General features: G+C 44.4%; 2 protein-coding genes across 3 annotated transcripts; one reads left to right on the top strand and one right to left on the bottom strand.

Annotated features, from left to right (window-relative positions):
* Positions 1-22617: 22617 nt before the first annotated feature.
* hal (histidine ammonia-lyase) lies at positions 22618-79130 on the top strand. Its single transcript, XM_063072243.1, has 20 exons — positions 22618-22916; positions 23127-23187; positions 23990-24017; positions 25137-25211; positions 25298-25370; positions 26113-26179; positions 30967-31004; positions 31098-31223; positions 36841-36980; positions 38414-38461; positions 48249-48396; positions 49128-49223; positions 49311-49369; positions 51556-51636; positions 52797-52862; positions 60268-60433; positions 63910-64044; positions 76902-77010; positions 77390-77459; positions 78577-79130. Exons 1-20 carry the CDS (start codon positions 22679-22681, stop codon positions 78703-78705), a joined length of 1953 nt encoding a protein of 650 aa, XP_062928313.1. The 5' UTR covers positions 22618-22678; the 3' UTR covers positions 78706-79130.
* Positions 79131-89199: 10069 nt separating this feature from the next.
* On the bottom strand, positions 89200-129066 carry amdhd1 (amidohydrolase domain containing 1). Of its 2 annotated transcripts, none has more exons than XM_063072242.1 (9): positions 128857-129066; positions 126433-126539; positions 126267-126331; positions 124166-124443; positions 122747-122972; positions 118662-118786; positions 102241-102334; positions 97875-98035; positions 89200-89963 (listed from the first exon to the last, which is right to left on the bottom strand). In XM_063072242.1, exons 2-9 carry the CDS (start codon positions 126446-126448, stop codon positions 89876-89878), a joined length of 1053 nt encoding a protein of 350 aa, XP_062928312.1. In that variant the 5' UTR covers positions 126449-126539; positions 128857-129066; the 3' UTR covers positions 89200-89875. The 2 variants fall into 2 exon arrangements, with proteins under 2 accessions (XP_062928312.1, XP_062928311.1); XM_063072241.1 differs by lacking the exon at positions 128857-129066 and adding an exon at positions 128126-128513.
* Between the last annotated feature and the right edge of the window lie 15113 nt (positions 129067-144179).

Genomic DNA, 144179 nt, shown 5'->3' with positions numbered 1-144179 from the left:
ATGAAGATGGCAGAGTTTGCCATTGAAATGTCGGTTAAATTCGATACCTGTACCCAGCTGGAAGCCCAAGAAGAGTTTATTTGTCATTTACACCAGGAAAGCACTCAATCTTAGATCTATATTCTGTATTCTTTTGAGTTCAGTAGAACAGGCAGGTGATATTATCGATCCTGAGTGAACATGACATGGGAGACAGCAATGTGTTTCCACTAGTGACAGAACTGTGACTGAGGGGGATATAATTTCAAGATGGTTGGGAGGTGGTTTGCACCTGAGGGCTGTAGGAATAACTTCTCATCTTTACATCCTCTGGAATTCTTCATCCTGGTGGGTTATGGGGACTGGAGGCGGGTGGGGGGGGGGGAAGGGGAGATAAAAGGAGCAGGTAAAGCTTTGAAAGGTTAGGGAATTCAGGGTCATGGAGAACAGGCACAGGACAGACATGGGCAGTGTGGACGGCGGGCAGGTTTGAAGGAATGAGTGAATCAGGATTATTATCACTGACTATAAGACATAGGAGCAGAATTGGGCCATTTGACCCATCGAGTCTACATCATGACCAATTTATTATCCTCCTCAACTCCATTTTCCTGCCTACTCCCCATAACCATTGACACCCGAAGAACCCCTGCCTTAAATATACTCAATGATTCAGCCTCCAAAACCATCCATGGCAATGAATTCCATAGCTTCACCACCCTCTGGCTAAAAAAAAATCCTTCTCATCTCTTCCAGATGGATGTTCTTCATTCTGAGACTCTGCCCTCCGGTCCTAGACACACTCACTGTAGGAAACATCCTCTCCACATCCACTCTGTCTAGGCCTTTCAATATTCGAAAGGTTTCAATGAGATTCCCCCCTGCCCCCCAGAGTAAAGGCCCTGAGCCATTAAATGCTCCTCATAAGTTAAACTTTTCATTCCTTGAATAATTTTCATGAACCTCCTCTGGACCCTCTCCAATGCCAGCACGTCTTTTCTCAGATACGGGGCCAAGTGTGGTCTGACCAAAACCGTATAAAGCTCAGCATCACATCCTTGCTGTTATATTCTAGTCTTCTTGTAATGAATGCTAACATTATATTTGCCTTCTTCACCACCGACGCAACCTGCAAGTTGAGCTTTGGGGAATCCTGCACAAGGACTCCCAAGTCTCTTTGCACCTCTGATTTTTGAATTTTCTCCCATTTAGAAAATAGTCTAGGCTTTTATTCGTTCTACCAAAGTGCATGACCATACACTTCCCAACACCATATTCCATCTGCCGCTTCTTTGCCCATTCTCCTAATCGGGCCCAACTCTGTCTGCAGTCTCCCTGTTTCCTCATCCCTACCTGTCTTTCCACCTATCTGTGTATCCTCTGCAAACTTGGCCACAAAGCCATCAATTCCATCATCCAAATCATTGACATACAGTATAGCGTGAAAAGAAGTAGGCCCAATGCCAGTCCCTGCGGAGTACTACCTGTCACTGGCAGCCAAGCAGAAAAGCCTCCCTTTATTCCGATCTTTGCCTCCTGTTAATTTATCCATACTAGTATGTTTTCTGTAATAGCATAGGTTCTTATCTTGTTAAGCAGCTTTATGTGTGTCATCTTGTCAAAGGCCTTCTGGAAATCCAAGTAAACAACATCCACTGGCTGTCCTTTGTCTATCTTGCCAGTTTATCTTTTCTTAGGTAAGGGGCCCAAAACAGTTCACAATACTCCAAGTGCAATCTGACCAGTGCCTTATAAAGCCTTAGCATTATACCCTTGCTTTTATATTCTAGTCCTCTCAAAATGAATGCTAACGTTACATTTTCCTTCCTTACCACTGACTCAACCTGCAAATTAACCTTTAGGGAATCCTGCAGGAGGACTCCCAAGTCACATTTCACCTCTGATTTTTGAATTTTCTTCCTTGTTTAGAAAAAAGTCTGCACCTTTATTCCTTCTACCAAAGTGCATGACCATACACATCCCTACACTATATTCCATCTGCCACTTCTTTGTCCATTCTCCCAATCTGTTCAATTCCTTTTGCGGACTTCCTGCTTCCTCAAAACTACCTGCCTCTCCACCTATTTTGTATTATTTGCAAACTTGGCCACAAAGCTATCAATTTCGTCATCCAAATCATGACATACAGTATAACATGAAAAGAATTGGTCCGAATACTGACCACTGCGTAACAGCACTATTCACTGGTAGGCCTCCCTTATTCCGAATCATTGCCTCCTGCCAGATTTCAACAGATTTTTCAGGCAAGTTTTCCCCTTAAGGAAAGCATGCTGCTTTGGCCTACTTTATCATGCCCCTCATAGTACCCTGAAACATCATTCTTAATAATGGACTCCAACATCTTCCCAGCCACTGAAGTCAGGCTAACTGGCCTGTAATATCCTTTCTTCTGCCTTCCTCCTTTCTTAAAGAGTGGAGTGACATTTGCAATTTTTCAGCCCTCCAGAACCATCCCAGAATCCATTGATCCTTGAAAGATCATTTCTAATGCCTCTGCAATCTCTTCAGCAACCTCTTTCAGAACCCTGGTTGTTGTCCATCTGGTCTGGGTGACTTTTCTGCCTTCAGATCTTTCAGCTGCCCAAGCACCTTCTTAGTAATGGGAACTGCACCCACTTCTACCCTGACACTCTCAAATTTCTGGCATATTGCTAGTGTCTTTCACAGTAAAGACTGACACAAAATACTTATTCAGCTCATCTGCCATTTCTTTGTCCCTGATTACTATGTCTCCAGTGGTCAATATCCAATCTTACCTCTCTTTTACTGTTTATATTATAGTGTAGCTTACCTTCTTCATATTTCATCATTTCTCTTCATATTGTTTCCTTAGTAGCCTTCTGCTGGTTTTTAAAAGCTTCCCAATCCTCTAACTTCGCACTAATATTTGCTGTATTATGTGTCCTCTCACATTTTATGCTGTCTTTGACTTCCCTTTGTCACGTGATCAGCAACAATGAATATATCAATCGAATTGAGTCAGATTTTATAAAAACAATCAAACGTTTATTAAACTCTGCTCAATATAAAAAAAAACGAAAATCTTAACTGGAAGTAAACTGCTATGTGGCCATTTAACAAACCGCCACTCAGTACTAGTTCTTAAAGCGATAAATGTGAAAACAGTTCTTAAAGTGGTAAATTCAAAACCAGTTCTTAGAATGGTAAATTTGAAAGTCCAAGAGATTTATACAGTCAATTAGGAGAGACTTTCCTGAAGTAAAGAATTCTTCGAAGACACGACGTCACTGCCGATCCCAGCCGGATCCTGCCTTGTCCACAGGATTCACGATGACGGAAATAAAACAGTTTAAAGGCACTGACCTTTCTCTCTGGATGCTAGATAATGCACAGCCTTTTCTGCTGCTTTTTATCAGAGGCTATCTCATGCAGATCACTCTTTCTTGAACGAATTCAATAATAGTCGATTCTATCCAAAACCGCCGAAAGACTCCTTCAGGTTCCCGTCTTCACCTTCCTCCAAAAAAAATTTTTGGTCTTTTAGGAGCAAAATTTTAACAATTAATCATTTACAAAAAAACAAATATAAATGTATAAAATTTACAACATACACAATATACACAGTATCATCATACAGCACCTTACAAATTAATATGCAGTAGGAGTGTTACAAAGGTTAAAATATCACTCCATAAAAAAATTTACATTGTACATTTAACATCTAGATAGACATCAGTGATCACATTATCTTTACTTTCAATATGAGTGATCAAAATATTATACTCCTGTAACATTAAACTCCAATTTAGTAATCTTCTACTTTTGTTTTCCATCTTACTCAAAAATGCTAACGGATTAAAGTTAGGGAAAAGTTTAAAGGGAACATTGGGGGGGGCTTCTTCACACAGAGTGGTGGGAGTATGGAATGAGCTGCCAGACGAGGTGGTAAATGCGGGTTCTTTTTTAACATTTAAGAATAAATTGGACAGCTACATGGATGGGAGGTGTATGGAGGGATATGGTCCGTGTGCAGGTCAGTGGGACTAGGCAGAAAATGGTTCGGCACAGCCAAGAAGGGCCAAAGGGCCTGTTTATGTGCTGTAGTTTCTATGGTTCTATGATTATGATCGGTGTAAACTATGAGTGGCTTCTGAGTAGTACCAACATACACTTCAAAATGTTGTAAAGCCAAAACAAGAGATAGTAATTCCTTTTCTATCGTTGAATAATTTCTTTGATGGGCATTAAATTTCTCAGAAAAGTAAGCTACCGGGCGATCAACTTCATCACCGTCATCTCTTTGAAGTAACACTGCTCCTGCAGCTTCATCACTAGCATCTACAGTTAATGAAAATGGTTTTTCACAGTCAGAAGATCTGAGCACAGGTTGACTACATAGCATAGTTTTCAATTTATCAAATGCTTCCTGACAAGACTCTGTCCAAACAAACTTTTCATTTTTCTTCAAGAGGTTAGCTAATGGAAGAGCAATGATCGCAAAATTCTTACAAAATTTTCTGTGATATCCTACCATACCCAAGAATCTTCTGAGAGTTTTCTTACCAGTTGGAGTGGGTACTTCTAAAATTGCCTGAACTTTTGCCTGAACAGGAGCTAATTTTTCTTGACCCACAACATAACCAAGGTAAGTCACCGTGGCATGGCCAAATTCACTTTTAGCTAAGTTAATAGTTAAGTTAGCTTTTGAAAGTCTCTCAATAGTTTCTCCACCGCAGTAATATGTGCTTTCCACATATTATTTCCTGTAACTAGTCATAGTCATGCTTTATTGATCCCGGGGAAATTGGTTTTCGTTACAAATAATAAATAATAAATAGTAATAGAACCATAAATAGTTAAATAGTAGTATGTAAATTATGCCAGTAAATTATGAAATAAGTCCAGGACCAGCCTATCGACTCAGGGTGTCTGACCCTCCAAGGGAGGAGTTGTAAAGTTTGATGGCCACAGGCAGGAATGACTTCCTATGATGCTCTGTGCTGCATCTCGGTGGAATGAGTCTCTGGCTGAATGTACTCCTGTGCCCACCCAGTACATTATGTAGTGGATGGGAGACATTGACCAAGATGGCATGCAACTTAGACAGCATCCTCTTTTCAGACACCACCGTGAGAGAGTCCAGTTCCATCCCCACAACATCACTGGCCTTACGAATGAGTTTGTTGGTTCTGTTGGTGTCTGCTACCCTCAGCCTGCTGCCCCAGCACACAACAGCAAACATGATAGCACTGGCCACCACAGACTTGTAGAACATCCTCAGCATCGTCCGGCAGATCTTAAAGGACCTCAGTCTCCTCAGGAAATAGAGGCGGCTCTGACCCTTCTTGTAGACAGCTTCAGTGTCCTTTGACCAGTTCAGTTTATTGTCAATTTGTATCCCCAGGTATTTGTAATCCTCCACCATGTCCACACTGACCCCCTGGATGGAAACAGGGTCACCGGTACCTTAGCTCTCCTCAGGTCTACCACCAGCTCCTTAGTCTTTTTCACATTAAGCTGCAGATAATTCTGCTCACACCATGTGACAAAGTTTCCTACCATAGCCCTGTACTCAGCCTCATCTCCCTTGCTGATGCATCCAACTATGGCAGAGTCATCAGAAAACTTCTGAAGATGACAAGACTCCGTGCAGTAGTTGAAGTCCGAGGTGTAAATGGTGAAGAGAAAGGGAGACAAGACAGTCCCCTGTGGAGCCCCAGTGCTGCTGATCACTCTGTCAGACACACCCGTGTTGCAAGCACACGTACTGTGGTCTGCCAGTCAGGTAATCAAGAATCCATGATACCAAGGAAGCATCCACCTGCATCGCTGTCAGCTTCTCCCCCAGCAGAGCAGGGTGGATGGTGTTGAACGCACTGGAGAAGTCAAAAAACATGACCCTCACAGTGCTCGCTGGCTTGTCCAGGTGGGCGTAGACACGGTTCAGTAGGTAGACAATGGCATCCTCAACTCCTAGTCGGGGCTGGTAGGCGAACTGGAGGGGATCTAAGTGTGGCCTGACCATAGGCCGGAGCAGCTCCAGAACAAGTCTCTCCAGGGTCTTCATGATGTGGGAGGTCAATGCCACCGGTCTGTAGTCATTGAGGCCGCTGGGGCGCGGCGTCTTCGGCACAGGGACGAGGCAGGACATCTTCCACAATACAGGAACCTTCCGGAGCCTCAGGCTCAGGTTGAATACATGGCGAAGTACTCCACATAGCTGAGGGGCACAGGCTTTGAGCACCCTGGTACTGACACCATCCAGTCCAGCAGCCTTGCTTGGGTTGAGACATTTCAGCTGTCTTCTCACCTGTTCAGACCTGAAGCGCACCGTGGTGGTTTCATGTGGGGGAGGGGTATAGTCTTGAGAGCAGGGTGGGGGACTGTGAGGAGGGGTAGGAGGGGAGAGTGGAATATGTGTTGGTTGGGGGCCGACAACAGATGGCTTATGTGGGGGATGGGCAGGGGTCACAATGTCAAATCTGTTAAAGAACAGGTTAAGTTTGTTGGCCCTAAATCATCAATATAGGCATCTGTATCTTTTAACCCATGAATCACACTATTAATCATCCTTTGGAAAGTGCCTGGTGCAATCTTCATCCCAAATGGAAGAACATTATATTCATATAAACCGGATGGGGTTACAAATGCAGAAATCTCTCTACCTCTATCCGTCAATGGAACACACCAATAACTTTTTAACAAATCAATCTTTGTAAGGAACTTGGCTTGTCCAACTTTATCCACACAATCATCTACTTTAGGGATTGGATATGCATCAGTTTTTGTCACAGTATTCACCTTCCTGTAATCTGTACAAAACCTAATACCATTGTCTGGCTTAGGCACCATAACATACGGTGAACTCCAATTCAAATTAGAAGGTCTAATAATATTATTCTCTAACATATACTTAATCTCTTGTTCAGCAAGTTCACATTTTTCCCTATTCATCTGATACGGATGTTGTTTTATGGGTTTTGCATCTCCAACATCTACATCATGTGAAACTACGGTGGTTCTTCCAGGAACGTCTGGAAATAAATTCCTATATTTAAATATTAACTGTTTCATCTGCTCTCTCTGCTCTGGCTGTAAATGAGCTAATTTCTCATCAATATTTTCTAGAATTGTTGAGTTTGGTAATCTGGCTGAAATAATGTTGGGTTTAAAATGAGTTTCAGATGAATCATCCATTAAATTTTTATAAAGATCAGACTCATTATTGACTACAACAGTCATAGTAGCAGCCTCTTTCTCATAATATGGTTTTATCATATTTATATGACACAGCTGTGTTGCCTTTCTTTGATCTGGGGTCTTTATCACGTAATCCACATCATTTACTTCAGATTTAATCTCATAAGGACCATGAAATTTAGCTTGTAATGGGTTCGTATGCACCGGGAAAAGAACCAACACCTTATCTCGAGATTTAAATGACCTCATTCTACCTTCCTTATCATACCAATTTTTCACCTTCTCCTGAGCCAATTTTAAATTTTCTTTGGCCAAGCTACAAGCTTTATATAATCATTGTTTAAATTTCAAAACATAATCCAACAAATTAGCGTGTCCCTCTTTATTAATCCACTGTTCTTTCAACAAGGCCATAGGTCCTCAAACTCTACGCTCAAACACAAGTTCAAAAGGACTAATACCTAATGATTCCTGTACTGCCTCCCTTACTGCAAAAAGTAGTAAATGTACGCCTTCATCCCAGTCCTTTTCATTTTCCACACAATACATCCTAATCATAGTTTTAAGGGTAGAATGGAATCTCTCCAAGGCTCCTTGTGATTCTGGATGATATGCAGATGTGGTAATCTGTTTTGCTCCCAGTTTATAAACTACCTGCTGAAACAATCCAGACATAAAATTACTACCTTGATCAGATTATATTTCCTTAGGCAACCCAAAATAAGTAAAGTATTTCATAAGAGCCTTTGTCACAGTTTCGGCTGTGATATTCCTAAGGAAACCTAGATGCCGTGCACATAATGGTCAACAAATATTGATGTCCAGTTTTAGTTTTTGGCAATGGGCCTACACAGTCTACAAATGATTTTTGAGAATGGCTCACCAAAAGCTGGAATTGGTTGCAGTGGAGCCACTGGAGTAACTTGATTAGGTTTACCCACAATTTGACAGGTATGGCACATTCTGCAAAATGTCGCTACATCTTTTCTTAAACTAGGCCAGTAAAAATATTTAAAAACCTTGTTCATAGTTTTCTTTACACCTAGATGACAACCCAAAGGTATACTATGAGCCATAGGTAAACTCTCATTTTGATAAACTTTAGGAACTACTACCTGGTGATTAACTTCCCATTCCTCACTTGCAAGAACTGTAGGAGATCTCCACTTCTTCATTAATTCTCCCTTTTCAAAATAATATCCTACTGCCACTTTCTCAATTTCACTATCTGGAAGCGCTTGTTCCTTTAATTTAACTATCTCAGGATCTCTACCCTGCTTTGCTATCATCTCCTTCTGAAATAAAGACAAATCTTCATGGTCAGACTTGTTACCAAAATCCTGATCAAATAATGAAGATAAGAAAGTTTCTGACACATCCTCAAAATTCGCATCCCGAGTTGAACAGTCATGGGTAACAACCTTATCCTGCACATCAGTCTTTTTGGCCATAGCTCGGGTTACAACACGGGAAGAATCTGTGTTAGAATCCCTCTGTGGTTCCTCAGAATTAGGCTTTATTGTCAAATGTATATCAGGAAAAACTCGTCCACCTGCTAAGTCATTCCCTAACAACAGAGCAACATCATTCACAGGTAAACTGGGTTGTAGTCCTACTTTAACAAGCCCTGTAACTAACCCTGACCTTAAATTTACCCTATGTAAATGTACTGGCATAAGGGCACTCCCAACTCCTCTTATATAGTTTACCTCACCAGTGTCAGACTCATCACTAAACTTTAGAACACTGTCTAACATTAGTGATTGAGAAGCTCCAGTCTCTCTAAGTATTTTTATTGGTACTGAATTAGATCCTTCTTTCAAAGATACAAATCCTTCTGTTATAAAATGTTCATATCCCCTCTTAACTTGGTCAGACTCTGACAAAGCTTCATTGGTATTTATCGAACTCTGTGGATTTACAGGTGTTTCAATATGATGCACACAAGCATCTGGGACTGCTTCCTTCTCTTTCTTTTTCAATCAAAAACAATTAGCTATTACGTGACCAGGTTTCTTACAATAATTACAAATAATACCAAGATGTCTTTTCTTCGCACGTCTCCCTTCATCCTTACCTTTCTCACTAACTTCAGATTTAATTTCTGGTTTACCTTGACTCTCTGTGCTACTTTTCCTTTTAAAAGTCCTACCTGAAGAAAATTTATTCTTATGAATTAAAGCATACTTTAAAGCATAATTTAGCAGAATACTGCAATGTAGCAGTGTCCCTTTCATTTAAGTATGTCCTCACTTCAACAGGAATGCTCCTTTTAAAATTCCTCGAGCAAAATCAACTCTTTTAATTCATTATACTCCCCATTCACATTTTTAGAGGAAACCCATCTCTGAAAACACACAGGTTTCTCATAGGCAAATTCCACATAAGTTTTTTCCACAGATTTCTTTAAATTTCTGAATCTTTCTCCATACGCTTCTGGAACCAACTCATATGCTTTCAATATATGCTGTTTGACAATATTATAATCCAGTGCTTGCTCAGTATTTAAAGCTGTATAAACTTGTTGTGCCTTGCCTGTAATTACACTTTGTAACATCACCGGCCATTGCACTTTCGGCCACTTTAAACTCAGAGCAACAGTTTCAAAATGTTGGAAATACTTGTCCACTTCTGTTTCACTAAATGGAGGAGCCAAAATAACCTCACAACTAGCAACAAACTGTTTCCTAGAACCAAGGACTGATTCTTGGATTTTAATTTTTCCATCTCTAGCTCAAACTCTCTCCTTTTATTTGCTTCTCTTTCTTCAAATTCCCTTTTCCTGTGGGCTTCTCTAGCGTCAAATTCCTTCTGTTTATTTTCAGCTTCTAACCAACTTCTTTCCAAATCAGCTTCTAATTGTTTTAACTTTATTTGTTCAATATGTAACTGCATTTCCAGATTACTCATTGGAAACCTATCTAACACCTTCTTCATCAAACTTTCCCAAACTTACATAATGCTCAGCGATTTTTCTCTGATTTACGGGCTTTGTTATAACCTTCGTAATTCCTTTAAGATCCAACCTCCTAGCAATCTCCGATACAACAGTTTTTCTCGCCATCGCTAAAAACTCCGGGTCTGGTGTTTCCATATAGCTGTCAACATTCATTGCTGCCAAATACCACTCACACACCAATCAAACAAAAGAATTGGGTATTTCTCTTTTCCAAATCGGGTTGATATTTAAATAAGCACGTAAGCTCAAAATTCGGAACAATCCCGGACGAGCCCCCAATTTTATGTCACGTGATCGGCAATAATGAATATATCAATCGAATTGAGTCAGGTTTTATAAAAACAATAACACATTTATTAAACTCTGCTCAATATAAAAAAAACAAACAAAAATCTTAGCTGGAAGTAAACTGCTATGCGGCCAGTTAACAAACCGCCACTCAGTACTAGTTCTTAAAGCGATAAATGCGAAAACAGTTCTTAACGTGGTAAATTCAAAAACAGTTCTTAGAATGGTAAATTTGAAAGTCCAAGAGATTTATAAAGTCAATTAGGAGAGACTTTCCTGAAGTAAAGAATTCCTCGAAGACACGACGTCACTGCGGATCCCAGCCGGATCCTGCCTTGTCCGCAGGATTCACGATGACGGAAATAAAACAGTTTAAAGGCACTGACCTTTCTCTCTGGATACTAGATACTGCACAGCCTTTTCTGCTGCTTTTTAGCAGAGGTTATCTCATGCAGATAACTCTTTCTTGAACGAATTCAATAATGGTCGATCCTCTCCAAAACTGCTGAACGACTCCTTCAGGCTCCCGTCTTCACTCTCCAATATTACTGAAAAGGTTCATCAATAAATCTGGCAGCTATTGATTAAACCGCCGGCCTGACATTTTTGTACCTTACAATAGAATGTAAAACTCCATTTTAAATCAAATCTGCATCATAAGGCAAATACGCAGTGGAGCTGAGTATTTAGCTAACGTTCTAACTGGAAAACTAACTGCATCACCCCAGGGGTCTCCTTTTATACCCGTGGTGAACATGTCATCAGATGACCTCACATCGGCGGGAAAATTACATCATGTGACTTCCACAAGAGCATTACATCATCCTCACAAGACAGACACAAGATATCCATGAGGTATGTTAACACCTTGTGCCAAAATTGCTTCATCCTCTAGAATACTTCTTCATCTATTCTTCTTCATGTACCTATGCTGTGCCTTCCAAATTGCCCCCCGAAACTCCAGCTACTGCGATTCTGCTAGCATCCCTGATAGTGTCCTTTTCCAATCAACTTTGACCAGCTTCTCTCTTATACCTCTGTAATTCCCTTTACTCCACTGGAATATTGATACATCTCAATTTATCTTTCCCTTGTCAAACTATAGGGTGAATTCTATCATATTATGATCACTGCTTCCTAAGGTTCCTTTACCTTAAGCTCCCTAATCAAATCTGCTTCATCACACAGCACCCATCCAGAACAGCTGATTCCCTAGTGGGGTCAACCACAAGCTCTCTAAAAATCTATCTTGTAGGTATTCTACAAATTCCTTCTCTTGGGATCCAGCACCAACCTAACTTGCCCAATCTACTAGAAGATTGAAATCCCCCATGACTGTCGTAACTTTGCCATTTTTACATTCCTTTTCTATCCCCTGTTGTAATTTTTATTCCATATCTGGACTACAGAGTGTGGTCCAGCACCAACCTGATTTTCCCAACCTAACCGAGGTGAATAGTTCAATAAGCATCCCCATTTGCTGTTGTGTCCTGGGGCAGCTCACAGTCGGGTGGCATACAAATGGATGGTCAAGCTAACTCAGCCACGGATTCGAAGAAGGAGTCTGAGAGCCTGAGTGGGAGTGCTGAGAAAGACATTTTTGAAATTTTTGTTATTTTTTTTCTCCAACGGCGTTCTGAGAGGCGGGACTGTGCAGGCGTGTGACGTCGGGCAGTGCAGCGCGGCAGATTTAAAAGGAACAGAGCCTCATAGAGCGGGCAGCGTAGTTTGCGGGCTGCGGAGTGAGCTGGGAGCAGAGTGAAGACTTAAGGGCTTTTGCTCAATGGGCTTAGGCAGAAACAGGCGAGGCGAGGAAGGTTTGGCATTCATTTTCTGTTGTTATTTGAGGAGAGGGGCAGTATGAGTGTGAGGGCAGTTTGCTGTTCTTGGTGTCGGATGTGGGAGGCCCTGGAGTCTCCAAGCCTCCCGGACGTCTACATCTGCGTCAAGTGCATCGAGATGCAGCTCCGAAGGGACCGCGTTACGGAACTGGAGCTGCAGCTCGATGACCTTCGTCTGGTCAGGGAGAGTGAGGAGTTGATAGAGAGGAGTTGCAGGCAGGTGGTCACGCCGGGGCCACGGGAGGCAGACAAGTGGGTCACGGTTAGGAGGGGGAAGGGGAAGAGTCAGGTAATAGAGAGTACCCCGGTGGCTGTGCCTCTTGACAATAGGTACTCCTGTTTGAGTACTGTTGGGGGGGGGACGGCTTACCCGGGGGAAGCGACAGTGGCCGTGCCTCCGGCACAGAGTCTGGCCCTGTAGCTCAGAAGGGTAGGGCAAGGAAGAGGAGGGCAGTTGTGATAGGGAACTCGATAGTAAGGGGATCAGATAGGCGATTCTGTGGACGCAGTCCAGAGACCCGGATGGTAGTTTGCCTCCCTGGTGCCAGGGTCTGGGATATTTCTGATCGTGTCCAAGATATCCTGAAGTGGGAGGGTGAGGAGCCAGAGGTCGTGGTACATATAGGTACCAATGACATAGGTAGGAAAAGGGATGAGGTCCTGAAAGGAGAATATAGGGAGCTAGGAAGGGAGTTGAGAAAAAGGACCGCAAAGGTAGTAATCTCAGGATTACTGCCTGTGCCACGCGACAGTGAGAGTAGGAATGCGATGAGGTGGAGAATAAATGCGTGGCTGAGGGATTGGAGCAGGGGGCAGGGATTCAAGTTTTTGGATCATTGGGACCTCTTTTGGCACAGGCGTGACCTGTACAAAAAGGACGGGTTACACTTGAATCCTAGGGGGACAAATATCCTGGCAGGGAGATTAGCGGGGGCTACTGAGGTGACTTTAAACTAGAATGGTTGGGGGGTGGGAATCAAATTAAAGAGGCTAGGTGTGAGGAGGTTAGTTCACAACAGGGGGATGGGAACCAGTGCAGAGAGACAGAGGGGTGTAAAGTGAGGGTAGAAGCAAAAAGTACTAAGGAGGAAAGTAAAAGTGGCAGGCCGACAAATCCAGGGCAAGCATTAAAAAGGGCCACTTTTCAACATAATTGTATAAGGGCTAAGAGAGTTGTAAAAGAGCGCTTGAAGGCTTTGTGTGTCAATGCAAGGAGCATTCGTAATAAGGTGGATGAATTGAAAGTGCAGATTGTTATTAATGATTATGATATAGTTGGGATCACAGAGACATGGCTCCAGGGTGACCAGGGATGGGAGCTCAACGTTCAGAGATATTCAATATTCAGGAGGGATAGACATGAAGGAAGGGGAGGTGGGGTGGCGTTGCTGGTTAAAGAAGAGATTAACGCAATAGAAAGGAAGGACATAAGCCGGGAAGATGTGGAATCGATATGGGTAGAGCTGCGTAACACTAAGGGGCAGAAGACGCTGGTGAGAGTTGTGTACAGGCCACCTAACAGTAGTAGTGAGGTCAGAGATGGTATTAAACAGGAAATTAGAAATGTGTGCAATAAAGGAACAGCAGTTATAATGGGTGACTTCAATCTACATGTAGATTGGGTGAACCAAATTGGTAAAGGTGCTGAGGAAGAGGATTTCTTGGAATGTATGCGGGATGGTTTTTTGAACCAACATGTCGAGGAACCAACTAGAGAGCAGGCTATTCTGGACTGGGTTTTGAGCAATGAGGAAGGGTTAATTAGCGATCTTGTCGTGAGAGGCCCCTTGGTAAGAGTGACCATAATATGGTGGAATTCTTCATTAAGATGGAGAGTGACATAGTTAATTCAGAAACAAAGGTTCTGAACTTAAAGAGGGGTAACTTTGAAGGTATGAGATGTGAATTAGCTAAGATAGACTGGCAAATGACACTTAAAGGATTTACGGTGGATATGCAATGGCAAGCATTTAAAGGTTGCATGGATGAACTACAACAATTGTTCATCCCAGTTTGGCAAAAGAATAAATCAAGGAAGGTAGTGCACCCGTGGCTGACAAGAGAAATTAGGGATAGTATCAATTCCAAAGAAGAAGCATACAAATTAGCCAGAGAAAGTGGCTCACCTGAGGACTGGGAGAAATTCAGAGTTCAGCAGAGGAGGACAAAGGGCTTAATTAGGAAGGGGAAAAAAGATTATGAGAGAAAACTGGCAGGGAACATAAAAACGGACTGTAAAAGCTTTTATAGATATGTAAAAAGGAAAAGACTGGTAAAGACAAATGTAGGTCCCCTGCAGACAGAAACAGGTGAATTGATTATGGGGAGCAAGGACATGGCAGACCAATTGAATAATTACTTTGGTTCTGTCTTCACTAAGGAGGACATAAATAATCTTCCAGAAATAGTAGGGGACAGAGGGTCCAGTGAGATGGAGGAACTGAGCGAAATACATGTTAGTAGGGAAGTGGTGTTAGGTAAATTGAAGGGATTGAAGGCAGATAAATCCCCAGGGCCAGATGGTCTGCATCCTAGAGTGCTTAAGGAAGTAGCCCAAGAAATAGTGGATGCATTAGTGATAATTTTTCAAAACTCGTTAGATTCTGGACTAGTTCCTGAGGATTGGAGGGTGGCTAATGTAACCCCACTTTTTAAAAAAGGAGGGAGAGAGAAACCGGGGAATTATAGACCGGTTAGCCTAACGTCGGTGGTGGGGAAACTGCTGGAGTCAGTTATCAAGGATGTGATAACAGCACATTTGGAAAGCGGTGAAATGATCGGACAAAGTCAGCATGGATTTGTGAAAGGAAAATCATGTCTGACGAATCTCATAGAATTTTTTGAGGATGTAACTAGTAGAGTGGATAGGGGAGAACCAGTGGATGTGGTATATTTGGATTTTCAAAAGGCTTTTGACAAGGTCCCACACAGGAGATTAGTGTGCAAACTTAAAGCACACGGTATTGGGGGTAAGGTATTGGTGTGGGTGGAGAATTGGTTAGCAGACAGGAAGCAAAGAGTGGGAATAAACGGGACCTTTTCAGAATGGCAGGCAGTGACTAGTGGGATACTGCAAGGCTCAGTGCTGGGACCCCAGTTGTTTACAATATATATTAATGACTTGGATGAAGGAATTGAATGCAGCATCTCCAAGTTTGCGGATGACACGAAGCTGGGTGGCAGTGTTAGCAGTGAGGAGGATGCTAAGAGGATGCAGAGTGACTTGGATAGGTTGGGTGAGTAGGCAAATTCATGGCAGGTGCAATTTAATGTGGATAAATGTGAAGTTATCCACTTTGGTGGCAAAAATAGGAAAACAGATTATCATCTGAATGGTGGCCGATTAGGAAAATGGGAGGTGCAACGAGACCTGGGTGTCATTATACACCAGTCATTGAAAGTGGGCATGCAGGTACAGCAGGCGGTGAAAAAGGCGAATGGTATGCTGGCATTTATAGCGAGAGGATTCGAGTACAGGAGCAGGGAGGTACTACTGCAGTTGTACAAGGCCTTGGTGAGACCACACCTGGAGTATTGTGTGCAGTTTTGGTCCCCTAATCTGAGGAAAGACATCCTTGCCATAGAGGGAGCACAAAGAAGGTTCACCAGATTGATTCCTGGGATGGCAGGACTTTCATATGAAGAAAGACTGGATGAACTGGGCTTGTACTCGTTGGAATTTAGAAGATTAAGGGGGGATCTGATTGAAATGTATAAAATCCTAAAGGGATTGGACAGGCTAGATGCAGGAAGATTGTTCCCGATGTTGGGGAAGTCCAGAACGAGGGGCCACAGTTTGAGGATAGAGGGGAAGCCTTTTAGGACCGAGATTAGGAAAAACTTCTTCGCACAGAGAGTGGTGAATCTGTGGAATTCTCTGCCACAGGAAACAGTTGAGGCCAGTTCATTGGCTATATTTAAGAGGGAGTTAGATATGGCCCTTGTGGCTACGGGGATCAGGGGGTATGGAGGGAAGGCTGGGGTGGGGTTCTGAGTTGGATGATCAGCCGTGATCATAATAAATGGCGGTGCAGGCTCGAAGGGCCGAATGGTCTACTCCTGCACCTATTTTCTATGTTCTCAGTTGATACGGACAAGGTGTTGATTACATGACCATTCTTCATTCTGCTTCTTTGTTACGTGGTTCCCAAATTCTCATCCTGGACGGCAGAGTGTCCTCCCAGAGTCTGAAGGTGTACAGTCTTAACATAGTCTCTGTCCTTCCTGCTACTTACATGCTCACTCTCCCAGCCGCTGTCATCCTGTCATTGCTTTACTGTCCCCCACATTGGAGGACATTCACAAATCTGAAGTTGACTCTGCACCTCTCAACCAAAAGGAGCTGTAGTCCCAAGGCTGAAACTTTCAACTTCCCCCAAGAGGAAAATCAACCACTTACCGGTATCCTTCTCCTTTACATCCTTCAACTAAAGTTTTTACACATTTCACCATCAGTGATTTTATTGACTGGCTTTCAGTGTGGGACTTTGTACCTGAGAGTAAGTGCAGGAGTATGCCTGATATCGAGGCTGCAGACAGTTGCAGGCACCATCCGGAACATGCCCTCTTTTCATCACTGCCCTCAGGGAGGAGGTACAGCAGCCTGTAAACCCATGCCCAGTGTTTTAGGAACATCTTCCCCTCTACTATCTGAGTGGAGTATGAACCATGGACACGACCTCACTGCTCCTCTTTTACACTGTTTATTTTTTGTAACATAGTGATTTTTAATGGTTTGTACAGTTCTGCTGTTGCAAAACAACAAAATTCATGACACATGAAACCAACAGAAGGCAATTTAAAAAAAACCATAATGGGAGAAAAGATAAACTATGAAGGTAATCTAGCTAAAAATATTAAAGATGATACCAAAATTTTTTCAAATATATAAAGAGTAAAAGGGAGTGAATATTGGACTGCTGGAAATTGAAACTTGAGAGGTAGTCATAGGGGACAAAGAAATGGCAGACAAACTTATAAAGTATTTTACATCAGTCTTCACTGTGGAAGGCACTAGCAGTATGCCAGAAATTTGAATGTCAGGTAGCAGAAGTGAGTTTAGTTGCTGTTACTAAGGAGGAAGTGCTTGAGAAACTGAAAGGTAGATAAATCATGTGGACCAGATGGAGTACTCCCCAGGATTTTGAAGAGATTGTGGATGCATTAGAAATTATCTTTAAAGAATCGCTGGATTCTGGAATGGTTGTGGAGGACTGAAAAATTACAAATGTCACTCTACTCTCTAAGAAGGGAGGAAGGCAGAAGAAAAGAAATTATAGGTCAGTTAGCCTAACTTCAGTGGTAGGAAAGATGTTGGAATCCATTATTAAGGGTGATGTTTTGGGGTACTTGAAAGCGCATGATAAAGTAGGCCAGAGTGTGGTGAATCTGTGGAATTCATTGTTATTGAGAATATTTAAAGCAGAAGTTGATAGATTCTTGATTAGTCAAGACCTCAAAGTTTACATATAGTAGGTAGGAAAATGGAGTTGAGAGGAATAATAAATTAGCCATGATGGAATGGCAGGGTAGACTCATGGGTCAAGTGGTCTAATTCTGATCCAATGTCTTCTGGTCTCTGAAAAGGACAAACTGTTAAATCATAAAGCCTTAAACATTCTAGTGACTAAAACACAAATAATTTCAAGTAGTTGTGGGGTGGTGCCATCAGGAATTTAAAGAAATTAAAGGATCACACTAATGTGGATAAGGATTGAATTACATCTGTGTAGATGACTGTACTTCGCTCTGCCACCACAGAAGATATGATTTCCCAATGGCCACTCATTTTAATTCTACTTCCCATTCCTATATGACTTGTCAGTCCATGGCCTCCTTCACTGCCACAATGAGATGACTCTTATAGCTCACATACTACCTGTGCAGCCTCCAAACTGAGGACATGAATATCGATTTTACTAAATTCCAGGAATTTCTCACCCTTCCCCATTTTTCTCCATTCCCCAGTCTATCTCCCCTCATACCTCTCCTCTTCTCCTCACCTGCCCATCACATCCCTCAGGTGTCGTTCCTCCTTCCTTTTCTCCCATGGTCCACTCTCCTCTCCTATCTGATTCCTTCTTCAGCCCTTTACTCTTCCACCTCTCACCTCCCAGGTTCTCTCTTCATTCCCCCTTCCTCACCACCCACCTTCCAGCTCCCCTGGTCTCAACCATCACCTGCGAGAATGTACTCCTTCCCCTCCCCTGACCCCCCACCTTCATATTCTGGCTTCTGCCCACTTCCTTTCCAGTCTTGGTCTGAAACGTTGACTGTTTATTTCCTCCAAGGATGCTGCCTGACCTGCTGAGTTCCTCCAGCGTTTTGTGCATGGCAGTAATGTTTTAAAGGTGTGCAGAGAAATATATGAAAAGGTAAGTTATGGGATGATCAGCAGTGACTCTGGAGACTAACCACTGAAGATAACTTCGAGTCAGGGACTCAGCGAAGTCACTGGGATCAAACCCTGGTCCGTCTCATCAAGAGCAAGTCATACCTCAACACAGCTGGTGGGTTTTGGAAGTTGTGAAAGCTAAAGAACTCTGTAACTAAAGTCAACGTTGAGTATATTGTCAAATGCGCAAGTACATCTATGCACAGGTGCATTGAAAAACTTACAGCAGCATCATAGGCACATAGCATCATATAAGCAGAATTCACAATATAAACATAAATTATACATAATTTTTACAAGAAAGAGCACAATTAGAATGAAAACTGTGATCAAAGTGGTCATAGTGTTGCTATGGTTATACTGATCGGAGTTGTGCAGGTTCTTTTAAGAACGGAATTGTTGAAAGGAAGTAGTTATTCTTGAAGCTGGTGGTGTGGGACTTCACACTTCTGTACCTCCTGCATGATGGTAGCTGTGAGAAGACGGCATAGCCCAGGTGGTGGGGATCTTTGATGATGGATGTTGCCTTCACGAGGCAGTTCCTCCTGTAGATCTACCAATGATGGGTTGGCATGGGCCTACAATGTATTGGGCTGAGTTCACAACTCTCTTCTGTTTCTGTGCATTCGAAGTACAACACCAGACCATGATGCAGCCAGTCAGAATACTTTCAACAGTACATTTGTAGAAGTTTGTTAAAGAGTTTTGCTGACAGGCTGACCCTCCTTAACCTTGCACCTTATTGTCTTCTGCACTGCACTTTCTCTGTAACTGCAATGCTTTATTCTGCATTCTGTTACTGCTTTTCACTTGTACTACCTAGAGCTACTGATATGATGAGATGCTTTGCATGGATGGAATGTAAAACAAAGTTTTTGACTATCCCTCAGGTCATGTGATAATAGTAATTAGCCAAAAAATAGAGTTAATGAGTCTTGTTTCAAACTACCCAGAGAAGCTTTGAGTTCTTTGAACACCTTCTGATTAACAGAGTTGTTAGGCAAAGTCAGTGTCTGGTGTGTTTTACTCTGTATTGCATTTCATTGACAAGAGGGTTATGCAGAACCTGTACAAGACCACGGTTGGGGTAATGAAGCCATCCAACACCACCATTCAAGAAGGATGTCTCGAGCCCTGGAGATGGTGCAGGAAAGGTTTAGTGGGAAGGTTCTGAGAATGAGGAACTTTGGCAACAGGCTTTGACAGGAGAAACTAGTATTGTTTTTAAGCAGCATGGAGATACGATAAAGATGGACAAAATTACAACGGGTTTAGGGAGCAGGTAGAAGGAAGCTATCCCCAGTGGGAAATTGTTCAAGGGCTGGAAGGTAAGGATTAATCATGCTGGTTAAAGGTCCCTAGAATCAGGTTCCCGGGTATCAGTATCTCAGGGGATCCATCCTGGGCCCATCACATTGATGCAATCACAAAGGAGCCATGCCAGGGACTTTCTTTCATTAGAAATTTGAGATGATTTAGTACATCATGAAAGGTTCTTGAGAATTTCTATAGAGGTGTGGTGGAAGGTAGTCTGACTGGCTGCATCACAGCCTGGTATGGAGGCTCCAGTGCAGAGGATTGCAGGAGGCTGCAGAGGGCCATAGACTCAGCCAGTTCCATCACAGGCACAACCCTCCACACACTGAGTTGTCCTCAAGAGGCAGTGCCTCAGGAAGCTGGCATCCATCATAAGGTCTATCACCATGCCCTCTTCCCATTACCACCATTGAGGAGGAGTCACACACTCAACAATTCAGCCATTGCCTCTTCCCCTCCTTTCTGAATGGTTCATGAACACTATTTCATTATTCCTTTTTTGTTTTCTTTATCTAGTTTGTAATTGAAATGTCTCTGCCACGAAACAACAAATTTATGAGGTTGCCTATATTTGTCACATGTACATCGAAACAGTGAAATGTATTGTTTACGTCAACAAACAACAGAATGAGTGGATGTGCTGGGGGCGGCTCGCAAGTGTTGCTGTGTTTCTGCTACCAGCATAGCACGTCCACAACTTATTACTCCTCACTTCATTGGAAAGTGGGAGGAAACCAGAACACCCAGAGGAAACCCGTGTGGTGACAGAGAGAACAGATGTGCGGCAGGAATCAAACCATGAGCCATGGGGCATGATGGTGCAGTATCAGTGTCCCGGGTTCAATTCCCACTGCTGTCTGTAAGGAGTTTGTACGTTCTCCCCGGTGACGGCGTGTGGGTTTCCTCCGGGTGCTCTGGTTTCCTCCCACAGGTCATTGTAAATTGTCCCATAATTACTCACTCACTGCCTGTTACACTGCTGGTGCTTAGAGCAGCAATGAAGATCCTCCATCTCTGTCTGTCCTTGGCCATCTCCCTACTGTGCCCTGGTGTGGTCAGGGTCCTCATTCTGCCTCTACACTATGGTGCCACGTTGTCTTCAGTCTCCAACATTTCCTCCACCCTTCAACAGTCTAATGAAGTACAGTACTGTCTTGATGATGGAGTTGGCCTCTCTTATCATCATGTGCCCGACCCACCTCCAATGTTTCCTCATGACGATTGTGGCCATGTCCTCTTGATTACACTGAAGGAGTAGGGCGTGGTTGAAGATCTTCCTCGGCCAGAAAATACGGAGCATCTTCCGGAGGCTCATGGTGTGGAACGATGACGGCTTGGCGAGGCCGTTCTCTGTCAGCATTCTGATCTGTACAAGAGTGTGGACAGAACACAGCTCTGGTACCGCGTCATTGGGGTTGCTGGGTGGGGTGGATTGAAGGGCTGGAAGAGCCTATTCTGCTCTGTATCTCAATAAAAGTTATGCAAATTAATAATAATCCAGAGTAAAGTTTACACTGGGCCATGGTATGTGAAACATGATATATATGAGATAGTGAGAATAAGCCTGATTCTAGTTCTAAAATAAATTCATTATTTTATTATGGTTTCTTCATTAAGAATTGGGCATTGACGCATCTGTGAATGAAATTAAGTAACATTTGGAAGTTCAACCAACACCTCCGCGACTAACGGGAGTAACTTCCATGTTAGGATACATGGAGTGAGAACTTTCCCAGTGACGCATTCCTTGCAGCTATGTCATTCCCGGTGCGCTGCGAAGCTCCCTGACGAGCATTGTTCTCAGTGGAATATTACTATGAAACAAATCCCAGCACGTTGCTATTCCACAGAGGGTTGCCCTCCAACCCCCAAACTCTTCCTACACCGTAGGCAGTCCCGACTAACCCCCACTCGGTTACAAACCGGTTTCATGGGCAGTGGAATAGACGTGACTCGGTATTCCATTCCTATCTGTTGAGGCTACGGCAAAAGGGAGCTGATTTAGCGCGCGTCCAGTTACAAACTGAAGCTCGTTGCCTGAGGCGAGGCACTGTACCAATCCAAGCCTTACGAGGGGAATTGGAATTGGCCAGCGGGAGGAGAGCCGGGTTGCTCCCTCAGATCGCCTCAATGGCCCTTTTTGACGCCGAAACCAGATCATTTTCCAAAGTGTGCCTGCAAAGGCGGACGCCCACCGCACGGGTTGTCAGCGCCTGAACACATTGCACCAGTGAGAGTGCGGGCAGCCGCAGCAGATCCGAATCAGAGCGTGGGCAGGACGCTGTCCGGGGGCAGTATTGTGTGTGCGGGGCTCTGCAAAGGGTGGGAGTGATGGAATAAACGGCAGCGGCTGTGGGATGAGAGAGTATCCCTATGGACGGGGCGGAAGGGAGGAGCAAGGGTCAAGGACAGTGGGAATCGAGCAGGGGGGGACTTACGGCTCCGACCCTGGAGTGAAGGGCGGGACAGAGAGGAGAGCAGAACGGAGGGGAGGGACGGAGTAGAACAGTTGGATTGGGGAACTTTGTGGGTGGGAACAGCAGCGACGGAGTGGGATGGGGGGACGAGTGGTGGGGTGCATGGGCGGGTCGGGCTGGAGGGGAGGGACAAGGGTAGGGGCAGGGGCTGGTGGAGGGGTGGGGAGATCTGTGGGCGGGCACAGCTGCCGGGGCAGTGGCCAGGACCACAGTGGCAGAGGGCGGCGGCGGCGGCGCGGCCATGTCCCGTTACACGGTGCGTGTGCGCGACGAGTGGCTGACGGTGCCGTGCCGAGACGGGGCAGCCAGTGTGGGTTGGCTCGGTCGGGAGGCACTCCGTCGCTATGCTCGGAACAAGCCGGGCAGCGTCTCCCTGAGCGGAGCAAGCTTCCTGGTGCGACGGTGCCGGGAGCTTGCGCTGCTCGATCTCGACGACGCGCTGGCAGATGTACTGGAGAACGACGAGTTCGTGGAAGTGGGTGAGGAGCTCGTCGTACTCCTATACCCCAAACACTCCCTGCCGGACCCCGGTTCCTCCCGATCCAAGTCCTGACCGCGGAAGCTCGAAATTTGAGAAGTCTCCAATCCCAACTCCCCTCTCCCCGATCTTCTGTAGATTTAACCATGAATCCCGAACTAGACCCTGAGAGAGACCCCCACTAACCACCGCCTGTTTCTCCCCACCGCAGTGCTGGAGGACGATGCTGTGTCTCCCGACTTCAGCCAGTGGCAGTTCGCCGCCAGGCATCCGTATCCTTGGTCAGGAGGTGTCCTATACCCTCCGTCGGTTCTGAGCACTGTGTCGGGGTCGGGGGCGGGGGTGGGGTGTGTATTGGTCCGGGTGGATAGAAGGGGGGTGGGGTGGGGAAGGTGTGGTGAAGATTGCGTTTCGGACGAGCATGAGATTAGGTGACCTTGTGTTTGAAGCGATGTGTCCGAATACTGTACCCAGTCAGTGTTCCCTCTCATTTGTAAGAACCAGTGTGCGCAAAAATCTTGTGCTGTGCATTTTTTTTCCCCAGTGACAACATGAGCGCAATGAATAATTTCTTCTTTAAAAACAGCATAAATAAGCCAGTTCTAAAATCTGCAGAAAGATCATCGCAAACTCCACATTGTCAACACCGTCCGCATCAGAAACAGTAAAAGGAGAAGTGATTGTGTCCGATCGCGAGATATGCCAACGAGGTAGCGGGTGACAACTTTTTGTGCGCAATTTAAATTCCTTTGTGCGCTAGTAGCAAAAGATGGGTGTGGGCACACGTTAGAGGGAACATTGCTGGCAGTGAATTGACGGCGTCTGCGGGACACGCCAGCAAAAGCCAGCGAGTTTTCGGAGGTGGAACTGCTGGTGACTGGTTCCTGCATTCATTCAATGTGATTTTTGTCTCAAGATAACGGTGTTCACCAGAGCCACTTACCTTTGAACACTAATCTAAACTATAGTAGCTCGGGTTTGGTCCGTTCTACACTGAAGTAAATATTTGCAGATCTTTGGACTGTAAACAAAAATCTTAAACAGAACGAAATGCCTTAACCAACTGCTCCCCAGCTCCGCTAACTACCGGGAGCCCGACGAGGTAAACTTGCTGTTACTCTTGTGGCTTTCATTTACCCGTGCTCTTCTCAAAACTGTCTGCATCTGGGAGGGGATTCAATTGCTGGTGTTTAAGCTTGGATGTGTGTCAGAGAATAGCAGGTACAACTCAGATGTTTTGCCAGTGGCACTCACAACACACAGATCCTCTCTCCCAGTGAAGCTTTGACATAGAAATTTGCTGGAAGAGTGCTTGGGGGGGGGGGGGGTTGATCAGGTTCAAGGAACAAAGAATTCTGACAAAAATAACTGCTGTTGTGGGAAAGCTTAGAATTGTAGAAATTCACGGCACACATTCCAAGGTTCCTCTGTGCATGATGCTTCTATGTCTGCATTACCTCACACTTCCCTCCATCTGCCATCACTCCAGCTGCATTATTAGACAAGCTTCTTTGCAATCTATTACCTCACAAATGCCCTGTTCTTTGTAGACTTAGTAACCACACTATCTACATTCTTCTTTATACAGTATAAAGGTCCCAACAATGTATGTGTTACACCACTTGTTACAGGCTTTCAGTCAGAAAGCACCCGTCCATCACTACCATCTGCAATCATCAGCCAATTCTGGATCCACTTCACCAGCACAACTCAGATACCTCATACCGGTACTTGAGGATCAGCCAACCAAGTTGGTTTACTGAAGTCACGTCTATGCTCTGCCTTAATCAATTTTCTTAGTTAACTCCTGAACAAAACTCAGTGCATTTGTGAGAGGTGATCTCCCCTGCACAAAACTATTCTGGCTCCTAATCAATGCTTGTCTTTCTATGTGAACGTAAACCCCATCCCTCTGACTCTTGAACCATTTCTCCCCACCAATGTAGGACTCACTGATCAGTAGTTGTACTTATTCCTGCTGCCCTTCTTGAACAAAACTATCCAGCAAGAGCATACAATGCATATTATTTTCTATAAACAGGTTCTAAAATTCTTCTCATGTATTGATGAAAATTTGAAACGGCAGATGTTGAGCAGATTTTTGTGATTTGGTGTATGAAAATTCATTGAAGGTTGTACCAATAACCTGTTGTGAAAGTGAGCTGCTGGTACATTTGTAGTTTGCTAATCAAACAAACTAAAGGAAAATGCAATCTTTTAGTGTATTTATTTAGATGGAAATCATTTAACAATTGAAGAACTAGTTCGTTTGGGAAGAGGACTTTACAAGATCAAGGTAATTGTGTATGTGATACCTGATTGCAGGATTCATGTATAAACACACAATGAATGACAGGCTATGATGTTTCTCCCTCATCCCAGCTCACTGCAGAAGCTGAAGAGAAAATCAGACAGTCAAGACTACTTCTGGAAAATATTGTGAAAGAAAATAAAGGTAGGTGAAAGGGATAGTCAAGCTGCAGAAGCAGTGAGATGAGATCTAGTAGGTTGATCTTTAAAATATGGGTCGTTCGGTAAACCCTGAATGTCAACTGATTGGCCACTTTATTAGGTACAGGAGTGGAACCGATATGGTCTCCTGCTGCTGCAGCCAATCCACTTCTAGGTTTGATGTATTGTGTGTTCAGAGATGCTCTTCTGCACACCACTGTTGTAATGTGTGGTTATTTGAGTTACTGTTGCCTTCCTGTCAGCTTGAACCAGTCTGGCCATTCTCCTCTAACCTCTCTCATCAATAAGGCATTTTTGCCCACAGACCTGCCGTTCACTGGATGAATTTTTTTCACACCATTCTGTTGCATGTGGAAATCCCGGGAATTAGCAGTTTCTGAGATACTCAAACCACTCCATCTGGCACCAACAATCATTCCACACTCGAAGTCACATTTCTTTCCCATTCTGATGTTTGGTCTGACAGCAACAGAACCTCCTGACCATGTCTGCATGCTTTTATGTATTGAGTTACTGCCACCTGATTCTCTGATTAGATATTTACACTAACGAGCAGATGTACCTAATAAAGTGGCCACAGTGTGCATATCCTGTAATTTATATTCGTGACCAGCTTCTGTGACAAGTTCTCTTCTCAACCCTTGCATGTTCCCTAAAAGTGATGTTACAGGTTACAACAGCTGAGGCACAAAGGGAAACTATCTGTACACTTCTCTGTCTTTCAGTTGTGTATGGAATAACAACTGGCTTTGGGAAATTTGCTCGGACTGTTATCCCACATAATAAGCTCAAGTAAGTTCTTCCTTATAATTTGGACAATATCCTTGTTGATTCCCAGTAGTTTATATGGATTCACTTCTTCAAGTTTTAGCATTCTGCAGCAGTTTTAGTCTGGTGCGTCTGCTGACAGACTGATGGCTTGGGAGCAAAATGTATTTTACTTCCCGCTCCCCTGCCCCCCCAGTTCCCTTCCCTTGTCTCTGTTTGAGTTGCTGGAATTTGGCAGCAAAGTGATAGGGTTCACCCCTGAGCTCAGACAGCTGTCCACGAGATCTGATTCCTTCCCAACTGATGGCTCAGCCTTGTCCCCCATGTCCTAAGGAATTCCAAGCCTAAAGTGACATTGGAACTTTTCTTCCTCCATCTTGTTGTCTACTTCTTTGGCCAAAAGTCCTCATTCCTTTCTCTCATCTCCAGAGTTTCCAGTCTAACTGGGCCCTTCCTCCGAGCTTGTACCTTCTTTGATTGCTAATGTGTCCCACCATTACATCATTGCCAACAAGACATTAATTATCTGGATTGTCCCAGTCCCCTTCCCCAATGTTGGTTGCCAGCAGGCAACAACTGAAAGATGTCATTGACTACCAGAGGTCGGGCTCACTGAGTAGCCAGTCAGTGGAAGGGAGGTGCAAGATACTGGAACCTGGAGCAATAAATAATCTTCAGAAAGGACTCAGCCGATTGAGCTGGTGAGAGGAAAGAGATTGTTGAAGTTTCAGGTCGAAACCCAGCATCAAGACCTGATCAGAGCCCTTCCTCCTGCAGATATTGCTTGACCTGCTTAGTTTCTCCAGCAGTTTGTTGTATCTCATGGAGACATCCCAAACTAGGAAGAGAAAAACTATTGTTTGCTAATTTTAACATCTGCAGACCATGAGGCAAAGATTGCATTCAATACAAGAATATAGGTGCAGGAGAAGGCCTTTCAGCCTATATGCTCTTCAACTCTCCTTCTAAGACAGTTCCCTACAGCATGCAGTTCCTCAATCTTTCAAATATTTAGCTATCTCCACCTTAAATACATCAAAAGATTCATCCTTCACTGGCCTCTGAGGCAGCGAATTTACTCCCCATTTTCTAATTACCCAACTTTTAAATGACCTGCCCTTTGTTTATTTTCCTCCTCTTCCTAGACTCCCTGCTCTGACTGCTCTGGATCTTGTCATTGTTAACTGCCGACGAGACATCAACCATCTCGACTTTACCACTCTTCACTCCCAATTCTAACCTCACTCCTTCTGAATGCACATCTCTGCACTATCTCCACACTAATCCCAACCTCACCATCTAAACCGCAAATGGGGGTAGGGTGCTGTAGTAGTTTGGTGAGCTGACCTCTACCTTACTGAGGCCAGTTGGCAACTCTCAGACACCTCCTCTTACTTATCCCTCAAACAGGACCCCACTAAGGAGCACTAGACCATTGCCACCTGCACCACCACCAACCTTATTGACTTTAGAGATCTTCCATCCACTGTCACCAACCTCATAGTTCCTTTACGTTGCACCTCCAGTTTCTTCCTCTTACCCAGGATCCACAAACTCACTTGTCCAGGTAGATCCATTGTTTCTGCTTGTTCCTTCCCCACTAAACTTATATCTATATACCTTGACTCTGTTTTATCCTCCCCCCCGGTTCAGTCCCTTCCTGCCTACATCTGTGACACTTCATATGCTCTGGATCTTTTCAATGATTTCAAGTTCTCTGGCCCCATTTGTTTCATCTTCATCATGGACGTCCAGTCCCTATACACCTCCGTACTCATTCAACAGGCCCTTAAAGCTTTTCTCTTCTTTTTGGACGCCAGACCCAATCAGTTCCCCTCCACCACCATTCTCCGTCTGGTGGAACTTGTCCTCACTCTCAATACTTTTTCCTTTGGCTCCTCCCACTTCCTTCAAACAAGAGGTGTAGCCATGGGCACTCACATGGGTCCCAGCTATGCCTGCCTTTTTGTTGGCTGCACTGTACTGTCTATGTTCCAAGCCTACACCGGTATCGCTCCCAGCTCTTCCTATGCTACATTGACGACTGCATTGGTGCTTCTTCCTGCACCCATGCTGAGCTTGTGGACTTCATCAACTTTGCTAGCAATTTCCACCCTGCCGTTAAATTCATTTGTTTCATTTCTGTCACCTCCCTCCCCTTTCTCAATCTCCCTGTCTCCATCTCTGGAGACAGTCTATCTACTGATATCTGTTATAACCCACTGACTCTCACAGCTATCTGGGGTATGCCTCTTCCCACCCTGTCACTTGTAAAAATGCCATCCCCTTCTCTCAGTTCCTCCATCTCTGCCACATCTGCTCTCGGGATGAGGCTTTTCATTCCAGAACTAATGAGATATCTTCTTCCTTCAAAGAAAGGGGCTTTCCTTCCTCCACCATCAACGCTGCCCTCACCTACATCTCATCCATTTCATGCACGTCTGCCCTCACCCCATCCTCCCACCACCCCACCAGGGATAGGTTTCCTCTTGTCTTCACTTACCACACCACTAGCCTCCACGTCCAGCACATAATTCTCTGTAACTTACAGCAGCTCCAACAGGATCCCACCACCAAGCACATCTTTCCTTCCCTCTCCACTTTCCACTTCCCTACGCAACTCCCTTGTCTATTTGTCCCTCCCTACTGATCTCCCTTCTGGTACTTGTCCTTACAAGTGGAACAAGTGCCATATCTGCCCCTACACCACCTCCCTCACTACCTTTCAGGGACCCAAACTGTTTTTCCAGGTGAGGCAACACTTCACCTGTGAGTCTGTAGGGGTCATTTACTGTATCGGGTGCTCCCGGTGTGGTTGTGGCTTCCTGTATATTGGTGAGACCCGACGTAGATTGGGAGACTGCTTCGTCTTGCGCTTATGCTCTGTCCACCAGAAAAAGTGGATCTACTGGTGGTCACCCACTTCCTTTTCCCATTCTAAGATGTCAGTCCACGGTGTCCTCTACTGCCGTGATGAGTCCACACTCAAGTTGGAGGAGTAGCCTTCAACCTGATGGCATGAACATCGGTTTCTTGAATTTCCAGTAGTCCTTCACCATTCCCTCATTCTTGTTTCCCTCTCTCATCTTGTCTCCTTCCTTGCCCATCACCTCCCTCTGGTGGTACTCTTTGTTCTCTTTCTTCCATGGTCTTCTACCCTCTCCTATCATGTTCCCCCTTCTCCAGCCCTTTATCTCTTTCACCAATCAATTTCCCAACTCTTTACTTCATCCCTCTCCCTGCTGGTTTCACCTATCACCTACCACCTTGTACTTCTCCCTCCCCTCGCCCACCTTGTTCTAACTTCTCCAGTTTTACTTTTTTTCCAGTGCCAAAACGCCAACCGTTCCCTCTTTTCCATAGATGCCACCTGACCTGCTGAGTTCCTCCAGCGTTTTGTGTGTGTTGCTTTGGATTACCAATGTCTGTAGATTTTCTTGTGTTTGTTTTTTTTTACCCCTGTCAAGACCCATTGTGTATTTGATTAAGGTCACTCTTCATTTCTCTAAACTCTAATGAATACTGATCCAAACTGTGGCCTCTCCTGAAAGGTCAATGTGTTCAATATGGGAACTTAAATATTACAGCTAAATTTTCAAAATGTTTTGCCATCACCTTAATAATTTTTGCGACGCTGAAGGTCCCTTTTGCTTCAAATAAGGCCAATTGGCCTTGGTAATTTGCTGTTTGACTTGTCCGTCCTCCGAGGACTATTACACATCCGTTCTACTTGGGTCACAGTGGACACTGTGCGAAGGAGAACCTCTTCTCGCTGACCCTGAACGGATGAGGGCAGCAGATAGTCCATAACAAAATAAGGTCTGTGTTATAAAATCCACAATAAAGTTGAGACCCAAAATATTGATTGTCTGTTTCCCTCCACAAATGTTATCTGATCCACTAAGTTCCTCCAGCTGCTGGTACGTTCCTCCAGATTCCAGCATCTGCAGTCTTTTGTGTCCGTCCCTGTTCCTGTCCTGGCTCTTGTGTCTGTCCCTGTTCCTGTCCTGGCTCTTGTCTGTCCCTGTTCCTGTCCTGGCTCTTGTCTGTCCCTGTTCCTGTCCTGGCTCTTGTGTCTGTCCCTGTTCCTGTCCTGTCTCTTGTCTGTCCATGTTCCTGTCCTGGCTTTTGTGTCTCTCCCTGTTCCTGTCCTGGCTCTTGTCTGTCCATGTTCCTGTCCTGGCTCTTGTGTCTCTCTCTGTTCCTGACCTGGCTCTTGTGTCTGTCCCTGTTCCTGTCCTGGCTCTTGTGTCTCTCCCGGTTCCTGTCCTGGCTCTTGTCTGTCCCTGTTTCTGTCCTGGCTCTTGTGTCTGTCCCTGTTCCTGTCCTGGCTCTTGTGTCTGTCTCTGTTCCTGTCCTGGCTCTTGTCTGTCCCTGTTCCTGTCTTGGCTCTTGTCTGTCCCTGTTCCTGTCCTGGCTCTTGTGTCTGTCTCTGTTCCTGTCCTGGCTCTTGTCTGTCCCTGTTCCTATCTTGGCTCTTGTCTGTCCCTGTTCCTGTCCTGGCTCTTGTCTGTCCCTGTTCCTGTCCTGGCTCTTGTGTCTGTCCCTGTTCCTGTCCTGGCTCTTGTCTCTCCCTGTTCCTGTCCTGGCTCTGTTCAGGGGCCCTCTGATCAATTGCATTACTTCCTTCTCCCTGTCACCGAAACTCCCAGGGTGGACACAGGAAAGGAACCCAAACCTTCCTGCATTTTTAGATAACGTTAGGTAATATCTTCTTCATTGCTTTTCCACTCTCACCTTTTGTCAAAGTGTTTTAATAATTTTCATCAAGCTAAGTTCTCCAACATGTAATCTTTTCTCTCTTCATTCAGAGAACTTCAAGAGAATCTTGTTCGTTCCCACTCAGCTGGTATGGTCCTTTTATCTCAGTGTTGTGCAGCTTTTTTCAGTGTTCACTGCACTGTCACTTTGCTTCACTTATCCAGTGCTCTCTGTCCACCAGGTGTGGGCAAACCCTTGTCACCGGAGAGATGTCGCATGCTTCTGGCTCTCAGGATCAATGTCCTTGCGAAGGGTTACAGTGGTATTTCCTTGGAGACTCTTGATCAGGTGATCCAGGCCTTCAATGGTAAGATGTTTTTAGTCTATTAGCTGGAATTAGATAAATGGTAATATTCTATGGCCATTTTATTAGGTACAGGAGTGGAGCCCCTTGTCGTCTTTCACTTCTGTAACCCATGCACTTCAAGGTTTGCTGTGTTTTGCATTCAGAGATGCATTTCTGCACATCATGTGTTGTAACGTGTTATTACTTGAGTTACTGTCACCTTCTTGTTAGCTTGAGCCAGTCTGGCTGTTTTCCTCTCTCATTAACAGGGCGTCCTCCCCCACAGAACTACTGCTCATTGGATGTTTTTTGTTTCACACACCATTCTCTGTAAACCCTAGAGCTTGTTGTGCATGAAAATCCCCAAAATCAGCAGTTTCTGGGATACTCAAACCATTCTGCCTGGCACCAGCAATCATCCTACACTGGAAGTCACATTTCTTCCCCATTCTGATGTGTGTTCTGAGCAACAGCTGAACCTCTTGACCGTGTCTGCATGCTTTTACGCATTGAGGTACTACCACATGATTGGGTGATGAGTACTAACAAGCAAGTGTATAGGTGTACCTAATAAAGTGGCCACTGAGTATATAAATATCTTTAATTACTTTGGGTTGATGCTCTTTTTAAGGACTACCAGCCTGCTTTGTTGGTGAATGAAATGTGTTGGAATGTCAACTGCCAATAGAGTTGGGTTATGCCAGGGTGTTGCTGTTAGAGGTTGATCTCCTGTTGGAGTTGCACATCATGAAAATAGACTGAGTCTGTGCTGACTGTTGAAACCCCATTCATACTAATTCCGTTTTATTCTTCACACATTCCCACCAGTTCTCCAGATCCCACCACTCACAACACAAATTACTAGTCACACACACAACAATACAGTGCGGGGACCGGCCTTGATACCTGTACCTGCCAAATTAAACGAAATAAATCTCTTCTGCCTGTACATGATCTGTATCCCTGTGGAGGTGGGAGGGAATCGGGCAATCGAATGAAGCTCCTGTGCTCACAGTGAGAACGTGCAAGCTCCAGGCAGACGGTGCCCCAGATCAGAATTGAGCCTGGGTCTCTGCAGCTGTGAGGCTGCATCTCTGGCCACCGTGCCACTTGTTGGGTGATGCCTGGTGATGGAGTATGTTGTTGAGAGTTAGGCCAGAGTGTTGGAGCACTTTGTGGAGCATCAGACCCTATTCGAATGCACCGGCACTGTGTGTGGATTATTAACCTCTGTTACTGTACAATGATACCTTACTTCAGAGTACCTCAGCCTTCTGTGGGTTGATGCAGTTGCTGGGGCGTTAACTCTTATTTACTAAGAGTTAGTATGAGGCTTGGGCACTGATGGATGTTAATGTTGGAAGTTGGAATTCCTACTCCCCCAACATTAACACCATCAGTGCCCTAGCCCCTCGAAGTGGCCCTATGGCAGTGGGACGGCAGTGTAGTGGTTAGCGTAACACTGTTACAGCACAGTGGGAATTGAACCCAGGATTGATTTCCACTGCTGTCTTCAAGGAGTTTGTAGTCTCCCTGTGACTACAAGGGTTTCGTCCTGGGTGTTCCAGTTTCTTCCCACATTCCAAGGATGTATGGTTAGCAGGTTAAGTGGGTGTAATTGCTCAGTGAGCTTGTTGGGCTGGAAGGGCGTGTCGCCATGCTGTATTGCTAAATAAAATACGAACGTAAGAAATAGGAGCAGGAGTCAGCCGTCTGGTCCATCGAGCCTGCTCTATCATTCAATAAGGTCATGGCTGATCTGGCCGTGGACTCATCTCCACCTACCTGCCTTTTCCCCATAACCCTTAATTCCCCTACTTTGCAAAAATCTATCCAACCTTGTCTTAAATTTATTAACTGAAGTTGCCTCCACTGCTTCATTGGGCAGAGAATTCCACAGGTTCACCACCTTCTGGGAAAAGCAGTTCCTCCTCATCTCCATCCTAAATTTTCTCCCCTGAATCTTGAGGCTATGTCCCCTAGTTCTAGTCTTACCTACCAGTGGAAACAACTTCCCTACTTCTATCTTATCTATCCCTTTCATAATTTTATATGTTTCTATAAGATCTGCTTTCATTCTTCTAAATCCCAGTGAGTACAGTTCCCAGGCAACTCAATCTCTCCTCATAGTCTAACCCCCTTCATCTTTGGAATCAACCTGGTGAACCTCCTCTGCACTGCCTCCAAAGCCATCCCAGTCCAAACCACAAGGAGTGTCTTAGAATTTCCACTAGCTGCAAACTTCACAACACACAAGACCTGCTTACCTGCTGTGCTTTTATTTTAGAAAGAACCACTGAAAGTGTAATCAAATTAATTACGTGAATTATTTTAAGAAGTGGAAATACTCAGTAAGCATTTGCCTGAATGGCAGCAATGTCAAGCTCTCCTGCTGAAGGCCAGTGATGAGGAAGTACCATGGACCTACCCACCAAAAACCCAACCACGTCCTGAACGGCAGACCCTTTATTTCTGGATTTAGGAGCCCTGGTTTTAAACTTCCCGGCTAGGGGAGACATTCTCCTTGTGGCCACGCTGCCAAGCACTTTAAGACTTCTGTCTGTTTTAATGAGGCCACGCTGTATGACATTCTAATGTGGAAGCCAAACTTATTCTTGTAGCCAGGAGCCAGTTGGGTGAATCATCACCACTCTCCCTCTGCAGCATTTCTATCCTTTTATATGAGAAGCTTATAAAAATGATCTGTGTTTGCTGGGATGAGAAGAACGAGCAGTGATTATATTGAAACTAACCGGCTGCCAAGGGCCTCTGATGAGGTATATGCTAAAGGGAACGGCACGGTAGCACAGTGCTTAGCGAAGTGCTTTGCAGTGCTAGCAATCCGGGTTCAATTCCAGCACTGTCTGTGAGGACTTTGTGCGTTCTACCCATGACTGGGTTTCCTCAGGATGCCCCGGTTTCCTCCCACAGTCCAAAGACACTTGTGGGGTGCCCTGCACAATCCTCAGTGCAAATCCTCGTTTGATGCAAACAATGCAGTTAACAGAATGTCTTGATGTACATATGAAAAATAAAGCTAATTTTTTAATTTTTAAAATGCTTCCACTGATAGAGAACTCTTGATTGAGGGGATGCATTGCAAAGTATGAGGGTGGTATTTTTAAACTGAGGTTGAAGGATTTATCAGCGTTCATATTTCCATCTCGTTGCTTGTAAAGAGCACACTTGGAAATATTATAAAATGGTTCCGGTTAATTGGTCAATTGGGACAGCCGCTTATTTGGGACAACTCTTAAAGAACAAATACTGATAGCAAAAATTTCTGCGATTCTCTTTGTTTATTTGGGACACTATCCCGCTTAATTGGGTGCCAGGAGACTTTTGCTGAACAATTTCTAACTGTCGTTCATCACATGCACTTGTGTGGCATTGGACACTATACTGTGCTTAGAGTGGACAGCTTTTAAATAGCTTTAGTTGCGTGTGTTTGTGTTCAAAAAGCAGTGATTTTTGTCACTGATAGTTGGCCAGAAATGAAATAATTACTCAATTTCAACGATGAAAAATTTGAAGGTATCAACATTCTTATCGAATGTTACAATGAAAATGAAGATTTAGAGGATGCAATCATTGAAAGCATTGTATGACAGCAATCCATTATCTGCACTAGGTGTCTGCACTGATCTTGTTCATTTAGAGCCAATCAAAAGAACACCACTGTGTACACTGGATGAATTCTTCCATTAATAACTATTAGGAATGAATACACAGTTTTATAGTACTGTTGTAGTATTGGTAGTGCTCTAATTTGTTCTGTATTTCATTTAAATATATAATTTGTTACTCAGATAAATGATAGTTTTTTAAATACTTTTATAAAGTATCCTCATAATCTAGTCTAATCTAATCTAATTATTTCCATGAAACTTTGACTAATTGGGGCACACACTAAATTAGGCTTAAATGTGGCCAGGTTAACTGGAATCCACTATTTCTGGTCTCCTCCAAATCACTGATCCAGATTTTGACCCGATCTTTACAATACCCTTAGTTACAGTTTATGGATTAATCTGGTAGGTTAGGACAAAACACTTCATTTCTAATTGAGCCACACAATTTCCCATCACTGAAAGTAAAATTGCCTTTTGAGTGTTTGAGTATTACTGGCAGAGCCTGATGCATTAGGGACATTAACAAGACAGGAGCATGGATATAAGAAAAACAGAGCGCCGTGGGCTGTGTGTGACGGAAGGGTTAGGTTGGTCATGGAATAAGTTTATGTAGGTTAGAATATCCTTGTGGGCTGAAGGGCCTGTACTACGCTGTACTGTTCTACTAGGCACTTCCTGTAGGCATGATTTACTGCTGTGTTAGCAGCCGTTAGTTTGGAGTTCATGCAAGATAATTTGATCGACTGTTATGTCAGGTTAACATTGAATGTTGAACTACCAACATGGAATTGATTGAGGCTTTAACCAGTTTTATTGTGGATTGTCATATTTCTGGGTGCTAATTCTGAGTGAGTGTTAAGAGCACCAGCTTCCATAACAGCATAAGGCAGTCTCAAAGTGACATTTCTGTTAGTTACTTATGTACAGTATGCTCTGCTAATTGTTGTTGCAGCATACCAGAGGATTCCCCAAGCATTGTGTCTGCATCTGCAGGGTTATACAGATAGTAGCATCCCTTTCACCCAGGGGTCCACACCCACCACCCAACTGCATACAGCATTCCAGCATAGTACAGTCCCTTCATCCCGCGATGTTGTGCTGACATTTCAACTGACTCTAAATTCAATCTAACTTTTCCCTCCTACATAGACCCCCATTTTTCTATCAATGGAGAGAGAAAGTTCCCATTTTAGGTAGAAAACTCACATCTGTTCCACTGCAGATGAAGGATGAGAGCAGGTGAAGAACCTTCGGCCTGAACCATTGACTCTATTCATTTCCCCACAGGAGCTGCCTGACCTGCTGAGTGTTTCCAGCGTCTTTAGTTTTTATTTCAGATTTCCAGCATTTGCTCTATTTTGATTTAGACAGATATCAGCTAGTAACAGATTAAATCCACAACACTTACCAGCCCTGAGAATTGCAGCAGGTTGGAAATGTATCCCTCTGCATTTCAATAGTACAACAGAAACTTTTCTATCATCAGTGGATAATAAACAGGTGATTTTTCTGTCGACATATGCCTATCTGAGAGTTTCTTAACTGTCCCTCAACCACCGCCCAGGTAGAATGGTCCACACATCCACCACTCTGTGTAAAATCCTACCTCTGACATCCCTGCTGTACTTTCAAATTATACCGCTTTGTATTAGCCACTTCCACCCTGGGGAAAAGTCTCTGGCTATCCACTTGATTGATACCTCAGATCCTACATTCAGCTCATTTTAGCCTATGTTCCAGTCAACTCTGTGTCTCTGGTGCTGTGAGGCCGTGGCTCTATCAGTCAGGCTGCCACACTGCTGTTTCACTTTAGAACAGGAGTTCCCAATCTTTCTTTATGCCACGGACCCTTGCATTAACTGGGAGGTCCTAGTTTGCAGACCACTGCTTTAGAATCATTTACTTTGACATGTTTTCTAAAAAACAAAATGGTGTTGAAATATTTAAACCTTTAAAAGTAATGTGTGTCCAGTGTGAGCTAATCAGAAATGTTCTGCCTTCCACAGCTTCCTGCCTCTCCTACGTCCCAGAGAAGGGAACCGTTGGGGCCAGTGGGGACCTTGCTCCCCTGGCTCACCTTGCCCTTGGACTGATGGGTGAAGGGAAAATGTGGTCGCCAAAAAGTGGCTGGGCTGACGCTAAATACGTGAGTCCTCCTGGTTTATTTGTATTTCTAAGTTGCAAACTCACTTTGAGAAAGTCATGAATACAGTGCTGGGTCAGGAAGCCAGGCTACAATATATTTTAAGTTGACTGGCTCGGAGTGGTCTTCACTGGCTGGCTTTTCTGCTAGCCCCAATGCTGCCTGTGGCAAAGAATTCCACAGACTCACAGCTCCCTGGCTAAAGAAATTCCTCCTTATCTCTGCTCTAAAAGGACGCCCCTCTATTCTGAGGCTGTGTCCTCTGGTCTTAGACTCTCGCACCATAGGAAACATCCTCTCCACATCCACTCTGTCAAGGTCTTTCATCTTTCGATAGGTTTCAATGAGGTCACCCCTCATTCTTCTGAATTCTAGTGAATACAGGCCCAGAGCCATCAAAAGCTCTTCAAATGACAAGCCATTCAATCTGGAATCATTTTCGTGAACCTCCTTTGAACCCTCTCCAGTTTCAGCACATCCTTTCTAAGATAATGGGCCCAAACCTGCTCACAATACTCCAAGTGAGGCCTCAACATTACATCCTTGCATTTATATTCTGGTCCTCTCGAAATGAATGCTAACATCACATTTGCCTTCCTCACTACAGACTCAAGCTGCAACTGAACCTTTAGGTTACCCTCCTCTTCTCAGTTATAGAGGGATTTCGCTCTATTCTGAGGCTGTGAACTCGAATCCTAGATTCTCCTACTCATGAAAACATCCCCTCGGTGTCCATTCTGCCTCGGCCTTCCAATATTCGGTAGGTTTCAATGAGATTCCCTTTATCTTGCTGGACTCCAGCGAGTACAGGCCCAGGGACATCAAACTCTCCTCATAAGTTAAAGTTTCATTCCCGGGGCCATTCTTGTGAACCTCCCCTGGATGGTCTCCAGATCTTTCAGTTGTTCTGTTGAGATGCAGTGGGATACATTTCCAACCTGCTGCAATTCTCAGGGCTTGTAAGTGTTGTGGATTTAATCTGTTACTGGCTGATGTCTGTCTAAATCAAAATACAGCAGATGCTGGAAATCTGAAATAAAAAGCAAAGGCGCTGGAAACACTCAGCAGATCAGGCAGCACCTGTGGGGAAATGAATAGAGTCAATGGTTCAGGTCGAAGGTTCTTCACCTGCTCTCATCCTTTATCTGCAGTGGAACAGATGTGAGTTTTCTACCAAAAATGGGAACTTCCTCTCTCCATTGATAGAAGAATGGAGGACTACATAGGAGGGAAAGGTTGGATTGATTTTAGAGTAGGTTAACAGTCCGGCACAGCATTATGGGTTGAATGTTCTGTGCTGCTGTCTGACCTGAGTGCTTCCAGTGTTGTTTTCAATTAAGAGCAGATATCTTGCAGTAACTTCACAGTCATAAACGTTGGTTTTGTTTACTGCCGTGCTTGGAGATAAATGCAATAAGGAATGATCTTTTGTCTAGGTCTTGCAGGCACATGGACTGAAACCTGTTTTGCTGAAACCAAAGGAGGTAACTGCAGATTTTGTGCTTTCTTTTTACTCAATGAACTACAATTTGCACCATTTACATGAACACCCTCTTTCAACGTTTTTGTATCTGCGTGCGTACCATCAGCTCGATTGGTTAACTGTTGCTTGGCCAGTCAAAAGTTTAGCATTTTGTGTAGAACTAAGTGCTTGTGCGGGCAGTGATGTACTGGGAAGGTGGAGTGAGGAGAGGCTGAGGTGCAAAACACAGCAACCAGTTTATGCCTAGCAGACTCCAACAAGCTTCTCGAAGAGTTGATCAGGACTGCGGTGTTAAGCTTCAACTCGTAACATGAGGATCAGTGTAAGATCATATCCAATTGATGGCAGCTCAGAAGGTGTCTCTCTCCTGTAACGCCATCCTGGATTCAGTGCTCAAAACTGCTGTGTGCTTTTAAACATGTAACCTTCTAATCCAGTCACAAGTGTGTTACCCCGAGCCAGCCATAACTGGCTTTGGTTTTCACTGGTTTATAACCAGTAACTGTGGTTGTGGAGCCCAATACTCTGGGGCTGACCTGAGCTGTAAGGACACTTGTAGTGTACTGACACTGTGAGGTACATGTATCATTGTTTTGCACTCTTCGCATCAGTCTGACTCAGTCCATTTGAAGGAATACCCACACCTGATGGGTTATGCCTGGAGTATGTCTTGATGATTCAATCACATGATACACATGCTGCACACTTTACAAAGTTTCTTAGCATTTATTAACACAGAGAACTTTACACTGAATATCATGAGCAGGGGTTAGATTTATCCAATTCACATAGAGAAGTTTAAGTCAGCAAGTACCGAGAGTGGGACATCGGGTACTGCTGTAGCACCTCATTGTCTTTGCTCGGCTATAAACTCATTCAGGGAGGATCAAGCATGCTGCCACACCTGCCTCTCATCTCTTCCCTTCTCATCATCCACGGACACAAGCAAGTGTGATTCCTTTGCAGTTCTCCAGTTTAGTGTATTGCATTTAGCGATCATGGTGCAGTCTTTTGTGCATTGGTGATAATCACCGCCATTCATTCTGCAGGGATAACTGAGCATCTCCATCCATTCCCATCTTAGGCCTCTGATATAATTAATGATGTAAACCTGAGTATCAACACCTCCCCTTCTGACCAGGCATGTTACTGTAACCCTTGGATGTAATATTTCGTTGTCATAGAGCAATACAGTATGGAGTCAGGCCCCTCAGGCCAACTTCTCCATGCCAACCACACCAAGCTAGTCCAATTTGCCTGTATTTGGCCCATAACTCTCTAAATGGTTCGTATCTCTGTACTTATTTAAAAGTCTTTAATACATTGTTATTGTATGTGCTTCATTCACTTCCTATGGCAGCTCGTTCCATGTACACTGCACCCTCTGTGTGACGAAGTTGTCCCTCAGGTCCCCTTTAAATCTTTAACCTCTTACCTTTGACCTATGTCCTCTAGATTTTATTTCCCCTTTTCCGGGGAAAAGACTATGTGTGTTCACCCTGTCTGTGTCCCTCATGATTTTATATACCGTTATAAATGTCACCCCTTCACCTCCTATGGTCCAAGGAATAAATGTCCAACCTCTCCTGACACCTCAGGTCCTAAAGTCCTAGTAGCATCCTCATAAATCTTCTTTCCAGGTTAATGATGTCTTTACTCGAACAGGGCGACCATAATACTCCAAGTGTGTACAACTGCAGCAAAACGTCCTGACTGCTATACTTCATTCACTGACTTACGAAGTCAGTGGTGTAAAACACCTCCTCAATCCTGTCTACTTGTGACACAGTTTTCAGCAAGTGATGTACCTGCAATCTTCAGTCCCTCTGTTCCACGACATTCCCCAGGCTCTGACCATCACCTGTATAAGTCCTACCTTGACTTGACTTCCCAAGTGCAACACCTTCTACTCTTCTGCATTGGAAGCCATTTACCATTCCTTGGCCCAGGTGCCGAACCAATCAAGACCCCCCTGTAATTTTTGCTCATCTTCACTGTCTATGATACCACCTATGTAGTGTAATCAGCAGTTTTACTAACCATACCCAATACTGAGTCCAAATCATTTATATAAAGGTCCCAGCACCATAACACATCACTAAACACAGGCCTCTAGTCTAAGAAGCAATTTGGTTTAACAATTTCAGGTAAACTACCCAGCCCATCCAAGCCAGTTTTGAATCCAGTTTGCCAATTTGTCTGGATTCCATAGATCAGGGGTTCCCAGCCTTCTTTATGGTGTGGACCTCAGGTTGGGAACCCCTGCCGTAGACTCTCACCTTTTGGACTAGGGACCTTGTCGAAGGCCCTACTGAGATCATGTCAACAACATTAGTCGTGCTGCTCTCTTCGGTACACGTTATTGCCTCTTCAGTGTTCAATAAAGTTAGTCAGGCAAATTCTGCTATAAAAAGGCTATGTGGCTGCTTTTCCAAATGCAGTTCAATCCCATCCTCAGAATTTCTACCAATAATTTCTTCAACCACTGGTGTTAGACTCCCTGGCCTGTAATCACCTGGCTTATCCCTGCTGCTCTTACTGAATAAAAGAAAAGTTGCTGCCCTCCATTCAGCTAGCATCTCACCTGTGGTTAGCAAAGAGTTAAACCCAGCAATCTCCTCCCTTGCCTTCCGCAGTAGCCTGGCCTGAAATCTTTAGGTCTTGGAGATTTATCTGCCTTTATGACCCCCCCCCCCACCAAACATGCCATTCAACTTTGTTTAAAGTCATTTCCTGTACAAAGTGTAAAGGAGAACAAGATATTTGTTTCACTGGATCCAATCGAGCACAAAAAACACAAATAGTAAAGAACACAATCATAATGATAAAAACACAATAAATATAAATGTATGAGATAGTTTAGATAACGAGTTTGATTGGGGCCATAAAGTGAAGCTAAAGTGAAAACATGGTATAGAATATCCGACCGCCTCCCCCCTTCCCAAAGTCTCTAACTGCAGTGGCTTTCTCCTTTATACTCTGTGTGTGATCTGACCTACATGCTTGTGATGCTGCTCCACGCAGGTTTTTCCATTGTTCCCGTACCTCACCGTACTTATAAACTCAGTTTAGCTTGAATACCATGTAGCAGGCATGTTGTTATGACACCCACTGCGCTTCCTTGGCCTGCCCACCCAAGTTCCTGCACTAGATTCCATGTCCCCCTCAGAGCTGACCCTTGCTCCCTCCTTCCTTACCGATCTGGCCACCAGCCACTAGAACTTGAGCATCTGAGCTTCCTTCCTGATTTCAACAAAACAAGGAAACTAGGGGAGGGCAGTAATGGTATGGGAGTGAGAGGGGTCTAATAAAACCACAAAGTTGTGAGAAATATGAGTAAAAATCTTTCTGTGCGGTGATACAATGATAAAACGGGGCCACTGGTAACTGTAGCTTTGGAGATATCAGGTTAGGTGTTAAAGTATGTAGGATGCAATACATTTAGAAAAGTTAAAGAAGGTAAAAGGGGCGGATAGGTCATGCTTGCTGGGGGTAGTAAGATGGCTGCAGCAAACAGCACAACTATGTGGACTGAAAAGAAAGGTGAATCCCAGTCACATGAATGAGTTTAGTCTGTAGTTTATCTAAGAGTGGATTAAAGGAGGAGGAAGGAATCTGGAGAAGAAGGATGCTTATGTGAGAATGCTGTTCTTGGACTGCAGTTCAGCATTCAACACGATAGTTCCATCCAGGCTCGACAAGAAGCTCAGAGACCTCGGCCTTGACCCTGTCTTGTGCAGCTGGATCCTGGACTTCCTGTCAGATTGCTGGAAGGTGGTAAAAATGGGCTCCCTCATCTCTGCCCCTCTGACTTTCAATACAGGAGCCCCTCAGGGCTGTGTACTGAGTCACCTCTTTTACTCCCTGTATACCCATGACTGTGTTGCCACCCACAGCTCTAATCTGCTAATTAAATTTACCGATGACACTACATTGATTGGCCTAATCTCAAACAATAGCAAGGTGGTCTACAGGGAAGAAGTCATCTCTCTGACACAGTGGTGTCAAGAAAACAACCCCTCCCTCAATGTTGCAAAAACAAAGGAGCTGGTGTGGATTACAGGAGGAATGGAGACAGGCTAACCCCTATTGACATCAATGGATCTGGGGTTGAGAGGGTAAACAGCTTCAAGTTCCTCAGCATCCACATCACCGAGGACCTCACGTGATCTGTACACACCAGCTGTGTGGTGAAAAAGGCACAACAGCACCTCTTTCACATCAGATGGTGAAGAAGTTTGGTATGGGCCCCCAAATCCTAAGAACTTTCTACAGGGGCACAATTGAGAGCATCCTGACTGGCTGCATCACTGCCTGGTATGCGAACTGTACTTCCCTCAATCGCAGGACTCTGCAGAGAGTGGTGCGGACAGCCCAGCGCATCTGTAGCTGTGAACTTCCCACTATTCAGGACATTTACGAGGACAGGTGTGTAAAAAGGGCCCATAGGATCATTGGGGATCCAAGCCATCCCAACCACAATCTATTCTAGCTGCTACCATCTGGGAAACGGTACCGCAGCATAAAAGCCAGGATCAACGGGCTGTGGGACAGCTTCTTCCACCAGGCCATCAGACTGATGAATTCACACTGATTTGAGTGTATTCTATATTACATTGACTGTTCTATTTATTATCAATTACTATAATTTCACCTTGCACATTTAGATGGAGACGTAATGTAAAAGTTTTTATCCCTCATGTATGTGAAGGATGTGAGAAATAGAGCAGTGAAAGAAGTGCATGGAGTAAAGCCAGATCTAACATACAGAGAGGCTTTGAGGAAAGAGAAGCAGAATAAACGGTGTAAAGACAGTAAGGTAGAAGAGCTGAAATGTGTGTATCTCAATGCAAGAAGCATCAGGAACAAAGGTGATGAACTGAGAGCTTGCATACATACATGGAATTATGATGTAGTGGCCATTACAGAGACTTGGTTGGCAGGAATCGATTCTCAATATTCCTGGATTTCAGTGCTTTAAAAGGGATGGGGGAAAGGGGACGAGGGGTGGCATTACTGGTCAGGGATACTATTACAGCTACAGAAAGGGTGGGTAATGTAGCAGGATCCTCTTTTGAGTCAGTATGGGTGGAGGTCAGGAACAGGAAGGGAGCAGTTACTCTATTGGGGGTATTCTATAGGCCCCCTGGTAGCAGCAGAGATACAGAGGAGCAGATTGGGAGGCAGATTTTGGAAAGGTGCAAAAATAACAGGGTTGTTATCATGGGTGACTTTAACTTCCCTAATATTGATTGGCACCTGGTTAGTTCCAAGGGTTTAGATGGGGCAGAGTTTGTTAAGTGTGTCCAGGACGGATTCCTGTCACAGTATGTGGACAGGCCGACTGGGGGAATGCCATACTAGATCTAGTATTAGGTAACGAACCGGGTCAGGTCACAGATCTCTCAGTGGGTGAGCATCTGGGGGACAGTGACCACCACTCCCTGGCCTTTAGCATTATCATGGAAAAGGATAGAATCAGAGAGGACAGGAAAATTGTTAATTGGGGAAGGGCAAATTATGAGGTTATAAGGCTAGAACTTGCGGATGTGAATTGGGATGATGTTTTTGCAGGAAAATGTACTATGGACATGTGGTCGATGTTTAGGGATAAATTTGTCCAGGTGAGGAAGATAAAGAATGGCAGGGTGAAGGAACCATGGGTGACAAATGAGGTGGAAAATCTAGTCAGTTGGAAGAAGGCAGCATACATGAGGTTTAGGAAGCAAGGATCAGATGGGTCTATTGAGGAATATAGGGAAGCAAGAAAGGAGCTTAAGAAGGGACTGAGAAGAGCAAAAGGGGGGCATGAGAAGGCCTTGGTGAGTAGGGTAAAGGAAAACCCCAAGGCATTCTTCAATTATGTGAAGAACAAAAGGATGACAGGGGTGAAGGTAGGACCGATCAGAGATAAAGATGGGAAGATGTGCCTGGAGGCTGTGGAAGTGATTGAGGTCCTCAATGAATACTTCTCTTTGGTATTCACCAATGAGAAGGAACTTGATGACGGTGGGGACAATATGAGTGAGGTTGATGTTCTGGAGCATATTGATATTAAGGGAGAGGAGGTGTTGGAGTTATTAAAATATATTAGGATGAATAAGTCCCCGGGGCCTGACGGAATATTCCCCAGGCTGCTCCACGAGGCGAGGGAAGAGATTGCTGAGCCTCTGGCTAGGATCTTTATGTCCTTGTTGCCCACGGGAATGGTACCGGAAGATTGGAGGGTGGCGAATGTTGTCCCCTTGTTCAAAAAAGGTAGTAGGGATAGTCCGGGTAATTATAGACCAGTGAGCCTTACATCTGTGGTGGGAAATCTGTTGGAAAAGATTCTTAGAGATATGATCTATAGGCATTTAGAGAATCATGATCTGATCAGGGACAGTCAGCATGGCTTTGTGAAGGGCAGATCATGTCTAACAAGCCTGATAGAGTTCTTTGAGGAGGTGACCAGGTATATAGATGAGGGTAGTGCAGTGGATGTGATCTATATGGATTTTAGCAAGGTATTTGACAAGGTTCCACACGGTAGGCTTATTCAGAAAGTCAGAAGGCATGGGATCCAGGGAAATTTGGCCAGGTGGATTCAGAATTGGCTTGCCTGCAGAAGGCAGAGGGTGGTGGTGGAGGGAGTACATTCAGATTGGAGGATTGTGACTAGTGGTGTCCCACAAGGATTTGTTCTGGGACCTCTACTTTTTGTGATTTTTATTAACGACCTGGATGTAGGGGTAGAAGGGTGGGTTGGCAAGTTTGCAGACGACACAAAGGTTGGTGGTGTTGTAGATAGTTTAGAGGATTGTCAAAGATTGCAGAGAGACATTGATAGGATGCAGAAGTGGGCTGAGAAGTGGCAGATGGAGTTCAACCCGGAGAAGTGTGAGGTGCTACACTTTGGAAGGACAAACTCCAAGGCAGAGTACAAAGTAAATGGCAGGATACTTGGTAGTGTGGAGGAGCAGAAACATCTGGGGGTAGATCCAGATCCTTGAAAGTTGCCTGACAGGTAGATAGGGTAGTTAAGAAAGCTTATGGGGTGTTAGCTTTCATAAGTCGAGGGATAGAGTTTAAGAGTTGTGATGTAATGATGCAGCTCCATAAAACTCTGGTTAGGCCACACTTGGAGTACAGTTTACAGGGAGCACTGCCACAAGAAAGCAGCATCCATCACCAAGGACTCCCACCATCCCGCAGGCCGTGTCCTCTTCTTGCTTCTACCATTGGGAAGGAGGTAGGTCCCACACAGCCAGATTCAGGGACAGTTATTACCCTGCAACCGCTGAGCGTGTGAGCTGGGGTGGATAACTTCACTCACCTCAGCAATGAGTTGATTCCACAACCTAGACTCACGTTCAGCACCTCGACAACTCATGTTCTCAGTACTATTTTTATATTTACAGTTTATCTTCTTTGGCACATTAGTTGTTTGTCAGTCTTTGTTTATGTGCAGTTTTTCATAAATTTTATTGCATTTCTGTATTTTCCTGTAAATGCTCACAATAAAATGAATCTCAAGGTAGCATACGGTATAGGTACTTTGCTGATAAGTTTGTTTTGGCTTTCCTTAGGAGGGGAAGATGTTTAAAATGCTCTGAAGAGGTTTTTGAGCTCGTCGTTCAACTATGTTGCAGTTCTGGTCCTGATCTTAGGGAACAGGAGAGTCAGTGTTGGGAGCTTTTCAGGAATGGGGTAACCAAGGTGGGCTGCAGGTGAAGGTCCTGAATTGGGAGCAAGGTAGGATCTTGCAGGAGGGAACAGTGGGCCTGGCAGAGGTGAGTTGCAGGTAAGTGTACAGCTGACCAATGGGATTTGTTCAAATCTGAACTACAATTCAGGGCCAGTGGGTTCCTATACCTGTGAGAGGATGAGCCAACGGTTTGAAGGAATCCTGAATGTCAAGGAATATTGAAGGTTGGATATGGCAGAAACTGAAAGCTGAAAACAGGAGTGACCCCACTGGAGTGTAAGAAGCACAGTGATGGTGAGGTTACCAAAGTCTTAACTGGAAGGGACAATAGCACTGGGGCAAGATTAAGAAAAACCACAGAGTATGTTGTAAGTGTATTGAGAGCGAGAGGGTAACAAGGGAAAGAGTAGAACTCAACTGGAGACAGACTTGTGTGTGGAGGTCAGGTCTGAAGTGAATACTCCTCATCTGTCTTTACTATGGGACCAGAAGAAGGGTGTTGTTACATGGTCGTGTCTTGCAGCTTACCCACTGAGGCACTGTCTGCAGACAACTTGAGCTGGCTGCCCACAAAGGCTTCAGGGAGCAGACAGCGGGGATCTCTTGTGCTGCCCAGATATGAGCAGCTGGACTGTGGCTGTTTGTGGAGGCCATTTGTTCTGACTTTGGGCAAACTCACAGATTGTGTACTTCTCTGTGGTCAATTAGTCCTTAAGTAATGGCAGATGTTGGCGTGTGGCCAAGTGATTAAGGCGTTCTTCTAATGATTTGAAGGTCACCAGTTCGAGCCTTGGCTGAGGCAGTGTGTGTGTCCTTGAGCAAGGTACTTAACTACACATTGCTCTGCGACGACACCGGTGCCAAGCTGTATGGGTCCTAATGCCCTTCATTATTATCGGTGGCATGGAGAGGGGAGACTTGCAGCATGGGCAACTGCTGGTCTTCCATGCAACCTTGCCCAGGCCTGCACCCTGGAAACCTTCCAAAGCGCAAATCCATAGTCTGATGAGACTAATGGATGCCTATTAGATTAGAATGGCAGATGGAATTTAATGCAGACAGGTGTGAGGTGTTGTACTTTGATAGGACCAACCAGGGTAGGTCTTACACAGTGAATGGTAGGGCACTGAGGGGTGTGGTAGAACAAAGGGATCTGGGAATACATAATCCGTTAGAAGTGGCATCGCAGGTAGATAGGATCATAAAGAACGCTTTTGGCACATTGGCCTTCATAAATCCAAGTACTGAGTACAGGAGAGGGGATGTTATGTTGAAGTTGTATAAGACATTGGTGAGGCCTAATTTGAAGTATTGTGTGCAGTTTTTGTCACCTACCTACAGGAAAGATGTAAACAAGGTTGAAAAAGTACAGAGAAAATGTACAAGGATGTTGCTGAGTTTGGAAGACCTGAGTTATAAGGAAAGACTGAATAGGTTGGGACTTTATTCCTTGGAGTGTAGAAGATTGAGAGGAGATTTAAAGTTATGAGTGGTACAGGTGGGGTAAATGCAAGCAGGCTTTTTCCACTGATATTGGGGTGGGATGACAATCAGAGGTCATGGGTGAAAGATGAAAAGTTTAAGGGGAACATGAGGGGAAATTTCTTCACTCAGAGGATGGTGAGAGTGTGGAATGAGCTGTCAGCACAAGTGGTGCATGCGAGCTGGATTTCGATGTTTAAGAGCAGTTTGGATTGGTATATGGATGGTACATGGGTATGGAGGGCTATGGTCCCAGTGCAGGTCAGTGGGAGCAGGCAGTTTAAATGGTTTGGCGTGGACTAGGTGGGCTGAAGTCTCTATGTTGACTCTCAGACTCTAATGCCAAGGGAGCAGAATGAGGCCGGGACCCAAGATGGTGCTAGTTGCTAGTGCCTGGTAGATGGAGCTTTTCCTGAGCAGGCACAGACACCCTCTGCCCCACGGAGACACCATCCTGGTCAGACTCTGCCCAGAGCCAGGAGCTGTGGCTACCCCATATCGAGGTCAGCCTTGTTGACCTGTGCGACTGTGCAAACATTGCCTCTTCCTCGATGGTTTTCATGACAAGTGACTGGAGGTGTTGTGTAATCGGTGTATCGTGCTTTGTGTTCACCCCTAGGGACTGTCCCTGATCAACGGGACACAGATGATCACCTCGCTGGGCGCAGAGGCGGTGGAGAGAGCGATGGCGATAGCCCGGCAGGCTGACATTATTGCAGCCCTTACACTGGAGGTTCTCAAAGGCACCACTAGAGCCTTCGACAATGGTGAGTGCTTCCTGGGTCCCATGACATGTTTAATGGTGCTTTTCCAAACCCTCACGTTGCACAGGGCATGTGGTAGTGATGGGTGGTGTATAACCACGGGCGTGGCTAGGAATGCACATACAAAACTGAACGAGAATGTGGGCACTGGGTTGTCTCAGTTCTACAAACAATATTCTCATGGCTCAGTTAAGAGACCCTTAATCACTCAAGTAAGTCCCTTACCACGTATCTAGCCACCTCTGCCTTTGTGAATCTATTGCCGACTCGATCTATGCAGCCAGTAACACTGGTGTCAGTCCGGATGTGAGGGACATAGATTTGTGACCTTTTTACTCTATTGGTGATTATGTTGCTGAAGTTGACAAGGGAGAGGAAGAGATTCCCCCAAATGAATAAAGTCAGTAATTGTGCAGGAGCACTGGGTCTGTGAAAAGCACATTAACAACTCTTCAAACTTACTTGGACAGGGTCATGGATAGGAAAGATTTGTAGAGACACTGTGTGGTCAAACATGGACAAATAGACGAGCTTTGCTGGGAATCTTGGTCAGCACAGACCAGTGGGCCAGAGGGCTTTGTTTCCATGCTGTATCACTTTAGAACAGTAATGGAGAGGTGGTCTGTGAAGACAGCTTTGAATGACATGACATTACAGCTTTTCTGAAAATCTAAGGTGGACTTTGCCTACAGATAACTGCTGGTCTGACCTTCTCCCCTTTCCCGTGTATTCAGACATCCACGAGCTGCGGCCACATCCCGGGCAGGTGGAGGTAGCCTTTCGGTTCAGGTCACTGTTGGGTTCTGACCATCATCCCTCTGAGATAGCAGGTAAAGCTTTCCTCACACGGCGGGCTCAGACGATAGGCTGCATCTGTTCCCTCTCTGCCTTCTTGTAACCTTGTTCTTCCTTCACAGAAAGCCACCGGTTCTGTAATCGCGTACAGGATGCCTACACCCTGAGGTGCTGCCCACAGGTAAGGCAGTACTCACGGATGGTGCAGGTCTTGTCGGACAGGGCATGCAAGCACCAGCCGCCAACCCTCCACTCACTACTCAAGTGATGAGCTGTTCCTATCTTGAATTGATACAGGCATGTCTGCCACCAATTTTCAATATCCCAATCCACTTCATAGTCCCAGTTGTAAGAAACAGCTGCCAAGTTTTGAACAGAAAGGTCCAATGAAGAGTGTTGATAACTTTAGAGCTTCGAACGATCTTCGAACGATGAAGAGTGCTGATAACTTTAGAACTTAGAGCTTTGAACTTTAGAGCAGTACGGCCCACGATTAAACCCTTCAGCCCATCATGTCTGTGCTTGGCATGATGCCAAAGTAATCCAAACCAAGTCTGCCCACAGTCCATGCCCCTCCTTTCCCTGCACTTTCATGTGTTTATCTCAAAGCCACTTGAAAACCTCTATCGTCGACTTGCACTCTCACTGTTCCATGCACTTACCACCTCTGTGTAAAGTAACTTGCTCTATGCATCTCCTTTAAACTTTTCCTTTCTCAACTTGATGCTATGCTCTCTTGTATTTGACATTTCTGCCTTGGGGAGAATATGCTGGTTGCCTATCCTATAATTTTATAATTATCCATCATAATTTTATAGAGGTCTCTCCTCAGCCTCCGATGCTCTAATGAAACCAGTCCGAGTTTGTTCAACCTCTCCTTGTAGTTAAAACCCTCTAATCCGGGCAGCTTCCTGGTGAACCTCTCCCAAATCCCCTCCAAAGCCTCCATATTCCAGTATATAAAGAATAGAAACGCTCAGCAGGACAAGTAGCATCTGTGAAGAGAGAAACGGAATTTATTCTTTCACCTTCATTCTGTGTGCCTGAACCATCTCCTTTGCCAACTGAAGCAGTTTCTCTCCACCTACTCTTGTCCAGATGCAGAGTCAAGTCCCACCACCCCTTCCTCCATGGCTTCCTTCCTTCCCACTTATGCAGTTCCTTGTTGAATGCAGTAATTGCCCCTGCGTCTACAACTACCCCATCAGTGTCTTTCAGACTCAACCGCTGTCTTTGAAAAGTCTTTCAGATTTATTTATCATGTGTACATCAGGATATACGGTAACATACCTTGTTTATGTTAACAACCAACACAACTTAGGGATGTGTTGGGGGCAGCCCACAAGTGTTGCCACACATTCTGACACCGACAATGTCCACAACACAGAACACAACAGGTAACAAAACCACAGCAGCAAAACAAACCCCTTTCCCACCCACCCACCCAATGTGTAAAAACACTTTCTCATAGGCCACTTGGGTTCTTTTGTCAATCTCCATCATTCTCTGTCCCCTGACTTAACCTCTCCACCAAATGACTTCCTCTATCTGCTCTGTCTAAACCCTTTAAATTCAAGTTGCAGCTTTATAAAAACTCTGATTAGGCTGCATCTGGAGTACTGCATTCAGTTCTGTTCTCCTTACTTGAGAAAGTATAAACTGACTTTAGAGAGGGTGCAGAGAAGATTCACCAGGTTGATTCTAGAGTTGAAGGGTTGAGCCTATGACAATCGAGTCATCTGGGACTATACTTGCTGAGAGGATCTTATAGAAACATAAAATTTTGAAAGGAATGGATAAGATAGGATAGTTGTTTCTGCTGGTAAGTGAGACTAGAACTAGGCGACATAGATTTGGGGGAAATGAGGAGAAACTGCTTTTCACAGTGAGTAGAGAGTCTGTGGGTTTTTCTGCCCAGAGAAGCAGTAGAAGCTACCTTATCGTTTCATCACAGTTAGATAGACTTCTGCATAGCAGAGAATTAAGAGTCATGGGAGTAAAGGCAGGTAGGTGGAGCCAAGTCCATGGTCAGATCAGCCTGAGACAGAGTAGACTCGACTTGGGTTGGGTGATCTACTTCTCCTGATGTAACTGTTCCTGAACCTTGTGGTTTGGGACCCAGTGCTCCTGTATCTCCTGCCCGATGGTTGTGAGAAGAGAGCGTGGCTTGTATGGTGGAGGTGCTGCTTTCTTGTGATAGCGCTCCCTGTGAGTGTGTCAGTGATAGGAAGGGCTTTCCTTGTGACGGACTGGGCTGTAACCACCACCTTCTGTCCACTTTTCCATTGTTTACATTCATTGTTTGCATGTATTATTTTAAAAGGAAAAATAAACATTTAGTTTGTGTACTTGCATTATATCCCTCAGGTACATGGAGTTGTGAATGACACGATTGCCTTTGTCAAAAATATCATTGAGACTGAAATCAACAGTGCCACAGATAACCCGGTATCCTTTACCGCTCCTGACACCGTGTCCGTTTCTCCTGTAACCTGGACGAGTGACACAAACAAGTGGAGCATGGTTGTGAGGGATGTGCATGGGATGGAAATCAGTAAAGTGGCATTTGATTCCATCCAGTGCAAAGTGGCCAAAAAAAAATTTAAATGGAGAGTCACACAAAATACCAGAAGAGCTCAACAGGTCAGGCAGCATCTGTGGAGGGAAATAAGCAGTACATTTCTAACTAAGACTTTTCATCAAGTCTAGGAAGGAAGAGGGAGGAAGCCAGAATAAGGTGGGTAGGGGGGAAGGACTACAAGCTAGCAGGTGATAGATCAGATCAAGTAAGGGGAAAGGGTGGGTGGGTGGGGGAGGGGAGGATGAATAAGAAGCTGGGAGCTGATAGGTGGAAGACATAAAGGGCCAAAGGAACCTAACAGGAGAGGACAGTGAACCGAGGGAGAAAGGGAAGGAGGAAGAAAACTAGACAGAGGTGATGGACAGGTGAGGAGAAGGAAAGGGGGTAAGAGAGAAGCTGAAATGGGAATGGAGAAAGAGAAGGGAGATGAGGAAGAAATTACTGGAAGTTAGAGAAATTGATGGTTGTGTCATCAGATTAGAGGATATCCAGGTGAAATATGAGGGGTTTTTACACAGGTAGGTGTCTGAAACCTGCTGCCAGGTGTAGTGGTGGAAGCAAACACAACAGCGACGTTGAACAGGCATTTGTACGGGCATGTGAACATGCAGGGAATGGAGGGGCATGGATCACGTGCAGGCAGATAGACGTAGTTTAATTTGGCATGGTCAGCACAGATATGGTGGGCTGAATGATCTGTCCGGTACCGTACTTTTCTATGAAGTGAAGGGTTCTTTATGGATGTTCGGTATCTGGAGATGACCATTTTACCATCCAAATCATGCCATGGTCTGCACAGATGTTGAAGATCTTTGAAGATCTTGAAGATGACACACACTGCAACCAGTGTTGATGGGGGTTGGCCAGGGATGGAGGGTTAGTAACTGAGACCTTTGAAACAGTTCTTATTCAGGCCATCACAAAATGTAATCTTAAATCTTCTAGCATAATTCAACTCTGTTGGGAAGCAGGGATTAACCTCTGGTAACCTCACAGTTTATGTTTATGAGCCTTAACTTTGCTTAAGATGGTGTTTGCAGAACGAGGAGAGACAATTTCTGGTGGAAACTTTCATGGTGAATATCCTGCAAAAGTAAGTGTTTCTCAAAATATTTACAGATGAGAAGTTACTGGAAGAGTCACTGGGAGTTTAAAATGCTTGATGAGATAATGGGAAAGGGAAAAACTGGGAAGGTTGGTCAGTATTGCAAGAAGCTGGCCATTAAAACATGGAGATCGTGTTGAGATGATCCTGTGCATCGTGTGCTGGTGTGGTGTCGCCATGTCCCAGAAACCATCTGCTGGTCCGGTCCCCATGTCCCAGAAACGATCTGCTGGTGTATCTATATCCCAGAAACCATCTGCTGGTGTGTCTATATCCCAGAAACTATCTGCTGGTGTGTCCATATCCCAGAAACCATCTGCTGGTGTGTCCATATCCCAGAAATAATCTCCTGGTCCGGTCTCCATGTCCCAGAAAGCACATGCTTTCTGTGTGATCCAGCCCCTAGCTGTTCTACTAATTGTGAGTTGGTTGAAAGCTCAAAGTAAATTTATTATCAAAGTTCATATATGTCACCATATACAGCCCTGGGATTCATTTTCTTATGGAAAACTCAATAAATCTTTAGAATTATAAACATGACAGAATCAATGAAAGACCGCCCAGCTCAGGCTTTCAAGCAGACTGCAGAATTCACTTCAGTTCAATACAAGTTTAATTGTCATTTAGCCATACAGGAATACTCCTGAATACAGCCAAATGAGACAGCATTACTACGGGGTCAAGGTACAAAAAAGTACATTAATAACAGTCATACACAGTAAGCACACACAAGATCACAATCATGTAATAAGACTCCCGAGGCCTCGACTGGATGGACACGTCAACAAACCCATATAGAATATCAGTAAAAATACAACGAAGAGTGTGAGTGTGTGTGTGTGTGTGTGTGTGTGTGTGTGTGTGTGAGTGTGTGTGCGCGTGTGTGTGCGCGTGTGTGAGTGTGTGTGTGTGTGTGTGTGTGTACGTGTGTGGGTGTGTGGGTACGTGTGTGTGTACGTGTGTACGTGTGTGTGTACGTGTGTGTGTACGTGTGTGTGTGTGTGTGTGTGCATGTGTGTGTGTGTGCGTGTGAGTGTGTGTGTGCGTGTGTGTGTGCGTGTGTGTGTGTGTGCGCGTGTGTGTGTGCGCGTGTGTGAGTGTGTGCGTGTGTGTGTGTGCGTGTGCGTGTGCGTGTGTGTGTGTGCGTGTGTGTGTGTGCGCGCGCGTGTGTGTGTGTGCGTGTGTGTGTGTGCGTGTGTGCGTGTGCGTGTGCGTGTGTGTGTGTGCGTGTGTGTGTGTGTGCGCGCGCGTGTGTGAGTGTGTGTGTGTGTGTGTGTACGTGTGTGCGTGTGTGGGTACGTGTGTGTGTACGTGTGTACGTGTGTGTGTACGTGTGTGTGTACGTGTGTGTGTATGTGTGTGTGTGTGTGTGTGTGTGTGTGTGTGTGTGTGTACATGTGCGCGCTTTGAGGCCCTGTCCTCGCCTGTACGCTTGACTCCCGCCAGGCGAACCTGTGGCTTTGAGGCCCAGTCCTCGCATATACAAGCAGAAATAGATTAGTAAATTTACAACCAGACAAATATATATACATGGTTCAGACTCCCCACAGTCTACTTTAAACCTACAGTCGCCTCAACTGTGCTATGCCGCCCCTGGTAGAGCCTGATGGCACGGACGCTTCTACACCAGCAGCTGAAAAGCAAGCGATCCTGCAGCTTGAGGCCCGAGTGAAACTCTGGGAGGGCAGCACTGACTCCGTTTTGGAACTCCCCCCCCGCCCCCCCGGTGAAGAGCGGCGGCTTCATCCCCTCACTCAGAGCTGCTGCAAAGAGACGACACCGTGGCTTCAGGCCCAATCCTCTGTATGACCGAGGACTCAGCCCCCTCCATTCGCCCCTCCTCACATCCAATAAATCAACCAATCGAGCTTGCGGCGTACCAGATTAACACGGTCCAAAGGGAGTTGGTGATCACAAGAAAAGTGACCATGACAACCAGATTAACACGGTCCAAAGGGAGTTCGTGATCACAAGAAAAGTGACCATGACAACCAGATTAACACGGTCCAAAGGGAGTTTGTGATCACAAGAAAAGTGACCATGACAACCAGATTAACATGGTCCAAAGGGAGTTCGTGATCACAAGAAAAATGACCATGACAACCAGATTAACACGGTCCAAAGGGAGTTTGTGATCACAAGAAAAGTGACCATGACAACCAGATTAACACGGTCCAAAGGGAGTTTGTGATCACAAGAAAAGTGACCATGACAGCCACTCACTATTTGACCGTAAACCTCCACCTGCTCCAGCAGCAGCTCCTTCGTTGTCCCCGCCAGCGAGCAACTCGCGGATGGGGAAAGCCCGCAGTACTATAAGTTGTTAACGTATAGCAGGATCTTGCGATCATTGGATGTAAGTTTAAGTAGAACGGTAACACCTTTTGTTGACGCCGTAGAAGCTGCTGTGACCAGTTGTGCCGCCATCTTGACAGTAGCAAACTATGCAAATACAAGAGAAAAAAATAATAATAATAATAAAAAAAGCAATAAATATCGAGAACGTGAGATGATGAGTCCTTGAAAGTGAGCCCATAGGTTGTGAGGACATTTCAGTGATGGGGCAGGTGAAATTGAGTGAAATTATTCCCTCTGGTTGAAGAGTCTGATGGTTAAGGGTTAATAACTGTTCCTGAACCTGGTGGTGTGGGTCCTGAGGCTCCCGTACCTTCTTCCTGATGACAGCAGTGAGAAGCAAGTGTGTCCTGGGAGGTGAGATCCCTGTTGATGGATGTTGCTTTCCTGCGACCGTGCTCCATGTAGGTGTGCTCAGTGTGGGGAGGGCTTTACCCGTGATAGACTGGGCTGTATCCACTACTTTGTGTAGGATTTTCCATTCGAGGGCATTGGTGTTTCCATACCAGGCTGTGATGCAGCCAGTACCACACAAATGTAGAAGTTTCTCAGAGTTTTAGATGTCATCTAAATCTCTGCATACTCCTAAGGAAGGAGAGACGCTGCTGTGCTGGGCCCAGGACAGGCCCTACAAATTAATAACACCTGGGAATTTCAAGATGCTGACCCTCTCCACCTCTGATACTCCAATGAGGATGTCGTGGACCTCCGGTTTCCTTCTCCGGAGGTCTATAACCAGCTCCTTGGTCTTGCTGACATTGAGTGAGAGGTTGTTGTTGTGGCAACACTCAGCCAGATTTTCAGTCTCCCTTCCTCATGCTGATTCATCACCACCTTTGATTTGGCCTGCGACAGTGGTGTGATTAGTAAACTCGAATATGGCACTCGAGTTGTGCTGAGCCTCACAGTCACAGTGGGAGGGGGAGAGGGCTTCTGCAACAAATGATATTGACAATTCTAATGAAAATTTACCCCGATAATTTAAATGAAAATAATTAAATGTATTTGAGTTGCCTCCATTAAAAATATTAAGCACCTTTCCCCTTTACAAGGCTTCCTCTCAGTTGGAAGAATAGTACAGGACCACAATGTCTGTACTGTATACAATACCAACATTAACTGAATCTCTCCTGCCTGCATGTGATCCACATCCCTCCATTCCCAGCAGATTGATGTCTTTGTCTAAATGTCCTTCGAATGCCTCTTTTGAACATTCATTCATCTCCACCCCTGGAAGCCTCTGCATAGAAACACTTGCACCTCATCTTTCCTTTAAACTATTTCCCTCCCCTTTCCTTTAAACTATTTCCCTCTCCTTTCCTTTAAACTATTTCCCTCACCTTTCCTTTAAACTATTTCCCTCCCCTTTCCTTTAAACTATCCCCCTCACCTTTACTTTAAACACTTGCCCCTCAACTCCCCTCTAAACTATTCCCCCTCACCTTTCTTTTAAACTATTCCTCCCACCTTTCCTTTAAACTATTTCCCTCCCCTTTCCTTTAAACTATTTCCCTCCCCTTTCCTTTAAGCTATTTCCCTCCCCTTTCCTTTAAACTATTTCCCCACCTTTCCTTTAAACGATTCCCCCACCTTTGCTTTAAACTATTTCCCCACCTTTCCTTTAAACTATTCCCCTTTCCTTTCCTTTAAACTATTCCCCCTCACCTTTCCTTTAAACTATTCCCCTTTCCTTTCCTTTAAACTATTCCCCTCACCTTTCCTTTAAACTATTCCCCCTCACCTTTCCTTTAAACTATTCCCCTCACCTTTCCTTTAAACTATTCCCCCACCTTTCCTTTAAACTATTCCCCCCACCTTTCCTTTAAACACTGTCCCGCCCCTTTCCTTTCCTTTAAACTATTCCCCTCACCTTTCCTTTAAACTATTCCCCTCCCCTTTCCTTTAAACTATTCCCCTCCCCTTTCCTTTAAACTATTCGCCCTCCCCTTTCCTTTAAACTATTCCCCTCCCCTTTCCTTTAAACTATTCGCCCTCCCCTTTCCTTTAAACTATTCCCCTCCCCTTTCCTTTAAACTATTCCCCCTCCCCTTTCCTTTAAACTATTCCCCTCACCTTTCCTTTAAACTATTCCCCCCACCTTTCCTTTAAACTATTCCCCCCACCTTTCCTTTAAACACTGTCCCTCCCCTTTCCTTTCCTTTAAACTATTCCCCCCACCTTTCCTTTAAACACTGTCCCTCCCCTTTCCTTTCCTTTAAACTATTCCCCTCACCTTTCCTTTAAACTATTCCCCTCCCCTTTCCTTTAAACTATTCCCCTCCCCTTTCCTTTAAACTATTCCCCTCACCTTTCCTTTAAACTATTCCCCCCACCTTTCCTTTAAACACTGTCCCTCCCCTTTCCTTTCCTTTAAACTATTCCCCCCACCTTTCCTTTAAACACTGTCCCTCCCCTTTCCTTTCCTTTAAACTATTCCCCTCACCTTAAGTGTGTGCCCTCGAACCTGTGTCACACCTGTCACGGGGCTTTCAGGCATGTATCCCAAACTGTCAGCTCGGGAACTGCAGGACTTGACTTGAGTGAGGGTAGGACCTGTCAGGGGTAACAGAGTAATCACAAAATAATCTGCAGATGCTGGGATTAAAGCAACACTCACAACACGCTGGAGGAACTCAGCAGGTCGGGCAGCATCCGTGGAAACGAGTCGACATTTCAGGCCTGACGAAGGGTTCCGGCCCGAAACTCACTGTTTCCACGGATGCTGCCCAACCTGCTGAGTTCCTCCAGCGTGTTGTGAGGGGTAACAGAGGAAATGTGTCTGGAGTCAGAAGCAGGTTTGATCATTGTATGTGCCAGAAGTGTTAGGGGAGCTCCTTAATGAATACTTTGCTTCAGTATTCACCAGCAAAAGGGACCTTGTAAAAGGACAGTGTAAAACAAACTGATATGCTGGAACATCTCAGTGTTAAGAAAGAGGGTGTGCTGAAACTTTTCACAAACGTTAGGATAGATAAGTCCCCAGGGCCAGATGGGATATACCCCAGGTTACAATGGGAAGTGAGGGAAGAGATTGCTGTGCCTGTGGTGAGGATCTTGGTGTCCTCACTGGCCATGGGAGTAGTGACAGATGATTGGACAGTGGGTAATGTTATTTCTTTCTTCAAGAAAGTGAGTAGGGTTAATGCTGGGAATTATAGACCAGTGAATTTAAAGTCAGTGGTGGGAAAATTAATGGAGATGATTCAGAATTTACGAGTATTTGGAGAAGCATAGTATGATGAAGCATCATCAACAAGGCTTGGTGAGGGACAGGTCAGGCCTCATGAGCCTGATTAAATTCTTTCAGGATGTGACAAAGTATATTGATGAAGATATTCGAGTGGTGTATATGGAATTTATACCTATGGTTTAAGGTGTTTGATAAGGTTCCTCATGGTAGGCTCATTCAGAAAATGATGGGGCAGCAGATCCAGGGAACCCTGGTTGTGTGGATAGAGAGCTGGTTTGCCCATAGGCAGAGGGCAGTAGATGATGCGGAGAATTCGGTCTGGAGGTCAGTGACCAGTGGTGTTCCACAGGGATCTGTTCTGATGCCCTGCTCTTTGTGGTTTTCACAAATGACTTGGATGTGGAAGTAGAAGGGTGAGTTAGTGGTCTGCAGATGACACAAAAGTTGGTGGAATTATGGATAATGGAGAAGGTTGTCATAGGTTACTGTAGGACATTGACAAGATGCAGAGCTTGGCTGAGAACAGGCAGATGGAGTTCACTCCAGAGGAGTGTGAACTGATTCACTGCGGAAGGTCGAATTTGAAGACAGAACACAGGGTTAATGGCAGCATTCTTAGCAGCGTGGAGGAACAGAGGGATCTTGGGTTACATGGCCTTAGATCCCACACAAGTTGATAGGGTAGTTAAGAAGGCGTGTGGTGTGTTGGCCTTCATCGGTCAGGGGGTTGAGTTCAAGAACCACAAGGTAGTGTTGCAGCTCTATGAAACCCTGGTTAGCCCACACTTGGAGTATTGTGTTCTGTTCTAGTCATCTCATTATAGGAAGGATGTGGAAGCTTTAGAGAGGATGCAGAAGAGATTTACCTGGATGCTGCCTGAATTAGAGAGCATGTCTTATGAAGATAGGGCTAGGGCTTTTCTCTTTGGAGCGAAGAAGGATGAGAGACGATGTGATAGAGGTGTACAAGATTATAAGAGCATGGATTGAGTGGATAGTCAGGGAGTTTTGCCAAGGGCAGAAGTAGCTAATATGAGGGGGGGAAATAACTTTAAGGTGATTGGGTGAGAGTACAGGGGGAATGTCAGAGGTAAGTATTTTACACAGAGATGGGGCGTGCGTGGAATGTCCTGGCAGAGGCAGATACATCAGCAACATTTAAGAAACCCTTAGACAGGCAGATGGATGATAGAAAATTGGAGTGCTATGTAGGAGAGAAAGGTTAGATTGAACTTAGAGTTAGTTAAAGGATCAGCACAATATTATAGGCCGAAGGGCATGTACTGTGCTGCTGTGTTCTACATTTCATTAGGGATAGAGATTCTGGATTGTGCACTTCTGGGAAAGCAAAGTGGCAGCAAATCCACAGAGGAAAATTGAGACCACAGTTTTCATTGGTCAGGAGGAGGTCAGATAATTTCATGTCAACAAAACTCACAAAGGTCAGTTCAGACCAAGCCAGTTTGAGAATTTAAGACTTTGAAAGAGATAATTAAGAAAAAACCTGGTTATGACAGAACTTGGGAATGAAGTAGGCTCATGGAGAAATCAGACAGTCACCAGTGGCCAAGCAATCTCCGTATGTGCTGTGAGGTACCCGAGGCGTCATCTGCAGGTGCAGGACCCTGTATTCAATAGTTGCTGCTTTATTTATAGAGTACTGATATAGATATTTTAAAAATGTCAAGTGAAATATTAAAGTGGATGAAATAGATTTTTGAACTTTGTCAACGTCTCTTAACAGCAGCAGCCACAATGTCTGGAAAGGAATTCCTGTTCATGTGGACTGTTATTGGGTCATCAGGAGTGCAGTGATAACCTGGGAGATTGATTGTTTTGTTTCCACAGGCCCTCGACTATCTGGCGATCGCCATTCACGAGCTGGCAGCGATCAGTGAGCGGCGCATCGAGAGGTTATGTAACCCGTCCCTGAGTGAACTGCCCCCCTTCCTGGTTAACGAAGGCGGCCTGAACTCTGGCTTCATGATTGCTCACTGCACAGCGGCCGCCTTGGGTGAGTCACGGTCTGATCCTCGGAAAATCAGGCACTGCTCACTAGTATGTCACTGCACTGTAGTGAGGCCCTCGGTTAGTTGGCTGTCACCAGGAGAAAGGAGCAAAGGACTGGGCTGGATGTGACAAGTGTGAGGTGATGCATTTGGGAAGACAGAGGGACCTTGGGGTACAAGTCTCTCAGTCCCTTATAGTGGCTGCAGTCCACCATGTTTACCTGCAGTTGAGTCAGTCCCAGAAAATAAACCACCTCCCTCTTGCCTTGAACCTAGGCTGAGGTGTCTGAGACACCATCACCAGGGAACAACAATTCTATCTGCACAATCTGTTCTGTCTATTCTATCTACCAGTTTTACTTATCCTATCTATCTACTGGGGTCTAGAGGAGGTTCCCAAGGATGATTTGGGGAAGAAAAGGTTGAAGTATGAGGAGTGTTTAATGGCTCTGGGCTGTACTGACTAGAGTTTAGAAGAATGGTGGGGGGTGGGGGGTGGGGGGGGGTGGTCCCATAGAATCCTACCGAATATTGAAAGACCTAGGTAGGCTGAACATAGAGAGGATGTTTCCACTAGCTGGGGGGTCTAGGATAAGAAAACACAGCCTCAGAATAGAAGGACATTCCTTTAGCAGAGATGAAGAGAAGTTTCTTTAGCCAGAGGGTGGTGAATCTGTGGAATTCGTTAGCTGTGGAGAACAAGTCATTAGGTATCTTTAAAGTGGAGATTGACAGGTTCTTGATTAGAAAAGAGCATCATGGGGAGTAGGCAGGAGAACAGGGATAATCTGTCGTGATTGAATATCAGAGCAGACTTGATGGGCTGATGAACTCAACTCTATTCCTGTGTCTTGTGGTCTTACTCCTATCACCTGTGCTCCTTATCCATCTCGTAATATGGATCCATCCGTACATTCTCACACACGTATGACGGACGTATGCTATCTGGATATCAAGTGGAGTTTATTGTCTTGTGCGCTAGTGTGGTGAGGTAAATCTAGTGTGGTACAGTAAATCTTTTTGCAGTAGCATCACAGACACGTAGGTACAGACAATTGTACAAGATTATACCACACAGTGAAAAAAGATCCAGAAAGAAGACCCGAGGGTAAAGAAAAGACACAGACAGAGATAAGTCCATGGTAGTGAGAGGTGGTCTGTAGTGTTCTGTTGCTGAGGTAGGGTTAGGCTTCTGCAGGTTAGTTCAAGAACTGAATGGTTGAAGGGAATTTGCTGTTCCTGAACGTGGTGGTGTGGGACTACGGGCTTCTGTACCTCCTGCTGATGGTAGCTGTGAGAAGATTAGATTTTTCAACATTAGCCTTATTTGTCACATATAGAATACATTGAAACATAAAAGTCAAATGCATCAATTGCACCAAATCAAATCAGTGAACATTCTGCTGATACGTCACCTCTCTTCCGACGTGGACATAGCATGCCTACAACTTACTGACCCTAACCTGTAAGTCTTTGGAACGTGGGATGAAATTGGAGTATCCAGGGGAAACCCACGTGGTGACGGGGAGTGGGACAAACGCCTTACAGGAAGCAGCAGGAACTGAACCCTAATCGGTGATCACTGGTGCTGTAGAGTGATTGTGCTCACCACTACGCTACTGTGCTGCCCGGATGGTGGGCATCCTTGATGTTAGATGTCACCTTCCTGAGACAGTGGCTCTTGTTGCTGTTAACACAGGGAATGACTTGCCTCCTCTGCAATTATCACCACTGGCTCTTTTCCTTCCTCCTTGAAGTGGCTTGGATTAAATCTCACCCAGAATTCTGCTCTGTAAGCCCCGTGATCTCTCAGCGGGGTACTCTGTTTCCACCTGCATGACCCTGGCATGAGATGGCCCATTCCTTAGCAGGGTACTGCCATCAGTCCCCATTCCATTTCACCAGCTACCTCGGTGATAACAAACCTGATTCTGATTCCCATCGCCTGCCGCCCACGTTGGCACTGGAGTTAATTCCCTGAGCTTTGCACTTGACGCAATAAGTCAGAGTGTAGATTAAAGTTAAACGCTACTGTCCAGTAAATCCCGCCCCCTGTACAGGCACCTGTCACCTCCCGTGGTAGAACTGATCCAAGCCTGTGAATCAGCTGAGGTGAGTGAAACTTGCTCCAGGTCAATGTCACCGTTCAACTATCTGAGATATCGGTTAGGCCCCATCTGGAATATTGCCTGGCGTTCTGGCCACCACACAGTGGGAAGGGTGTGATTACCCTGGATAGGGTGCGGAAGAGAATCACCAGGATGTTGTCTTGGATGGAACATTTCCATAACAGGAGGCTGGATAGGCTGGGTTCATTGTTCCCGGAGTGGAAGAGACTGAGGGGTGAGATTATGAAGGTATGTAACATTATGATAAGGACAGATAGGGTAGATAGAGCTGTTGTTGCCCAGTGACGGTGTCTCAGACAAGATGGCATACATCTGAAGAGAGCTGGTTGAGTGTGAACTTCTCTGGAGATATTTTCTTGCTGGGTGGTGGAGTTTGGAACATGAAGAGGCAGTGAAGGCGGATGCTCTCACAACACTTAAGAAACAAGAGACAATGGAATGTTAATTCCTTTAACTCACATCAGATCTGCTGCCTTCTGTGCCTTGACTGGTTGTCAGTGCACCTCAGAAGAGAAACTGAGATGAGTATAGTCGGCTGCAATGCTCAGTATGGATGGTGTGGGTTGAAGGGTCTGTTTCTGCTATATATCTCTGACTGAAGGGTGAAGGAAGCAGGGTAGACAGCACCTGTGGAGAAGGAAAGGGAACTAATTAATGGGTTAGGTCAGGGGTAGTGAACCTTTTGAGAACGTTTGTTCAAATTGATGATAATCTTCAAAAAAATACTGTCATGTGCCATGGTAATTTGAGCAGAGGTTATCATTAATTGATGAATTAGTCACAATAATTATGGCTTTTTTAAGGAAAAAGGATTAGTTCTGTGGCTTATATATGAATGTTCATTGTTTTGCTGTTAAATGTACAGAAGACACCGATAAGTGAAATAAGTGAAACATTTTAGGAAGTCTGTTCAAAAATCATTTAAAAAGACAATTGAAAACAACATAGTTCTAAATAATATTGTTATTGAGCCTCACATACTGTACAGCTTAAGAAATATGAGCGTGAGTATTTCCAAACGTATCACCCAATGTCACGCGTTTTCACAACCGTCTAGCTGGCACCAGACCAGGGTGGGACGGTTCCTGTGAAAACATCTTACTGTTCCTAGGTTGTTAAAAGTCATTCACTGCTTCATTTGGCAGTATAGGTAATCGTTATATATCTTTTTATTTTGGGTGGGGTTTAAGGAATTGAAGGTTGGTACTGCATGGTGTGTGGCAACAAAATTTTTGTGTGTGCCATAGATTTGCCGCTCCATCCAAGGTTTGCTTATTTCTGGTTCAGAAATGATTGTTGCTATTATCCTTCCATTACCGGTTTGGTTTGGAAATAAATATTTTAATCTCCAGTCTCTGAGAACAAGGTCCTGTGCCACCCGTCGTCTGTTGACTCGCTGTCCACCAGCGCTGCCACTGAAGACCACGTCTCCATGGGAGGATGGGCCGCCAGGAAGGCGCTGAAAGTCATCGAGCACGTGGAGCAAGGTGAGACAAGCTCCCAGTGTCTGGGATACTCTGCAGCCATTGGGAAGAGATCGAGCACGTGGAGCAAGGTGAGACAAGCTCCCAGTGTCTGGGATACTCTGCCAGGCATTGGGAAGAGATCGAGCACGTGGAGCAAGGTGAGACAAGCTCCCAGTGTCTGGGATACTCTGCCAGGCATTGGGAAGAGATCGAGCACGTGGAGCAAGGTGAGACAAGCTCCCAGTGTCTGGGATACTCTGCCAGGCATTGGGAAGAGATCGAGCATGTGGAGCAAGGTGAGACAAGCTCCCAGTGTCTGGGATACTCTGCCAGTCATTGGGAAGAGATCGAGCACGTGGAGCAAGGTGAGACAAGCTCCCAGTGTCTGGGATACTCTGCAGCCATTGGGAAGAGATCGAGCATGTGGAGCAAGGTGAGACAAGCTCCCAGTGTCTGGGATACTCTGCCAGTCATTGGGAAGAGATCGAGCACGTGGAGCAAGGTGAGACAAGCTCCCAGTGTCTGGGATACTCTGCCAGTCATTGGGAAGAGATCGAGCATGTGGAGCAAGGTGAGACAAGCTCCCAGTGTCTGGGATACTCTGCCAGGCATTGGGAACAGATCGAGCACGTGGAGCAAGGTGAGACAAGCTCCCAGTGTCTGGGATACTCTGCCAGCCATTGGGAAGAGATCGAGCATGTGGAGCAAGGTGAGACAAGCTCCCAGTGTCTGGGATACTCTGCCAGGCATTGGGAAGAGCTGGGAAATGCTGCTCATTTATTTCCTTATGTTCATTATGTTCTCCTCAAAAACAGTTCAGCATGGAGAGAGGATGAGTCATTCCTTAATTTGTAGCCAGTTCACTAGTATTAAGTAACAGATGATGTTAGGCTGTTTAATCTCGGTCTGTGTCACCACTGAGTAAAATTGTGGCAGAACAGAGAGAATCCTTCTCTCCCGCCCTGTCAGTGATTCCCTCAACAAGGCAAAATCCTTCAGTGTCCTGTCTTGAGTATTCTTGCAAGTTTGGTATCTTAGATAGAGAGTTCGTTTAACCCAAGAAATTCTCCTCTTCCCTGTTGAGAAGTCCTGACTTTGAAGCAGAGAATTTAAGCCCCAGCCAGGGGAACCAGAATCATAGCACTGAATTGGAATTAGGATTGTATTATTATTGTCACATTACCGAAATGTAGCAGAAAGCTTGTCTTGCTTTGATTCATACTGATCAAATCATTACACTGTGCATTGAGGTAGTACAAAGTAAAACGATTCATGCAGATTAAAGCGTCACAGCTGTGGAGGAGGAGCAGCACACGAATACAATAAGCTGCAAGATCATGATGAGGTAGATTGTGAAGTCAAGAGCCCATCTCATTCTACTAAGGAACCATTTCATAGACTTATAACAGCAGGGTAGGAGCTGTCCTCAAGCCTGGTGGTGGGTCCTTTGAGGCTTTTGTATCTTCTGCGCGAGGAAAGGAGAAAATGTTCAGAGTTGGTGAGGTCTTTGATAATGCTCGTTGATTTACTGAGTCGTGAGAAGTATGGACGAGACACTGCTTTCTGAGCTGTGTCCACAACTTTCTGCTGTTTCTTGCAGTCACATGCAGAACAGTTGCTGTACTAAGCCATTATGCATCAACATAAGATCCTTTCTGTGACCTTGTTCAGCTCTCAAGGGACTTGTTTTTGATAAACTCGCCTTTAATCCATGTAAACCCGAGAGTGCTGGCCCAGAAAGACACATGGTCCTCCCAAGTCTGGTTGGCACAGTGCACACGGCTTCCACATGCTCTGACCAGATTCTACATTGGCCTGCTTGTGTGTTACTGTTCAGTGAACCAGAAATCCCTCAGTACCTGTGCTCTGTCTGCTGAATGTTCACTGGCTGGATCGTGGGGTGAGAGGACTGTAGTGTTAGGAGAGCTTGAATAGAAAAGGGCACCTTTTCTCAGGCCTTTAGCAGAGTGGGAAGCGATTGCACTTATTTGGGATTCTGAGTTTACCTTCTATTGTGCAAAGGGAATAGTTTCACATTGTGGTTCACCTGCTGTATTCTCTGTGACCATTTGCACGCCCTTCCACACTCCCCTTCACGTCATCAGCAAACCCAGTGACCTTGCAGTCAGTATTTTCTGACTCGGTGGCATCCAGGGGAACTGGCTAGTTGGATAAAGATCGGCTATATTTGTCACACATACATTGAAACGTGCAGTGAAGTGCGTCATTATGCATCAACGATCAACGTAGTGCAAATGTGCTGGTGCGCATGTGCCTGCAAGTGTCGCCATGCCAACAGAGCATGCCCACAACTTGCCCAAACTGTACATCTTTGGAATGTGAGAGGAAACCAGAGAGGCAATGGGAAACCGTTGGATTGAAGGTTACAGGCCAACGCTGACAGGTGGGGTTAGTTTGGATGGAACATCTTGGTTAGAATGGACCAGTTGGGCCAAAGGACCTGTTTCTGTGTTGCATGGCTCTGACTTTACACACGTTGCAAATACTGGTGTTCCCAGCTCCTGTCCTAGCACACCGCCAGTAGCCCAACGCCCACCATTTCACCAACAGTTTGTGATCATATATACACGTCTCCCAGGCCCAGTCTCCCAAGTCTTCACCTAGTGTAATGTAAGACTGTGACCATAAGAGATAGGAACAGAATTAGGCCATTCAGCCCATCGAGTCTGCTCAACCATTCAATCATGGCTGATATTTTTTCCATCAGCATTCACTTTCCCTCTCCCCAACCCTTAACGGCCTTACCAATCAAGAACCTATCAATCCTTAAATGCCCCCAGTGACCTGACCTCCACAGTCCTCTAGCAACAAATTCACCATCTTCTGACTCTTTATCTCACATTCCATTAATCTTCGGCTCTGCACTCAGATCCTACTAATGAAATATCCTCACCTTGTCCACTTTATCCAGGCCCTTCATTACCCGGTACGTTTCAATGAGATATCCTCTCATCTTTTTGAATTCTTTTGAGTATAGGTCCAAAGATATGAACAGCCCTTCACACATTAAGCCCTTAATTCCGAGGATCATTCTTGAAAACCTCCTCAGGACCCTGTCCAGGGTCAGCACTTCCTTTCTCAGGTACGGAGCTCAGAATTGCTCACGGACTTCCGATGCATCTAACCAATGGTATATCCTCCGTGCTGTGTCTAAATGGAAGAAATTAGGGTAGGGTTAAATTGGGGTTGTCAGAGTTTCCTGGGACAGCACTGCTCCAAATAAAACGTATAAAACTGTAGAAGTATATGCCTGTTTAAAAGTCCTCGTGTTCTTGAATGTTAACATAATTTTTGCCTTCTTCACTACCTACTCAGCAGCATTATACTGATCCCTGGTTCTGCTGCATAATACAGCTAGTCAAACGTTGTAAGAGATGTGACCACTGTAACTCTCCATTTAGTGAACTCTCTGGGCTACTGTAAACAGCTGCAGTGTGCACCAAGTTTGCTGAATGTCTTGTGGCAACACAACAAGCCTGTTCCTACTGGACCATCTCACAGTGATTCCATTGGATACACCACCATGACTCCACCCTGAGACGAGACCAGGGAACTTGGGAGTTTCTTCACTCAGCTGATGGCAGTTCACAATATGGACTATGTCCACCTTTGAGCTTTGGTAAACCTTTCCTTGGCTCTCATGCAGCCCATGGCAACTGGCTTTCCTCTGCCCATCCCCCAGCCCTGAGGAGGCAGGGTACCATCCGAAAGATATTGAACACCTGAGCACCAAATCTCTTCCTCAGTGTACTCTGGCCATGTTGCTCATCTCTGACACCTTCCCCACCTCAACTGCCCCTCATTTAGAACGAGAAGAAAGGCCACATGCTGTTACTGTTTTTTCATCCCTGCACATCATCCTTTTTTAGGAAGATACAAACCCAGAAACAGAAGTAGGAATAGGCCATTCAGCCCCTTGAACCTGCCTCTTCGTTTGGTTAGATCGTGGCTGCCCTGACCCCAGCCAAGGCTCCTCTTTCCTGTAACTCCTCACTCTCCTCTGGACTAAATCCCTGCCTCCCTCTCTCAACTGTTCAGTGACTCCACATGCACAGCTGCCTGTCAGCGAGAATTCCTGACATTCTCAGCCCCTTGAGAGGAATCATTTTGAATAGAAAATTTGTGCGTTCTTGTCAGAAAATAGGCAAGGCTAGCAGTTTAGAGAACTTGGTTTTCATGGGATATTGAGGTCTGATAAGGAGGAAGAAGGAGATGCATAGCAGGTATAGGCAGCAAGCAACAAATGAGGTACTTGAGAAGTATGAGAAACTTCAGAGGGAAATCAGGAGGACTAATAGAAGGCATGAGGTTGCTCTGGCAGACAAGGTGAAGGAAAATCCCAAGGGCTCCTACAGATACATTAAAAGCAAAAGAATTGCAAGGGGCAAAACTGGTCTCAAAGATCAGAATGGTCATCTATGCAAGGAGCCGAAAGAGATGGGGTGGGGGGGGAGGTTGGTGGGGGAGGATCTTTAATGGATGTTTTGCATTTGAGTTAACTCAGGAGACATAACGCAGTCTGTAGAAGTGGGGCAAAGCAGCAATAAAATCATGGCGGAGGCCCGTGTAAAAATTACAGGGACCTTAGCAGAGGTATTTAAAACATTCTTAGCCTTGGACGAGGAGCTGGACTGCTGCTGGATGGCTAATATCATTCCGTTGTTCAAGAAAAGGTCTCAGAATAAGCTGGGAAATTCAGTGGTGGTTGCAGGTTCGATTTCAACAGTTCAGGGAAATTTGGATACTGCATGGATGGGAGGGGTAGGGAGCATTATGGTCCAGGTGTGGGTCGATGGGACTAGGCAGAATAACAATCCAGCACAGAATAGATGGACTGAAGGGCCTGTTTCCTTGCTTAAGTGCTCTATTTTGCACCTCCAGCTGAGAGGGTGATACCTTCCTCTGAAACCCTCCCCCCACAGGCCCCTGATTCAAGGTACCGTCATAGAGGGAATGTCTGCCTGGCGTCCACCCTGTCTGTCCCCATGTTTCATGAAGATCACCTCTTATTCTTCTGGACTGGCCCAACTTCCTCAATGTTTCCTCATAGGACAGCTCCTTTATTCCACGTATTAGTCTTCTCCAAACTGCTCCCAGTACAGGTGTGCTGTCACTGAAGTCATGCATCATCACAGCAAGGCCTCCCTCCGTTTCCCCTCTTGTTGTTGTCCATGCCGCACTGGCAGACTCTTGTGCTTCATACGTGAGGACACGCAGGCCTTCCTCTGGAGTCAGTGAGCCCGAGTCAGTCCTCAGTCATGGGCAGCAGAGCAGTTGCTTTACCAATCCATTATTGGTGCTTCAGTAAAAATTGGTGAAGGTCAAAGGGGACATGCTGAACTTGTGTAGCCTCCTGAGAAAGTAGAGGTGTTGGTGAGCCTTCATGGCTATGATATCAACGTGGTTGGACCAGGACAGGCGGTCGTTGATGTTCACACTTAGGAGCTTGAACCTCAACACTATTGGTGTAGCTGGGAGCTTGTGCACCACCTCCCCTTCCTGAAGTCATTCACCAGCTCTTTTGTTTTCCCCCCCACACATCCAAAATACATGTGGATCAGAGGTAGTTTGTTCACTGTAAACTGCTCTTGGTGTGAGTGGGTTTGAGAGGAATGTGGGGAGAATAAATGACCTAGGATTCATGTAAATGGGTGATTGGTAGTTGCCATGGGCCAGAGGGTCAGTTCCTGTGCTCTGTGGCTCTTTCCCTGTATGGACGAACAGACGTAGAGAATGATTAGATAGTCTGACTGGTTCACCAGCAGTGGGGTGGAAGTAGCAGCAAGTTAAGGGTTAAGGTGGTGTACTGAAAGAAGCAATGAGCAGACATCATGCAGTCACCCTAGCTAAACATGGGCACCAAGTTAAACTTTTGGTTCAAGCCTGGGATCCAAGGTCACCAGTCACAGCAAGACAAGCAAGCATACAAAAGATTGCAAATAACTCAGTTAGTTTTCCTAATTCTCATGTATTATTGATCTTTCATGCATGGATTTTAGTACCTAAAATATCTATTACAATTGGTACTTAAGTATGCAAATAGTACACATCTTGGCACATGGCCAAGTGGTTAAGGCATTGGACTAGCGACCTGAAGGTCGTGAGTTCGAGCCCCAGCCGAGGCAACGTGTTGTGTCTTTGAGCAAGGCACTTAATCACACATTGCTCTGCGATGACACTGGTGCCAAGCTGTATGGGTCCTAATGCCCTTCCCTTGGACAACATCGGTGGTGTGGAGAGGGGAGACTTGCAGCATGGGCAACTGCTGGTCTTCCATACAACCTTGCCCAGGCCTGCGCCCTGGAAAGTGAAGATTTTCCAGACACAGACCCATGGTCCCGCAAGACTAACGGATGCCTTTACTTTAATACACATCCATGCAAATAACGGGATTCACAGAGGCAGAGAGTTTTTATTGAATCAATACCTGTTTAACAACTGGCGATTTGAGCTGCAACTTCAGAGCAATTGAGTGACAGACTGACTGGTTCTGCTTGTGCACAGGTGAACAGACTGTGATTGACGAATGAGTGCGGGCTGTCAGATGTCAGGTGGGGGTCAGAGTCCACTGGGCTGAGCTGGCCTTGTTGGGGGGTGGTGGTGTTGTTGCACCGCCCAGTAGTGGCTTAGGGAGGGGGGTTATGCATCGAGAAGTGGCTGAGCTGGGGGGGGGGAGTGATGGGGTGAGCGGACGCTGCAGGAGGAGTGGGGGGGGTGGTTGTGCAGCTGGAAGTGGCTGAGGAGGGGTGTGGTGCAGCTCAGTCTCATAGAAACACAGAAAACCTACAGCACAATACAGGCCCTTCGGCCCACAAAGTTGTGCCGAACATGTCCCTACCTGAGAAATTACTGAGGGTTACCCATAGCCCTCTATTTTTCTGAGCTCCATGTACCTATCCAGGAGCCTCTTAAAAGACCCTATCGTATCCACCACCACCATTGCCAGCAGCCCATTCCACGCACTCACCACTCTGAGTAAAAAAACTTACCCCTGACATCTCCTCTGTACCTACTTCCAAGCACCTTAAAACTGTGTCCTCTTGTGGCAACCATTTCAGCCCTGGGAAAAAGCCTCTGACTATCCACGTGATCAATGCCTCTCATCATCTTATACACGTCTCATCCTCCGCCGCTCCAACGAGAAAAGGCTGGGTTCACTCAACCTATTCTCATAAGGCATGCTCCCCAATCCAGGGAACATCGACGAAGGGTCTCGGCCTGAAACGTCGACTGCACCTCTTCCTATAGATGCTGCTTGGCCTGCTGCGTTCACCAGCAACTTTGATGTATGTTGCTTGAATTTCCAGCATCTGCAGAATTCCTGTTGTTAACATCCTTGTATATCTCCTGTGCACCTTTTCTATGGTTTCCACGTCCTTCCTGTAGTGAGGCGACTGAACTGAGCACAGTACTCCAAGTGGGTTTTGATCAGGGTCCTATACAGCTGCAACATTACCTCTTGGCTCTTGAACTCAATCCCACAATTGATGAAGGCCAATGCACCATATGCTTTCTTAACCACAGAGTCAACCTGCACAGCAGCCTTGAGTGTCCTATGGACTCGGACCCCAAGATCCCTCTGATCCTCCACACTGCCAAGAGTCTTACCATTAATACTATATTCTGTCATCATATTTGACCTACCAAAATAAACCACCTCACACTTATCTGGGTTGAACTCCATCTGCCACTTCTCAGCCCAGTTTTGCATCCTATCAATGTCCTGCTGTAACCTCTGACAGCCCTCCACACTGTCCACAACACTCTCAACATTTGTGTCATCAGCAAGTTTACTGGCTTCAGGTCTCTCTTTTTTCTCGGCCAAGTGAAAAATAAAAGAAAAACTGTGAAGGTGTTAGAAATCTGAGATAAAATGCTGGAAAGACTCAGCAGCTGAGGGGTGAGGGCATTAACTTTGCAGGTTGAATCGTTGATAAAAGGGGCTGGAGAGTTGGGCTGTAGCAGGGTGGGTTTTGCTGGAGTCCTTGTCACTTGGCACGGTCAGGAATGGCTGTGCTTGTCCTGGGATGGTCACCGGGCCTGGACTCAGTCTTGAGCTGGTGTGTTGCTCCACTCAGTTAACCATATTAATATTCTGTACACTGCAAGTGTATAGAGATAACTGAGTTTCTGTGTATCTGTGCTTGACTCCTGAAGGCGTCTACGAGAGTTCTTATTGGTGAAGAGATGTGCATGGCATTGTAGAGGAAGAAGCAGTGGTTTATGAAAGAAGATTCATGTAGTTTATCCTTTCCAGCTATCTGCCTCTCCTGTTCCCTCAGACCCCACCACCTGCTGGATAAAAATGATTTTCCTTTCCTCCCATCTACCCTGACAATGAGCCTTGCCCCAAAAGTCCATCTAACAAAAGCCATATGTTGTCCATTACCCCTCCACACATTAAAGATTCAAATCAAGCCCTTGGAAAACATGGGACACTCCTAATGTCTGGAAAGCCACCCCTGGGTGACAGCAGATATTGCCTTGACCTTGCCAGCAAAACTGTTAGCCAACAGAGGAGATTGAGAATTCAGCTATGGCTGGAAGCTCGTGGGAATATATGAAATAAGGTAGCTAGAGAGTGGCAGGTATGACGTGGGCATCACAAAGTTGTGGTTGAAAGATCACATCTGGGAGCTTATGGAAAGGACAGTCAGGTAGGCAGCAGGGATGAGGTGGCCCTGTTGGTAAAAAAAAGAAATCAAATCCTTAAAGAGGTGGCGTAGGATCGGAAGATATAGAATCATATAGGTAGAGTTAAGAAGTTAAAAAAAACCCTGATGGGAGTTATGTACAGGCCTTCGGAGAGTAGCCAAGAAGTGGGGTACAAGTTACATAGGAAAGGTGTGTACAAAGTGCCATGTCACCATGGTCATGGAGGGTTTCAATATGTAGGTACATTGGGACAATCAGGTTGGGGCTGGATCCCAGCAGAAAGCACTTGTAGAATGCCTACGAGATGGCTGTGGCAGGTTCTGATTGAGTGCAACTGAAAAGCAGTTCTGGATTGGGAGTTGTGTAATTAACCAGATTTGATTAGGGAGCTTAAGGTAAAGGAACCTTTAGGAGACAATGATCATAATATGATAAAATTTACACTGCAGTTTGCGAAAGTGAAGTTAGAATCAGATGTATCAATATTACAGTTGAGTAAAGGAAATTACAGGGGCACGAGAGAGGAGCTGGTCAAATTGATTGGAAGGGGACACTAGCAGGGATGCCAGTACAGCAGCAGGGGGAGACACAGAATTGGTTCATCCTAAAGAAGAAGCAGCTTTCTGAAGGGATGGTGAGGCAACCATAGATGACAAGGGAAGTTAAAGAGAGCATAAAAGCATATTGTATAACAAAAGCTAGCGAGGAGCAAAAGGATTGGTAAGATTTTTAAAACAAATAGAAGACAACTAAAAAAGCAACAATGATAGAAATGAATAAAGTAAGCTAGCCAGTAATCAAAAAAAGAGGATACCAAAAGTTTTTCAGATATATAAAGAGTAAAAGAGAGGTGAGAGTAGATATCGGACCGCTGGAAAATGATGCTGGAGAGGTATAGTAATGGGAAACCGAAGAAATAGCGGAAGAACTTTCTAAGTACTTTGCCTCAGTTGTCACTGTGGAAGCCGCTAGCAGTATGCCAGAAATTCAAGAGCCTCAGGGATCAAGTGAGTGTAGTCACTATTACTAAGGACAAGGTGCTTGGGAAGCTGAAGGATCTGAAGGTAGATCAGTCACCTGGACCAGGTGGACTACACCCCAGGGTTCTGAAGAGGTAGCTGAAGAGATTGTAGAGGTATTAGTGGTGATTTTTCAAGAATCACTAGATTCTGGAATGGTTCCAGAGCAATGGAAAATTACAAATGTTACTCCACTCCTTCAAAATGTAGGGGAAGCAAGAAACAGTAACTTATAGGCCAGTTAGCCTGAATTCAGTGGTTAGCAAGAGGAATCAGGTAGTTTGCCGAGTCCATTATTAAGGATGTTTCAGGGTACTTCAAGCACACGATTAAAAGGGCTGAAGTCAGCGTGGAAATTCTGTGTGACAAATCTGTTGGAATTATTTGAAGAAATAAGAGGCAGGATAGACAAACAAGATAAGAGCCTATGATATTACAGGAAAGGTACTAGCATGGACTGCAGATTGGCTGACTGATGGGAGGAAATGAGTGAGACTAAAGCAGGCCTTTTTCTGGTTGGCTGCCAGTGACTGGTGGTGTTCCACAGGGGTCGATGTTGGGTCTGCTACTTTTCATGATATTTGTTAATGATCTGAATGGCAGAATTTACGGCTTTGTCGCCAAGTTTGCAGACAAGACACGATGAAGTGTCAGGTAGCGTTGAGGAAGCAGGGAGTTTACAGAAGGACTTGGACAGATTAGGAGAATGGACAAAGAAGTTGCAGATGGAATACAGTCTAGTTATGCACTTTGGTAGAAGGAATAAAAATATAGACTATTTTGTAAACAAGGAACAGATTCAAAAATTGGAGGTGCAAAGGGATTTGGATCCTTGTGCAGGATTCTCTAAAGGTTAAGTTGCTGGTTGAGTCATTGGTAAAGAGGGCAGATGCAATGTTAGCATCCATTTCAAGAGGAATAAATTACAAAAGCAGGGATGTAATGTTGAGTGATCATAGTTCAGAAGCAGTATATCTAGTAGAATATCTAGTAGTTCTGTGAACTTCCCTCAAAACATTGCCGTATATCGCCAGTGGCATCTGGGATCGAGATATTAGTAGAACTAGCATCAAATAAAGCTGAGGCTTTATAAGGCATTGGTCAGACCACACTTGGAGGATTGTGAGCAGTTTTGGGTCCCTTACCTGAGAAAGGATGTGCTGGTAGTGGAGAGGATCCAGAGGACATTCACGAGAATGATCCCAGGAATGAAAGGGTTAATGTACTGTATGAGGAGTGGCTCTGGAACTGTACTCCTTGGAGTTCAGAAGAATGAGGGGAGAGTTCATTGAAACCTGTAAGATATTGGAAGGCCTAGATAGAGTGGATAGGGAGAGGATGTTTCCTATCATGAGGGAGTCTAAGACCAGAGGGCACAGCATCAGATTAGAAGTGTGTCTGTTTACAACAGAGATGAGGAGGGATTTTTTTAGCTAGGTGATGGTGAACCTGTGGAATTCATTGCTACAGACTGCTGTGGAGGCCAAGATATTGGGTATATCTGAAATGGAGGCTTGAACATACACAGCACAGGTACAGGCTCTTCAGCCCTCACTGTTGTGCTGAACAAGTAAATTAGTCATCAAAAGCATCAACACTGTTAATAGGTTGATAGGTTCTTGATTAGTAAGGGCATCAAAGGAGAATGAGGTTGAGAGGGAAAGTAAATCAGTCATGATTCAATGGCGGAAGACTGGATGGGCCAGATGACCTACTTCTGCTCCTGTGGCATATGGTCTGCTAGGCAGCACTGACTGCTGTCCTACTGATGCTTTGCGGTCCGCGGCCCGATGGCTGGGGACTGCTGTGCTAGGCAGCACTGACATCTGTCCTACTGATGCTTTGCGGCCCGGTGGTTGGGGACCGCTGTGCGAGGCAGCACTGACTGCTCTGGAGGCAAGGTCTCCCTACAGCACATATTTCAGAGCGCTGGAGAGAATTTGCCACTAAACCCTCTTAATCCACCAGCAGGATAAGTGAGCCAACACTGGTGTCCTCTCCCCGGCCAAATCACTCACTCGCCTGCAGCACATGTTTGATTGTGAACATCAGTCTCAGGAGGACAGGAAACAATTCAGAGAGGGTTATCTCAGTTTCTGGGGAACCCCTGGGAGAAGGAGAATTCAGGATGGTAAGGAAATTCGACGTATCTCCAGTGACCCTCACCGGTCTTTATAGACACACCATCCTATCCAGATGCATCATGGTTTGTCAGAGCAGCTGCTTTGCCCAAGAGCACTAGAAACTGCAGAGTTGTGGACACATCCCAGTCAATCAGGCAAAGCAGGCTCCTCTCCATTATCCTCACTTCCCAGTGCCTCGGTAAAGCAGCCAGCATAACCAAGGACCCCTTTCACCCTGGACTTTGTGTCTTCTGCCTGATGGGAGAGCAGAAGAGGTAGAGGTCTGAGAACGTGTACCACCAGTCTCATGGGCAGCTGATCAGACTCTTGAAAGGACCTCGTCTGCTAAAGGATGTGCTTCTGATCTCCCAGTCTACCTTGCACTGCACTTTGTCTCGACTGTAAGGCTGGATTCTCTATTCTGTTTACCTTTCAAAAGTAGTTATGTATGACATGATCTGCTGGGATGGCACACAAAACAATCTATTCACTTTATATTGGTGCCTATGACAATAATAAGCCAATTCCTGATCCTCATGGCCATTTAATGCAGTGCAGGGACTACACTGCCTTCATCCCACCATCCACCATCTCTCTGCCTCCCATGCCTTATCAGCCACCTCAGAACCCACAGACCTGGATCAGAAGCAGATCATTCGCAGTCCCAGGACAGTGCCCAGGGAATGGTTGGAAAGTGTAGATACTCTTCAAGGGTAAACTGGAGAAGTACTCGGCAGAGGGGTCAGACGTTACGGTGGTAGTTGGGGCAAAGTGAGGCTTGGTTGCCAAACACCAGCATTGGCATGGATTTAGGGTGAGTGACCCATTCCTCTGCGATCACCACGTTGGCAGTTTTTGATGAGATGCTGTGGGTGGGCCTATATTCTGTTAAAGTGCTGACCCTGTCAGAAAGTTTTTTGATACCGAAAAAGGATCTTGCATTCTGCTGATATGTCAATTACAGTTTTGATGATGTTATTTGGACAGCTTGTTAAACCCCATTTTGACTGTGTGTGCCTAAACTGGATAATTGAAGATTGACTGTTTCTGTTTCATTCAGTGCTCAGCATCGAGCTACTTGCTGCTTGCCAGGGGATCGAGTTTCTGCGGCCTCTCAGGACAACCACTCCTCTGGAAAAGGTCTACGATCTGGTCCGTTCCATCGTGAGGTATGTTTGGAGTGATGACTGACTCACTTTTTTTTAAAAGATTAGCTTTATTTAGAACACATGCTTCAAAACGTACAGTGAAATGTATTGTTTGCATCAAATTAAATCAGTGAGGATGTGTGGGGAGCAGCCCGCAAATGTCGCCCGGCTTCCAGCGCTGACTACAACTCATTAATCTTAACCCATGGGAGGAAACCTACATGGTCATGGGAAGAATGTACAAACTGCTTACAGGTAGTAGCAGGACTCGGATCCCAATCTTCCAGCTGACCGTTGTAAGGTGTGGTGCTAACCGCTAAGTTATGGTACCACTTCACGTCGGAGTGCTGACTGGGATTGCTGCAAGCCAGTTCATGTTTTGTTGCTCTCCACTTTCCAGGCCCTGGATCAAAGACCGATTCATGGCACCGGATATTGATGTCATCCATCGTTTGCTGCTGGAGCAAAAGGCAAGTTGGTACCTCCGACATTGACAGATGATAAAAATGTCCAACCTTCTGTGTCCTCACTGGCCACAGGAGCAATACCAGATGATTGGAGGGTGACAAATATTATTCCTTTGTTCAAGAGATGGAGTAGGAAAGACCAGTGCGTCTTTCTTCAGTGGTGAGCAGATTATCAGGGAAGATTCTTAGAGACCGATTTACGAACATTTGGAGAAGCATCGTCTGATTAGAGATACTCAGCAGGCCTTTGTGAGGGGCAGGCCATGCTTCACAAGCCTGATCGAATTCTGTCCTTGGTCACTGCATTATTCCAGGCTATTCAAGAATTCAGTCCAGAAGAAGATGCAAACAGGGATCTGAGTTGGGCTGGCTGATTAATGAAGGGTCCTGATTGGTACGGCAGATAAACGGAATGTTGATCCGTATGTGGGAATGTGACACCTTTGCGATCACTGAGTCATGGCTGAATACAGGGTAGCTCAATGTTTCAGGGTTTAGAAGTTTCAGACAATATTCACTACAGTAACGTCAAAGGATGTCGTAGAAAGATCTTCAAATGAGGTCATGTGGGTAGAGTTCAGAAATTAACAGGGGCGAATGATTTGCTGAGGTTATACTGCAGGCTACCTGACAGTCAGTGGGAACTGGAAGAGCAGATATGTATAGTGACTCACAGAAAGGTGGTGGAATAATTAGCAGGAGGTTTCACCATATCAGTGGTGGATAAAACTAGAGGACATGGGTTTGGGGAAAGGGGCAACAAGTTTAGAGGGGATCAGAGGGGGATCTTTTTCACCCAGGGTTGGTGAGTACCTGGGATGTCCTGGTGGAGACAGTGCTTGCAGACATTTTACTGGTAGCATTTATGTGCCGAGATAAACTCTGGTATTACTTAAGCATGTAGAGCTGTGGACAAGGTGCTGAACGGCCTGGCTCCGTGCTGTACAACTTTATGATTGTCTAGTCTAGGGGTATGAGATAATGATCTAGTGTGATTAGTAGAGTATGACTAAGGGCCAAATTCTTGCCTCATACCAGGGCAAGTCTCTACAACTGCTCTCAAATGTGGCAGCCATTCTTTGGTGTTCCTTCCTCGGTGACAATCTCCTTCTCCCCACAGGTTTGGGAAGTGGCTTACCCATACATTGAGAAGTACCGATTAGCCAAGCTGCCTGAGGCCAGGCCTGTCTCGCCAACCGCCTTTACCCTGCCGCCAGACTCTCCCTCCAAACGAGCTCGTAAAGAGTAGCTCCTCCCCAGCCATCTGTAGCCTGATCAGAACCAAATTGTGTGAATCTTCTGTAATATATTTTCACAAAACTGTGCAGTGCAGTGTTTAAAGGTAATGTTTGCAAGGTAACTAAAAGACAAATTAATTTTATAAATGGTTATGTGTTTATATAATAAATTAATATAATTTTATAAATTGTTAAATTGTCAAAAAAGCATTGACATTACTTAATACTCTAGTGATTGAAATGATCAACAATGTATCTCAGTATCCAAGTCAGAAGATCCAAGAGATCTAGTGTTTCTAGCCTGATCCTTTTAAGATTGGACCTTGGTGTAATTAGGCACAATTATTTCAATATTAGCACTTGCAATATAATAACCATTACATAATTCAGTGTTTTTAGTAATAAATATTTGGAACATTGCTCCCATCTCTTACTTTGATTTACTTCAGTCTCTTGGTCTTGTTTTTCTGCATTCATTACTTGTTTGAAAATCAAAATTTGGCAAATGTTGGAAGTCTGAAATACGACAATAATTACAGGAAACACTCAGCTAACCAGCAGCATTTGAGGAGGAAGAAAGAGTGAGATCAAAGACTGGGAAAGGAGAAAACAATCTGAAGTTGCAGGTGGGATGGTGAGGACACAGAGGTTGAGCTCAGATTTGCCACTGTTAATGCGTAGGAGCAGAATGAAGCTATTCAGTCCATTGAGTCTGTTCTGCTGATTCAAGGCTAGTATTTTTGAACCGCATTTATCCGCCTTAACCTTCTTACCAATCAGGAACCTGTCAGTCTCTGCTGTGCTTCATCTGCCCTTTTTCCAATCTTGGTTACAGCATGAGGTAACCAGCCAACTTGACCTCCACAGCCGTCTGTGGCAACAAATTCCACAGATTCATCACCCGGCTGGCTGAAGAAATTCCTCCTCACCTCAGTTCTAAAGACACATCCCTTCAGTTCTAGGCTATGACCTCAGATCGTAGACTCTGCTACTAATGGAAAACTAATGGAAACATCCTCTCTTTAAGTTTCAAAGAGATACCTTCTTCATCCTTCCGAACTTCATTGAGTACGGGCTCAAAGACATTAAAAACTCCTCATATATCAAACCTTTCATTCCTGCAGTCATTCTTGTGAACCTTGTCTATGCCAGCACCTCTCTCCCTAGACACAGGGCTGCCAATTGTTCACAATGTGATTTAATAGAACATAGAGCACAATACAGGCCCTTTGGCCCACACTGTTGTACCCTCCATCTTTCTATCATCCATGTTCCTAAGAGTTTCTTAAATGCCCCTAGTGTATCTGTCTTTACCACCACCCTTGGCAAGGTGTTCCACACACTCACCACTCTCTGCAAACTTAACCCTGATGTCCCCTCCGATACTTGCCCCCAGTCACCTTAAAATTATACCCCCTTGTATCAGCCATTTGTGCCCTGAGGAAAAGTCTCTGGCTATCTACTGGATCTGTGCCTCTCGTAGAACTCCATTAAGTCACCTCTCATTCTCCTCCTCTCCAAACCTACTGTCAATAATACATGCTCTTTAATCCAGCAGCATTCTGGTAAATCACCTCTGCACCCTCTCTAATCCTTCTACATCCTTCTTATAATGAGGCAGCTGAACACAATATCTGAATTCACCTGGCTGATGGATTAAAGAGGCTATGTAGAGAGAGAGAAAACACAAAGAAACTCAGAATCTTCCCCCTTATTCAATGGGGAATGTTGAAGGAAGGGGAGAATTACCAGGAATCTGAGAAATTGATATTCATGCCATTAGGTTGGCTACCCAAATGGAATATAAGGTGTTGCTCCTCCAACCTAACTGTGGCCTCATCATGACAGTGGAGGAGGCCATGGATGGACATGCTGGAATGAGAAGTAGAATTGAAATGGGTGGCCACTGGGAGATCCTGCTTTTTCTGGCAAACAGAGCAAAGGTGCTCGGCGAAGCGGTCTCCCAATCTACGTTGGGTCTTGCCGATATACAGGAGGCCACACCAGGAGCACCCAATACAGTACATGACCACAACAGACTCACAGGTGAAGTGTTGCCTCACCCAGAAGGACTGTTTGGGGCCCTGATTGGTAGTGAGGGAGAAGGTGTAGGGGCAGGTGTAGCACTTGTTCCGCTTGTAAGGGTAAGTGTCAGGAGGAAGATCAGTGGGGAGGGACGAATAGACAAAAGAATCCCTGTGGAAAGTTGGCGGGTGGGGGGGAATAGATGGGGGTGGGATCTTGTTGGAGATGGTGGAAGTTATGGAGAATTATGTGCAGGAGGTGGAGGCTAGTGGGGTGAAAGGTGAGGACAAGGGGAGTCTTATCCCTGGTGTGGCAGTTGGAAGATGGGGTGAGGGCAGACACGCATGAAATGGAAGAGATGCGGTTGAGGCCAACATTAATAGTGGTGGAAGGAAAAGCCCCTTTCTTTGAAGGAGGATGACACCTCATTAGTTTTGGAATGAAAAGCCTCATCCTGAGAGCATATGAGGCATAGGCAGAGGAACTGAGGAATGGGGGTGGCATTTTTACAAGTGACAGGGTGGGAACAGGTATAGCCCAGGTAGAGTTCCAGTCCCGCCGAAGGGTTTGGGCCTGAAATGTCGACTGTACTCTTTTCTTCGATGCTACCTGGCCTGCTGAGTTCCTCCAACGTTTTGTGTGTGTAGCTGTGAGAATCAGTGGGCATATAAAATATATCATTAGATAAACTGTCTCCAGAGATGGAGACAGAGAGATCAAGAAAGGGGAGGGAGGTGTTGGAAATGGATCAAGTAAATTTGAGGGCAGGTTGGAAGTTGGAGGCAAAGTTGATGAAATCAATGAGTTCAGCATGGGCAAGAGAAAATCTGCAGATGCTGGAAATCTGAGTAACACGCACAAAATGCTGGAGGAGCTCAGCAGGCCAGGCGGCGTCTATGGAAAAGAGTACAGCTGACGTGTCGGGCCAAAATCCTGCGGCAGGACTGGAGAGGAAAAGCTGAGGTGTAGATTTAAAAGGTGGGAGGAAGGGAAGAGCGAAACACAAGATGATAGGTGAAACCTGGAGGGGGAGGGATGAAGAAAAGAGTTGGGAAGTTAGTGAAAGAGACAGAAAGCCATGGAAAAAAGAAAAGGGGGGAGGAGCACCGGAGGGAGGCGATGGGTGGGCAAGGAGATAAGATGAGAGAGGGAGAAGGGGGAGTGGGGAGTGGGGACATTACCGGAAGTTTGAGAAATCAATGTTCATACCGTAAGGTTGGAGGCTACCTAGATGGAATATAAGGTGGTGTTCCCCCGACCTGAGTGTGGCTTCATCTTGACAGTAGAGAAGGCCATGGATTGACATATCAGAATGGGAATGGGAAGTGGTATTAAAACGGGTGACCACTGGGACATTCTGCTTTTTCTGACGGTCGGAGCTTAGGTGCTTGGTGAGGTGGTCTCCCAATCTACGTCGGGTCTCACTGATTTACAGGAGGTCACACCGAGAGCACCGGACACAGTAGATGATACCAACAGTGTCGCCTCACCTGGAAGGACTTTGAGGTCTCTGAATGGTAGGGAGGGAGAAGGTGTAGGGGCAGGTGTAGCACTTGCTCTGCTTGCAAGGAAAGATGTGCTTGGTGGTGGGATTCCGTTGGAGGTGGAGGAAGTTACGGAGAATTATGTGCTGGACGCAGAGTCTGGTGGGGTGGTAGGTGAGGACAAGAGGAACTCTATCCCTGGTGGGATAGCAGGAGGATGGGGTGAGAGCAGACGTGCGTGAGACGGAAGAGGTGTGGTTGAGTGCAGCGATGATGGTGGAGACGGAAGAATTGAGAGAACAGGATGGTGAGTAACAGGGTGGGAAGGGGTATAATCCAGGTAGCTGTGAGAGTCTGTGGGTGTACGATAGACTGTCTCTGGAGATTGAGACAAGGAGATTGAGAAAAGGGAGGAGGTGTTGGAAATGGACCAGGTAAATTTGAGGGCAGGGTGGAAGTTGGAGGCAAAGTGGATGAAGTTGACGAGTTCAGCGTGGATGCAGGAAGCAGCACCAATGCAGTCATCGATGTAGCATAGGAAAAGTTGGGGAGTGATACCAGTGTAGGCTTGGAACATAGACTGTTCCACAGAGCCGTCAAAATGACAGGTATAGGTGGGAATCTTGTGAGTACCCATGGTTACACCTTCGGTTTGAAGGAAGTGGGAGGAGCTGAAGGAGAAATTATTGAGAGTAAGGACAAGTTCTGTCAGATGGATGAGAGTAGTGGTGCAGGGAAACAAGTTGGGTCTGTTGTCCAGAAAGATGCGGAGAGATTTAAGGCCGTCCTGCTGGAAGATGGAGGTGTATAGGGACTGGACATGAGAAGACTGGGGCCAGGGAACTTGAAATGATATAGAGTGTTTGAAGTTTCACAGATGAATGTAGGAAGGGACTGAACCGGGGGGGGTGAGGGGAATAAAACTGAGTCGAGGTATGCAGATATGAGTTCAGTGGAGCAGGAACAAGCAGAAACAATGGGTCTACCTGGACAGGAGGTTTATGGATCTTGGGAAGGAGGTAGAAATGGGAGGTGTGGGGTGAGGGAACTATGAGTTTGGTAGGACATCCCCAAGAGCTGATAAGGTGAGTGCGGGAGACGATGGCCTGGTGCTCCTTAGTGGGGTCCTATTTGAGGGGGTTACTTAAAAGGAGGCATCTGACAGTTGTTGCCGGACCTCAGAAAGATAGTGGTCAGTTCACCAGACTACAGCACCTCCCTTATCTGTAGGTTTGATAGTGAGGGTAGATTAGTGCAGAGGGAGTGGAGAGCAGAGCGTTTGGAAGGAGTGAGGTTAGAATTGGAGAAAGAAGTGTTAAAGTCGAGACGGTTGGTGTCTCGTCAGCAGTTGGTAACAAAAAGATCCAGCGTAGGCAGAAGACCAGAGCAGGGTGTCCAGGAAGATAAGAAAAGGGGTGATCAGTGTGGGCTGGACAGTCCTTGCCAAAGAAGCAGGCACGGAGATGGGGTTGTCGGAAGAACCCACAGTATAATGGTGGACTCAGAACTCACTGAGATGTGGGTGCAGGGGGACAAAGTTGAGGACCTTACTGAGGACAGAATGTTCTGCCCCAGAGAGGAGAAGGTCAGAGGGAATTGTGAAGACCCGGCTTGTATCAGAAGGGAGAAGAGGATTGGTAGTGTCTGAGGAAAGGGGAGGGTTGGGGCATTCAGGAAGGTGGGGTGAGAGGAAGATGGACTGTCTGAGGATGCACATCTTGTCTACACTCCCCCATTTCTACTTTCTGTGGGGATCGCTCCCTACATGACTCCCTTAACCATTTGTCCCTCCACACTGATCTCCCTCCTGGCAGTTAGAAGAAAGAACAAGTGCTACACTTGCCCCTACACCTCCTCCCTCACCACCACATAGGGTCCCAAACAGTCTTTCCAGATGAGGTAACACTTCACCTGTGTGTCTGTTGGGGTCATATACTGTATTCGGTGCTCCTGGTCTGGCCTCCTGTATGTGGTGAGACATACAGGAGTTCCTCCAGCATTTTGTGTGTGTTGCTTGGTTTTCTAGCATCTGCAGATTTTCTCTTGTTTGAGGAGGAGACAACTTCAATGAGAAGCTTCGCTCCGTATGCCAGACAAAGCGGGATCTCCCTGTACCCACCCATTTTAATTCCACTTCCCATTCCCATTCTGACATGTCAGTCTACTGTCACGATGAGGCCACATGCAGGTTGGAGGAACAACACTTTACGGAATGTCTGGCTAGCCTCCAACCTGATGGCGTGAACATCTATTTCTTGAACTTCTGGTAATTGCCCCCTTCACCATTCCTCATTCCCGTTTCCCTCTCTTACCTTATCTCCTTACCTACCCATCATCTCCCTCTGGTGCTCCTCCCCCTTTTCTTTCTTCCATGGTCTTCTGTCCTCTCCTATCAGACTCCCCCTTCTCCAGCCCTGTATGTCTTTCACCAATCAACTTTCCAGCTCTTTACTTCATCTCCCCCACCCCCTCCCATGGGTTCATCTATCACCAGCCACCTTATACTTCTTCCTCCCCCCCACCCCCACCTTCTTAGTCTCTCTTTCTTTTCCAGTCCTGAAGAAGGGTCCTGAAGAAGGGTCTCGGCTTGAAATGTTGACTGTACTCTTTTCGACAGATGTTTCCTGTCCTGCTGGGTCCCTCCAGCGTTTTGTGTGTGTTGCTGTGAAATGTGTTGTTGTGTCAAATCAAATCAGCGAGGATTGTTCTGGGGGCAGCCCGCAAATGTCACACACTTCTGGCGGTAACATAGCATGTCCACAACTCATCCTAACTGAACGTCTTTGGAACATGAGAAGAAGGATGTACGGTTAAGGTGTATGCCTGAACCAATTTACTTTTAGACCTGGAACCATGCTGTCAAAATAGAAAGTAAACTGTGTGCTGGTGAATGGTGGTGTTCAACGGCTGTTGGCAATGTCTGCCATTATCTTGCCAATGATTGGAGGGACAGGTTGGAGCAGACACTCCTCAGGCTATTAGTTAGAAAATAGTCAAACCTGTAACTATTTTCAAATAGAAGAGACTGAGCTAATTTAAGTAATTATGAGACGGTCATAATATCTGTGACAGGGGATGTATAGCTATGGAAATCATTATCCTTATGGGTAAAAGTAGCATTGGTAGAAAGAGCCAACGCAGAACACAAGAGCAACAGTACTCAATCAGAGGCTGTAGATCTGGAATCTGCAGCATGGAAACAAACTGCTGGAGGAACTCAGAGGGTCAGGATGCAACTGTGAAGGCAATGGACATCTTGGGTCAAAACCCCTAATTTGGACTGAAAGATAGAGTAGCCAGTATAAAGGGGTTAAGGGGGGGATGTGGGGCAAGGGATGACAAGTGATAGATAAATCCAGGTGAGGAGGGGTGATAGCAACACACACAAAGTGCTGGAGGAACTTAGGAGGCCAGGCTGTCACAACCACGGATTTGACAGCGCAGTAGATACGGCAAATGCACGTGTCAGCTAATGATTATTTCATTGTGATAGTATTTAACTCCATTCATTCTGTCGTAGTATTTGTTGAGCTTGAACCCAGCACAGCAATGACTCCACTGCCTGTCTGCATTCGGCCTTGTCTGAGAAATTGGACTGTCCAGTCAACTGACTCTGAAGACTAGCGGTATTCGTTTTATATTCAGTTGTTCCTTTCAGCTGCCGTGTAGGCTTTGTTTTCCATTTGAGAGTTTTAGTTAACAGCCCTGTTTGGCCTAACGTTTATTGTTTTCTTTTCCCTTTAACACTGTTCGCATTGAAGTCTGTGAACTATCGATCCGCCTCAGTGTCTCTCACTCTGCACATGGGCCATGTCCGAACCCGGTGACACAGGCAGCATCTATGGAAAAGAGTACAGTCAACGTTTTGGGCCAAGCCTCTTTGACAGGACTCTCTGAAATGTTGACTGTACTCTTCTCCATTGATGCTGCCTGGCCTGCTGAGTTCCTCCAGCATTTTGTGTGTGTTGCTTGGTTTTCTAGCATCTGCAGATTTTCTCTTGTTTGAGGAGGATTGATAGGCAGATGGAGGAGGGGGAGGTGGGAATAGTGATAGAAGCTGGGAGGTGATAGATGGAGGCAACAAAGAGCTGAAGATGACAGAATCCGATAGACAACAAGGTGGGTTGTGGAATCAAGGGAGGTGTGGGTCATAAGGGTATGGAGTGGGTGGAAGAGGGGAAATAAAGTGTGTAATGGGGGCAGAGGTGGACGTAGAAGGAACTGGATAGATGGGGAAGAGAGAGGAAATGGATAAAGGGCAGCAGTTTACCTGAAAGTGGCGAGTTCAATCACAAAAGCGATTCAGTAGATGCTGAAAATCCAAAGTAATGTGCACAAAATGCTGAAGGAACTCAGCAGATCAGGTAGCATCTATGGAGAGGAATGAGGAGTTGACGTTTTGGGCAGAGACCCTTCATCATGACTGGAAAGGACCTGACAGGTGATAGGTAAAGTAGGTGTGTGGTGGAAGAGGGGTAATGAAGTGAGAAGCTGGGAGGTGATTGGTGGAAAAGGTAAAGGGCTGAAGAAGATGGAATCTGATAGGAGAGAAGAGTGGACCATGGGAGAAAGGGAAGGAGGAGTGGCACCAGAGGGAGGTGATGGGCAGGTGAGGGGAGCCAGAATTAAGGAATGGGAAAAAAGAGATGGAGTAGGGGAGAGAAATTGATGTTCATGCTGTCAGGTTGGAGTTTACCCAGACAGAATATGAGTTGTTTCTCCCTCTGTGTGATGTTGGCCAGAAAGAACTACAGTCTGCAAATCAGTGGAAGCAGACAGTCCAATCGCCTGTGTTCTAGCCACGAGGGAGGAGATGGAGGCTGCCATTTTATGAAGAAGACTGGGCTCTCTATTTTGTGAGTCGTTTGCTTGGCTTGATCAGTGTTTTAAAGTAGACACAATGATGCCTCAGGTAATCTGCTGAACTGAGGATCATTTCCAAATAAGAAGTTGGATATAACATGCAGGCTTGTGAATGCTGGTCTGTGTTATTCAAGTTGGCGGCTGATTGAGAACAAGGAGCCATACATTACCAATTGTCACTTGCTGGGAATGGGTGGAGCAGAGCCAATAAAAAGGTGTGAAAGGTCAGACACATGATCAGCAGCCAACGACACTGCAATGAAATATCTGAGTTGGTAAGAAATGAATATTAAACTAAACACTTCAAGTGTGCTGGCCAGCGGTAACTCTGTACGAGAACAATTATTGCGGATGTGAGGAGCCCCATGGACACGTGGAAATTCGAAATGGGACCACATGGAGCACGTAGCCAGCAGCAGAAACTCCTGTTTAACTGGTAATATCTTTTCTGTTCTTTGACGGTTCATGGAAGGCCAGGAAAACTTGGTTGGTGTGTACGCAGGAGTGGTTGTGTAAGTTCATGTGTTCTTCCATTGAGACAGGAAAGGTGCTTGTCGGTAAAAACACATCTCACTGTGTCATTCTGATCTTTATTACAGGGGTGGTCATTGTAACACCGTTACTCTGGAGAATTCAGTGTTGGGCTGTACACTACCCCGGTGGAATATGAGGTGCCGTTTCGCCAGCATCTGCATTCTCTCTTGTCTCTAATGGGCAAGATTGGACTGACCTTACTTGGGTTGAATGGACATGCCTAGATGGTAGTGATGTAACTGCACCGGTCTAGGGCACAAGTATCCTCTATCAGGACCTATAACCCTCGATGAACCCAGTCTACCGAGCCATGGCTGATATGTAGGAAATGGGAATTGATGAAAACTGGTACCTCAGATGGTGGGGACCTCAGGAGGAAGAGAAACGGCTCAACTACTTAGTGCTTTTAGCTGAAATTAACTATTCAGCGTTGTCTGTTTACCGGTGCACTTTGCTTGTTTATCGTTGAGGACAGAGTGGAATGTGGAGCTTTGTTCTCCTGATTCCATGACTCCAACTGGATGTGGCAGGAGTGCAGGGCTTTAACCTGATCCACTGGCTGTGGGATAAGTTTTGCCTTCTCAAGGCCAATGACATTCAAAACCAGATTCGGATTCAGAAGCAGATTCAGATTAATTATCACATGTATATCAAAACATAAAGAAATGCATCAATAGTATTAACAACCAACATTTCTAAGCATGTACTGGGGTGGCCACCAGTGTCTGCCACACACTTTGAGGCCAACATAGCATGCCCAGAACGTTCAGCATAACAACATGATACAGCAGAAGCAACAACAACAGCAAAATCAGATCAGAGAAAAGAAAGGCAAAACAAGACTCTTTCTTTCCCACCCTCCCATCTCTTCACACACACCCAGGCCTTCCATGCCAGGACAGGTCCTGAGCCTCCAGTCCTAGCCCTGGATGCTCAAACTTGCAGACATTGGATCTCCAACCTACAGCCTCTGGCATGGACTCTCACTCTATCTCCAGACTTTGCTCTTTGACCTTTCATTGAGACCCAGATTCCTTGAGCTCTGAACTTCAACCTTCAGCCTTGCCCTCTGGGCTTGACGTTTAACAAGCACTGAAGTTATTCTAAGTAACTACACAAGTTTAGAGCCTCATTTCACATCTGCTAGGTTCTGCTCCCAGCATTGAGTCAGGTTTGGTCTTAGTGAGTGAAGAACAGAGAATGTGAAAGAATACCACATTGTACTTGAGAGGATCAAAAGAACTGCCCAACCTTGAGCCATTAGCTTGGCTCTTAATCTGTTGTGCCTCATATTCTGTTGGTGCTAATATAATGGAATGTGTTTGCACTGTAAAATAGGGCCTGGCGTTCAGTGTTGACTCCCAAAGTCAAGACAGGCATATCTGTGATGGTTAGACAGTGGGGGCAATTTCTAGCAGGTTGTACTCATATGCTGGCTCATTTAGTAGACCCTCAAGCTCGGTTTAGCTCCATATTTTTGAGAATTCGATTAATTCAGGCAGTGATTGTCAGACTAAATGACTTGTTGTCGATGGACATCCCATATTCTTGCCACACACACCCTCAGTTGAACCTGATCTGTTGGGTAAAGGGAGGCATACACAAGCACAGCTGGTGGACATTCCTATTAATTGATTTACCTTAACCTCCCGAATGTAAATAGGAGGAGGGTGGGAGTTAGGATTTTAACATAAGCAGGCCTTACCAAATATATTTTCAGCAAATGTAGCTTGTACAAAAAGCAACATTTCAGATAATGGTGTAAACAATTCTGCTGGGCTTCCCGGCCGGTGAGGTTGGTCCCCTCTTTAGTGTCTGGATGAATGAGGAACACACACAAGCAAGGGCTTGATGAAACCAGCTGTGTACCAGAGCCATTCACACAGGCAGATAATCACAAAGACACAAACCGATGACAGTCAGAAAGAAACATTGGTGAGTTCTTCAGACAAATGTTACCTTCAAGTGAAATCAAAGAGCAGACATCCAAATAATTTATTTATAGACTCTTTATTTCTTGCATATATTGAAATAGTGACTACACTCAAAGGTACGGCAAAATGTGAATCAATAAGCAAACATTAAGACATTTCTCAAGATATTAACGGATGACCCTGGAAGACATCTTTAAGTCCTGACCTTCCGTTGGTGTCCAAGTTTGTACACAGACTTTTTAAACTTGAAGTATGATAATGTGGGTGTTCAAATTCATGATCAATATCCTTGTTCAATGACTTCAGGGAAGGAGCTTCCACACTTAATAACCAAAACGTCTTTAATTTTCATAGGCAATTTTTCCTTTCATAATTACATACTTGATTAGCTCCCGATGACCTCCAAACTGATAAATCAAATGCTCCCACCTTTAAAAAAAGAAAAGCATTTGTTATTGCAAGGTAATGTTGCAGCTCTATAAGATAGTTGTTAGACATACTTGGTATATTGTATTCACTTCTGGTCACCTCATTCTCAGAAGGATGTGGAAGTTTTAAAGTGGGTGCAGTAGAGATTCACTAGGATGCTGCCTGGATTAGAGAGCATATCTTATGAAGGTAGATTGAACCAGTGAGGGCTTTTTTCTTTGGAGCGAAGGAGGATGAGAGGTGTCATGATAGAGATGTACAATATGATAAGAAGCATAGATTGAGTGGAAAGCCAGTGACTTCTTCCCAGGGTGGAAATGGCCAATTCAAGATGACATAATTTTAAGGTGACTGGGGGAAAGTATAGGAGGGATGTCAGAGGTAACTTTTTTTCCCCCACAGAGAGCATTGTGTGTGTGGAACGCTGAGCCAGGGTTGGTGGTAGAGGCAAATATATTAGTGGCATTTAAAAAACCTTTAGATAGGCACATGGATTATAGAAAAGTTGAGGGCTTTATAGTGGGAGAGGGCTAAAAGTAAGTTAAAAGGTCAGCACAACATTGTGGGCTGAAGGGCCTGTATTATGCTGTATTTGTTCTGTAGCTACAATAAGCCACACTGCCCAGAAGCCCACCTATCTAACCCTAGCCTAATCATAGGACAATTTACCATGACCAATTAACCTACTTCTGTGGGAGGAAACCCACGTGGTTCACGTGGAGAAAGTGCAAACTCCTTACAGACAGTGCGGAATCGGACTCTGAACTCCGGAACGCCCTAGTGTTGTGCTAGCCTATGCTGCCCACTATGTTCCATGGTCTATTGCATTTGTATGAAGCACAATATGGCTTCATAAGGAAATCAGTTTCAGATGCTGTGTGATTTTTAAGATCTTATAACAAAGAGAAATTATTAAACTAAAACTTGATACAATAGTATATAAAATTGTACAGAATTAAAGGAGCTATCATTTAGACAAGAAAATATAATGTAAGTTCATTAATCTATTGTATCATTGGTAATGGTTAAAGAAGCTAATAAGGTTAAATCCTGGGGCAAGAACAATAATGTAAAGTATGAACCAGCTACAAGTGAGGTTTTGAAATGGCCACTTTTTCCAATATTTATCATGGTTTTTGAGATAAGTTTTAGAAATCAAAATCATTATCAGATTCGGGTTTGATATCTGGCATATGTCACGAACTTTTTGTTTTACGGCAGCAGTACATTGCAATACATAACTAAAAACTATAAAGTATAATAAGTATATATATATTTTACAAAATTAATTTGAAAAAGGAGGACACCTCCTTCATTCTAGAATGAAAAACCTCATCCTGAGAGCAGATGCAGTGGAGAATTGAGAGAAGGGGCATTTTTACAAGTACCAGAATCTCCGAGGACCCAATAGCTGGCTGTGGCAGCTACTTAGGAACCTGCTTTCCATCTATCTTTCTATTACTTGACACAAGTCCTTAATACAAATTATAAATGGTTGAGTCCCTTGACACTGCATAAAATATAGCTGAAGATGACCCACTTATCTAGGCTGTCTGATTTTGTTAGTTTGCCCATCTTCCATTTAGCCAAAACATTCTCAACCTACCAAACCATCAGACCTCACCACACCATGAGGTTTTACCTTTTATGCTAAATCTACATACACCACATCTTCTGGTCCTTCCTATCTACCCTACTCATTAACTTTCCATGCAAGTCTAACAGATTTGTCCAATGTAATTTCTCTTTCACAAAACCATTCTGACTTTGCTTGATAGTCTGGCCATTTTCCAGATGCTACCATCTTTATAATGTTTATCCAGCATTTTCCAGGAAGCAGATACTAGTCCACAGGTCTTCACTTCTTGCTTTCTGTCCTCAACTTCCTGGTCCAGGGACATTACATTTGTGATTTTCCAAAGCCATAGAATATTGGAAGATCATAACCAATATATCCCCTTCTTTGGCCACTTCTTTTAAAATCCAAAGCAAGAAACAGGCCCTTCAATCCAACTAGTTCATGCCAAACTACTGTTCTGCCCAGTCCCATCGACCTGCACTTGGACTATAACCTTCCCATCGATGTACTTATCCAAACATCTCTTAAATGTTGAAATTGAACCCATATCCACCACTTCCACTAGCAGCTCATTCCACACTCTCAGTGAAGTTCCTCCTCATGTTCTTCTTAAATATTTCACTTTTTACCCTTAACCCATGACCTCTAATTCTAGTCTCACCCAACCTCAGTGGAAAAGCCTGCTTGCATTTACCCTATTGATACCCATGATCAATTTGTACCCCTCTATCAACTCTCCCCTCATTATTCTATTCTCCTGGGAATAAAGAACCAACTCATTCAACCTCTGTGTAACTCAGATCCTGAAGTCTTGGTATTTTCCTTGTAAATTTTCTCCATACACTTTCAATCTTATCGATATCTTTCCTGTAGGTAGATGACCAAAGCTGGACACAATATTCCAAATTAGGTCTTACCCACTCATGGACCAAATTGGGACTATGGAACTTGTCTTTCCTTTTTTTTCCTTTCTGACATCATTGTTTAAATTCCTCCCTCTTTAATCCTCATAGTTTTTGCAGTTCTTGAGATGTTTTGTGCGTCCTCTACCATGAAGAGATATCAAATATTTTTAAGAACTTTGATATTCCACATTATTAATTCCCCAGCCAATCACCCTGCCTCACCTGGGTCCACCCATCGCTTGCCAATTCTTGCTCCACCCCTTCCCCTCAACTGTTTACAACAGCTATCTCCTCGCTGTCTCTCTGTCCAGTTGAAAGGACTCAACCATAAAGGTCTGCTGTTAATTTCCCTCCACAGCTGATGCTTAATCCACAGAGTTCCCCAGCAGTTTGTTTTTCACTCTCTAGTCCAGTAAGTGACATGATTAGCTTTATTCAAAAAGTGAAATGTCTCTGTGCAATGAAGGGAAATAACATGACAGAACCAATATCAAGAATAAAATCCTTCACTACATTCTTCAGAGAAGAGCAGGTTATCTTTCTTTTCTCAGGTCTGTGTCAACTCCTAGCTGAACATTCCCATTCATCCCTAAACCTTTCTTTATATTTCCCTCACCCCTGCAATCTACTATTTCAAATCAACTCCTCTTTGACTCTCCTGCCAAACCCCTTACAGCAGATGGTTAATATGTCAGAGTTGATGGGGGGACACCTGGGGCATCTTTAAAGACATATTTATTACACGATGCAACCCAGATTTGTATCATCTGTAGACATTTCAAACCTATTTTCTTTCACAATGAAGAATAAGCCTGTTAGAGCTTTGACTAGTAGAATACATTTAGCTTAGTAAAGCTACTTTATTGTAATTGTATCACCTTAAGATAATAAAGATAAAAATAAAAGTAACTGTAGGACTTAAAGATAATGACAACATGATTGCATGTTGTAAACAGTACTCCATCCATAACCAATTGGTTTCAATTCCTCTAGCTCCTGTTTAATAAGTGTTAACCTTTAATTTTATACACTCATTTTGTATTTAAAATGGGTTTTGGATACTATTGTCAATTAAATGCCAATGAGCGCTAATAAACAATGACATTCATCAAAGAGACTGCAATCAACCTTTCGCAGCTCTCAAATTTAATAAAAGTGTGCTCAGTTTCAATGCTGTTACACATTTTGGTATGAGACAGTGACAGGTAATTAGAATATTACATACAGCACCTTCATCCCACAGTGTTGTGCTGACCTTTAACCCACTTTACGATCAATCCAACACTTCCCGCCTCCATTTTTCTATCATCTTTCTGCCTTTCTAAGAGTTTCTTAAATGTTCCTAATGTATTTGTCACTACCACCACCCCCGGCAGAGCGTTCCATGCACTTGTTATGGTCTGTGACTCCAAAACTAATTGAAAGGAAAAGACGGGAGTCTGCAATGTGAGTCTTGCACATGTGACACAGTGGTGTGATGACGTATGAAATTTATGTCTTTTTTATATATAACCACAATGAACTATTCGAATAACATTCAGTGCTTAATCAAACAATATATTTATAATAATACTCTAATATTAGTGAAATATTTAAATACACAGACCCGGTGGTGGCATAGTGGCATCAGCGCTGGACTGCGGGGCGGGAGGTCCCGAGTTCGAATCCAGCCGGCTCCCCTGCACGCTTTTCATCCGTGCTGGGTTAAGAGCTGGTGATCTCTTTGAAAAACTCACCCAGCAGAAAGCAATGGCAAACCACTGCTGTAACTTGCCTTGTACATGATTTCCCACTAGGTCAGAGCGGCATGGGAGGAAATCGTCTAACTGAAAAAATTCAGAATGTGACGTACCTTTCTTTATTAAATACACAACAGCACCCACTACTCTCTGTGTAAAAAAATTTACCTCTGATGTTCCCCGTACACTTCCTTCCAATCACTTTAAAATTATGCTCCCTGGTATTAGCCATTTCTGCCCTGGGAGAAAAGTCTCTTGCTTTCTCTCGATCTACGTTTCTATAAAGGGAAATCTTGCCTGACAAATCTGTTAGAAGTCTCGAGGAAGTAGCAAGCAGGGTGGACAAAGGAGAGGCAGTGGATGTCATTTACTTGGATTTTCAGAAGGCATTTGATAAGGTGCCTCACGTGAGGCTCCTTAACAGGATAAAATCCCATGGCGTTACAGGAAAGATACTGGTATGGATAGTGGAACGGCTGACAGGCAGGAGGCAGCGAGTGGGACTAAAAGGGCCCTTTCTGGTTGGCTGCCAGTGACTAGTGGTGCTCCTCAGGGGTCAGTATTGGGACCGTTACTTTTCACATTGTTTGTCAATGATTTAGATAATGGAATTGATGGCTTTGTGTCAAAGTTTGCAGATGATACAAAGATAGGTGGAGGGGCAGGTCGTGCTGAGAAAGCAATGTGATTGCAGCAGGACTTAGACAAATTGGAAGAATTGGCAAAAAAGTGGCAGATGGAATACAGTGTTGGGAAATGTATGATAATGCATTTTGGTAAAAGGAACAATAGTGCAGACTATTACCTAAATGCAGAGAAGATTCAAACATCAGACATGTAGAGGGACTTAGTAATCCTCATGCAAGACACCCAGAAGGTTAATTTACAGGTTAAGTCTGTAGTAAAGAAGGCAAATGCAAAGTTGGGCATTTATTTCAAGGGGAATAGAACATAAAACCAAGGAGATAATGCTGACAACACAGATCAAAGTTGCTGGTGAACGCAGAAAGCCAGGCAGCATCTCTAGGAAGAGGTACAGTCGATGTTTCAGGCCAAGACGCTTCGTCAGGACTAACTGAAGGAAGAATTAGTAAGAGATTTGAAAGTGGGAGGGGGAGGGGGAGATCCAAAGTGATAGGAGAAGACAGGAGGGGGAGGGATGGAGCCAAGAGCTGGACAGGTGATTGGCAAAGGGGATACGAGAGGATCATGGGACAGGAGGTCTGGGGAGAAGGACAAGCGGGGGAGAACCCAGAGGATGGGCAAGGGGTATAGTCAGAGGGACAGAGGGAGAAAAAGGAGAGTGAGAGAAAGAATGTGTGTATAAAAATAAATAATGGATGGGGTACGAGGGGGAGGTGTGAACATTGACTTCTCTAACTTCCGCTAATGCCCCACCTCCCCCTTGTACCCCATCCGTTATTTATTTTTATACACACATTCTTTCTCTCACTCTCCTTTTTCTCCCTCTGTCCCTCTGACTATACCCCTTGCCTATCCTCCGGGTCCCCCACGCCCCCGTCTTTCTCCCTGGGCCTCCTGTCCCATGATCCTCTCATATCCCCTTTGCCAATCACCTGTCCAGCTCTTGGCTCCATCCCTCCCCCTCCTGTCTTCTCCTATCATTTTGGATCTCCCCCTCCCCCTCCCACTTTCAAATCTCTTACTAACTTTTCCTTCAGTTAGTCCTGACGAAGGGTCTCAGCCTGAAACGTCGACTGCACCTCTTCCTACAGATGCTGCCTGGCCTGCTGCGTTCACCAACAACTTTGATGTGTGTTGCTTGAATTTCCAGCATCTGCAGAATTCCTGTTGTTTGCGAGATAATGCTGAAGCTTTATAAGACACTAGTCGGGCTACATTGGAGTATTGTCAACAGTTTTGGGGCCCTCATTTCAAAAAGGATGCACTGTCATTTTTAGAGAGTCCAGAGGAGGTTCACAGGGATTATTCTGGGAATGAAGGGGTTAACATATGAGGAGCTTTGGGCCTGTACCCACTGGAATTTAAAAGAATGCAAGGGGATCTTACTGAAACCTACCGAATGTTACAAGGCCTAGATAAGGTGGATATGGAGAGAATGTTTCCTCTAGTAGGGATATCCAGAACTGAGGCGCAACCTTTTAGAACGGAAGTAAAGAGGAATTCTTTTAGCGAAAGACCAGTGAATCTGTGGAATGCTCGGCCACAGACTGTGGTGGAAGCCAAGTCCGTGTGAATATTCAAAGCGGAAGTTGATAGATTCCTGATTGGTTGTGGCATCAAGGGATATGGTGAGAGGGCAGGTGTATGGGGTTGAATGGGATCCAGGATCAGCCACGGTGAAATAGCAGAGCGGACGATGAGCTGAATGGCTTTATTCTGCTCCCATGTCTTATGTCTCTTATCATCTTGTACACCTTTATCAAGTCACCTCTCATCCTCCTTTGCTCAACCCTTCCTCATGAGACTTGCTGTCCAATCCAGGCAACATCCTAGTAAATCTGCTCTGCATCCTCTCTAAAGGTTCTACATCCTTCCTATAATGAGCTGTGCAGAACTGAACAAAATGCTCTCTATAAACACTGAAAACTCACTATACTTCAGACTGGTGTGGTAGGGAAACTATTGGAGGAGGTTGGTAATAGAACTTCAAATAATACAGCATAGAATATAGAACATTCTGAGGTTTAATTGGCTGTAACTAGATTAGTTTTCCTTTTCACTTGTAACTGTTTCAGTGTAGGTATTAAAAAACATTCTCAGGTAATCCAAAGCATTTAATAAATGGATCTGTTTCAGACTGTAAATCTACTTCTATATTAATGCATGACTGTGGAAAATTGTCCCAAAAGATGCACAAAGGTTATTTACTGTCCATCCCCAACTGCCTTTGGAAGGGTTGATGGGGGTGGGGGGAGGAATTGAACAACCTTCTTGAGATGCCACACTCCTTATGGTGAAGGTGCTCTGGACTGCTCTTGGGTGAGGAGCTCTAGGATTTAGACCTAACCTTGAGGAAGGATCAGAAATGTTTATATCCAAGTCAGGACACTGTACAGTTTGGAGGAGAGGTGATCCCATGTACCTGCAATCTTTGTCCTTCTTGGGGTTAGAGGTGGCAAGATTGCAAGCTGCATTTGGAGAAGTTAGTGTATTTTGTCGATGGTTCACATTGACTGAGGGAATAAACATTAAGGATGGTGAGTAGGTGACTATCAAGTTGGCTGATTTATCCTGGATGAGTCATAGAGCACTACAGCACAGAAACAGGCCCATCGGCCCATCTAGTCTGCTGAACTGTTATTCTGCCTAGTCTCTTCCACCTGCCCAGGGACTACATCCCTCCGTACCCTCCCATCCATGCAATTACCTAAACTTCTCTTTAATGTTGAAAACGGACTTGTGTCCACCACTTCTGCTGGCAGCTCATTCCACACTCTTACCTGAGATTGCTGAGTGGTTTTGGAGCAGCTGCCAACCAGACAAATGGGAAGTATTCCACCATGCCTTGTATGTGGCGGAACTACTTTGGGAAACCAGGAGGTGAGTCACGCCCAAGGACAGCAGCCTCTAAACTGCTCTTTTGGCTCATCCAATTCAGCTTTGGTCAGTGGAGATCCCAGAATGTTGAAGATGGACGATGGCGCTATTGGGGTGCCATAGATGTCAAGGGTTGGTGGTTCGACTCTAGTGTCCCACGACCTACCTGGGTGCATTAATGATGAGGACGTTCCCCTCTTTGCCCACCTCCAGAGAGCCATGGGATTTGGATTTTCCAAGAGCGTACGCAGCGTTGATAGTGGCAGCCACCAGGCTCTCGGCCATCGTCATCTTCATGGTTACACAGGCCATGTGCATAACCATTGGCTGCAGGGAAAAACAGTCAAACAAGTAGAGTCTGTGGGGACTGGTTATCAACGAAGAACCATGCGAGATGCAGTCTGACTCGGTACAGATAATATTTGCATAAACCATTTCTATGGAAGACAAAATGTAGTAGATTAAGACAGGAGTTTCTGCCGATGCTAGAAATTCAGAGTAACACTCACAAAATGCTGGAGAAACATGTTGAGGAAGCAACAGAAATGGTTATTTCCCCAAGTCAGGACACTGTGCAGTTTGGAGGTCAGGCAGTATCTAGGCAGAAGAATAAACAGACAACGTTCTGGGCTGAGACCTTTCATCAGGACTGGAAAGCTAGAAGGAAAGGGGAAAGAAGTCAGAATAAGGAGGGGTACAAGCTGGCAGGTAATAGGTGAAACCAGATGAGTGGGTAGGGAAGGGGAATGAAGTAAGAAGCTCAGAGGTGATAGATGGGAGAGGTAAAGGGCTGAAGAAGAGGATACCTGATTGGAGAGGACAGTGGACCACGGGAGAAAAGGAAGGGAGGCGTCAGAAGGAAGTGATGGGGAAGTGAGGAGAAAAGAAGGAGTAAAAGGGGAGCCAGAGTGGGGAACAGAAAAAGAGAAGGGGTGGGGGGGGGGTAGAAATTTCTGGTAGTTAGAGAAATCGATCTCGTTCATGCCATCAGGTTGAAGGCTACATAGATGCAATATGAGGTGTTGCCCATGCAACCTGAGAGAAGTCTCATCTTTAGTCAAGGAGGCCACGGACCAATATATCCGAATGAGAACAGGAAGTCAAATTAAAATGTGTTGACACTGGGAAATCTGTCTTTTCTAATTCAATGAAGCAGTTCCCAAATCTATGTCAGGTCTCACCAGTGTAGCAGAGGCTGCAACTGGAGCAGTGCAGTAGATGACAGCAACAGACTTGCAGGTGAAGTGTTGCTCGCGGTCCTGAATGGGGTGAGGGAGAGATGTAGGGGCACGTGTAGCACTTGTCCCACTTGCCAGGAGGGAGATCAGTGGGGAGGGTTGAATGGACAAGGGTGTCACAGAGACAGCGACCCCTGCAGAAAGCAGAGAATGTGTGGAGGGAAAGAAGTGTTTAGTGGTAGGATCCTGTTGTAGATGGCATCTTCAAATAACACTTTAAACCATACCCCAATGTCCTCTAAGATTGATGTGCAAGATTCCATTGCATTTTGGCCCTTATGTTCCTCTCTATCCATGGCACTAAAACAGCATATCAGGATTTGGTGATTAGTTGGAACTTGCTATGCCAAAATTATTTGTGGTATTTTCCACATTATGACAATGTCTATTTTTCATCTAAGTAAATTATTTACAGTGCCTTGAAAAAGTATTCAACCCCAACCCTTTGTTTGCATAAATGAGTATTACAACCATGAATTTGGATCAATTTAACTCAGAATTTTTATTTGTGAATCGCATGCTCCTTTTTCCACAACAGACCTCAAAAAGAAGGGGAAAATTGCAAAGCATGAAAACCTGGAATGTCAGCTCTTCAGGAGTATGCATGCCTCTCCGCTCAGTATTTAGTTGAACCACCTCGTGCAGCTATTACAGCCAGTAGCTTTTTTGGATAAGTCTCTATTAGCTTTGCACCACATGATGGAGCAGGATTTGCCCATTCCTCCTCACAAAATTACTTAAGCTGTGCTAGGTTAGTAGGGGAGCAGTGGTGACAGCAACCTTGAGGTCTTGCTAGAGATGTTCAATCAGGTTAAGGTCAGGACTCTGACTGGGCCACTCAAGGACATCAATTTTCTTCATTTGAAGCCACTCCATGGTTGCTCTGGCAGTGTGCTTTGGGTCCTTGTCCTGCTGAAAGACTAACTTCCTCCCCGGTTTAAGCTTTCTGGCAAAAGCTAGCAGGTATTTAGCAGCATACATCTACCCATTTCCAGTCCCTGCTGCTGAAAATCACCCCCACAGCATGACCATACTTTACAGTAGAAATGATGTTACCTGGCTGACGTGCAGTATTAAATTTACACCACACATACTGCTTAGTGTTGAAGCCAAAAGGTTTCACTTTATTCTTATCTGACCACAAGATCTTCTTCCACATCTTTACAGTATCTTCTAAGTGAAGCTTTGCAAAGACTTTACAGGCAAGGATACACCTTTTTTTTTGGCCAGGGCTTCTGCCTTGCTATTCTGAAATAAATACCCTTTTTGTGCAAGGCCTTAGAGATCATGAAGCCATGAACTTCATCTCCAGTTGCTATCACTGACTTCTGTAGCTGACTTCAGAGTGACTGTTGGCCCTATGGTAGCCTGATTTACAAGTGGCTTTCTTCCCTGGCGACTGAGTTTAAAGGGACAGCCTGACCTAGGCAGTGTGCCTGTGGTTTCATATTTTTTCCACTTGTTCATGGTGAACTGCACTGAGCTCCAAGGTATGTTCAGTGACTTTGAGATGGTCTTGTACCCTTCCCAAGATTTGTGCTTCTCTAATACCATTAGCTTGACTTACCTTGGATGCTCTTTTGTCTTCATTTTGGTTTAATTTGTTGAAAATCTACCATACTGTTGGACCTTACAGAGAGTTTACATTAATCTTATGAATTCATTGAAAACAGGTGATCCTCCAGTTTTCTAAATCAGCAAATTGAGTGAGTTGATAAGATAATACAGTGTACTGTACCTGAGGGAATTTAGTGTAGTAATCACAAAGGGGATGAATACTTCTTCATCCTCACAATTTTGGTTTTTGGTTTTTGATTTTTGAGAAATTGTTGACAGGTTTTGGAATTTTTCTTTTGATTTGACATGATGCACAATGTTTTGTAGATTAGTTCAAAAATCCAACTTCAATATATTCTAAATTTAGAAAATGAGACAATAAAATGTGAAAATACGGGCTGAGTACTTTTTCAAGGCACTGTATTATTGGGATGTATGGGGTGTCCAGGGAGGGGTAGCAGTTCTGGTGAAGGGGCATTTCATTTCCGTTCTGGGGCATCATTCACCTTTAGTCCCCGTTGGCTACTCAGCTCGTATCTGTGGCTCCAATTAGTCGTTCGCATGCAACTCCGGTATACCGCGTCGACAGGCGGCTTAAACCAGGTGAGGATTTCCAAGAGGCCTCATACCCTGGTGAGACAGGGACATGCCTGTTCTAGCATGTGAGGTGAGCTCCAGGGGACCGCGTGGATAATATCAGCAGTGAGACCCGAAGGCTCGAGAGGCTGTTCTGCAACATTACGTAGAGAATGAAGGGCAAGACATCCACTAAAGAGGTCATGGTCATTCACTGCAAATAAGGAAGATCCCACCTGTGACCAGTACTTGTACCACTGGACTCAGACTTCCGAGGTCAGCAGAGTGGAACTGTCGCAGTGCAACAGTTTTTCCACTTTAAAAACTCTTCCGCACAGTTCCTCATGTATTTGAAGAAGTGCACAAATCTGCCATCGTCAGATATGACAATCTATCAATCAATCAATCAATCAATTTATTGTAAGAGACTTTAAAGTATCTTCACCTTGTTAAGATAAAGGGTTCCTTTAACTGTTTCATTCTGTTACAAGTCAAACTTCCAGCTAGATGCAGAGACTAGACGTACAGTTTGAGGCAAAGTCACACGTTATAAGTTCCAAGGCGTGAAATAAAAGGTTTATTAGTCTATATTAGTAAAAGAAATTTGTAAGATACAATGCAGAATACAGTACAAGAAATTAAGATTTTTTTTTAGTTTATGTCATGGTTGTTGCACTGTAAGAAGGGCAAACCTAGAGGCATTGTTTTGGTAATTCACAGTGTTGTCAAACAAATCTTGAGAAGGGGGATGTAATGTATTGGTGTGAATATTCGTAGCGTCAGAGTGCGTATGACGTCAGGACGTAGAGAGGTAAAAATGGAAGCCTGTTGAATTGTTGAGTAAACGTGGTTGTTCAATCTACAGCGGTGTCCGAGTCACATCTATATTACATCAACATTCTGTTACAACTTTTTCTGTTTCTCATTCCATCAATTCTGACTAACCGATTGAATTTTTCCAGCATTTTCTGTTTGTAAGGGTGCTAGTGAAATACAAGCTCTTTAATTTTCTGCCCCATCGGTCCTCATAAAAAACATGAACTACTTGTTCACTAAATACATCACTCATCATGCAAAGTATAACTAATCAGAGTTTAGTTTGATTAAACTTTAATTGGTTCTAAGTATAAAATTATCTAAGTATAAAAGGGCTTCACTTACCATAGAGAAGCAGTACGCATTGGGGTTAAAGTCACTGCCTAGAGCAACAATCACACCGGCATCCAGCATGTCCCGAGCACGTGGGGTTTTAAGCCTGCAGATGTTTTAAAAACTTAATTATTGGCAGAATAGCATTGTTTATAGCCTGAAATCATTTATCAACAATGGTTCCTATGCCTTTGGTTATGACTCCATCTTTTTGCCTCACATTGACAGCACTGCATTGAACACCCTGGCTTGTAGGATTACCTCCCTAAACCTCTGCTCTCACCGTATTTCCTTTAAGATTCTGTATCTTCACTTCTAAAACTACTCGCAGTTTCTCAGCTCTGTGTCCACTTGGGTCTGATTACCCTCCTCTATCCATGGTGCAATATGAATACAATCTGTTGATGTGCAGGAACATGAAGCTGCTCACGTTAGTTTTCTTCTTATTATAGTGGAGCACAGCAAACCTTGTACAACTAGCGAGGCAGTCACATTGTCCACAAGCAGTAACTATTTCTACCAGCCAACTTTTCTGCACCACAACCTTCATAACTTCCCTGCACCTGTGGCTTTATAAACAATCCTTACCCTCCTGCCCCATACCTTGCTTGCTGGATTTGTGCTTAAAGGCAGTGAACAGACAATTTTTATTTGTCTCTGTGCTATTTTCACTTTAAGTTGTCAGGATTGGACCATTACTGGCTGTTATGACCTTCTTTGTGCTTGCCTTTACAGCTGAGGTCTCTTCACTGGACACGAATCAACACATCTTACAGCTGAGCATGTAAATCAGTACATTTTACACTTTATAGCCCAGGTCTCTTCACTGGACAGGAACCAACCACATCAGTAGAGTCACGGTACAAGGGCAGTTAGTTCCTAGATCATCAGCCAGTGAACGTTTTCTAGAAATTTTTCATTAACATCAACTCACAAATTACTATTTTGAATTAGACTTATGAGTTTTAGTTACTTATGTGTCATGGCAAACAAGTTAGTCTTGTACATTGGACCTACTCTGGGCTGCTAACTTGCAGAACTATGGCAACAAGGTGGGCAGCTCGTGGAGGTGAAACAAGATCTTGTTCCTCCAGCCCCTTTATTGCTGATTGGAAACATTAATGCCCTTATATGATAAAACATATATCTATGTGTTGGAAATATCCATACAGACTTTTTTCTACATAATTTGAAAGGTAAGGTATCACCAATTATATACATCCTGAACAACACTGCATATTTCACCATTAAAGGGAAAATTGCTTCCTGACTATTGTAGACTACCAGTGTTACACTAGAGATTTCAGTCAGCCATTTTCATAGAGTCATACAGCACAGTCCTCTGTTCTTCAATACTCTGTAAGACCCTCTGATTTACTAATGGTGTGTCCTACTTTTATTAGTTCTCCCACTTACTGGGATTAAGTTGCAAATACATCAATCTTGCCCATCTTACTAAATGATCAATACCATTCTCTTGCTTGGAACCATCCTCTTTGCTGTCAACAACACCACCAATTTTCGTGAGCTCTGCAGACTTACTAATCACATTCATACTCAAATCACTAAACAACCAGTAAGCATCCCAGCAGCAATCCCTAACTTAATTTAACAGGGTTAGGTCACTTGCACTCACAACCGTTCACCCTGCTTCACTCCCTAAGATTACATCCAGTACCGCCCCTTCTCTACTGTCTATGACTGACTAAACTCCTGCATTTGATGTCTAACGAGGATAGGTTGAGCAAGCTAGACCCTTTTTCTGGCGCAAAAGAGGACGACAGGTGGGTATCTTGATAGGTATACAAGACAAGAGGTATAGATCAAATGATTAGCCAGAAACTTTTCCCAGGTTGGAAATGGTTAATAGAAACATAGAAACATAGAAAATAGGTGCAGGAGTAGGCCATTCGGCCCTTCGAGCCTGCACCGCCATTTATTATGATCATGGCTGATCATCCAACTCAGAACCCCGCCCCAGCCTTCCCTCCATACCCCCTGATCCCCGTAGCCACAAGGGTCATATCTAACTCCCTCTTAAATATAGCCAGTGAACTGGCCTCAACTGTTTCCTGTGGCAGAGAATTCCACAGATTCACCACTCTCTGTGTGAAGAAGTTTTTCCTAATCTCGGTCCTAAAAGGCTTCCCCTCTATCCTCAAACTGTGGCCCCTCGTTCTGGACTTCCCCAACATCGGGAACAATCTTCCTGCATCTAGCCTGTCCAATCCCTTTAGGATTTTATACGTTTCAATCAGATCCCCCCCCAATCTTCTAAATTCCAATGAGTACAAGCCCAGTTCATCCAGTCTTTCATCATATGAAAGTCCTGCCATCCCAGGAATCAATCTGGTGAACCTTCTTTGTACTCCCTCTATGGCAAGGATGTCTTTCCTCAGATTAGGGGACCAAAACTGCACACAATACTCCAGGTGTGGTCTCACCAACGCCTTGTACAACTGCAGTAGTACCTCCCTGCTCCTGTACTCCAATCCTCTCGCTATAAATGCCAGCATACCGTTCGCCTTTTTCACCGCCTGCTGTACCTGCATGCCCACTTTCAATGACTGGTGTATAATGACACCCAGGTCTCGTTGCACCTCCCCTTTTCCTAATACAAGGGGTGATTTCAGTGGGCTACAATCATCGTGAGCAGTTGCTTGACCGACTGAGGCAGCACGAGGTTCATTTTGGGACTTCTCAGTGGGCAGTAATCATCTCAAACAGTCGTTTGGTTGGCTGAGGTAGGGTGAGGTTTAAAAAGAGCTTCTGGAACTTTTCGACGGTCTGCAATCATAATGACCTCTTCGGTACCTATCAAAGACCAATAAAAAGAAGCAGCCGTTGTTGGTCTGAGTGCTAGAGTGGTTAGGCTTTGGCTCAGTAACCATGGGTGAGAACAGGCAGAGCCTCTACGTAACTTTCTTGTAAGATTTTTCTTTCTCTTTCTTCGTCTATTAGTGCATGCCTAGTGTAATGGGAATGGGGTCAGGGTTAGTGCTAGATGTGGGAACTCTGCAATACCTCCAAACGCCCTGATAATTATATCTGTAGGAAGTGCATCGAGCTGTAGCTCTTTAGGGACCATGTTAAGCAACTGAAGCTGCAGCTCAATGATCTTCAGTTCGTACGGGAGAATGAGGAGATGATAGATAGGAGCTACAGTCATCCCTAAATTACAGGAGTCTGGAGTCATAGAAAACTACAGCACAGAAACAAGCCATTTGATCCATCTAGTCTTTGCTAAACTATTTAAACTGCCTACTCCCATCAACCAGCATCTGGACCATAGCCCTCCATACCCCTACCATCCATGTATCTATCCAAGTTTCTCTTAAATGTTGAAATCGAAATTGCATTCATTACTTGCATTGGCAGGTCTTTTAACACCCTCACCACTCTCTGAGGAAAGAAGCCGCCCCTCATGTTCCCCTTAAACATTTCACCTTGCACCATTATCTCATGACCTCTCATTGTCCAACCTCAGTGGAATGCTTGCTGTGCCCTATCTATACCCCTCATGAATTAGTATACTTCCACTCAATCTTCCGCATTCCAGGTAACAAAGTTCTAACCTGTTCAATCTTTCCTTATAACTCAGGTCCTCCAGTCCTGGCAACATCCTTGTAAAGTTTCTCTGTACTCTTTCAATCTGATTTACATCTTTCCTGTAGGTAGGTGCCCAAAACTGTGCACAATACAGCAAATTAGGCCTCATCAATGACTTTTACAACTTCAACATAACATCTCAACTCCTGTACTCAATACAGAAGCTTTCTTTGCAACCCTATCTACCCGTGACACCACTTTCAATGAAGTATGGACCTGTATTCCCAGATCCTACCACTCACTATTTAAGACCCACCCTGGCTGGTCCTCCCAAAGTGCAAAACCTCACAATTGTCTGTATTAAATTCCATCTGCAAATTTTCAGCCTATTTTTCCACCTGGAAAAAAACCCATAAGATATAGGAGCAGAATTTGGCCCATCGAGACTGCTCCACCATTTCATCATCATGGCTGATCCATAGAAACATAGAAAATAGGTGCAGGAGTAGGCCATTCGGCCCTTCGAGCCTGCACCGCCATTCAGTTTGATCGTGGCTGATCATCCAACTCAGAACCCTGTACCTGCTTTCTCTCCATACCCACTGATCCCTTTAGCCACAAGGGCCATATCTAACTCCCTCTTAAATATAGCCAATGAACTGGCCTCAACTGTTTCCTGTGGCAGAGAATTCCACAGATTCACCACTCTCTGTGTGAAGAAGTTTTTCCTCATCTCGGTCCTAAAAGGCTTCCCCTTTATCCTTAACCTGTGACCCCTCGTTCTGGACTTCCCCAACATCAGGAACAATCTTCCTGCATCTAGCCTGTCCAATCCCTTTACGATTTTATACGTTTCAATAAGATCCCCCCTCAATCTTCTAAATTCCAACGAGTATAACCCTAGTCAATCCAGTCTTTCTTCATAAGAAAGTCCTGCCATCCCAGGAATCAATCTGGTGAACCTTCTTTGTACTCCCTCTATGGCAAAAATATCTTTCCTCAGATTGGGGGACCAAAACTGCACACAATACTCCAGGTTGGGTCTCACCAAGGCCTTGTACAACTGCAGTAGAACCTCCCTGCTCCTGTACTCGAATCCTCTTGCTATGAATGCCAACATACATTCGCCTTTTTCACCGCCTGCTGTACCTGCATGCCCACTTTCAATGATTGGTGTACCACGACACCCAGGACTCGTTGCACCTCCCCTTTTCCTAATCGGCCACCATTCAGATAATAATTTCTCTTCCTGTTCTTGCCACCAAAGTGGATAATCTCACATTTATCCACATTAAATTGCATCTGCCATGAATTTGCCCACTCACCTAACCTATCCAAGTCACCCTGCATCCTCTTAGCATCCTCCTCACAGTTAACACTGACACCCAGCTTCGTGTCATCGCAAACTTGGAGATGCTGCATTTAATTCCCTCGTCTAAATTATTAATATATATTGTAAACAACTGGGGCCCCAGCACTGAGCCTTGCGGTACCCCACTAGTCACTGCCTGCCATTCTGAAAAGGTCCCGTTTATTCTCACTCTTTGCTTCCTGTCTGCCAACCAATTCTCCATCCACATCAATACCATACCCCCAATACCATGTGCTTTAAGTTTGCACACTAATCTCCTGTGTGGAACCTTGTCAAAAGCCTTTTGAAAATCCAAATATACCACATCCACTGGTTCTCCCCTACCCACTCTACTAGTTACATCCTCAAAAAATTCTGTAGGATTCATCAGACATGATTTTCCTTTTACAAATCCATGCTGATTTTGTCCGATGATATCACCACTTTCCAAATGTGCTATTATCACATCTTTGATAACTGACTCTAGCAGTTTCCCCACCACTAATGTCAGGCTAACCAGTCTAGAATTCCCCGGTTTCTCTCTCCCTCCTTTTTTAAAAAGCGGGGTTACATTAGCCACCCTCCAATCCTCAGGAACTAATCCAGGATCTAAAGAGTTTTGAAAAATTATCACTAATGCATCCACTATTTCTTGGGTTACTTCCTTAAGTACTCTGGGATGCAGACCATCTGGCCCTGGGGATTTATCTGCCTTTAATCCCTTCAATTTACCTAACACCACTTCCCTGCTAACATGTATTTCCCTCAGTTCCTCCATCTCACTAGACCCTCAGTCCCCTACTATTTCTGGAAGATTATTTATGTCCTCCTTAGTGAAGACAGAACCAAAGTAGTTATTCAATTGGTCTGCCATGTCCTTGTTCCCCATGATCAATTCACCTGTAAGGGACCTACATTTGTCTTAACCAATCTTTTTCTTTTCATATATCTATAAAAGCTTTTACAGTCAGTTTTTATGTTCCCTGCCAGCTTTCTCTCATAATCGTTTTTCCCTTTCCTAATTAAGCCCTTTGTTCTCCTCTGCTGGACTCTGAATTTCTCCCAGTCCTCAGGTGAGCCACTTTTTCTGGCTAATTTGTATGTTTCTTCTTTGGAATTGATACTATCCCTAATTTCCCTTGTCAGCCACGGGTGCACTACCTTCCCGGGTTTATTCTTTTGCCAAACTGGGATGAACAATTGTTGTAGTTCATCCATGCGATCTTTAAATGCTTACCGTTGCATATCTACCGTCAACCCTTTAAGTATCATTTGCCGGTCGATCTTAGCTAATTCATGTCTCATACCTTCAAATTTACCCTTCTTTAAGTTCAGAATCTTTGTTTCTGAATTAACTATGTCACTCTCCATCTTAATGAAGAATTCCACCATTTTATGGTCACTGTTACCCAAGGGGCCTCTCACGACAAGATTGCTAACTAACCCTTCCTCATTGCTCAATACCCAGTCCGGAATGGCCTGCTCTCTCATTGGTTCCTCAACATGTTGTTTCAATGAGATCCCCCTCTCATTCTTCTAAATTCCAGTGAGTACAGGCTCGAAACCATCAAATTCTCCTCACGTGATAAGTCTTTCAATCCTGGAATCATTTTCGTAAACCTCCTTTGAACCCTCTCCAATATCAGCAGTTTCTTCTTAAATAAGGGGCACAAAACTGCTCACAAAATACTCTGTGAGGCCTCAGCAGTGCCTAATAAACCCTCAACATTACATCCTTGCTTTCATATTCTAGTGCTCTTGAAATGAACGCTAACATCACATTTACCTTCCTCACCACCAACTCAACCTGAAAATTAACCTTTAGGGAATCCTGCACAAAGACTCCCAAGTCCCTTTGCACCTCAAATTTTTGAATTTTTTCTCTATTTAGAGAATAGTCAACCCTTTCATTTCTTCTACCAAAGTTCATGAGCATACACTTCCTGACACTGTATTCCATCTGCCACTTCTTTGACCATTCTCCTAATCTGTCTAAGTCCTTCTGTGGGTCTCTTCAACACTACTTACTCCTCCACCTATCTTTGTATTGTCTACAAACTTGACCACAAAATCCATCAATTCCATCAACCAAATCATTGACATATAACATAAAAAGAATCGGTCCCAATACAGACCCCAGTTTAACATCACTAGTTACCAATAGCCAACCAGAAAGGTTATTCCCACTTTTTGCCTCCTGCCAATCAGCCACTGCTTTATCCATGCTAGAATCTCCCTGTAATACCATGGGCTCGTAGCTTAAGCAGCCTCATGTGTAACACTTCGTCAAAGACCATCTGAAAATCCATCAATCGAATCTCTTTTGTCTACCTGCTTCTTATTTCTTCAAAGAATTCCAACAGATTTGTCAGGCAAGATTTTCCCTTAAGGAAACCATGCTGACTATGGTCTATTTTATCACGTGCTTCCACATACCCCAAAACCACATCAACTACAACATCTTCCTGAGTTCAGACTAACTGGCCTGTAATTTCATTTCTTATGCCTTCCTCCCCTTCTTGAAGAGTGGAGTGACATTTGCGATTTTCCAGAACCATGCTGGAATCCATTGATTCTTGAAAGATCATTACTAATATCTGCAAAATCTCTTAGCCACCTCTTTCAGAACCCTGGGGTATACAGCACCTGGTCCAGGTAACTTATCTACCTTCAGACCTTTCAATCTCACAAGCACCTTCTCTCTATTAATGGCAACTTCACTTATTTCTCCCCCCTTATACCCTTGAACGTCTGACATATTGCTAGTGAAGACTGACACAAAATATATATTCAGTTCATCCATCATTTCCTGTCCCCCATTACTACTCCAGCATCATTATCCAGCTTCTCTTTTACACCTTGTATTTCTGAAGAACTTTTGGTATCCACTTTATTATTGCCTAGTTTACCTTCATATTCCATCTTTTCCCTTTTTATGACCTTTTTTTAGTTGCCTTCTGTTGCTTTTTAAAAACTTCCCAATCCTCTATCTTCCTACAACATGTCGCATTGAGATATGTGGAACTCAGAACATTAATTCCACCATGCTCTAACTTTTGATTCCTGACTTTGTCTGAGGTCTTAACAACCTCTATCTCCATCTCATCTCCACTCTCTGTTCTGGAACTCTGGTTCGCATCCCCCTGCAATTCCAGTTTAATTCCCACCTACCCACCCCCCGGCAAAGCCCGGTGTGGTACTAGAAACTATTAGTGCCCCTTCAGTTTAATTGCAGATCGTCTCTTCTGTACAGATGGTGCCCTTCCTCCTACACCAACCCCTTAGCCATGTATTACACTGCATAATACTCCTACAAACGTTTGTAGTTCTGGCCTCACTAGCACCTGGCACAGGTAGCAACCCTGAGATCACAAGCCTGGAGGTCCTGTCCTTTAACTTACCACCTAATTCCCTGAACTCACTTTGCAGAATCTTATCTCTCTTCCTATCTCTGTCATTCGTACCTATGTGCACCACAACCTCAGGCTGCTCCCCCTCTCATTTAAGAATGCTGAGGTCTCGATCTGAGATGTCCCGGATCCTGGCACCCGGGAGGCAACATACCATGCAGGAATCTTGTTCTAGAACACAGAAAGAATCTCCTTTCTGTTTCCAATCTAATGAATCCCCTGTCACCACAGTGTGCCTCTTCTCCTGCAATCCCTTCTGAGTCACAGAGCCAGACTCAGTGCCAGAGACCTGACCACTGTGACTTTCCCCTGCTAGGTCATCTCCACTAACAGAATTTAAGTTGGTATACCTGTTGTTCTAACCACAATGCTGCCGTGTTGGTAGAGATAAGAAAGCGCAAGGTTAAAAAGACCCTGAAGGAAGAGGAGTGTGGAAAGATGGCACAAGAGGTTCTTGCAGACCCAGGCAACTTCTTCCCATTCATCCAGTTCTCTTGTGTCTTTCTTTTCCCTTCAAGGTGGTTGAGGTTCTGTTGATGTCCGTGACCTACAATTCAAACTATGGTTCTTGGCAAGTGGTGGGTTTTCGGACCGGCTGTGTGGCCTGATGTTTTGCTGTCTCCAGGAGTGGCCTGGAAGCTGTTTGCCTTCAGGGAGCGGCCCGGTAGACAACCTGATTTCACTGACTGAAGGGTCGTGGGAGACTGAAATGTCGAGACAGCAGGCAGTGAGCACTGCTGTCGAAAGAAGGCCTCTGTACCGGAACAATTACTTTTTCTCTCTTTGATGGAGAGTGAGAACCTGTTGGTCCTCAAGATGGGGGACTTGGAGAAATGACGCGAAAGATTGTAACATTGGAACAGCAAATGCTGAGTTTTTGATGGACTCTAGATCAAAGTTTCTTTAAGTGCTTTGCTGTTGCTTGCATGGTGGGGGGCAGTCCTTCTGGTGGTGCAAGTTGGGGAGGGGGAGATTCCTGCTGCTGCTTGTGAATTGGGAGGGGGTTTCAGAGTTCTGATGTTTCTAGTATTCATCCTATGGGGTCTCTTGTTTTGTGGATCTCTGCGAAGAGGAAAAATTTCAGGTTGATTACTGTATACATTCTCCGATATTAAATGGAACCATTTGAACCATTTTGGAGTTATATACAGGCTTCAAACAGTGGCCAGAATGTGGGATACAAATTACAATGGGGGACAGAAAAGACAGAAAAGGTAATGTTATGATAGTCAAGGGGGATTTCAATATGTAGATAAATTGGGAAAACCAGAATCCCAAAAGAGGGAATTTGAAGAATGCCTGCAAGATTGCTTTTTAGAGCAGCTTGTGGTTGAGCCCAATAGGGGAAAGGTAATTCTGAATTGGGTGTTGTGTAATGAACTAGATTTGATTTGGGAGCTTAAGGTAAAGGAACCTTTAGGAAACTGGTCAAAATATGATAGAATTCACCTTGCACTTTCAGAGGGAGAATATAAAATCAGATGTATCAGTATTTGAGTGAAATAAAGGGAATTACAGAGGCGTGAGAGAGGAGCTGGCCAAAGTTGATTAGAAGGGGACATTGGAAGGGATGACAGCAGAACCGCAAAGGCTGGAGTTTCTGGGAACAACTCAGAAGGTGCAGGACTGATTCATCCCAGAGATGAAAAAGTATTCTAAAAGAAGGATGAAGCAATCATGGCTGACAAGGGAATTCAATGATAGCATAAAAGCAAAAGAGAGGGTGTAAAAATATAGAAATATAAAAATTAGTGGGAAATTAGACGATTCAGAAGCTTTCAAAAAACAACAGAAGGCAAATAAGAAAGCCATAAGGAGAGAAAAGCTAGCCGATGATATAAAAGCAGACACCAAAAGTTTCTTCAGATACATAAAGAATAAAAGAGAGGCAAGATTGGATATTGGACCACTGGAAAAAGATGCATGAGGGAGCCTTTTCTAGTTGGCTGCCGGTGACTAGTGGTGTTCTGCAGGCGAAGGTGTTGGGACAACTTCTGTTTGCATAATGTTAATGATGGATGATGGAATTAATGGCTTTGTGGCCAGGTTTGTGGACAATATGAAGATAGATGGATGGCAAGTAGAGCTGAGGAAGCAGGGATTCTGCAGAAGGAACGAGACAGATTGAGATAACGAACGAAGAAGTGGCAGATGGAATACAGTGTAGGTAAGTGCATGGTCATGTACTTTGGTAGAAAGAATAAGGACATAGACTATTTTCTAAATAGGGAGAAAATTAAAAACTCAGAGGTACAAAGGGACTTGGAAGCCCTCATGCAGGATTTCCTATAGGCTAACTTGCAGGTCGAGTCAGTGGTGAGGAAGGCAAATGCAATGTTAGCATTCATTTTGTGAGGACTAGAATATAAAAACAAGGATGTAATGTTTGAGACTATCTCAAACTGCACGTGGAGTATTGTGAGCAGTTTTGGGCCCCTTATTAAGAAAAGATGTGCTGATATTGGAATAGGTCCAGAGGATTGATTCTGGGAATGAAAGGATTAATGTATGAGGATATTTGATGGCTATGGCCCTGTACTCGCTGGAGTTTAGAATAAACGGGGGTGGTGGGGAGGGGGGAGTTCTCATTGAAACCTATAAAATATTGAAAGGCTTAGAAAGAATAGATGTGGAAAGAATGTTTCGTATAGTGGGTGAATCTAAGACTAGAGGGCACAGCCTTAGAATAGTGAGACATGCATTTAGAACAGAGATCAAGAGGGATTTCTTTAGCCAGAGAGTGGTGAATCTGTGGAATTCATTGCCACAGGCTGCTGTGGAGACCAAATCATTAAATATATTTAAAGCAGAGGTTGATAGGTTCTTGATTAGTCAGGTAATGAAAGGTTACGGGGAGAAGGCAGGAGAATGGTGTTGAGAGGATAATAAATCAGCCATGATGGAATGGTGGAGCAGACTTGATAGGCCAAATAGCCTAATTCTGCTCCTATATCTTATGGTCAATGGGATTTTGAGAGTGGTGGGTACAGGGGTAGAGGTAGAAGCAGATACATCAAGAATGTTTAAGGAACTCTTAGATAAGCACAGTGATGATAAAAAAAATGGAAGGCTATGTTGGAAGGAGGGATTAGATAGGTTATAAGATTGGCACAACATAGGCTGAAGTACATAGGATGTTCTATGTACACACAAGTGCAATTTTATGGGAAACCAATTTGTTTTCTCTAGCTTTTCAGTCCACATGGGCATAGAATATATGAATTGGAGTGCTATGTTACTAACCTTACAGAACAATAGTAATCGGCTTATTATTGTTAGACTGGTCCGTGTGGAGTTCGTACATTCTCCTCAAGACCGCTGAGCTGCAGTCCCCTACCACGTTCCAACAGTGTGTGAGTTGGTGGGGTGAGTGCTCCCAGTGTGCAGGTGAGTGGGTGAATCTGGGGGAATCGATGGGATTTAGCTGCAGTCCCCTACCATGTTCTAACACTGTGTGAGCTGGTGGGGTAAGTGTGCTCAGGGTGCAGGTGAGTGGTGGAATCTGGGGGAATCAATGGGATTGTGGGGAGAATAAAGTGGGATTATGAGGGGCCATGATTTTAAGGTGATTAGCAGAAAGTATATACGGGATGTCAAAAGTATATTTTGTTTTTACGTAGAGTGGTGGGTGCTTGGAACATACTGCCAGTTGTCAAGAAATTTTACTAATTAACACGTGTACAAATGGTCATCTAACATCTCTCAGCTGTTTTAGTGGAGATGGAACTAGTGACCCCAAAGCTGCTCAGATATAGCCCTGGAAAATTCATTAATTGTTCAAAGATTAAAAACTCTGAGGACACACTTCTGGACAATGTGAAGTCATTATTATTGGCCGTGGCTAAGAAGGAACCTTCTTCATTCTGTATGCTATTATTTTTTACTCTTCTACAAAAGGGTGTTGGGTTGTCTTGTCACAGCCTCACTTCATCTGTTAATCCTAAAATTCAGCGTAGAGTATAACCCTGTATCTAACACTTGGTAATGCAATGGGGTATATGTTGAAACTCTGGATTCAAATAACACAATATAAATAAGTTTTCCACCTCTCCGTAATGCTGCCTGACCTGCTGAGTTCCTCCAGCATTTTGTGTGTGTTACTCTGTACTTCCAGCATCTGCAGAATCTCCTGTGTTTTAGAACATAGAATGAGCAGGATGTAGATTAATAATATTCTCATCTGGTGGAAGGGAGTCTTAGCAAAGACCAGAATTAATGGGAAATGAATATAAACTATAAGAAGGTGCTAGTCAGTACAATTAAGTCTGCTAGGTAGAAAGAAACCACAAAACATCAAAATTACAGGTGAGGTGCAAAAAGGAACAAAAAGCATTGATTTTGAAAGACTGATGGTCAAGATAAAGGGTAACTGCAGTGTGCATTAAAACTGGGAAAAAAAATCACAAAACTAGAGACAATTGAGAAAAAGAGTGTTTGTAGATGATAGAGAGGGTGTCCAGAACAAGGGGTAAGGGAAGAGTCTCCTCCCCTCTGGCTCATCCAAAGTACAAAAATATTGAATGGACTGCAGGAACTGAGTTCAGTAACAAGCTCTTCTCTGGAAAATAAATGAGGTTCACAATGGGAAAGCACAGGTCATTCAAATTGCTATGGAGGGAAGTATAAGAGGGATGTCAGAGGTCCAATTTTTTACACAGAGAATGGCAAGTGCATGGAGCACCCTGCTAGGTGAGGTTGAAGCAGATGCATTAGGTCACTTAAATGACTCTTAGCCACATGGAAGATAGAAAAATGGAGGAGGGAAATCAGAGCAACACACACAAAATGCTGGAGGAACTCAGCAGACCAGGTAGCGAATATGGAAAAAACGTACAGTCAACGTTTTGGGCCGAAACCCTTCAGCAGGACTGGAGGGAAAAAGCTGAGGAGTAGAATTAAAGGTGGAGGAAGGCGAGGAAGAAACAGCAGGTGATAGTGAAAGCTGGAGGAGGGGGGATGAAGAAAAGAGCTGGGAAGTTGATTGGTGAAAGAGGCAGAAGGCCATGGAAGTAAGAAAAGGGGGGAGGAGCACCAGAGGGAGGTGATGGGTGGGCAAGGAGATGAGGTGAGAGGGGGAAAAGGGGATGGGGAATGGAGAAGGAGGGGGAGTGTGGGGGCCATTACCGTGAGTTAGAGACATTGATGTTCATGCCATCAGGTTGGAGGCTACCCAAACGGAATATAAGGTGTTGTTCCTCCAACCTGAGTGTGGCCTCATCACGACAATGGAGGAGGCCATGGATGGACATATTGGAATGGGAATGAGAAGTGGAAATAAAATGGGTGGCCATTGGGAGATCCTACTGGTTCTGGCAGACGGAGCATAGATGCTCAGCGAAGCGGTCTCCCAACCTATGTCAGGTCTCACTGATATACAAGAGGCCATACCGGGAGCAGCAAACACAGGAAATGACTCCAACAAGCTCACAGGTGAAGTGTCACCTCACCTGGAAGGGCATTTAGGGCCCTGAATGGTAGTGAGGGAGGAGGTGCAAAGGCAGGTGTAGCACTTGTTCTGCTTGCAAGGGTAAGTGCGAGGAGGGAGATCAGTGGGGAGAGATGTATAGACAAGGGAGTTGAGTAGGTAGTGATCTCTGCAGAAAGCAGAAAGTGGGGGAGAGTTGGGGAGGGAAAGGTGTTTGGTGGTGGGATCCTGTTGGAGGTGGCAGAAGTTTCGGAGAATTATGTGCTGAACGTGAAGGCTAGTGGGGTGGTAGGTGAGGACAAAAGGAAACCTATCTCTGATAGAGTGGCAGGAGGATGGGGTAAGAGCAGACATGCGTGAAATGGAAGAGACGTGGTTGAGGGCTGCATTGATGGTGGAGGAAGGGAAGCCCCTTTCTTTGAAAAAGAAGGACATCTCCTTTGTTTTAAGAATAAAAGGCCTCATCCTGAGAGCAGACGCAGAGGAGCTGGAAGAACTGAGAGAAGGGGAAGGTGTTTTTACAAGTAGCAAGGTGGGACAAGGTAGCTGTGAGAGTCCGTGGGTTTGTAATAGGCTTTGGTGGATAAGCTGCCTCCGGATATACAGACCGTGAGATCGAGAAAGGGAAAGGATGTGTCAGAAATGGACCAGGTGAATTTGAGGGCAGGGTGGAAGTTGGAGGCAAAGTGGATGAAGTCGACGAGTTCAGCACAGTGCAGGAAGCAGCACCAATGCAGTCACCTATGTAGCGTAGAAAGAGTGTGAGACGGTCACCAGTGCAAGCTTGGAACATAAGCTGTGTCCAGAAAAAAGCAGAGAGCTTTGAGACCTTCCTGGTGGGCTCTTTGTGTGTGTTGCTCGGATTTCCAGCATTTGCAGATTTTCTCTTGTTTGTGGAGGGAAAGATTAGATTGATCTTAGAGTAGGTTAAAAGGGTGGCAGAATATCATGGGCCAATGTGCCTGTACTGCTCTGTGATCTTCTGTGTTCTATACTGTAACCCTGCCAAGTCTCACTAGACCAATTGTACTGAATCTCCTCTCACCCGTGATGTACTCCAAGATGAGCAAAGATGGGTATGGGTACACTGGGATAGGGGAAGGTGGGGAGAGATGTGGATGATGTGGGAATGAAGTGTTCTTCCTTGGTGCGCTATGTAGAACCATGTGCCAGCATGCTTAAGAAAGAAAAGGCACGGCAAAACATATTCAAGTTGGACTGAGTGGGGATGTGTACCAGTGAAACAATGTGGGTCCAATGACTGGGCTCAGTGATTGGGTTGGGAGGTGTTCGAGGGTGAGCAGAGGTGGCAGGAGATGGCAGGCACTCACTCGCGTACTGAGACACTTGCGTTTACCTAGTCTCAGGTTTCCATCAGCCACATGTATACTGGCTTCAACTCAGTAGTTTCACTGTAACTTTATCACTGGCCTTACTTAGCTCAAAGAATTGTGTACAACTTGCTTCCACACGTAGAGTAAGGTCGCCGAACTTCACCCAGACTGGAAGGTTGCACTTTGATTCCTAATGTACTTAATGGTTAATGCAGTGACTAATTCAAATAGCTTTAAAAAAGCCAACGTTCACAAAACATGTTTGCCATTATAGCCAATATTGATTGAATTGCTGACCTATAATTCACACAGCCTTTATAAAAGCAACACTGATAAATTTGTCGTAAATCATTATCTCATATAAACAGTGACAGATTAAATGGAATGCACTTCAATGGAACACGACAGCTCTTTCATTGGTAAGAGAGATTTATTTTGTAGGTGGTTCTTGACGTTCACAAAGCCCATTGGCAGTTAAAGAATATTACTATTATTGCAAACAGCAGGAATTCTGCAGATGCTGGAAATTCAAGCAACACACATAAAAGTTGCTGGTGAACGCCCTCCCCCTCCAGCTTTCAAATCCCTTACTCACTCTTCCTTCAGTTAGTCCTGACGAAGGGTCTCGGCCTGAAACGTCGACTGCGCCTCTTCCTAGAGATGCTGCCTGGCCTGCTGCGTTCACCAGCAACTTTTATGTGTGTTACTATTATTGCAAACAGTTTGGAAGTTGTATAAATGGATAGGCAGGGTAAGTCGGTTAAAAAGAAATTCCACTTGACAAAACAGAAGTATGTTGGTATTTATACATGAGACTCCACAAACATAAACCCCCAACCCTTTACGTATTTATCTAATGCTTATCTACACTATTTGTCTCAACACTGATCTGAAACAGCTAATTCAATATACTATCCTCTTCTTGGATTGAAAAAAATCCTGATTCCTTAACTAAATTCTTTAATCTGATATTTAAGACCACTCTGGATTTTCTCACAAATAGAAACTTCATGTTACCAGCCATCAAATGTAATTGTCCTCTTATACAAGAATATCTCTATGACATTGATGGTCAGTCCCTCTTCCAGTGAAAACAGCTCTGGATTCTTTGGCCTTTTCTGCTCTGAATTCATGTATCATCCTGGTGAAGCCTTTTTGTGTAGTGTTTTTGTCATGTGGAGACCAGAAATGTGACCAGTACTACATGAGCAGTTTAAACCAAGTTCTACATAGGCTCTTCCCTTCTGAACCACCATAAATGAACTTCAGCTCTGACCTTGTTAATCTGGGTGCTCTTTTGACGTCCGAATTCCCAGACCATTCACACTTTTACCTCATTTAGAGCACTGGTGAAAGCATAATACCTCAGAATGTAGGCAGTGGTTGGGAGAAGCACAGCACATGATTTTGCAGTTGCCATGGCAGCAATTCCAGCATCACTCACTTCCTCTAAGTGGCTTATAGCAGCAGCACCAAGTTCAGCTCCAAGCTATTTAAGAAAAGAGATTTATTGTGAAAGCACTGACAGACAAAGATGGATTAGAATGCCCACACCCCTATCTTCACAGCACCATCACTTACAATATTTGAGGCATCAGAGGTTCTAATGAAATTCTGGGCACAAACAAAAGCCTTTAACAGGAATGATGTCCCTGTTCATCCTGCTCACCTAGAGCTGTCTTAACTCTTTCAGTTTTGTGAATTAGCCGTACTTGCTGAACCACTGATGCCCAACTCTGCCTCACCATCACCTCCCACAACCATCCATCCAGCCATGCCCCTCACCAGAGGTATCAGGGAATAGAATTAGGTACAGTCAAGATTACTAGAGAGAAAGTGCTTGGGAAGCTAAGTGGACTAAGAATAGATAAGTCTCCCGGTCCGGATGAGGTGCACCCAAGGGTTCTGAAGGAGGTGGCTTTGGAGATCGTGGAAGCATTGGAAATGATCTTCCAGGAATCAATAGACTCTGGCATGGTTCCGGAGGACTGGAAGGTCGCAAATGTAGTTCCGCTATTTAAGAAAGGAAGGAGGCAGCAAGAAGAAAATTACAGACCTATTAGTCTGACATGGGTAGTTGGAAAGATATTGGAGTCAATCCTCAAGGACGAGGTTATGAAATACCTTGAGATGCATGACAAAATAGGCCGAAGTCAGCATGGTTTCATGAAGGGAAGATCATGCCTCACAAACTTATTGGAATTTCTTGAGGTAATCTCGAATAAGATTGACAGGGGAGAAGCTGTGGATGTTGTGTATTTGGATTTTCAAAAGGCCTTTGATAAGGTGCCGCATATGAGGCTGCTTAATAAGACCCATGGAATTACAGAAAAGATATTGAAATGGGTGGAGCATTGGCTGATAGGCAGAAAGCAAAGGGTGGGAATAAAGGGATCCTATTCTGATTGGTTGCCGGTTACTAGTGGTGTTCCGCAGGGGTCGGTGTTGGGGCCCCTTCTTTTTACAAGGTATATTGATGATTTGGATTAAGGATTAAATGGTTTTGTGGCTAAATTTGCGGATGACACCAAGATAGGAAGAGGAGCAGGAAATGTTGAAGAAACGGAAAGGTTGCAGAGAGACTTAGTCAGTTTAGGAGAGTGGGCAAAGAAATGGCAGATGAGATACAACGTTGACAAATGTACGGTTGTACATTTTGGAAGAAGAAATAATCAGGCAGATTATTATTTAGATGGGGAGAAAATTCAAAACTCGGAAGTGCAAAGGGACTTGGGGGTCCTCGTGCAGGATACCCTAAAGGTTAACCACCAAGTTGGATTGGCGGTAAGGAAAGCGAATGCTATGTTGGCATTCATTTCAAGAGGAATAGTGTGTAAGAGTAAGGAGGTGTTGATGAGGCTCTATGGGGCATTAGTGAGACCTCATTTGGAATACTGTGTGCAGTTTTGGGCCCCCTATCTTAGAAGGGATGTACTGATGTTAGGGAAAGTTCAGAGAAGATTTACGAGGATGATTCCTGGAATGCAGGGGCTAACATATGAGGAGCGTTTGTCGGCTCTTGGATTGTATTCATTAGAGTATAGAAGAATGAGAGGGGATCTCATAGAAACATTTTGAATGTTGGAAGAGTTGGACAGAGTAGCTGTGGAAAGGTTGTTTCCCTTGGTGGGTGAGTCCAGGACAAGAGGCTATAGTCTTAGAATTAGAGGGTACCCAGTTAAAACAGAGATGAGGAGAAATTTTTTTAGCCAGAGGGTCGTGGATTTGTGGAATTCGTTGCCACATACAGCTGTGGAGGCCCAATCATTGAGGGTGTTTAAGGAGGAGATTGACAGGTATCTAATTAGTCAGGGTATCAAGGGATATAGGGAAAAAGCCGGAAACTGGAACTAGATGGGTGAATAGTTTAGCTCATGGGGGAGCTGCAGAGCAGACTCGATGGGCCGAATGGCCTACTTCTGCTCCTTTGTCTTGTGATCTTGTGGCCATCTCCAAGTGGATATGTAGTTTGAACAGAATTTCCTCGAACTATACCTCCTCGCCACTACTTCCATGATCTAGCCTTCACATTTATCCCACACTTGCTATGAGGCACAACCATTTGCTGACTTGAACCACTGGGCTGTGAGCTCAGCCTCTGACCATGTTTCTACTCCATCGCTAAAATCTCCTAATTCAGCTCATCTGATGCTACTGTGCATGCTTTAGCTCCTTCAGACAATTCCAAAGCTTCCGCCGGACAACGATTCCAAAGCTTCCTCTGGAAGATTCCAAAATGCCCTCCGGACAACGATTTCAAAGCTTCTGCCGGACAACTATTCCAAAGCTTCCGTCGGACAACGATTCCAAAGCTTCCTCCAGACAGCACTGGAAGTTTCAGCTAATCCAAATCCGCCACACATAACCTATTCATATTGATCCATCTCCCTATCACCACTGTTATTCTGCAACTACACTGCCTATTCAATAACATTAATATCATCCTCATGCTCAAATCCTACCATGGCCACTCTCCCAAGACTGTGAACGCTGCCCACAAATACAAATCTTTCTTGTCCTTTTCCAATCTGCCAATTTCTCTGTTTCATTCTATTCTGGTCTTGTAGGTACCCCTGGTTTTCACAGGTCTGTGACTCTTTCAATTCTTTAGCTCCTTCTCTGAACACCTGTCTCACAACTCTTCACTCCTCCTTAGAGCTATTCCTTGAACCTTGTCTCCTCCCCCCCTACATACCGCTCACCTTCTCCTCATCTAAGCTGCCTGCTGGCATAGCCATCAGCACAATGCCTTATAGCACCGGCTGTGAGGTCGGGTTTGATTCTTGCCAGAACTGTACGGAGTTTGGCTCTCTCTCCGCAACAGCGTAGGTTACCTCCAGCTACTCTGGTTTCCTCCCACATTCCAAAAACATGCGGGTTAGGGTTAGTGTGTTGTGGGCTCGCTATGTTGGCACTGAAGCGTGGTGACACTTGTGGGCTGCCCAGCACAATCCACGCTGATTTGATTTGACATAAATGACGTATGTTTTGATGCATGTATGACAAGTAAAGCTAATCTGATCATTAAATCCCGTCTCATTGATTAAAGCTAATTGAGGAGGAGGAGAAGATGGCGGCACGACGCAGCGCGCGCGGCCTCTCCAGTGAATGATATCTGTAATCTGTCAAGTAGGGGACCGTGCACAATTCTGATTTGATGGAGACAGACGTGAGAGTATGGAGGAACATCTGGAGAAACTTCTGAAATGCCCGCTTTGCTGCCGCTGCTACTGTGTGGTAACCGGAATCTCTGGAGCAGAAGGCCCCGAATCCTCGGCTTTGCTTGTTTCGGCGGCTGAGGCTAGGTCGAAGGTGCTCGACTGAGGATGGCGCTCGGGAGGCTGTATCGGAGGCTCGAAGTTTTCAGATGGGCGGACTCAGTGTCGGCTGTGGTCGGCTGCTTCCAAGGCACCGTCAACTTGCCGATGCCTTGGAGGTTTATGGCAGGGAGTTTCTCCCTTTTGCCGCCTGCTATCGGGGACTCGGGAGTCGATCGACTCGGGACTTGAGACTTTTTTTTTTTAACCGTGCCCATGGTCTGTTCTTTATCAAATTATGGTATTGTTTTGCACTGCTGCAACTATATGTTATAATTATGTGGTTCTGTCAGTGTCAGTCTTTGGTTTGTCCTGTTTTCTGTGATATCACTCTGGAGGAACATTGTATCATTTCTTAATGCATGTATGCCTTCCTAAATGACAATAAAAGGGGACTGAGTGTTCTCATAATCTAATTGGCCAACTATCTCGTTCTGGGGCTTGGTGTCCAATTTAGTTTAATTTGTTGGGTACATTTAACTAGACTATAATGACAGTGTATAAACTTTCTTTTGGTGTCTAAAGCTTAGTTTATTAGTTACAAAGTAAGTTAATTAAATGCATTGATTTGCAGCCTGTAAATAATGGTGCTGCTATGGGTTCATTTGCTTCACTAATATATTCTGCTTTACCTCTGCTGCATGCATTGGATGAAGTTCATCACCATGAAAATTAATCTGGAGATTTAGCTCCTTGCCAGCCTGTAAAATGGCTCTGGTGGCATCCAGGTCAAAGACTCCTTTTTCACAGAAAACATCAATATTATCAATGTGGAATTCACCATTTGCCATCATCTCCTTCAGTTTGGGGAGCTGAACATTAATGATTGCATCCACTGCTTCTCCCATGGTCTTCCCTCTGGAAAAGGAAAATCACTTTTAAAACAACTTCATTCTGAGTGCATTTTATATTCATTCATTGTAAAGTATTTCAGTGAGAGTTGTTTTCAGTCATCTCAAAATTCTGTCACAGAAATTAAATATTTCAATGTATATAAACAGTCTGAGTTTGAGTATGCAGGACATCATTTGCTGTATTTTTATAACAAGGATGAAGTAACTCAGGAACGCACTGTAATAACAATGAAAGGCAATGGGGAGCTACATGAAAGATGTGGTGGAACGTGGGGAAGTGAGCACAAGGGGTGAGAGATGATATAATACAGCACGGTAACAGGCCCTTCCAGTCCACGCAGCCAGCACTACCCAATTACACTAATTAACCTACATCTCCAGGACGTGGGAAGAAACCGGAGTACCTGGAGGAAATGCACACGGTCACGGGGGCAACGTACAAACTCCTCACAGGCAGCAGCAGAAATGGAACGCGAGTTGCCTGCACAGTAAAGCATTACATTAACCGCTACACCGCTGTGCTGCCCCAGGCAGTGTAGCGGTTAGCACAATGCTTTGCATCATTATGTTGAAGGGTTTGATCGTAATTGTAGCCCAAGAAGAAATAGATTGGGGTGGGGGGGGGCGTGGTTGGAGAAAATGTATGAACTCCAAACGATAAAGGTGGCAGGTCAGGCTGAGGCTGCAAAAAATTAAAATAAAATAACAGCCTGTTACTACAGTTACTGAGCTCGATAAAAAAGGGCTCGTACTTATCTTTAAAGATGTTCTGGAACACTGTGTCCAGTTCGAAAGACAGCACATTACAATGGATATCAAGTCCAAAGAAATGATACAGATGAGGTGTAACCTCAGAAGAGAAATTTTGTAAAGAGAAGGTATGGAGCAAAAGCTGGTTGCATCCAGGTGAGGCGGGGAGATTCATCCCTTCTCCCCACCTCTTTAGACTGGCTATCTTCCCTCTATCTTTCAGTCCAAATGAAAAGTCTCCACCCAAAATATCAACTGTTCATAAACCTCCAGCCTGACCTGCTGAGTTCCTCCAGCAAGTTGGTTGCTGCACCAGACTCCAGCATCTGCACTCTCGTGTCTTGTTCACTGGGATCCTGGTACTGGTCTGGAGCGCACCTAGACTATCCGCAGGTGGAAAATAAAACTTATGTGACCTAATTGTTTAGCAGTCAATGGCGATGTTACCTGGGGACAGAATGAGCACCACAGTAAGTGGAGGAGATGCCGACACTGAGCTCCCTTCGAGCTTTCTCAATCACCCGTAGCATTTTGGCCTCGGTGTCCAGGTTCAGACCGTATCCACTTTTACACTCAACCAGAGTGGTTCCTGCTCTCAGCATACACAGTAGGCGCTCCTTCAGGCTGTTGAACAGCTCGTCCTCTGAAGCCTTCCTGGTGTGTTCCACAGTAAAGTGAATTCCTCCTCCAGCATTGTGAATCTCCATGTAGGATGCTCCTGCCAGCTGGCCAACACATTGGAAACATAAACTCAGGCACTCTACAGCTCAGCTGCCTATCTTCACCCACTCTGATCCGGTTAGGGCCTGTGTAGCTCACAGGTCAGCCTGGTCTGAGCAGGAATTATATTTAACATTAAGATTATCTTGTGATGCCAGTCTCCATTTTAACAGGTAGGACTTTCCTCTTTTGAACGGAGGAGGATAAGAGGTGACTTGTTAGAGGTGTACAAAATGAAGAGTAATAGATACAGTGGACACCCAGAGATCTTTTCCTGGGACGGAAATGGCTATATGAGGGAGCATATTTTCAAGGTGATCAGAGGAGAGTATAGGGGAGATGTCAGAGGTAGGTATCTTTGCAAAGTGAGTATTGGGTGTGTTGAATGTCTTGCCAGGGGTTGTGGGAGAGGCAGATACATTACGGGCACATGGCTGATAGAAAGTGGAGGGTTATGTAGGAGGGAAGGGTTAGATTGATCTCAGAGCTAGTTAGAAGTTTGGCACAATATCGTCTTATGTTCTATGTTCTAATATAGCAGCAGGTTAATGTGCATTGGGCTAGTTGCTTATTCTCTCATTCACAATGATCTTTCACTAAGAAAAGTTAACAGTGAGGGAAAGTTGAAAAACGCTGTCTTGTAACCAGTTTATTTTCCTCTGCATGATCCTCCTTGATATGTGCAGTGCAGACACCACCTGTCCCTGTTGCCAGGTTCTCTCAAACTCCCTGCTCCCCTCCCACCCCTTCGATTACCAAGCCCAGGCCCCCACTCTTCTCTGGGCCTTCTTAGATCTCCTGATTAAAACACAAACATGGACTTATATAGTGCCTATCACAATCTATTCTGATTTTCCCATAGCTCTTCACAAGAAATTGTGAACTGATGATGCAGGAAGTGTGTGAGCCAATGTGTATCTGCTCCAGTGAACCGCCACAAATATTATAGCCTTGGGATCCAAATACCCCCCCTGGTTATGTAGAGTAAGGGGACAGTATTTGCCAGGACTCCTGATTCAAGTATGCAAGATGTTGAGGGGTATTAGTATGAGTTTATTATTGTCATATCATGTATGCTGAGGTACAGTGAAAAGCTTGTCTCGCATGCTGTTCATGCAGAGTGCAATGAAGTAGAAGAAGGTAAAGCAATGACAATACAGAATAAAGTGTAACAGCTACAGAGAAAATGCAGTGCAGGGATTGAGTAAACTGCAAGATCATAACAAAGTAGGTCAAGAGTCCATTGTATTCTAATAGGAAACTACTTAATAGTTGTATTACGATGGGTAGATGCTGTCCTTGAGACTGGTGGTATGTGGTTTTAGGCTTTTATATCTTTTGCTTGATGGGAGTGTGGAGAAGAGAGATTGTCTGGGCTGGGCTGGGTGGGCTCTTTGATTATGTTGCCTGCTTACTGAGCTAGTGAGACGGACTTCATGGAGTGGAGGCTGGTTTCTGTGCTGTGCTGAGTTTTGACCACAGCTCTCTGCGGTTTCTCGTGGTCAGGTGCAGAGCAGTTGCCATACCAAGCCGTGATGTTCAATGTGACAGGGATGTTTCCTTTTGCGGGACAAAATAAAACCAGATATTTACACATAAAGGGTTACCTATTTAGAACAGAGATGCGGTGATTTGTTTTACTTTCAATGGGTTGTGAATTTCTTCCTCAAAGAAAGGTAGAAACAGAATGATAAATTTTTAAGGTAAAGATGGACAGATGATAAATGTTGGGGTGAAAGGTAACCATGAGCAGACGTGAATGTGGAGATAAGAATTCAGTCCCTATCAGCTCCATTCTGGGTAGGCTTTCCCTTGCTGGCTCAATTACCTTCATTGCAAATTCATGAACCCGGTCTCCAGCCCACACGGGATGTGTGTGTGCATCCACCAAACCTACAACAGAGTTTCAGACAGAAGCAGAAGAGTTCAGTGAATCTGGAGCTCTCTCCACGGTTGAATGGAGACAATTAAACTGATTACATTGAGGTACTGACCTGGCAGAACACACATTCCACTGGCATCTATTTCTCGGTCAAAGACCACTCCTCGATACTGGGACTGGATAAGGTCAGTGGGCCCCACTGCCTCGATCAGCCCATCTCTGTAAGGCAGGGTCAGACAATTTCCCTCAGTCCTTGCAAGTAAATAGTAAGAAAAACTTGTACCCTTGGGGCAGATCTGACTCCTGGCTGCATCTTACCACTTTATAGGCAGTGATCCACATAGGACCATAAAACATCAGAGTAGAGTTAGGCCATTCAGCCCATTGAATCTGCTCTGCCATCCCATCAATGCAGATTTATTTTCCCCATTCGCCTGCCTTCTTCTCATAACCCTGACTAATCAAGAGCCTATCAACCTCCAATTTAAATATACCCAATGACGTGGCCTCCATAGCTGTCTGTGGCAATGAATTCCACAGATTCAACACCCTCTGGCTAAAGAAATACAGTTATATCTCTGTTCCAAAGGGGCATCTTTCTATCCTGAAGTTGTGCCCTCTGGTCCTGGACTCCCCCACTATTGAAAACATCCTCGCCAGTCCACTCTGTCTAGGCCTGTCAATATTCGATAGGTTTCAATATTCAACAGGTTTTTCAATCTTCTAAACTCCAGCGAGTACAGGCCCAGAGCCATCAAATGCTCCTCATACATTAACCCTTTCATTTCTGGGAACATTCTCATGAACCTCTTCTGGATCCTCTCCAATGCCAGCACATCCTTTCCTGGAAAGGGCCCAAAACTGCTCACAATACTCCAAGTTCAGTGCGACCAATGCCTTATAAAGCCTCAACATTACATCCTTGCTTTTATATTCTAGTCCTCTCAAAGTGAATGCTAACACTGTATTTGCCTATCTCACCACAGATTCAACCTACAAGTTAACCTTTCAGGAATCCTGCATGAGGGCTCTCCACTTAGAAAATTGTCTATGCCTTAATTTCTTCTACCAAAGTGCATGACCACACACTACCCTACACTATATTCCATCTGGCCATTTGTCCAATCTCCTAATCTGTTCCAAGTCCTTCTGCAGACTCCCTGTTTCCTCAACACTACCTACCTCTCCAGCTATCCACGTATCACCCATAAACTTGGCTATAAAGCCATCGATTCCATCATCCAAATCATTTACATATAATGTGAAAAGAAGTGGTCCCACTACTAATCCCGCCAGCATAGCCATCAGTCACGGGTAGCCAACCAGAAAGGGCCCCTTTATTTTCACTCTATGCTTCTCACTATTCAGGCAATCTTCTATCCATACTGGTATTTTTTGCTGTAATACCATGAGCTCTTATCTTGTTTATCAGACACAAGTCAAAGACCTTCTAAAAATCCAAGTAAACACCATCCTTTATCTATCCCGCCTTTTATTTCATCAGAATTTCCACATGTTGAACGTGGCACAGTAGCACCCAAGTTGTGCACAGAAAGATCCCAGACGCTGCCAGTAATTCTCTGGAGAAGCTGCTAGTTCAGCCAATCGGCAGAACAAGGAGAGAACAGTCTTTCGTTCAAACAGCCCATGGCATCATCCACTTTACGTGGGGACCAGAGCGAGCCTGGGTTGGGTTGGGTTGGGGGGAAGGCGGGTGGTGAGTTTCTCCGACTGGATTACATTCTCCTTTAACTAGTGCCGACCGCGCCCGACAGATCATTTCCACACTCGCATTAAGCTTTTACCTTCCGATCACAAGACTGCCGCCAGGAATGAGCGCGATGTCCCTCATGTCCCCCTCGCTGAGATATTGCGCCCCATTCTCGCAGAGCAGCACAACCTGCGCGGCGTTGCGAACCAGCAGCCCGCCCCGCGTCCCCATTGCGAAGGCTTCACACCAAGTTCTGGCCGCGGCAACTCTCGCAGCCGCTCGGTAAACCCGGGCACACGCAGAGACCCTGACACGCACACAACACGGTTCCTGACGCACTCACACCCTCTATCTCTCTCACCCGCACACAGAGAGTCCCTCTTACATAGTCCCAAACACAGTTCCAGCCCCTCTCCCACAGTCCCTGATACACATACACACAGCCCCTCCTACAGTCCTTAACACATATAGATTCCCCCACAGTCGCTCACACACACACCCTGCCCCCCACACAGTCTCAGACAAACACACGCACATTGGCAGCCAGTTGCACACTTGCAGTCTTGCACAAACACATCCCTAACCTCAGCTCCGAAAGCACAGTCCCAACCCCTGACCCCTGACACACATGTCCCTCAGGTACTGTCACGGGGTCATTCCCACACCTCTTAGGCAGTGTCTGGGGACGGACGAAGATCAGTTCTGTGGGTTTCCGGACAGCTGGTGAGGCCAAGGTGGGAACTGCAGACTCTTCCACCAATGGGTCAAGAGGTGGAAGACGGGTCAAGCTGGTTTGAGAGATGGTGTATCCTTTTTACCACTTACACTGGGCCTAGTGCTCCTGATGCAGTTCTGAGGTCTACAATACTGCACCGAATGCTCCTTCACGCTGACTGGTTGTAAGCTGGGTGTTCCCAAGAGTTGTAGTTCTTCATGCACATTCCTGTGTCAGGTTGGTTACCTCTTGCTATGACAGAATTCACAGCCGGTTCACGGCTCTTCCACTGGCTCAAAGGTTCAATTATTATCAAAGTATACAACTCTGAAATTCTTCTTCTCCAGATAGCCATGCAACCAATAAAGAAAAGAACAGAAACATGATCATGTTCCACCTTCCCCTTGCAAAAAAAAGAACAAAACAGAACAGGCACGTTGACCCCCAAATCCCCTTCTCCCACACACAAAAGAAATTAGAAAGATTCAGCAAAAAAAAACACAATATAAAAAACTACAAGTCTGAAAAAAAAGTCTATAGTCCAAGTCCATATCCAAAACGCAGAAAACCTGGGTAACATTCTCTGGGCACAGCAGCAGGCATTTCCCTCTCCAGTAGCAGAGCGATCACCAGCATCTTACTTCAGTGGTTGGTAAGTTGATGGAGAGGATCCTGAGGGGCAGGTTTTATGTACATTTGGAGAGGCATCATATGATTAGGAACAGTCAGCATGGCTTTGTCAAAGGCAGGTCGTGCCTTACGAGCCTGAGGAAATTTTTTGAGGATGTGACTAAACACATTGATGAAGGTAGAGGCGTAGATGTAGTGTATATGGATTTCAGCAAGGCATTTGATAAGGTACCCCATGCAAGGCTTATTGAGAAAGTAAGGAGGCATGGGATCCAAGGGGACATTGCTTTGTGGATCCAGAACTGACTTGCCCACAGAAGGCAAAGAGTGGCTGTAGACGGGTCATATTCTGCATGGAGACTGGTGACCAGTGGTGTGCCTCAGGAATCTGTCTGGGACTCCTACTTTTCGTGATTTTTGTAAATGACCTGGATGAGTAAGTGGAGGGATGAGTAAGTGGAGGGATGGGTTAGTAAATTTGCTGATGACACAAAGGTTGGGTGTGCTGTGAATAGTGTGGAGGGCTGTCAGAGGTTACAACGGGACATTGATAGGATGGAAAACTGGGCTGAGAAGTGGCAGATGGAGTTCAACCCAGGTAAGTGTGAGATAGTTCATTTCGGTAGGTCAAATATGATGGCAGCTTGATCATAAACAAATCCTTTCAAGAATGTTATACTTCTTTATATCAATCAGAATTCCCTGATGACCTCACTATAATGCATGAATTTTTAAGAAATTGAATATTCCGAAATTACCACCCAATGAACGCTTAAAATTAAATGCACCTATTACGGAAGAAGAAATAAAGGATGCTATTTCTTTGATGAATTCACGTAAAGCACCTTGGCCAGACGGCTATTCAGTAGAATTTTTAAAATCCTTTTCTACTATACTTTCTCCTTGGTTATGTAGAATCTTTAAGGATGCATTATTTATAGGTAAATTACCACAATCTTTTTATCAAGCTTCTATTTCCCTAATTCTTAAAAAAGATAAGGATCCTACTGAATGTGCATCATGTAGGCCTATATCCTTGCTGAATGTGGATTCCAAGACCTTTTCTAAAATACTGGCAACTAGACTGGAGAATGTATTGCCTCAAATGATTTCTGTTGTAATTGTTATTCTTTCTTTAATATTAGGAGATTAATGAATATTGTTTATACTTCTTCATCTAGAATTCCAGAATGTGTCATTTCACTGGATGCTGAGAAAGCGTTTGACAGAGTCGAATGGACATATTTATTTAATACGCTTGAGAAATTCAATTTTAGTCCGATATTTATATCTTGGATTAAATTGATATACCTTACCCCTTCGGCTTCGGTATTTACCAATAATCAAAGATCTCCCTTTTTTCAGTTATTTCGTGGTACTAGGCAGGGCTGTCCTCTTAGCCCATTATTATTCGATATTGCCTTGGAAACTTTAGCTATTGCTATTCGTTACTCACCTAATATACTTGGCATTATCCATGGGAATGAGATACACAAGTTATCACTATATGCAGATGATGTGTTACTACATATCTCTAACCCTGAGAAATCCATTCCGGCAGTAATATCCTTGCTTGCTCAGTTTAGTAACTTTTCTGGCTACAAATTGAATCTTAATAAGAGTGAACTCTTCCCATTAAATATGCAGGTTCCAATTTATAGACGTTCACCATTCAGATTGATTACTGACTATTTTACTTATCTGGGTGTTAAAATTACTAAGAAGCATAAGGACTTATTGAAGCTCAATTTTTACCGTTAATTAATCAGGTTAAACAATTGTTTACTAAATGGTCCCCATTGTCTTTATCACTGATCGGCTGAATCAATGCTATTAAAATGATTATTCTACCTACATTTTTATATTTATTTCAAGTGGACCCAATTTTTATTCTTAAATCCTTTTTTGATACTGTTGATTCTAAAATTTCCTCACATATATGGCAGAATAAAAATCCTAGACTAAGTAAAAAAAAATACTTACAGAAGTCCAAAAAAGACAGTGGTTTGGCATTGCCAAATTTAACATTTTATTACTGGGCAATTAATATTTTGGACACAAGATTGGGATATAATTCCAAGACCACAATGGGTAAACCTTGAATGTAATTCTGTACAAGGGTTTTCATTGGTTTCAATTTTAGGAACTTCGCTTCCCTTTGTTCTCTCTAAATTGAATAAACAAATGGTTAATCCAATAATTAAATACACATTATGAATATGGTTTCAATTTCGTAAATTTTTTGGATTGAACAAATTTATTTTATCAAGCCCTATTATATCTAATTTCTTTTTCCAACCCTCTGTTATGGATCAAGCTTTTCTGATATGGAAAATGTTTTTGTGATTTATTCTTGATAACTGTTTCATGTCTTTTGAACAGTTGTCTAGTAAATATAATTTGCCCAGATCCTATTTTTTTTTAGATATTTACAAATAAGAAACTTTCTAAATACTACGCTACCTACCTTTCCAACTTCATATCCAACTGATTTCACGGAAAAATTTTAGGTTTAAATCCTTATCAGAAGGGTTTAATAGCAACTATTTATGATATAATTATGAAAATACAGCCAGATATATCTGATAAAATTAAGAATGAATGGGAAAGTGAACTTCAACTTCACTTATCTATAGAGAAATGGGAGAATATTTTTCAATTAGTTAACTTTTCCTCTATATGTGCCAAACATATGTTGATACAAATTCAGGTGGTGCATCAGGCCCACATGTCTAAAGATAAACTAGCTCATTTTTACTCTCATATAAATCCTGTTTGTGACAGATGTCATTCTGAGGTAGCTTCTTTGACTCATAGGTTCTGGTCTTGCCCTCTTTTGGAAATATTTTGGAAAGGTATTTTTGATATTATTTCAACAGTTTTGCATATTGATTTACAACCTCATCCTATTACCACAATTTTTGGTTTACCAATGATGGAACATGGTTCTTTATCCTCTTCAGCCTGTCGGATGATCGCATTTGTTACATTAATGGCCACAAGATCCATTTTATTGAATTGGAAAGAGACCAATCCCCCTACTACACTTCAATGGTTTTCCTAAACTATATCATGTTTAAATTTAGAAAAAATCAGAAGTGTCCCTTTTGATCCTTCGGTTAAATTTGAAGAAACTTGGAGGCCATTTATTCAACACTTTCGTATGATGTAGCTTGACCTTTTCCGAATCCTTTTTATTGACCTAGAATATACGGATAGAGGAGCGAAGTTAATGACATTATTGATTGTATTCGATGTAATATATTAGTCAGCCTTGTTTTGTTTTGTTTAGATCAGTTTTTGGTTCAGTTTAGTTTAGTTTTTTTTTACTTGGGGGTTTTTTTCTTGATATTTTTTCATTTTTCTTTTTATCATGGTTAATTATATTAAGAGTTTGGGAGGTCTAATAACCATGTAACCATATAACAATTACAGCACAGAAACAGGCCATCTTGGCCCTCCTAGTCCGTGCCAAACTCCCACTCTCACCTAGTCCCACCGACCTGCACTCAGCCCATAACCCTCCATTCCTTTCCTGTCCATATATCTATCCAATTTAACTTTAAACAACAACATTGAACCTGCCTCAACCACTTCTGCTGGAAGCTCGTTCCACAGCTACCACTCTCTGAGTAAAGAAGTTCTCCCTCATGTTAACACTAAACTTTTGCCCTTTAACTCTCAACTCATGTCCTCTTGTTTGAATCTCCCCCACTCTCAATGGAAAAAGCCTATCCACGTCAACTCTATCAATCCCCCTCATAATTTTAAATACCTCTATCAAGTCCCCCCTCAACCAGCTACGCTCCAAAGAATAAAGATCTAACTTGTTCAACCTTTCTCTATAACTTAGGAGATGAAACCCAGGAAACTTTTTAGTAAACTTCCTCTGTACTCTCTCAACTTTATTGACATCTTTCCTATAATTCGGTGACCAGAACTGTACACAATACTCCAAATTTGGCCTTACCAATGCCTTATACAATTTCAACATTATATCCCAACTCCTATACTCAATGCTCTGATTTATAAAGGCCAGCATACCAAAAGCTTTCTTCACCACCCTATCCACATGAGATTCCACCTTCAGGGAACTATGCACCATTATTCCTAGATCCCCCTGTTCTACAGCATTCTTCAATGTCCTACCATTTACCATGTATGTCCTATTTTGATTAGTCCTACCAAAATGTAGCACCTCACATTTTTCAGCATTAAACTCCATCTGCCATCTTTCAGCCCACTCTTCTAACTGGCCTAAATCTCTCTGCAAGCTTTGAAAACCTACCTCATATCCACAATGCCACCTATCTTAGTATCATCTGCATACTTACTAATCTAATTTACCACCCATCATCCAGATCATTAATAAATATGACAAACAACATTGGACCCAGTACAGATCCCTGAGGCACACCGCTACACACCGTCCTCCAATCTGACACACAGTTATCCACCACAACTCTCTGGCGTCTCCCATCCAGCCACTGCTGAATCCATTTTACTACTTCCATATTAATGCCTAATGATTGAACCTTCCTAATTAACCTTCCGTGTGGAACCTTGTCAAAGGCCTTGTATTATACAATATACTTGTATTATCTGTAGTTTTTACTTGCATATGTCAATTACCAATAATGTAATCCCAATCTCTTTGTTTTAGTACTGTTACTATGTTTATGAATTTGAAAATTAATACAAAGATTAAAAAAGAAACAAATATGATGGCAGAATATAGTATTAATGGTAAGACTCTTGGCAGTGTGGAGGATCAGAGGGATGTTGGGGTCCGAATCCATAGGACACTCAAAGCTGCTGTGCAGGTTGACTCTGTGGTTAAGAAGGCATATGGTGCATTGGCCTTCATCAATCGTAGGATTGAGTTTAAGAGCTGAGAGGTAATGTTGCAGCTATATGGGACCTTGGTCAGACCCCACTTGGAGTACTGTGCTCAATTCTGTTCGCCTCACTACAAGAAGGACGTGGAAACCATAGAAAGGGTGCAGAGGAGATTTACAAGGATGTTGCCTGGATTGGGGAGCATGCCTTATGAGAACAGGTTGAGTGAACCCGGCCTTTTCTTCTTGGAGCGACCGAGGATGAGAGGTGACCTGACAGAGGTGTACAAAATAATGAGAGGCATTGATCGTATGGCTAGTCAGAGGCTTTTTCCCAGGGCTGAAATGGCTAACATTAGAGGGCACAGTTTTAAGGTGTTTGGAAGAAGGTAGAGAGGAGATGTCAGGGGTAAGTTTTTTACACAGAGAGTGGTGAGTGTGTGGAATGGGCTGCCGGCAGTGGTGGTGGAGGCGGATACGATAAGGTCTTTTTAGAGACTCCTGGGTAGGTACATGGAGCTTAGAAAAGTAGAGGGCTATGGGTAAGCCTAGGGTAAGGATATGCTTGGCTCAGCTTTGTGAGCCGAAGGGCTAGTATTGTGCTGTAGGTTTTCTATGTTTCTATGATCAAAAGCAGTCTCCCCTCACCATAGCAAAGCGATTACCAGCGATCAAAAGGCAGTCTCCCCTCTCTGGCAGCAGAGCGAACCCACCAGCGATCAAAGACAGGCAGCTGGTGCACATCTTCTGCATTCACCTCGATGTTTCAGTCTCCCTCGCCACTTTAATTGGCGAACAATGGAAGCTTGAATTGGTGAAATGGAGTCGAACATCGGGGTGTTGCCATGAGGTTTGTGTCTGCTGCCTTTGCCTCCTGGAACCCTCTCGGAGACAACAGAGCGCTGGAACACCACAACAATCTCCAAACTACAAATCACAGCCTCCAACCATTCCAGAGTCACATTCAAGATGAAATGCAAATGTAAAAGACATAAAAGAAGTGAAATGTATAGTTTCAATATCTATGCAGAACATGTCAACCGAAGGAGTGTTGTATGCAGGCACCATTTTGACTGAAATTGCCACAAAAGTCACTTGGCTTGTCCTGCCGAGGCCCAGCCCAGGCTGACTGCCTCGTAATCATCCGGAGTTATCTTCATGCCTGGCTGTCCCTGAGAAAGAACACCCCACATCAATTATCACCATGGAGATGTTGCGGAACTGTTGGGAACCACAGGCGACAAATTGTATCCTAGATGAGGATGGGAATAGAAACATAGAAAACCTACAGCATGATACAGGCCCTTCGGCCCACAGAGCTGTGCCGAACATGTCCCTACCTTAGAAATTACTAGGCTTGCCTATAGCCCTCTATTTTTCTAAACTCCATGTAAAAGTCTCTTAAAAGACCCTATCGTATCCATCTCCAACACCATTGCCGGCAACCCATTCCACACACTCTCCACTCTCTGAGTAAAAAACCTACCTCTGACATCTCCTCTGTACCTGCTCCCAAGCACCTTAAACCTGTGTCCTCTTGTGGCAACCATTTCAGCCCTGGGAAAAAGCCTCTGACTATCCACACGATCAATGCCTCTCATCATCTTATACACCTCTGTCAGGTCACCTCTCACCCTCCGTCACTCCAAGGAGAAAAGCAAAAATGTTACGCCAGTGAAGGAAAAATGTTGCACTAACCGCTAAGCTTTGCTGCCATCTACAGGTCCCACTGGATCTAACAGGGGATCGCCCCTTCACTTGGCAGAATGCCCTGTATTTATTGAGTAAACATTCCCATGTGGTGGCCTTATTTGACTTAAACGCTGCATTTCCAGGTATTGCCCTCCAAAGATGCTGTCGATACAACCAGGTCATGACCCAAGTCAGCATGTGCACGGTCCCCGGCGTGAACTCCAGTATCAAGTGTGACCTCCGAGCCCACGCATCAGCCACCTGCCCTCTCCCAACACACAGACCGGCTACCAAGATTCTAATCCACCCTTACGGAATGGGTCCAGCTCCCCCAACTGTCAGAGGTCAATCATAGTAGACTTTATATCTCGCACGTAGAGGCCAATCAATGACATCTTTTGATTCACGCCATTCTTGCCAAGGACTGGTGAACCAGTCCTAAGAAAACAGCTTTGACCAGATAAGGTCAGTACCCATACAGAGCAGGTTTATCCAGGGAAGGTCAGTATCTGTAAGCCACGTTTATCCAGGGAAGATCAGTACCTGCAGAGACCAGGTATATCCGGGCAAGGTCAGTACCTATAGAGATTGGTGCACCAGGGTAGGGTCAATATCTGCAGAGAGCAGGTGTACCTGAGTAAGATCAGTACCTGTAGACCAGGTGTACCTGGGTGAGGTTGGTTCCTGTGGACCAGATATACTCCAGTAAGGTTAGTACCTGTGAACCAGATGTACCCAGGTGATGTTGGTACCTATGGACTAGATGTGCCCTGGTAAGGTCAGTACCTGTCCACCAGGTACACCTAGGTAGAGAGCGGGTGCACTTGATTAAGGTCAGTACCCGTGGACCAAGTGTACTCAGGGAGGGTCGGTATCTGTAGACAGCAGGTGTATATGGGTAAGCTTAGTACCTGTAGACCAGGTGGTCTAATCATAGGACACAACAGCACAGAAACATGCCCTTCGATCTGTCCAGTCAGTACTGAATTGTTATTCTACCTAGTCCATCAACCTGCACCAGGTCGATAACCCTCCCTACCGCTCCCATCTATGTACTTATCTAAATTTCTCTAAGATATCGAAATCAAATCCACAACTATCACTCCTGTTGGCACTCAGTTCACTCACACCACCCTCTGAGTGAAGAAGTTCCACCTCAGGTTCCCTTTAAATATTTCACCTTTCACCCTTAACCTATGACCTCTAATTCTGGCGGGAAAAGCCTGCTTGCATTTACCCAGTTTATGCCTCTCATAATTTTGTGTACCTCTATCAAATCTCTCGCATTCCCCTGCGCTCCAGGAACTAAAGTCCTCACCTATTCAACCTTTCCCTGTAACTCCAGTCCTGACGACATCCTTGTAAATTTTCTTGGTACTCTTTCAATCTTATTGATATCTTTCCTGTAGGTATTACTTGTTATGAAAAGGTTGACCTAAACATTTTGTAGTTGTTTCTTTTTAAATTAGTATGAATAATGTTTTTTGTGAAATTAAAAGGATAATTTCACTCAGCTGTTTATTTTCTGTTGAGTGCAGGTGTACTTGGATTAAGATGATTACATGCTAGGAGAAGGTATTTCTACACACTTAGGGAGATCAGGATTGTTTATTGTCCCCCCTCAGTACACCAGTGTAAAGGGGAAGGAAATGATTGTTACTCTGTTCTCCTTGTGACTTGTAATATGTGTTCCTGTGTAAGGTCAGTGCCTTTTTGTAGCTGGTGTATGCAGGGCAAATTGGTAAATTAAACTAAATTGAAAACTTACTTTACTATTGCCATATGTAACACGGTAGAGAGAAAATTTAGTTTTGCATGCAATCCAGGCAGACCATTTCATCACAACAGTAGAATGGAAAAGCAATAACAGAATGCAGAATATAATGTTACAGTTACAGAGAAAGTGCAGTGCATGCAGACAGTAAGGTGCAAACCCTTGATGAAGTAGATAGTGAGTCTAACACTCTGTCTTATTGTATAAGGGGACCGTTCAATGGTCTGATAACAGTGGGATAGAAGCTGTCCTTAAGCCTGCTGGTACATGATTTCAGACTTTTGTAATTTCTGCACAATGGGAGAGGGTAGAAGAGAGAGTATCTGGATGGGTGGAGTCTTTACCAAGCCAGCGAGAAGTATAGACAGAGTCCGTAGAGAGGAAGCTGATTGCCGTGATGTGCTGAGCTGTGTCTACAGTGATCTGCAGTTTCTTATGGTCTCAGGCAGAGCAGTTGCCATACCAAGCCATGGCACAAGGAACAACATTATTCACCATATACGTACATTTACTTCTATTAGGAATTTGCTGTGGTGTGTTGGAACATGTAACAAAAAACAAACAAGATGCATCTGGATAGAATGTTTTCTATAGTGCTTTCTATAAGGTTGGTGTCTGTAGGGAGCACGTGTACTGTGGTTGTTGTTCCCACTTACCCAGGTAAGGTCTTTACCTATTAGGAGTGGGTGTACTTTGGAAAAGTCAGTACCTGCAGGATGTGGATCTACCCAGATGACATTGTCAGTGACGGACAGGAGCAGGAACACTAGGGTCAGGTCAGTTCCTGCTGTTACCCAGGTAGGGATGGTACCTGTCTATTGGGAAATGATCTATACCTAAAGGAGTGTGCCCATTGGGACACCCAGGTAAGAGATATCACCTGTCAGGAGCAGGTGTATTCAGGATCAGAACATGGAGGATGCAGGTATAACACAGGGAGCACAAGTATATAGAACACAGAAAATAGGGGCAGAGGTAGACTAGCAGATTGCTCAAGCCTGCCCTGCCCTTCAATATAGAACAGTATGGCACAGTATGGCCAAGTAGTCAAATGCCCAACGACACTAATCCCTTTTGCCTACAGAATGATCATAACCCTTCATTTCCTGCTCCTCCATGCACCTATCTGAGAGCCTCTTGAATGTCTCTGTCATGTGTGCCTCCACTACCTCCCAAGGCAGTGCATTCCAGGCACGCATCACTCTATGTAAAACAAAACTTGCACAGACATCTCCTGATAAATCTGTGCTGGCCTTTTCTTTGTTGGTTCCTTATAACTCTCAATTCCTCACTTTTCAAACAGTTATCTATGTACAGTGTATCTGGACTGGAAGTGGGGCAATGAATGTGCATTCTGGTTATGTTTCAGTAACTGAGTTCTGATTGCAGCTGCTGTGTTACGATGGTCAGTTTCAGTGACTGGGTGTCAGACTTTCTCTGTTTTCTAGTGAATAGTATAATAATTGCCAACCTCTGTCCTTTTCCACTTCATTAATAACCTGATTTGGTTAATCATCAACCAACTGTCTCCCAGTTGCCGAGGAAGAAGCCAAGTTTTAAACTGCTCATTTGATATACTAAGAAATGAGTGTTTGATTTGTAGTTTTGTTAATTTGCAAAGTATGTTTTTCTCCCCCTTTGTTGATTGCAGTAGCATTCTGTAATTTCCAAAGCAACCCTGAAGGGTAGCAACCTTAGACTGTGGCAAACAATAAAAAAAATTGAAGTATTAATATGTGAACATACAAACTGGGAGCATGAATAGACCACTTGAACTTTGAAACCTGCTCTGCCAATAAGTAGGGTCATGGCTGATTATTACCTCATGATCTTTGTGTCATCAGCAAATTTAGCAAAACCATGACTTTGGTGCAAGTCACTGAGGTAAATTGTTAAAAACTGAGGCACAGCACCAGTCCCTGCAACATATCATTCATTAAATCTTAATGGTCAGAAAAAACACCCTTATGTGTATTCACTACTTCCTATTAGCCAACCAATCTCTGTCCAGAACAAAATGCTATCTCTAAACAATGAGCTTCTACTTTCCAAAATAATCTTCAATGCTAATTCGTTCAAAATGGATCTGGTTCCTGTTTAGCCACAACATAGGTTAGTTCTTCAAAAAATTCCGTAACTTAGTCAAACATGACTTCCGTTGCACTAAACCATGCTGACTTTGGGTACATTGAATTTTCCTAATGTCCTGCGGTAACAGCCTTATGACCTTTCCCCATGGCCGGTGTTAAACATGTAGTTTCCTGCTTTCTGTCTCCCCCTGGCGTTGACTAAAGGAATTACATTTACTGTTTTCCAATCTAATGGAAGAAAGAATTTTCAATGATCTTGGAATAAATTAATTTTGGAAATTTAAAACCAACATCTTAATTACCATGCTAGTGTCTTCTTTTACATCTCAACGTCCATTAGGAAATTTTGAAACAAAAACTTGATGGGCTGAATGGCCTAATTCTGCTCCTGTGTCTTATGGTCTAAATATAATTTAATCTTTCTGAATAATAAAGTTGTTGACTTTAAAGAAAGGAAATTTCAGAGATTAACCAAAGTACATTTACAGGAAATGATTCTTTTAGAATCACAAAGTAATACAGCGCAGATACAGCCAGTTCTTGCTGACCACGTTGTCCACTAAGTTAGACCCAATTTCCGAGGTTCAACCCATCTCCCTCCGAACACCACCCCTCCATGTACCTATCCAAATGTTTCTTAAATGATACTATTGTACCTGCCTCAATCACCTCTGATTGCTCATTCCATATTCTCGCCACCCTCTGTATTAAAAAGTTGTCCCTCAGATCCCCTTTCCATCTCACCCTAAACCCATGTTCCCTCGTTCTGGAGAAATAATTAATACCATTCATTTTATCTATGCTTCTCATAATTTTAAACACTTCTATAAGGCTGCCTGCCCCTCATTCTCCTACATTCCAAAGAATAAAGATATCTGGGCTTTATAATTTAAAAATAAAACTCAAACTTCCACATTGCAATTTGGGAACAGAATTTGGTTTTAAAGAAATGATTATGGAAATATAAGATTGGTATCAGTAAAAGTATACTTAAATGGTTCATTGGCACCTGTAAAGCAGCTAACTTGCCTTTGTTTGCAATAAATTCTTCGGGTTGGTCCCACGCCAGACTGATTGATGTCTCATTGCACTCTTATGCAACAGGGGCAGGTTACTCGGTTGCATCAAACTACTGCAACTCAGAAACTACAATAGTTCCAGAAAAAGATCCACTACCATCTTATCAGAGTGAGAAAGCACGTGTAGGAAATTCAGGTGTAGCCAGTGGTAGTCACATAAGACCATATGACATTACACCATTCGGCCTATCGAGTCTGCTCTGCCATTTGACCATTGCCAATCTATTTTCCTCTCAACCCCATTCTCTTGCCTTCTCCCTGTGACCTTTCATGCACTTCCTTATCAAGACTCCATCAATCTCCACCTTAAATAAACCCAATGACCTGGCCTCTATAGCTGCCTGTGGCAACAAATTCCACAGATTCTTCACCTTCTGGCTAAAGAAATTCTTTTTTATCTCTGTTCTAAATGGACGTTTCTCCTCTCCAAGGGTGTGCCCTCTGGTCCTAGACTCAGACACTACAGAAAACATCCTTTCCACATCCACTCTATCTCCGCCTTTCAAAGTTCGATAGATCTCACTGAAATCCCCAATCGTTCTTTTAAGTTCCAGCAAGTACAGACCTAGAGCCTTCAAATACTCCTCATATGATGTCTTTCATTCCCAGAATATTTTTTGTGAACCTCATTTCAACCTTCTCCAATATCATAGCAAATAGAAACATAGAAAATAGGTGCAGGAGTAGGCCATTCGGCCCTTCGAGCCTGCACCGCCATTCAGTTAGATCATGGCTGATCATCCAACTCAGAACCCTGTACCTGCCTTCTCTCCATACCCCCTGATCCCTTTAGCCACAAGGGCCATATCTAACTCCCTCTTAAATATAGCCAATGAACTGGCCTCAACTGTTTCCTGTGGCAGAGAATTCCACAGATTCACCACTCTCTGTGTGAAGAAGTTTTTCCTCATCTCGGTCCTAAAAGGCTTCCCCTGTATCCTCAAACTGTGACCCCTCGTTCTGGACTTCCCCAACATCGGGAACAATCTTCCTGCATCTAGCCTGTCCAATCCCTTTAGGATTTTATATGTTTCAATAAGATGCCCCCTCAATCTTCAACACATCCTTTCTTAGGTAAGGGTCCCAAAACTCCTCACAATACTTCAAGTGAGGCACAGTATTATCTTCTTGTTTTATATTCTAGTCTTCTCAAAATGAATGCTAACATTGCATTTGCCTTCCTCACCACCAACTAAGCCTACCAGCTAACATTTAGGGAACCCTGCACAAGGATGTCCAAGTCCCTTTGCACCTTGGATGTTTGAATTTTCTCTGTTTAGAACATAGTCTACACTTTTATTCCTTCTACCAAAGAGCATGGCCATGCACTTTCTGACACTGTATTCTATCTGCTACTTCTCTGCCCATTCTCCTAATTTGTCTAAGTCCTTCTGTGGCCTCCCTAATTCCTCAACACTATCTGCCTCTCAACCTCTTAGTATTGTCTGCAAACTTGGCTACAAAACCATCAATTCCATCATCAAGATCATTGACAAACAACATAAAAGGAAGCAGTCCCAACACAAATGCTGGTGGAACACCATTAGTCTACTGGTGGCCAATCAGAAAGACTCTCTTTATTCCCACTCTTTGCCTCCTGCCAATGCCTTAACCATGCTAGTATCTTCCCTGTAACACCATGGGCTCTTATCTTGCTAAGCAGCCTCATGTGCAGCACCTGGTCAAAGGACTTCTGATAATCCAAGTACACAACATCCTCCGATTCTGCTTTGTTTACCCTGCTTGTTATTTCTTCAAAGGATTCTAACAGATTTGCTAGGCAAGATTTTCCCTTAAGGAAACTATGCTGACATTAGTTTATTTTACCATGTGCCTCAAAACTTTGTCCTTAACAATAGACTCCAACATTTAGCAACCACCTTCCCACAGCATTCAGTGGCATCTTCCCTTCTGACCTGCTCCGCAGCTGCCTCCAAAAATATCCCAAAGCAGACTACTTCGTCACAAATCTCTCTCCACCCCGCGCCCTCTAAAACTTTCTCCAGATCCCATCATCCTGATTGACTAACTCAGCATTCTCAAATTGACCAGCACGCTTTTTATCTTAGCCAAAACCAAAACGTTCTACCAGCAGGGGCAGACTGCTTCTGCAGGAAACTGTTAAAGTGGAATACCTACAGCATGCAGTAGAAATATTAACCCAGGGCAATACATACAAATTCTCTCTCGGGATCCAAAATCAGCACAAACCTGATGTTCCCAATCTACCAGCATATTGAAATCCCACATGACCATCATAACGTTGCCCTTTAACCTGAATTTTTTATCTCCCACTACTGTTCAGAGGCCTGTATATAACTCCTATCAGGGTCTTTTCCCCTTGCAGTTCCTTAACTCTACCCACAAGGATTCTATATGTTCCGATCCACTGTCACCTCTTTCTAATGATTTGATTTCATTTCTTACCAACAGAGCTACGTCACCCTCTCTGTTTACCTTCCATATACCGTGTGCATTCAAATATAACACCTCTAGTCCCGTATTCGTCACTGTTTTCGATTTTGTGCCCCTGCTACACTGACTGTAATTTTTCCCTATCATCTGCCTGTCCTTCCTAACAGTCTCATTACACACAGCCTCTGCTTGTAAACCAGTTGCCCCATCCTCAGCTCTGTCACTCAGTTTCTCATCCCCTGCCAAATTAATTTAAAGCCTCCCAATAGATCTAGCAAACCTGCTCGCATGAATATTAGTCTCCCTCGGGTTCAGGTGTAACCCGTCCCTTTTGTACAGGTCATACCTTCCTCAGAGTAGATCCCAATGATCCAGAAATCTGAAAATCTGCTCCCTGCACTGGCTCCTCAGCCAAGTATTCATCAGCCAAATCATCCTGTTCTTCCTTCACTGGTGTATGGCACAGGCAGCAAATCCTAGAGATCCTACTGTTCAGCTTTCTACCTGGCTCCCTAAAATCTCTCTTCAGGACCTCCTCCCTTTTCCTACCTACTTCACTGGTGCCAATATGTACTCAGCTTCTGGCTGCTCACCGTCCCTCCTTAGAATGCCATGGACCTGATTTGAGACATCCCTGACCCTGGCACCTGGGAAGCCACATGACATCTGGGTGCCTCTATCACATCTGTATACCATCCGAGTGTCTTTCACACTCACACTGTGCACATGTGTTCCTGTGTCGATCCATATATCCTTGGACAAACAAAAGAAAACCTGTAGATACTGGAGATCCAAGCAACACACACAAAATACTGGAGGAACACAGCAGGCCAGGCAGCATCTACGGAAAAGAGTACAGTTGATGTTTCAGGCCGAGACCCTTCAGCAGGACTGGAGAAAAAAGATGAGGAGTTA

The sequence above is a fragment of the Mobula hypostoma genome, chromosome 20 (assembly GCF_963921235.1).
Source record: "Mobula hypostoma chromosome 20, sMobHyp1.1, whole genome shotgun sequence".
NCBI classification, from domain to species: domain Eukaryota; kingdom Metazoa; phylum Chordata; class Chondrichthyes; order Myliobatiformes; family Myliobatidae; genus Mobula; species Mobula hypostoma.
The sequence above is the reverse complement of the archived record's forward strand: the minus strand, read 5'-3'. Positions and strand labels throughout refer to the sequence as shown.

Bases quoted from the DNA above. Each gene is read 5' to 3' on its own strand.
- amdhd1 (XM_063072241.1), bottom strand. From the start codon at position 128,262: ATGGGGACGCGGGGCGGGCTGCTGGTTCGCAACGCCGCGCAGGTTGTG. The intron at 126,332-126,432 runs GTCAGTACCTCA...ACTCTGTTGTAG, and splicing joins TGGAATGTGTGTTCTGCCAG to GTTTGGTGGATGCACACACA. The intron at 89,964-97,874 runs GTAGGTCGTGGG...CTTTTTTTAAAG, and splicing joins CTCATCATTAATGCACCCAG to GTGGGAGCATTTGATTTATC.
- hal (XM_063072243.1), top strand. From the start codon at position 22,679: ATGTCCCGTTACACGGTGCGTGTGCGCGACGAGTGGCTGACGGTGCCG. The intron at 25,212-25,297 runs GTAATTGTGTAT...CCCTCATCCCAG, and splicing joins GAGGACTTTACAAGATCAAG to CTCACTGCAGAAGCTGAAGA. The intron at 49,370-51,555 runs GTAAGGCAGTAC...TATATCCCTCAG, and splicing joins CCCTGAGGTGCTGCCCACAG to GTACATGGAGTTGTGAATGA.